A 144,179-nucleotide genomic window follows, 5' to 3' on the forward strand; every position below is an offset into this window, starting at 1 on the left:
AAAGATCACTTTCATACCAACCCACACACCTACCAGTAATATCCGAATGCAAAGTTTCCTTTATAATTTCCAAACAAGAAAAACAGCAGGAGAAAAGAGAAACTGCAAAATCCAATTGACAAGCTTGAATTTGGTACAGATTTTCATCCAGCATCTAGAGGAGAAATTACATGATGAATAAATACCAGTATGAAAATTGGCATGAGGTAGGGTTAATTTTTACACTTCATCCAAACCGTTCCCATTCAAGCTAGTCCAAAGCTCTATAGATCACAACAAAGCAGGGTAATATAGCCCTTGCATTAAACACGTAAAGCTCATCTAAACTTGAGTATGTCCCGGAGTGACCTGCAACCGAGTCATACCCACTACAGGAGGTTAGCTCCTCGATGGCATCATGGTTCTTCTTGATTCTCCCAGCGATTACTCGGCAGACCAACATGGCCCTCTTCTCATTTGATCTGGTTTTCATGGAATCATGAGCTTTGCCACTACTAGCAGTGGTGCAAATCCCTCCAGTTCCTTCGATCTTGAAACCATTCTTAATGATATTACATACATTGCAATCGGCAATTGAGTTACAGAGAGTAGATGTTCCATTAAGACCAATTGAACAGATGAACGTGGTGCAATGGAACCTGAGTAGTTCATTGCCGTCTGCTATGCATCTGGCGTGCTTCTTAGTGAGCTTGTTCGCCTTTGCCTTCACTGAATCCCTATAATCTTCAAACTTGTTAATGGTCTTCTGACTGTTGTGAACCTTCAGGATCCTGTCAATCTTGCACACCGGGCTTTCCTTTTTCAACCAACTTGATTGAAATATGATCTCGACTATATTTCTGCTCGAGTCATCTGGCCCAAGTTCAGATACTGTGCACAAACAAAAGACAGGGAAAGTGAACAGTTTATAACCTTTACTGGAACAGGACCACCAGTGCAACAATTATAATATTTAATCACAAGTGCAACAATTATAATATTTAATCACAAACCCCACAGTTCCTGATCTGACACTGATAACATGAGAGAATTCACTAAAAATAGACGCAGGTTTATGATAAAAAAAAACAAACAATCAGGCAAGAACACAAGAAGCAAAATCCTTGCTTTACAAAAGGTTCCCGCGTTCTTATGAAATTAGGAATTTTCAGCTGAAACAGAGGTTCTTCTCATTTTGAATATAACCCCCTGAAGTAGCAATTGCAACTATTCTTCCGTCTTTCCAAATGAAGTTATATTTCGGATAAGAATCAAAAGCACACTAAGGCTGTGCTTGGGAAGTGGCAACAAGGGAGTTGATGAAATAATGGTCAAATACATTGATGATGGTTAATTAGGAGATGGCAGCAAGATGGCTATGCATTTAACAAAAGAAATGAGACCCTTTCTCTTTTGTATTTACACTAGGATGTGGATTTAGCAGTTGCAACTTCGTAGAGGTGGTAGCCACCAAATACAAGATTTAGCAACTTCAAGTTTCGGTAAAGTATAAGCTTCCTCATGGCAGCTCCCAAAAAGGGGACCTAATCATTTTCCGCTTATATGCCGCATAAAAGGTATCTGTTGAAGAAATAAAACGCAATCAAGATTGCATAAGTTGTATACAAAGAAGAGCAGGACAGAAAATGACACGATTACATAGTCAAAATCGGCCATTTGATGCTTATCAGAGGCTGGAGAAACGCAAAAAGAGGAAGAAGAAACGGGTATATGAACAAGCATTTACCAGCGTGTTTGGTGGACAGATGAAGCTCCAACGTATCAGCTTTTGCAAACATCTCACCGCAGTGACCGCAGGCATTGATACTAGTACCTCTGGGGGACGCAAATCTTGACATCCCACTGAGAGGATCGACCACAGCATGGCACTCGTAGCAACCAGAAAGCCGCTTCAATTGGGCTGCTCTCAAGCTTCCACCATTAAATGTGGACGAATTAGAGGAGCAAGAGAAAGCTTTGCTGCTAACGCTGCCGCTGCTGACGCTCCTAACCTCACTGGGGCAGGACTTAAGAGGCCTTCTAAAGCCACCGACATTCACGATCACATCGTTCTTGCTGTGTATGCATTTCTTCACAGCGTCGGCCGTGATCTCCGGCCTTTGCATCACCCGAGTGTTGTCCCTGAGATTACAGAGAGAACCAGAGCAACCAATCTTCTTGTACTTCCTGCGTTTGTCACCGGCTGACTCCAGGTGCGTGCAAGTAAGCAGATCCCTTAGGACCGACCAAGAAGGCGGCCTCTGCAGAGAGGAAGAGAATGGTTTGTGGGTTCTGTCAAGGCCCGAGTGCGCCCTCCTTGCTGGCTTTCTGTGCTTTCTGCTTTCTGCCATGAGTCGATACGCTTGAAGACCTTCCTTTTCAAAGAAGAGGCTATTAAGCTAACCAACACTCATCCCCAATCAGAGCCCTTAAGTACAGACAGAAAGAAGAAATACTAATTTTATTGGATGAACAGTGCTGGGGCATTGAGCTGACAGTCTTGAAGAATGGAGAAAGGAAAAATGATGATAATGGCGGTATGCTGCAGATGATGCCGTCGACGATTAAATCTACAGGATGGCAGCGAGGCAAATGTGAACCCCACGCAGAGGGAAAGGGTACAGATTTTATTTCCTCACACGCAGAAACGTTTACCTTCCATTCACATACACATCGCACGTACAGCTGAAACAGTGATGGACTGTGCATCCCCTCTGCCTTTCACCTTTTTTACCATCTCTTCTGTTCGGTTGCGGTCCACAGTCGAGACTCTGTAGGCCCAAGCCTCAGCCAGACATCCTCCGCTGCCTCCAAGCATTACACTTTTTTTCTTTTTTTTTCTTGAAGATCCGGTGAGAGACCAACCTTTTGACTCGATCTCTATATTTCTGTGCCTCACGGGGTCCTTTGAGTTACAGACCTGGATCTGGTGTGGTCCGTGCATGTTATGTTGTTAGATTTGATCCAACTCGAGAAAGCTGCAATTCTTGAAGGGCTGGTGTGAGTGGTCGTCTATGCCTACATCAGACTGCATGTAGTTCTGCTGCTGGTGTGCAAGATGATAAGAAAATTGCCAAGGATGAAACAGAGAAGAGTGTTGCATGTTACTTTAAATTGTTTTAAATTATTTTTTATTTTTATATTTATTTGGTTAAAAATAAAATTATATACATATATTTTTACCAATTCAGAGCCAGTTCAGTTGTCTAAGACCAATTTTTATGACATTAGTAATAATAGTAGCTGGTATAATGCGTTTTACCCTTTTTTTCTTTTAAGGGTGCCCTTGTACTTTTCAAAGCACTCATGTAATCATCATCAATGGCTCATATATTTTATTTATGAAAGGTGTTTTGATGAGAAACTGCAAATTTATGAGTTTTTTTTTTTCTTTCTTAGGTTGGATATGGATTTTGTACATGGGATCTGTATGAGACTAAAGCCGAACCTTTCCCATGTCCAACCACATAACTGTTCTCGAATCCAATCAAATCGGAATCCGACTGAATGTCATTTCTTAAATCCAAATCCCACCGAATTACCTATACAAATCAGATTTTTTGAGGCACTTTGTGTCATTTTTTTTTATTTATTTTCAGATATTTTTAGTGGATTTCTTCTTTGTTAACGTTGCTATAAAATTTTCCTATTTATTTTAATAAAAAAGTTTTATAATATTTTTTGCGGATTCACAAACAACTGAGCCTGAAGCACTGAATAATCTGCAGCTTGGCAGATTGAAAATTGCAAAGACAGGGCCAGCAAAGCAAGGCCTGGGGAGCAGAGCTCAGTCGGGTCCGTGTTTGGTCAGCAACCCGCGCCAAGATTTCCCAAAGATATGCAGTTTGTCGTCCACTGGATGCGATCCCTCAATCCAAGAAACAAAACTTCCATTACGATTTCAATTTGCCCATTGACCTAACGCACTTATGTGAGTGAATGGAATCCAATGGACAACAACAGAACGGGGAACAGATCTGAAGTTTTTGTTGGTGATAGCGAAGAACGTACCTTAAGCTTTTGATACCGTTGAAAACATTATTAAATTTTCGCATTATTCTTCTTCAAGTTAAATAAAGAGAAGTTAAATAAAGAGAGTCTGCAACTAAGTCACATGGGTATTTCAATAAAGTTTGTCGCAAGTGCATTGAAAGTGAGTATTTCAATACATTTGAGTAATTTTCAGCTCGAAGTTGATCCAACCTACTTAATTTTACTTGATTTAATTTTTTCTAACTCAGTTTTTATTTTATTTTTTGAAGTTATTACTCATTAATATATAATGTTTTTATGTATATATATATATATATATATATATATATATATATAGTATTGCATACCCATATTTTCTAAAAGTTGTTAGGTTCATACCCATATATTTGTATCCACACCTGAATTATATCTGTACCCATGTGACGTAAGACAGAGAAATACTTAAAACATATTTGGAATAAGTTAAGATGTTTTTTTTTTTTAAAGTTTATTTAATTAGGTGCAATTTTTCAGTGGGGAAGTAAATTTATTGCAGTTTTTCTTTTCTTTTTTTCAAAGCTTTACTCATCAGATTGGTGGTGGGAATGTAAAGTGGTAGGATATAATTTGTTATATTTTGGATTTGTTTAGTCTTTTTTAGTAAACAAATTTGGATCTGAATACTAATCAGATTTGAAACCGGTATGTAGTTTAGTAAGCTAGTCTGAATTTGAACCGATATGGGACTGGGACGAGATCAGGTAAACAGAAAAGCCATTACATACAAGTGTTCAGATCTTATACTGCTCAAATCCAAATTCGATTTCAAGAAATGGAGCGTGAGGGGAGAAAGGGTGAGGGCATCGACCCTCTTGTTTTGTTGGGTGGTAGGATGAAATATTCATCACAGTTACCTGCATGAATCGGTGACAACCCGTCAATTCATCATAGCCCATTCAGCAGTGCCATGTTTTCATTTTCACCAAATCTTTTTTAGGAAAATTACATCTTATTATTTATTGTTTAATTATTTTATGTTGCAAACTTCATGTTTCTGTTTCGATTGAACAAATTCCACTGCGTTTGTTTTGATTGCAGAAATTTATACACTGATAAAGAAATCCGATGAATCAAAATTTATATCAAAACTCATTAAGATCAACCTTATTCATGTCATGAATTTTCCAATCATATTGGTTTGTGTAGTAGGGTTGTTAGAAAACAATTAGCACCCATCTGAATATCTTCGCCAAAGATATGGATGACCCGAATATTGGGCGGCGCTCTAAATTCCACATACGCACACAAAGTTCCACATATATTTATGACCATATCCATTCTTGGATTTCGGGTCACTTTCATCTCGCGGCTGTTAAAACGAGAGGTAGGTAAGACGGTGCAGAAACAAGAGTAAAAGATACAAATCTCTCTCTCTCTTTCTCTCTCTCTCTCTTTCTGCTTTTTATTAATTCAACTGTATAAATGCATCCAAAATGTTAAAATTTCTAAACTATGCAAATTAGAAGTATATTTTATAAGTTTCAATAACTTTAAAATTTCTAAACCATGCAAATCGGACGTAGCTTTTATATGTTTTAATAACTGATGGCCTTAACCTTGTAGGCTTAGAAAAACCTGAACTAGTTATCAAAACTTCAAAAAAAAAAAAAAAAAAAACTCTTATAATTGCATATAATTTGGATACGTCTGTGTGATCAGATATGCCCCCCTCTCCCTCTCCTAAGATTGGGTCGAGAGGAGCACTCAACCTTCTTGACTTGAGACCTTCAGTATGCATCTGAAGTTGAACCAACGATCATGAGTGCCAAGATCAGCTACTGCAAGCAGCGACTATTATGTACATCTACTGCAACCATCATCGCAGTTTCCGTCTCCTCCCTTCCACCAAGCCCCAACGCAATTATGCCATGCCAACTACGTTGATTTGAAACAAACATGATAATTATGTACTTGTTTCCAAGAAGAGGTTGGTTCTCAGCAAATGACAGTCTCTTTAAGCTATGAAATAATCTCGTCTCATTGCCATCTTTTAATTCCAAAACTAAGGCCAACGTCATGTCTATTAAAAGAACACCATTCAATGTTCGCATCATATAACATTTCTTATCAAGCATTGTAAACCACTATTGATTTACATTTAAGTGTATAATATTGGTAATGTTCCTCATGCCTCCAATTAAGTCCTTGTAACTTTGCCAAACTTGCTTAGCTTCATTTTCATGTACTCGATCATGCATTGCTCTTCGAGCATAGTTTAGTTCGTTGATAAAAAAGTTTTTGTTTTCTTCGTTCACAACATATGAACCATCTTGCTTATGGAACCATTGAAAGTATCCATAAAACTTTTGTCATACCTTGAAATGGTGACAAATACATGATTGGAGCAAAATTCAATATATTAGTAGTAAAGACAAATAGCAGGGAACAAGGAAGTCCTACGTAATTCTCACACCTATAGAAAAGTCTTCTTGAATATGATCTAGGCTTAATAACTCTTAACTGGTGCTGCATTTTTAGTTTTACAATAATGCAACTAATAGACATAAGAGCTTGCCATTGCACCTTTAAATTAAATGTTGCATGTATTTTCTTTCAATAATGTGCTTGTAAAACATAGGAGCAATACAATTGTATAATACAATTGTACAACCATAAATTCATATGAACGAGAGCTCAATGTGATAAAAATAAAATGAATTGCTGTGTTAACTTATTGTTATAGGCGATAGAATAAGGATGATAGCATGACAGATATCAGGTTAGCAATGCAAACTGTGCAAACTGCACTCTGGCTCACCTGAACCAATGATATGAGTATCCATACAAATAAAAATACATAAACAAACAAATGCTGGAAATGAGGAGATGCCCACTAAATGAGTGATTTTTTTGTGACATCTTGGGCTAAAAGTATGGTGCTTGAGATTTTCCCACCATGCAAGGAATGGGTTGTCTGGCTAACAAGTGATACAAGAAAAAAAAGTGCCCCCTAACTACGAGTGCCGTTTATCGGATTTGGAATATTGTACATTTTCATGGTCTCCATCACAACTCAACGTTGTAACAGGGAGGTTCATTGCGTAACAATGTACAATAGTGCAACATGTAGTGCCTTACGTAACTACATTCACATAGTATTAAAAGGAACTATGAAGGTACTTCAAAGAGAAAAACGTTATGCAAACAAGGTATCCCAAAGGGAATTGTTTATTGCGGAAAGGTAACAGCTGTAAGTCAACTGTTCTCACGCATTTGTTTTCAAATACGCACTACCTCTCTCTCTCTCTCTCTCTCTCCAAGCCCGAATGAATAGTGAAAGAATAGAAAACATAAAATTGCTTCTGGTTAGATTAATTCAATCAGAGAACACAAATTTGCAATAAAATAAGATTCAAGCCATTCACTCAATATATATATATATATATATATATATATATATATATATATAGTCACTGAACTGCGGCTATAGGTTTTCAATGACATCGTCTTTTTTGAATTTTTATATATTTTTTTACCTTCCATGGATTTTGAAGGAACTAAAGAAAGGGAGCCCCTTCCTACTTCACGGTGGTGGAAGGGAGGGGGCCGGGGACCTCTGCCGCGCAACAGTGGCACTTAAGCTGTTGGTTGAAGCCGGCCGACGGTCACTGGCTGTGCACAGCCGTTGAGCAGTGGGAAGGGGAGAAACCCCTCCCCCCTTTCTCTAAACGTGAGGGAGCATGAGGGCCTCCTACCACCCGACCGACGCCGGCGCCCAAGCCCCACCGGGCAGCGGGAGGGGGATGAAACCCTCATCTTCCCTTACGTTCAGATCAGAGGATGGGGGAGGGGATGCAGTCAACGGCGGTGCCCAAAACGTCGGCCAACACCTACGGTTCCGGCTTAGGCGCCGTCGTCAGGTGGTGGGAGCCTGGGAGGAGCAGAAATCCGTCCCCCCCTTCCTCTTAACGTGAGGGAGGGTGAGAGGTTTCCTTCCCATGATCTTACCGTACCGTCCAACAACGGCACCCAAAAAAATTAATTACAACGATCACCAAAAAAAAAAAAAAGTTAAAAAGGAGAAAGCCCATGAAATGAGGTTCCCTAGAGATATGGAGAGAGGAAGAAATATGGGCCATTCAGTCGAATGGCCCCAGATGTCTACACAAACTAAATGTCATCATTTAGTTGGTGAGAGTGTGCTCTAAAGTTTTCTGAATCTTTCATAAGTAATTTACCTGTAGAGATGCCAATGGTTTTGATATTATCTGATGTCCGATTGAGATTCAAATGCAAGTGACATTAATTTGGAAGCGGATGCAACAGCAACCAGATCCACCTACGATCTTTCCTGAAACCGATATAATTCAGATTTCAACAACTCCAATAGACATCCACTGTTCATGAACACCTCTAGATATTGGAATGAAACCAATACCAGGTCAAAACAAGCAACGAGGAACAAATCCCACCCGGTCATCCCTATCAACAAGCTACTTTCCTCCACCCACCCTTGCTGCTTTTGTCACAACAGTAAAGAACAAAAAAGGAGTTCTGGTTTCTCGTGATCCTGGAGAGTATTAAAAGAACATACGGTCTAAATCGAACCGGCCCTTTGCCGTTTCTATGCAGTGGCCAGTTCGGTGTTAAGATCAAGCGAGATAAAGGAAATCACGCGTGCATCGTTCATGCCCTGTTCCCCTTTATAATTAAGCCATAACTTTTTCCTTCCATTAATTCTTCGTCTCTTTTCTTCTTCTTGGCCTGCATGCTGCATCACTGCATGACTTCCATTAATTCTTACATTTAATGCATCTTGATGTTCATAACGTGGCCAAACAATTATGGGAGTTAGTTAGATATACATTTGATTTTTGTGATCCTAAATCTTAAAGGGTCTTTTAGGGCAAATGTATTAGTGACAACTTAAAACTTTTAATATAAATTCTTGGTAACTGCTTGAACTAGATGCGTGAACAATGAATTTAACATCTAGCAAGTGATATACTTCGCCATTAACGACTACACGCATCTTTTTATCACCTTCCATTTTTTTTTTTTTCAAAATGGCATAGCTTTTATATTAGTTTTCTTTTTTAAAATTTCTTATTTTTCATTTCTTAGTATTTTTCACAATTCAGTTGATTTAAAAAAAATGAAATATACTTTTAACCATTCCTATTCACAAACGATTCCAATTCCCCTTTAATTTACGAATTCACTGAATCTTTCAACTTTCCAATTCTTTTCAGGAAACCGATTTTGACAACATTGGCTTAAAGAACTGGCAAGCACCTCCAACCAGACTAATAAAGTAGAAGCCAAAAGATTTGCATCTATTTAAAGCTTCATCGACGTCAAAGGGTTGGCTCACTCATCACATGCAAAAGACAGGAGATACAGTGCTAGGTTAGTAGAAGAGACAACCAATAGCTCACACCGATGCTCACAGACCAAGCTGCTCGTGAAGCTGCTCAGAGGCCTTATGTAGAACCAAAAAAATGGAAGAGGGCTCACGATATTAGCGCATTCAGTGTACTACTTGACAAAGTCAGTTAGAAGAAAAAGCAAGAAAGAGAATAGCTACGTTATCGAAGCAACTGCAACTTGTGCATGGGACGATGCTGATCCACTGGTTCTGCTTGTCATGAACCATGAGGCTGCTATCGAGGCAGACGAATAAGCCAAACAAAGGAACACGAAAGTGCAAAATTTGACAAACAATCAAATGTCTTAACTTCAATCCACAAAAACTTATTTACCTACTTCATGTGATAACCTTATTAGATACATAAAAATTAAACAAGTAAATCGACAAATAGTGAGACACCCAGAACCGAACCTTCTGTCCAATATTAAAATAGAATAGAATATATAGCTGAATTTTGGAAGCAAGCTGATATAACCCATCATAACAGTGGATCATATATCTCCAAAAACTTTCCCTTGTCATGTTCTAAAGGATTTTGACAAGGGGAACAAACGACCGGTCACATGCAGCACTTTTCCCAAAAAAAAAGATTTGTCCTCATACAGAAAAGAGATCATTGATTAGAAGTTTGGCCCCCAACTTGTGCAACTAATGTAAAAGAAATTCCAATAGGATCCAGCCATGAATAAGGAAAACACAACACCGTGGAATCAACACCAGCATGAGCTCAAAGGAGTAACTGCCGCAAGTCCTTTTCTTTTTGTAGATGCGTTCCAGCAAATGACACTGAATTGGATCGGATTGATCGTTAATGTCCAACAGACCAAAAAACAAGTACCCTATCCTAATAGCGCATCTGCACAAAGTAAAAAAAAAAAAACACTATAAATTTTGCTTCACAAGCAGATTACCCATGCTTACATTTGCATGTGCATTGCTTTACATATTCAGTGGCCTTTACTCCACCTTCGTTCATTTCAAATGGAGTCAACATTCCCAGAAGTAGGATGCCCAACGACTATTAATCCTCTCCTTAAGGTCACGGAAGTAAGTTAGAATGTTCTAATGATTATAAAAATTAAAATATTACCAATGAGTGAAGCATGTCATCCATTTTACAAAAGTGTTTCCCTAGTAAGAAGGAACTGAGAAGCATGTAACAGGTGGACTGTGCAGGGAAGCAAAATTAATTTCGTTCTGAAGTTTGCTGTGCACTGTCTCCTCGAGTTTGATTAGCAGCAGAAAGCATCTCCATCAAAGATCTCAAAGAACCAGCTACCTGTTCTGGTCCCTCAAAATTCAAGCTTATGTTTCCACCAATTCTTATCTCCGGATTGCCTGTCCCATCAGGATTGCCAGCTTCATTACTCCGATCATCAGTGTGTTGGCCTTGAAATGCATTTGTAGCCATATTCATAAAGATGTTAGCAAAATCAGATGGAAGAGAAGCATCAAATGGGACTGAAGTGAAGGGTGCAGTCGGCCTCCTTGAACTTGATGACTGACTGCTGGACTCTTGGTTTCCATGTACTGCATCATTCTGCAGCCAAAAACAAGTGTTCAAGACAAATTTTGAGATACAAGATGGCACAGCAAGGTCATTTGTGTAACACTGTAACCTAAGGTCCATAACTTCATAGATATTCGACATTTCCTCTAAACAACAAAGACCAAGGGTAAGTTTGATGGGGCACAGAAACAATGTTGATGAAGGGAAACTGTACGGTTTCCCCTTGCGCCATCAAAACACCACAAAAAATTTCCCTGAAAACTGTTGATTTCAGGTGAAACTTACCATGGTAAATAGTTGGACTATTTACCCCCGTAAATTTCATGCCTCCTCCCACCGAGCTGCAGTGAAGCTCTTAGACTCAGCAGCAGTACAAACCAACCATAGGAACTTTGTGGTGGCACCAGCCACTACTTCTCCTGGGCATATTCCATCCACCGATGAAAGGTAAGCATTGTTCTCCCTGTCTCTTAACAGGTGAGAGATAAAACCTCTCACATGGGGGTGCTCAAAACTCACAGAAAAATCAGTAAAAGGATGATGAAGCCGGAAGGTAAAGAAGTGACAGACCAATGGAAGAACAGGATGATGAAGATGATGAGGAGCAGAAGCTTCTCGCTAGAATGATGAGCACTGAATTTACCATCGCCACCATCACCATTGTCTCCCATCACCACCATCACCATCAGCTCTCTCTCTCTCTCTCATTGTTTTCCCTTCCATGGTCAAAGGGGTCCAAAGAGGGCGTCGAGCCCTCTTTTTCCATCAGCCCATGGATCTCTCTCTTGTTGTTCCCTTTTCCATTCCATCGTAAAAAGGCCGATGGCAGAAAAGGGCTTGCTAGAATTGGTTGTTATTGCTATTGAAAAGAGGTCGATGGTAATGTTAGAATGTTCAGATGGTTGAAAAATTGTTTTTTTTTTTTTTTTTAACTGGTGGTTGTTCAATTGGATTACTGTTGAGATTTCAAAATGTTCTGGTCAGATTGCTGGAATGTTCAGTTGGAATGTTCAGGTTGTTTTTAATTTGTTATGTTGTTAATACACGAGTAGGATTTTCTTGTTCCTGCAACAGGGGTTACACTGTGCATGCTGAAAAATGGTTTGTGTCATTAATTTGTTATTTTGTTAATATGGAGCATAACTTTTTTTTCCAGAAATATTTGATAATTTGTGAGCAGGATTTGTTAATCTGTAACTGGGCCATGAAAGAAAGTTGCATATGCATGTCAAATTAAGAAAGTTTCATTATGCAACCAAAACCAGCTTTGACATCGACATCATTTTCCAATTTTCCATACTTAAAAAAATTTTCTATTTTGTATCGTGGAAGTTTATGGCAATGGGTTAACGGTTTATGTTTCCAAAAGGAACTGTTTTTCTCCCTTCCCTTTTATTCATCAAACACCCAAAAAAATTCTCCACTAAAAATTTTTACCAGTTCATCAAACACACCTTGAATTTAGGATGAGATGAAAATTCACTTTCACCTTTTTCCAGGGGAACTTTTTCTAAAAAAATTTCCCCTCCAAATCAAGGTGTGCAATCAAAAGTTACCCAAATGATAGATTGCTCTGCAACTTCAGAAACAGTTTACTATGTGATCAAGAGGAATAATGATCAATAAGAAATGCATGAAGAGTTGCTCATTGGTAGGAGCAGAAATTGATTGGATTCAAACTGAACCTTAGTATATTGAAAATTGAACCCAAAATACCACTATTAAGCCGAATTTTAATCCAATCAAAAGATCAAACTAGTTCCTGCATAATCTGAATTCAAAAATTTGTTGATATTAATACAGATGTACATGCGAAAAAATTTACATCACATTTTTTACCTTTCATGTAAAAAAAATACATCCAGACCAGATTTTTGACCCGGGGTTGGATGGAATCTCATGGAAACCAAATAAAATGAACACATTTATGTCCGATACAAACTATACTTGTATTCTGTTTAAATGATCCACTTATATTTGATGGAAACAATTTGTTTGCACCCGTACTTCCAGGCTAATAGAGACTTTTGGAAGAGTTTTTTATTAATTCAAGTAGTTTATAAGGCTTTCCCTAGAGAACCAGCGAAATGCACCCTTTCCCTTCCCTTTCCAAGTTGCAACGAATCACACGATGAAAAAATAAGCCATGGTTGCTAATGGGTTGTGCATGACGAGCTTATGCTTGGATCGTTTATAGACACTAGCAGATGACTGCAAAAGGTATTCTCTGGAAGAAAATCACATTACCATAGAGGCAGGGATATCAATGGATCGGATTCGGATAAGATATATTCTTAATCATATTCACTTTTTCGGATATTCACATATTCAGATTCGAGACAAATAAAGAAAATTCATATCCGAATCCGAAATCTGATTTTCCAATCTGACTGATTTTTATATTCATATCCGAATCCGAATTTTGTACCGAATTTTGCCAATTTCAAAACGTAATAGCGTTAGATACAAAATATTTGCCTTAAAATGAATCTGATCCGAATTAGATCGGATATTTATGTACATCCAAATCCAAATCCGATCGGATGCCATTTATTAAATACGAATCCGATCCGATTTCTTAATCGGATATTAAATTTTTTTCCATATCCAAATTTTTTGGATCGGTTTGGTCGGATATCCGATTCAAATAAGATATATTGACATCCCTATATAGAGGCACTTCTGCACTATATTAAAAGGCATATAGTGTAGTGATGAGATCCATGGCTACAAGAAGGCAGTCATGATTTAAACCTCATGGCCATCTAGCTGTAAAATTATACCTACTGGGCTCCTAGTTACACTGTAGGTATTGCTAATGTAGTAGAATGCATAATTATTACCAGTTTACCACTGCTGGCATGAGGGATAAGAACTGGATGTTCGCTTTTGAACACCGAAAAAACCAGAAGCCCCTTCTAGGTGACGTGACGCAGGAAGCAAAGTGTAACTATACAGTTTACAAAGCAAAGTAGGAAGTTTGTACATTTTGGTAATGAAATAGTCAACACAGTTGTACAGTAGTTGATAGGATGCTGCCAATACAACCAAGACTCATGAGTAAATTCTCATTTTTTCAAGTAATTCACTGCAATTGGTCGACATTCTTCTTTTTCTTCCTCACTTTTTCCCCTCCTTTTGCGTTTGTTCTCCATGCCTTCTTTTTCTTTTTTCCACATTCCTTTTCTCTTTCTACTTGGTGAACATCACAATTTTCACTTCTAACTTGGTTTCTGGTTGCTCCCTACATCTTGCTTCTTTGCTTTTTAATTATTTTACTTTAGATTCCTTTTTTGCTTCCAATTTGCTTCTGCTTGCTTCGTATTTCATAATTCATTTCTAGTTCTCTCGCCACTTCCCACTCCATAAAACTGTTAAGGGTCTGGCTTCTTGCTTTTGTTTCCTGTAAATCTGTTGACTCCAACTTCCACGACTGCTAACTCTGGGAAAACCAATTCCAATTTTTCAATTTTCCCTTTTACCACAGAATTGTTTCAGTGGTAAGAGCCATTAGATTATAAAATTTATCCAAAACATCTATCAAGCAGAAACCAGGTTTCAGGGTAGCTGAAGGGAAATGTTGTTCTCTGTTTCTTAAGTTCATGCTTCAACATTCTAATTTGTTCCCATGTTTTCCATTCTTCTCTCTAATTTTCTAGTGTGTATAGTTTGCTATCTCTACATTATCTCTATATAACACAGGGTTTGGAATAACTGCTATGTAAATTTTCAGGAATGCACCCTTGCTATTCTCATATGTGTACCATCCACTTGGCAACTTTCCTACTCTACCCATAAACTAAGCACCAAAGACAAAAAAATCTCATCAATCTCCACTGCTGAGACAACGTTATCTTGGTGAAGAAAAACACGAACACAATGTACAAGCAGACATACGCAAATATGATTTCTCATGAAGGAAGATAATCCATTACTAAGGATTGAACAAAGAACCCAGATAAACAGAATAGAAAACAGGAAACATATCTGAAAAAATATAAAGAAGCATTAGCATTGATGACTTTAAAGCACCTGATTGCTTGCATTTCTTTCAAGCTCTTCCTTCAGTTTTTGTTCTGCCACCTAAATCCACAAAGAGAGAGAAAAAGAAAGAGATGTGAATTTTCCACCAAATAATGCTGTAGAAACAATCACACAGGTTGCCAAAGTGGCAGAATAGATGGAGACAAACCCTAATGTTGTCCTGAATGGAACTGCTGGTAGGATCGAGTTGTAGAGCTGCATAAAATTTTCAAAAGAAAATGAAACAATTGTAAAAAGAACTGACATGATCAGTCTACCATGTGTGATGATTCAGGTATAGCAGTACCAGGTGCAGCCAACAACCAAGCAACTTTCAACTTTCAACCACAGAAAGAAACCATGCAGAGCACATTGAAATGGAAAAATATTGGCATAAAAAAGTTTCAAGATAAACAAATCAATGGAACAGAAAGGTGATCTAATTTTTTCTATAATAAAAGTTGTATGGAAATGTCTGATTCCAATGCTAAACTGCAGGAGTTGTTTAAAAGCTGAAAAATTCTGCCTTTTCAATATGAGGGACAAGACAAGAGTTTCCTGTGTCAAGACACACACACACACACACAAGGTGCCACATGTCAATGCACCTCTCTTGACTATAAATAAAGGCCCTTTTCTTTGTATAGATATGCATTTCTTATGCTTTAGGAATATAGTGAATGTTGATGTGTTATGTATGCGTGAAGTTCCGCGTTGCTGAGATCGTTGCCCTCCCTGTGGTCGCCTCTTTCCTGCCACTGCTACAGTGCTCTGCCTGCTCTGTTGTTGCCCTCCCTGCAGTCGCTTGCTCTGTTGTTGCCCTCCCTGCGGTCGCCTCTTCCCCGTCGCTGCTGCCTCTGCAGTCTTTGCTTTCTGCATTGTCTAAACAGTTCTGTTGCTGCTTGGGGTCGTTGCCTGCATCGCCCCAGTCATCTTCTGCTGCAGTTTGGGTGGCATCTCCCGAGCCCTCTGTTTGGCCATAGTAACCCGCATGAGGGTTCTACCTCTGCCGTCGCCACCTGTGCAGCTGCCGTTGCTGCTTTTATCTGCAGCTTACTGTCGCTGCTTCTGCCCGCAGCTGCCGTCGCTGCTCCTTCGTGCTTGGACTTGCGCCTTGGTGCCCTATTTGACTTTTTGTTGGAGAATCTTTTGTTCTTATGCTCTTTGTTGACGATGAGGCAGCTTTTTGAATATTAAAGAACCTGACAGTTCTTTAATTATTTTTTAATATCTTTCTAGTTTACAATGTAATTATGCTTTGTGCCTTACCCGTACCCAATAGCTTAGCCGCACCCACTTTTGCATACCCACGTACCAGAGCGGGTACGTGGCGCAATTCCACGTAGCCCTGTCACATAGACCCCTACAAAACTCAAACTGATCAAATTATGTTACGTGGTCTTTGACTATCAAGTATCACATTCAAGGAAAGGCCCTATCAAAAGCTTTCCTATGCTAACTGGTTTTAGGCAACCTACCAATTGGGAATGCATAAATCACCTAGGACGCTTTGGCGTTTTTCATTGACAAACCTGTAGAAATAAGCACCACACACACGAACACATGATCTAACGTGGAAAAACCCCTCACAAAACGAGGAAAAAACCACACGAGATGAGAAGGTAGTGAACGGTGCCCACTAGCAGTCGTCACGCCCTCTCTCACTCTTAAACTTTATTCACCTTTGAAATAAGAGGTTACGAGACATATTTAAGAGACATAGTACCGGGTCAGGTCTGGACCCAAACCCGACCCATCCAAACAATCGTCAACACTCCCCTCAAGTTGGGCATACAAGTCAAACATGTCTAACTTGAATACATTTTTTCTCAAACAAGGTGAATGATAAGGCTTTGGACAAGACATCTGAAATCTGATCTTCAGTCTTCATGTACGGGGAGTACAAGTTCTCTTGAGTCCATTCTTTCACCAATGAAGTGACGATCAATCTCCACATGCTTCGTCCTCTTATGAAATACTGGATTGTTGGTTAAACTTATGACTGACTTGTTATCACAATACATCTTCATAGGACTGTCAATTTCAATTCCAATGTCAGACAACAAAACTTTCATCCATAGTAACTTTGAGACCCCCATAGCAACTTCCCGATATTCAGCCTCAGCACTCAAACGAGAACACACGTCTTGTCTCTTGCTTCTTCAAACCACAAGATTTTCTCCCAAGTAAATACAATAGCCTGTAGTAGACCTCCTTGTATCTGTACAACCTGCCCAGTCTGCATCTGAGTATCCTTCTTACCTAGATTTTTCTTCAAATAACATAAGATTCTATCTATAGCTTTCAAGTGAACATCAGTAGGAGCATGCATGAATTGGCTCATCACATTAACTGCAAAAGTAATGTTTGGTCTCGTGGGAGTAAGATAAAGCAACTTTCCAACAAGACATTGATATCTTCCCTTTTTTCCTTCATCTAGGAACTCCCCATCCTTGATGCTGATTTTATTTCCTGCTTCTATGGGAGTAGGAGCAGGTCTGCAGCCAAGTTTCCCAGTCTCCTCCAACAAATCTAAGGTGTACTTTCTCTCATTTAAAACAAGACTTGTACCTAATCGAGCAATCTCCATCCCAAGGAAATACTTAAAATTTCCAAGGTCCTTGAGGTCAAACTCGATAGCCAACAGTTTCTTCAGTCCCACAACCTCATCTTTGTCATCTCCTGTTACAGTCATATTATCAACATATACCAAGAGAATAACAACCTTGTGCCCACTTCTTTTTACAAAGAGAGTGTGACCACCATTACCCTAATGATATCCATACTTCTTCATCACAATCCTAAGACGTTCAAACCACGCTCGAGGAGATTGTTTGAGTTCATACAGAGCCTTCTTCAACTTGCAGCATTTACCACTATTCTCATATCCAGGAGGCATACACATATATACCTCTACTTCAAGATCTTCATTCAGAAAAGCATTCTTAACATCGAGTTGATACAACTGGCACTCCTTCACCACTGCCAATGCAATAATAAGTCTTCATCTTTGCAATAAGAGCAAACGTTTCCAGATAATCGATTCTATATTTCTGACTAAAACCTTTGGCTACCAACCGGGCTTTGTATCTGTCTACACCACCATTAGGCTTCTACTTGATGGTATAAACCAACGTTATAAAAGGCGTAGCGTATCGTGTATCGGTCGGGCCGACCTATACACTGTATCATAATGTATCGTAAACGTAGCGTAACATATCGTAAATTAATTATTTAATTCATAAAAATATTTAAAAATAAGAAAAAAATAGAGAAAAAATCCGTAAGATCAGGAAAAGCAAAAAAATCAATTATAAGGAAAACTCATCACATCATTCATTAGCCATAATATATTAACAATACTGAACATTTAGAAATGACAAATAAGAAATTCATAACAATATAATAAAACATCCATCAAAACTTTAAAGTTTAAACTTTAAAGTGTTTTGGATTACATTACAAGTTTGCAACAAATAATATATTATGATTATCATCAATCAAGTTCCCATCATCCCCACGGGCCATGAGTAAACCTTCTTATCGACAAGCAAGTTCTCCTCTAAATCGATGATTTATCACATAAATGGGTGATTTTTGTAGAAAAACTAATAAACTTTCCCCTCCGACAACTTTTAGACACGTTTAGAAAGAGGGAGAATTTTTTTTTTTGTAAAAAACCACAAAAAATAATTTTATCCCTGTATCGTACGATAAAGGGGGGTATTGGTGTGTATCGAGGCGTATTGTACGATACAACCCCGTACACACGATACAACCGAAATACCTACGATACATATAAGCGTATCGTGTATCATAGGCGTATTGAAAAACCTATACGATACGTATTGCACGATATGGGCCCATGTCGTGCGATACAAATAACACTGGTATAAACCCACTTGGATCCTACAAGATGAGCATTTTCAGGTATACTCACAACTTCCCATGTCCTATTTTTGTCAAGTGCTTCCATTTCTTCTTGCATTGCATGCATCCACTTGGAATCAACCCGAGCCTCAACAACAGTCCTGGGAATCAGAGACATAGAGAGAGAGGATATAAAGCATTTGTAATGTCCACTTAGTTTAGAACACGACATAAAATTACCAATAGAATATTGGACACATGACCTGGTGCCATTTCATAGAGCGATAGGCAACTCTTCAATAGTAACTCCCTTTTGACCTCCTTCAATTGACCCCCCCACAAGCTAGACTTGGATCATTTGGGTTAGGTTCAAGATTGGAATTAGTGTTGTCCTCAAGCTCTGCTCTAGCCGAACTTCGCCTCAAATATACCTACCCAAACAAGTGGTCCTGCTGCCCTTCATTACCAATCGTGTGATCATCACACTTTCCTGCAGGTTCCGGCTGGCTACTGATGTTAGGATCAGAACATCCATGAGTTTTATTCTCCAAAAAGTCAGTAAATTGAATCTCTTGATCTGGAGAATACTCTTCATTCCTCCATGACAACTCCCCCTGAAGAGGATTCGCACCAAAAAAGGATATATGTTCCAAAAATGTGACGTCTTTTGTCACATAAATACGATCAGTTGAAGGGTCAAGACACTTGTATCCTTTCTGAGTAGGAGAGTATCCAAGGAGGACTCCCTTAATGGATCGTGGGTCAAGTTTTCTAATGGTGGGGCTGTGATTGTGAATAAAGCAGACACACCCAAAACACACGCGGTGAAAGTGGAAAAGGATCACGACCAGCCATTAACACAAAGTGCGTCGTAGAGCCATTAACACAAAATTGACGATCCAAGTCTTAACTTGATTATCCTCAAGGAACCATGTGTCTCATGCTGGATTTGTTTCAAGTGGTTCAGCCTTTCTTCCATTGATATAGGCAATCCATCCACGACCGGCGATGCCCATAGTAATGGCAGCAGACCAGCGCATGTAATTATCCGTGGTAAGTCTACTTGATATGGAATATTTTCAGTTTTGGAAACCCCGACATCCACACAGTCAGTACTAACTACTAACAACTGAGGAGGCTAACTCCGCCATCCCAATGCAGTAACTTAACAATAAAAAATCGAAGAGAATACGCTTGTGACACGCAGCAGCGCAGCAATTGAACAAACAACAACTGCACCAGAGGATAATACCAGTGAGAGGTCTGTTGCTGATTACAGTGAGAGAACTGGGAGGCAACACAGCAGATGGGTCGGCTGACTGTAGAGAGAGGTCGGGCAATGCTATAGCCTCAAGTGAAGGCTCGCAACAGTACGGGCAACTGTTGTTTAGATAGACGGTGTTCTCAGGCGCTGGTAGCTAAGGCGGTGGCTCACACGGTGGACGACAACTGGACACTGTGCAACAGGCGGGAGTTGTGTAGCAGGCGGAGGTTATGCAGCTCAAACGGGACGATGGGCAACATAAGACCAGAGACAGAGACGTCGTGCAGGATAGGCGACGGCGTGCAGGACAGGCGACGGTGGGCAACAAAAGACTAGCGACAGGGGACCACTGTTGACAACGGAAGCTCAGGCGATGGCAACAGGGTCTCGACGACAACGATGACAGCTGAGGACGACGCCGTGTGCAGCAAGCTGACGACGAAAAAAAAGGAAAAATAAACGATCCCGTACGCCACGCTCAAACAGGCTGCAGCACAGGCGACGACATGGGCAGTGACAGAGGATGGAAGCTGCTCATAAATTTGTGGCTCTGATACCATGTAGAAATAAGCACCACACACATGAACACACGATCGAATGTGGAAAAACCCCTCACAAAACGAGGAAAAACCATGCGAGATGAGAAGGTAGTGAACGGTGCCCACTAGTAGTCGTCACACCCTCTCACTCTTAAACTTTATTCACCTTTGAAACAAGAGGTTACGAGACATGTTTAAGAGCTAAGTCACATGGGTACTTCAGTAAGGTCCACGTACCCGTGTCGTCGTACTCGTACCCAAAACGGGTACTTGGACTCACTTGGGCACCTTTATATTCAAAATGCTTAATTTTACTTTGATTTAATTTTTTCCACTTTACTTTTCATTCTATTCTTAGAGTTATTGTTCATTAACATATAATGTTTTTATTTATATCACTTGTTTACTAAAATGTTGCTTTCACTTTGATTTTTTTGTGTTATTTTGCATATATGTATATATATCCTGCCGTACCACCGTACCCACATTTTTTAAAGTTTTCGTGTCCGTATCTCCCCATACCCATACCCATGTGACTTAGTTTAAGAGACATAGTACTGGGTCGGGTCTGGACCCAAACCCGACCCACAAACAATCATCAACAAACCAAAATTTTGTGCTTTTTGGGCCTTGGTGCATATTTACTGGGTATTCTTCGTGATTGGCCTTTAGTGACATTTTCCTTTCTTCTTTGGGTTGGTTGTGCATGTTTTGCAGGCATTTTTACAGTTAACTGGGAAGATCCACAAAACTGAAATTGTACCATGAGGATCTAGGTAATTGAATATATTTTCAGATTTGAGTTTGATATAGTATTTTTCTAATTTATTGTTTACTTATACTTTGTTTCACGTGTCCTTAAATTTACAGTGGAATAAATTTGAGAATAGATGCCCACATCTAAAAAAACTTGCAGTTAAAATCCTCAACAGTACATGCAACGCAAGCAGATTTGAGAAGAACTAGTGTTTTTCGGTAAGAAAAGAAATAGGCCTGATGTAACACAGACATCCATTTTTATGTTCCATACTGTAGGCAGATGAGAGAAAGGTACTGTACATGGAAATTCAACAGGTTTTGTTGACTGTGTATTATAATGATAAAATGGATGAAGGAAAAAGACAACACAAAAGGAAGAGGTTGAAGCAGAAGATCAGATCAACAAAATAAGAGGGATAGAAACCATATTTGGCAGTTATCAGGTAGAGTTAACAGAATGCCCTACAAGAGAGAGAGAGAGATTTGACCATCAGATGATAGGTAGAGTGCGTTTGCTACAATACACACCCTTGTTACACTTAACATAAAAACAAAATAAACACATATCTGTGTGTGTGCGCACACACACACACACATATGGACATGTGAAAGCGGTGTTAATCAAACTTTTAACAATGAAGTTGGTTGTGTCAAATTGAAACAACCAAAGCATATCCAAATAAAGTAAATCTGCAAACATATAACTCCTTTGAAGGTCAAGAAGTTACTGTTAGTTTTCGAACTAAAATCACCAAAAGCCACTTTGTTACTTTCATAAAGTGCATGTTTTTGCATGACCACCCAGATAAAACATAAGTTGACTAGTTCTCAGAACTTAAAAGCCACTTTGTGGATTCTGTCACAAAGATCAAACTGGGATATTTTCAGCTTACCTGTTCATGGGAACCTTATGCATAGACATATTCTATGGTTGATCTACCCTTCAGTTACTGGACTTGAGGAAATGGAAAGGTCCAAATACAAGTCACATGGTTTGTTGATACCATAATGTTGCATTAAAATCCATACATACAAACATGTATATATGCGAGTTCATCAAGTTCCTATCATATAGATGGAACATGCAGGCATTGGGATCTGATATAAGACAATGCCCACGCACGCTGACACAGAACATCCATATCCCTTCAATGAGTGACTCTCAACTATGCAGGTCTGAGATTTTCTGAATACCTTGATCAACCATTAACAATCAAGGACGTATGAAGTTCACCCTTCAGATAACATACAAAAATACAGAAGAAAACAAGACAATGTCTCAAGGCCCTCAACATCAAAAGTATCAAACAAGAGTGTGTAATGCATATAAACATGCCTTTCCAACTCGAGCATTATATTGCTCAAATCTGGAGCAGACAATTTAGCATGAATTTTGCACTCTATCACATAGTACCAAAATGTTGTTCACAACAGTGTACAGCTCCATCAGAAACAAGGTTAATGTGTAAAAGGTTGGAAATGTATCTTGTTTAAACTGCCACCAACCTTTCAAAAACCCTTGAGAAATTGCATCATTATAATTTCCTTGTGCATAGTGTGCAAGACCAAGTCGGCTATATGCCTTGCTGTAGTTTGGATCAATATAGATTGATTTCTCACAGTCATCAATGGCCTCGAGATACTTTTGAATCTGCGTGTATGCAGCCGCCCTGAAAACAGAAACAGAGACCTCAAAAAAATCACAAACACTTCAAATGAGAAAGAAAGCAATCACATTTCAAATTTAGTAACTATGGAAAAAAAAAGAAGAGTGGGAAGTTCTAAGAAAATAAAAGTAACTAAACTCAATGGTATAAGACAAGTAAATGAAAACACATGAAGATTCAGCAACAAATTTGGGAAAAGAAAGAAAGTAATTAGTACATAACATAGGAAGGGCTCCATTACTATGGTGCCCTTGTCCAGCAGAAATAGAGGAAAAGGAGAAAGGAGAAAAGAGGAGGAAGAAGAAAGAAGATCGCCTGAAACGAAGCAGCCTTCTTCCTTGCAGCAAAGCTAATTTTTTGTTTATAACATATTATGTACTGGACTTAGAGCCCTTTAAAATACAGATAAAGCATAACCCTGCCATTACGCCATCCAAACATATATGTATCTAGATTGGACCCAAATGCAATTACATTATACCTCCCTCGAATTGTGTATAGTCCTCTATCATGGACAACTTGTTTGCTACTTTGTTGGAAAGCCACAAGTACTGTTTTCCTAGGTGTATTTAGTGAACAAGTCAGTAACTTAACTTTCTATTCGAAGATGATGAGGCTCAATTTCCTTCATCCTTCTATTTGATGAAGTGCTGGCGTATCCCGATATGCTTTTTGTGACTACCATAAACTAGTAAGCCAATGTCAATATCACTTTGACTGCCACACAGTGAGAGATTGAGAAACTTTTTCCCCAAGTCAGCTAGCAGGTGTTTGATCAAGTAGCTTCAGCTGTCCCAGCAGCCATAGATCTCTATTCAGCTTAATACTAAATCTAGCAACAACCCTTTATTTCATGCTACTCTAGAGACTGGGTTTCTCTTAATAAATACACAACATTTGGAAATCAATCTTCTTTTATCTAGATACCCCAATCTATGCCCATCAAGCCCAAAAACAGGTATTTATGAAAATCGGATGCTTAAAAATGCAAAATTGTGAACATTAGAGCATGAGAACGGAAATGAAATTATGCACTAAAAAAAGGAGGAAATCTGGAAATATATTTATGTTTCTCATAAACCTAAAAAATTTATATTATGGAACATCAAGTTTTTGGATGAGAGACAAATTAGAAGACTTTAAAGGAGTGCATGTGTGTGTGTCTATATATATATATATATATATATATATATATATATATATAACGAGAGAGAGAGAGAGAGAGAAGGGGGACTTTTGGAAACAAACCACAAAAAAAGCTAAGAATGGTAAAAATTTCTCATTTAGAGATTCTTGGGTTTAATTAATGCATACATTGGATGGATGTTCAGTAAAATGTGTATGCATATATAAATAGGTTGACAATCAAGATATATATAAGAGAAGAATTCTGGATTTGGACCAGGGTCCAAATCCAAATCAAATTAATGTTAAGGCATTCCCCTTTTCTGAACTGAGAAATAAAAGGGGCCTTACTCGTTCTAGGTTGTAGAAAGATTGAGAGAGATTGAAAAAGTAAGATTGACAGAGTGAGGATTTTAAGAGAGGGAGTTAGAGAAAAGGCAAGGGTTTTAACACGAGAGAGAGTTGAGAGACAACGAGAGAGGGCTGCTCGGTGCAGCCATTGTGCAAGAAAAAAAAAAGGCAGATAGTGTCTCACAGCAGAGAAGAAGAAGAAGGAGAAGAGGAAAGGGGCAGAGGAAGAAGAATAGAAAGAAGAGGAAGACGGAGGAGAAAAAAGAAGAAGCAGAAGAAAAGGAAGAGAAGGAGGACAAAGAAGAAGAAAGATAAGAGAAAGAAGAGGAAGGGATTGCATTGATATTTGATAGTGTAAGATCATGCACGTACCTACCTACGTATGATCCCTCATATTTTTAGTTTCCAGATCTTAGCCCTTACCCTAGAGGGTTACATATTTATCTAGTTTGTCATCATACTTTGAAGGCTCAACCTTCTATTGTTTTCTCTTTTTCAAGTCCCAACAGACCATGATAGGAGGTTGATTAGAGGGTGTAGCTCACATTCCACTAGGAAGTTGTGTGCATTATTGTGTTGGTCAGTCGTGTGTTGCTTTTTTGGTCCATGAATGTCTTTTTGGTTTGAAACATCATTGTTTTGTTATGGGGTTACTTATGTTCATGTAAAGTTGTTTTTGTACAACCTTTTGTGCATAAATGAAATATTTAGCCCTATTCTTATTTTGAAATAGTAGGTCTGCTTTGACTGTTGTATCATTGTACCATGATGGCTTGTGCTCAAAGAAAAAAAAAAGGTGAATAATAATGGTGCGACAAAAAGTGTTTTTAAATAGAAAACTGACCAAAGAAGTGTATGTGGAAGCTCCTCCTGGAATGAACATTTATGGAAAGGTGCTTCATTGAAAAAAAAAAAAAGCTCTCTATGGTCTTAAACAAGCACCAAAAACATGTTTTGACAGATATAGCGATATAATGATAAAAATGTGGCTTTCACTCTTGCCATGCTGGCACTCAAAAAAAATCTGAAAATAGAATTGTAATTCTTTTATTATATGTTGATGATATGATCATCACTGGAAGTGATAATAATGGAATTAAGGAAATCAATAGTCCCTTAAAAGGACAGTTTGAAATGACAGACTTGGGATATTTAACCTATTTCTTTGGAATAGAGGCAGCCTATTCCAACAGAGGATATTTTCTATCATAACCAAAGTTTGCTTTAGATATTGTTGCAAGATATTGTTTAATAGATGATCAGGAAGTTGAAACTCCAGAAGTTCTTGGATCAATAATGAAAATTGATGATGGGTCCTTGTAAAGAATCCTACTCCCTATAGACAATTGATTGGAGCTTTTATTATTTAAATATCAGCAGGTCAAATATTTTTCACGCTGTGCATGTGGAAGTCGGTTTCAACATAATCCTACATTTGTGCACATGAGTGCTGTTCTATGTCACATGGGTGCGGGTATGGTATGGGTACGGGTACAACGATACGGGTTTAGGTACGGCAATTTTGAAAATTATGGGTACGAAGATACGACAAACTTTTAAATTCTCAAAAATGATAAAATGAAAAAAAAACATTAAAAGTTCATAAGTGTAATCCCATAAAAAAGTCTACAAACAAAATAATAAAAAGATGCAAAACAAAAAATATATAATGATCAGAAATATCAAAGAATAAAACAATAAGCAATCAGCTGTTACAGAAAAGTGAGAAAACCGATCATGATCAGGCTATCACTCTTCATTTAGGCTTGTGCACAAGCTTGGCTGATCGGTAGCATCACTTCTTTTGGTTGATGAAGAGAATTGAAAGAAATAGCTGATAGATTCATCAAATTTTTAAATTTTAGTCAAAAGTGGCAGAAACCAAACAAAACTGGCAAGCGGAAATAGCCTATAGAAATAAAATGCAACCAAACAAAGGTGGCAGCAAAAGATAAACACATAAAATCAAACAAAACATCAAAATGTATACAAATCTATAGATTTTCAGTTCAATCTTCAAATAAAAACATCCCCAAATCAAAAAAAAGAAAAAACCCCTAATAAAAAAACGTAACCCTAAGTTGTAATAGTGAAACAAATAAAAAAAACACTTAACCTATCTGCCGCCAATTGCCGTCATGCACCGCCGGACGTCATCGCCAACAACCGTTATCGCTCTACTGCTCCACTGTGGAACAGCCACAATGCCGGTCCAGGTCGAGCTGAAGAGCTGGACCTTTCACAATATAAAAATTTATCGTTTGGATTGGGTCTAACTCATACCCGATCCAACCCGTACCCAACATTCTCACTGTACCAGCATACCGGAGCGGGTACGTGGGACCATCCCACGTACCCATGTCACATAGGTGTTGTATTGAATAATAAAATATGTTAAAGGAACTCTATCAAGTGGTTTATGTTTATCATCTTCATTAAGTTTGACGGCCTGTGATTGGGGAAGTGATACACATAATCGGCACTCCACCACTAAATTTTGTGTCTTTTTAGGTGATTGGCTGATATGATAGAGGGGTAAAAGGCAACAAAAAGTTTCATTATCCTCAATTGAGGCAAAATACCGAGTTATAATGACAACAATAACAAAATGTATGGTTAAAGCAGTTAATTCAAGATATGGGAGTTCTTCACCAACAGTCGATATATCTTTGTTGTGATATCAAGATTGCTATTTATAGCTAGTAACTACACTTTTCACGAAAGAACTAAACATATGGAGATGAACTATTATTATGTTAGAGAGGAATATTTGAAGAGGACCATGGCTTACCATATGTCAAAGAATTAATTAGAAGACTTCTTTAATGTGCTCCTAGATGTAATTTCTAATTGATCAAACTTTCTATCATGACACCATAGTAACTATGCTTTTCATGAAAAAACTAAAAAAATAGAGATGAACTATCACTCTGTTCGGGAGGAATATCTGAGGAGAACCATGGACTTACCACATGTCAACTTAGAGAATTAATTAGCAGACTGCCAGACTTCTCAACAAAAGCACTATGTACTCCAAGATTTAATTTCTTATTGGCAAACCTTTTGTCATTACACTGGGTGGGGGGTGGTGTTAGAAAAACCATGTATACACAAACACACACACACACACACACACACATATATATAACCTTATCATGTATGCATTTATACATACCTGTATACATACCATTGAAATAGAAAACGTGTTTTATTCAAAAAACACAAAAAAGACCTTCAAAACAAGTCAGCTGAAAACATGTGTTTCTTTTAAAACACAAAAAATGTGTATTATTCACATTTTTTCCTGTTTTTTGTCATGTGTCTTACATTTTTTAACTACCATATTTTTATTTTCACATTTTTATATTTTATTTTTATTTTTGAACTTCTTTAAAGCATGCTGAGATTTTCAACTTTACCATATTATACCCGAGAAAACCTCACTGTTTTATACCGAAAACAAAATTTGTAACAATGATATATACATATATATATATATATATATTAGAAATATACATAGGAATGTGTATTTTTATTTTTTTCTAGTTTACCACGAGTTTTGCTTTTACTTTTAAAGGGCTATTGTCTGGTCAGGTCTGGACTTTGACCAGACTGATCTAGCTGTTGCCGGTTGGACAGTTCCAACGGCTCTAATTTGAGATGTTGGAACTGTTCCAATAGTTAGTTCTCTCCCCCTCTTTTGTAACCTATATATAGGGGATTTCTCCCCTCTTGGACACATCCTTTTCAGATTCTTATTAGCTTTACTCTCAATAATATTTAGTTTTATGTGCCTTAGTGCACTTTCCATGTTGTGATTGGTCTCTCTTGAATTTTCCTTGTTGAGAATCGCTTCTTGAAGATATTTGTCAAGTTGTTTGGACTTGATTTGTGAGGCTGAAGAAACTTTTACAAACAGCACTTTCATTTTTACTTACACAACCCAGTTCACATAAAGGACGTATAAGAGAAAAGACTAGCTCGATCAACCCATAGTTAAGCTGAAAAAATCATGAATAAAGGAGGTGTTCACCTGTTGCAATAATATACAGCATTGTCCTCACAAAGTGCAATGGCAAATGTATACAAGTCAATTGCATCTGAGTACAATTTTGATCGCATTGCATGATTACCTAGAACAAGGAGATAATATTCTCAGAATCGTAAGAATATCATCAAGGCACATTTCATTCAAATTCATGAGAGACCATGTGGCTTTCATGTACATGGAAGTGTGTGACAAGCCTCCTCATAAGAAGACAACGGTTGCCTCCGTCAGAGCAGTTCTGACCAGTTTGCTTACATAAACAAAACAATCAGTCGAAACTCGAACCCTTTCCTAGGTTTTAGGGCTCATTCCTAAACAAGCCACAGCAGAGCACTACATGAGGAATCATTTGAGCTCAAATATGGAATTTTCTCTAAGATTAATACATTAATTTTGTATTAGTCTTAGACATACAATTATACAGGGGTAGCAGAATATGAGAACTAATAAGAACCACTATATAATAGCAGTTTGACTTGAAAGAGTTAGTTTTGTTTGGCAGATCGCAAGCCACAATCAGTTGTTTGGGCACCTAATGATTGTTCTCATGAGAATATATGTAATGCATGCATGTATGTATAAATATCCTCCAGTAAGGTTGGCTCTCTCCTTTTCCATTCAAGTTTCTTTTACAAAATTAACAATGAGGGCACATCATCATCTGAAAAGTAAGGAGAAAACATAAACAGACATGAATTTGAATAACTAGAAAAAAAATTATAACCCAAAAAGATTCAATTCACTGGCTTTAGTCCTTCGTTAAAACATGATACTTTTGTGAATCCTAGCCTCTTATGATTTTGGACATTGCCCACAAGTATCATTCTTGGGTTTTAATCAGCAGTTTTTTTCTCAGGTATTAATCAGGAAGTTTTTGTTTTTCTTGGGAAAATCCAAAGAATTCAAGAAACTTAAACAATTAAAACAAAGAACAACTAAAAAAAATGAAGATTTGAGTTTGCAACTAATTTTCTTACAAGAATTAATAAAAGCTTGAAGTATTTTAATATCATGTTGAAAGAAACCTAAAAAATTTTAAATATGTTAAACAATATTTTTGCTGCATTTACATTTTGATGTTTCTTTCAAGAAACTCAATTTTCCTTTTCCATTTTCCTTTTTTTTTTTTTTGAAAAAAGAATGTTGATACTTGTGACAGTAGTCTGGACATGGAAATCACATCCATACAATTAGTTTTACAGAAAGCACATATGCATACAGATGCCCCATGCAAAATTGAGATTAAGCCCTGTGAGGACGAATATGACTGTTCAAGCTTGGTTAGACGTCAACAGGGATCAAACAGGATGGACCCAGTCTAGGAATAGCTTGTGCTCAGCACTACCTACAAATGCCCATAAATGAAAGAAGACATGCATGTGGATGCACATGCATGAGAGAGAGAGCTTTTGCTAAACAAGAGTAACTATCAACATGAGGAAAACACAAAAAGGTTGAAGACAATTTACCTAGTGATTTTAGTGCTTCTGCTAGGTTCTTAGGGTTAAGCTTTTGGCAGCTAGAGTTCTCCATCTCCTAGAGCATAATCATCAATGGAGCACAAGATAACATTAGCACATAAACAAAGAGAAACAAATATTCCCTACTTGAATAAAGAATTTCAAAATAAAAGGAGATTGGAGCCTTCCAAACAGGAAGGATAACCACCACAATTCCAAAATGGAAAACCCAACTGAATACAATTGTTGATTCTTTATTTCAAATATGATCTGGATTTAATCCAATCTCTATATGCTGATGCCAAATCCAATTTAGCCAACTTCTCAACAACTTACCTCAAATTGAGCATCGCTCTTGACCATACTTTACTATCTTTTTCAGAATAATCACTTCTTTTTTCCTTTCAATGTTGCATAAATGTATCCACTATCCACTACTTGGTTTTCAGTTTTGACAAATTATGATTCAAATTCCTGATCTTCTATCTTTTGTCATATGAAGTACTGGTTGATCACTCTCTGTTCCATCTCCAATGCCAAAAGGATTAACTGAGATCTTCATAGCACATTGATTAAGAAAAAACAACAAATTCCTTGGAATTCTGTCTCAGAAGCTCCAACAAGAAGTGTCTTGATCAAACTACTGTCACAAAAACGTGTCTTATTGGAAAAAGAGGCGTATAATACGGCAAAACATAGTCAGCCATATAAAACCTGTACAAAATGCGTCTTTTTCAAAAAAACATCAGAAAATAAAAATACGTCAAAAAAATGTGTATTATGTGTGTATTATACCCATTTTTTTGCGTTTTTTCATATTTTTTATGATTTTTTATTTTTTTATAATTTTTAAGATTTATTAAATATTTTAATTTTTTAAAAAATTTGCCAAGATTTTCCCGTTTTATTCCTGAGATATACAACTTTGCCGTATTATACCCATCTTTTTCCTCGCCGTCCAATACACGTACACGTGTTTTGTGATAATTCATCAAAGTAATTTCTGAAGTAAAAAGATTTGCACTTGGCTTCCATACCAGAGCTAGCAAAGGTCCTAGCTTTCTAGTAGCAATCTAACTCATATGGCTCACATACCCATGTCAATATGCCACTTTCAGGATGTGGGGCTTCCAAAAGGCAAGTGGACATGCATTGGATTGGATATCGATCTATCAAGACTAAAAACTTATTTTGTAAACCGTGTAATGTGGCTGCAAACAGGGTCTGCACCCACATCAGTGCAACATGAGTGCAGGTATGGGTCCAAGGGTGGCCCAGGATGCAAATCCTGCATAGACAGCCACACTAAATTGTTTTTACCCTATGTCACACAAACTCTTCAAAAAAGGGGCTGCACCCGTGTCGACATGACGCTGGTGCTGCTCCGACACGCACCCTAACCGCGTCCTTTCTTATGCAAGTTCAAAATATTTTCCATTTTTTTTACATCTACCAGTCCCTTTCTTTCTTTATGTATAGTAATAAAAGTAAAAAGAAAAGACAAATTAAGCTAAGAAACAAGCTAAAATTATGTATATATTATGAAAACATACATTTATATATATAAATTAAATATATTATATATATACATCCTCGCTGCACCCTCACACTCAAATTTTGGGATACGTCACACCGGCACCCACACCACGCACTCATGTGACATTGTTTTTACCAGATTAAGGTGTGCGCTCGACTCATGTCAATGGCAAGTAGGGTGAGGTCAATCCTTATGAGGTCCAAAATTAACCTTGTTTAAGCCTTCAAAAAGAAGGATATAGGGTTCAATGAGAATCCCTTTCCCCCTTTTGAGCTTGTTGCCTTCTCTCCTAGTCTCAAACACAACTTCCCCTAAATTCACCATCAACAACGGGCAATTTGCAAACAGTGAGCCAACAAGGGGCAACCCATCTTTCGTTCTCTCTCCAATGCTCACTCACCATTGAAACATCACAACTTCTCATCTCCAGCAATCTCTCTCTGTCTCCCTCTCTCGCTCCAGTGCTCCTCTCTTTGCAACCACCTTCTTCTCTCTCCACGACCACCATAGCTTCCCCTTTTCTCCAGTGGCCTGTACCTCTCTAACTCCCCTTATTCTCTGGTGGACTGGTGTAACAACCCGACCCACTCCTGGGCTCGGGCCCCTGGTTCTACGGATCCCAACCCGCCCCCTCAACAAGGTTACGAACCAGGACAATCATCTTATTAATGACCCCCCTTTATAAGCCCTTGAATTACAATCTTCAATACGAGACTAAACTTATTAGGGGTGTTACAATCCACCCCCTTTAAGGCGCACGCGCCTGTGCGTGTGGGACCTTAGGTTTCTAGTGTTGAACCGGCTCTTATACCACTGTAACAACTCAACCCACTTCTGGGCTTGGGCCCTTGGTTCGGCGGATCCTAACCCGCCCCCTAGCAGTGTCGGCTCCAACCTCAAAAAGGTTAGGAACCAGGACAATCATCTCATTAATGAGCCCATTTATGAGCCCTTGAAGATCTATCACAATCTTCAATACGAGACTAAACTTATGGAGTGTTACAATATCGACTCGTGAGATCTGGTTTGTAGGCCAACAGTCGATCTCATGGAAACAGTTCAGAGATTTCTTCTTCAGCACTTACTTCCCAGCACATGCTAGAAACAAGAAGATGCAAGAATTTCTTGAGTTGCAGCAGAATCATATGAGCTTGGAAGACTATGTTACTAAGTATCGGCACTTGGAGGTGTATTGCCCGCACCTCTACATCACAGATGAGGTCAGAGCAGACAAGTTTGTGCATGGGTTGCGTGATGGACTGCGAAGTTTAAGCTTTCTGTTGTTTTATTTTTCAGGTTTTGGCGGACCCGAAGCAGCAGGTTGATCAGATGGCTGAACTCACATCCTACTGGGGAGGCTTTGAGTCTATTGTAGCGCCGGCGCATCTTGTTTTGGTTTTATTGATGCTTGTTTTGTTAGGCAACAATGTTGTGACTTGGAGCATTTTTGTCATATGTATTATTGAGAAATATGAGGTGCTTTTTGGTATGAACTGAAATGATTACATAATGGAAAGTTTTCCCTAGTGTTCTGACTTGCATAGCTCCTTTCCTTTTGAATCGTTGTGTCGTCGCATCTCAATGTTTTATGTTTTAACAAAAAAAAGGGGTTATTTGAGGGTCAAAGTGTTGGGGTGTGACAACTGGTCCCTGCCTTTCTCTCCAGCAGCATCAGGCATCAGCCACCACAGCATGGAACTGAAGTTGTTGACGTGTCTTCTCTCCACGATCCACTATGTTCTGCTCTGCATGCATACATAGAGCTTACTATTTTATATACAATATGTAAGTTTATAATGTTTTTACCTGTTTTATGAACATGTTATATAAATATAGTTTTACATTATTTTACATGTTTTATTAACATGTTATATAAATCATGATTCTTTCATTTTTTCTTTTCCTGTTTGTCTATGCTATTTCTGTTGGCCTGTTAATACTTACTTGTTTTCCTTGTGATATGCATACATAGCTTGTTTTACCATATATGATCTTTTCTATGCACACAATCTGCCAGATAAGTTTATACATGTGTCGCTATACTTGTCTTATACAGTTATATATCTGTTTTCTATGTACAAGTTTATTTCACAATCTGTTATATATGTCACCTGCGTGCTATGCAAGTAGTAAGTTTACTATATAATCTATTTTATATATAAGCTTAAAATCGTTACTGATCAAATTAACTGTTTTGATTAACAATATCATTCATTGATGGTTTAATAATCAATATTAATCTGTTATAACTAAGTTATTTTTCTCTCAAATGTTAATTGTAACAAAAAATTAGTTTGACTAATCGATTTTATTCCAATTACTATTATAAGGAGTCTGACTTTCTAATTTGGTTGTTCAATTATGACATTACCAAATTTGAAGAGAGAAAATGCAAGGTCACAAATAAAAAGAAAAACATGTTGTATCAAAATCCATTGCAGGATCTTCCTCTAATGTGAACATTGGTGCTTCAAAAAAACCTGCCTCTCAACATGTTTTGTATAAGCCATTGCAACTAAACAACAACATGGAAAGCAACAAGTATAATATCAGTAGTGGTGATTGTGGAAATGTGTGCTTTATTTGCAGTTTTTTTGTAATATTTGTTTGGTCTTACACAAAGGTGAAACTGCACTCATAGAAATTGCACATTATGGAATTCAATCCAAGGACATTCACACAGAAAACAGTTAAAGAACCCAAAAAGTTGCAAGCACACTGGAGTTTACTTCAAAGAATAATTTGGACAAATCAAGTGCAGCAAATGTTTTCATGTCTCTTAAAAACGATAGTCTTCACAAGGAAAGAAAATCAGGTGCGATGGGTAAAAGCACCATGATGACATGTTGTAATATTTGGGAAACAGCAAAAATAGACTAAGCAGGAACATTCTTCTTTTTTAGCTGCATTCATTTCAATATAGTAAGCAATCCTCCAAAACATTTATAACCTCACTTGAACATCACAAATTAACTAGAGATACGCCTCCAGGTTCAGATAGACTGCCAACACCAATTTTTAAAGATGAGAAAGATAATGTTAAGAAAACATTGAAAAAGTTTTAATGGGATCAAAGTATCAATTGTAACTAATTGGTGGACAGACATTCCATCCACTAATTGATTTCACTACCCTCATATGTGATAAAACAATGTTCCTGACAACTGTTGATGCATCTAGAGAATACAAAGATGTTAAATATTTGATCAAGTTATTTGTAAAAATGATCAAAGAAGTTCTTCCTGATAAGATAGTATTCATAGACAATGCTCGTGTATGCAGAAATGCTGTATTACATTTGAGATGTGATTGTTTCCCCTCTCACCTGGATTCCACACATAGCACACACTTCAAATCTAGACCCCAAAAATGTATGCAATCCATCAAGAGAAGATGAAGACCCTCAGTCATACGAGTTATGTCTGAATTGAAGATCTAGAAAGAGAAGTGAAGAGAAACCAGAAATTTCATCTTTTCCACAGTTATGGATTCCTCATCTTCTCAATCTGGTCTTATTTTGCCCATTAACATACTCATGGATAATCATTCTCAAGATTTTTTCACAAGGTTTTCCTCAGAATCTTTCAAACTTTTATTTTGCTCGAATGATATTATAAATTCTAAAATTTTCTCAAAAAATAAACGGTAATAGGAAAATATACAAAAAATATGAGTTTTCTACTATCTATCTTACAAAATATTCACATACATTCACATAAGTTTTCTAAATTATAAAGAAACAAAAAATAATAAAATTACATTTAACTATATGCTTTTTCAAAAGGGAAAGTATGGTGTAATGCTCCAATATCAATTTTCTGCAAATAGCTGAAAATAATGTCACATCTTGCTGATGACATCTTGCTCATAACGTTGGCTGGATTCAAAATGCGTAAAATGTCATCATACTTTCAGAGTATCAGGCAGATGTGTATCTTTGTTATTAAAGTGTTCAAAAGAAAAAGATGGACTATGAGACAATTTCTCAGATAGATGACAGCTAGTGCTCAGAGATGAAAGTTAATCAAATAAAGTTATAGCAAATTTGCCACACAACAACAAGATCAACATCAGTCACCGAGCAAACTTCACCAGTTTGTTTAAAACAGAACTCAAGGTTCCAAGTTTTATGACCATTAAGACTACGTCCAAGCAACATAAAGGGCCAAATAAGGTACATCTTCATTGTTAGAATATACCTGAAAACTCAAGGAATTCATAAATCATACTAAACGACAAAAATTTAAAGGTGATTAACAATGGATCATGTTATTAGAAATGAAAGACAAAAGCCATCCAACAGCAAAACTATGCACTACTAATTTATTAAAAGAATGTGCTAAACCGCAGTTACTGACTTAGAGCATACCTTCATCGCATCATCAAAAGCCTCTTTTGCTTTAACTATTTGATCATGATCATCCCCATGAGGCGTGCCACCAAGGTAGTGAATTCTCCTAAGCTCACCAAGAAAGTGGTCAAAGAGCTCATCTTTCGAAACACCTCTGCCATTATCTGTTTGGAAAAGTAATACATGAGACTTAGTTAAATCTTCTGAAAAGCCAATAATGATTGTGGTTCTGCAACCAATTCATTTCATGTTAAATAACACACTCTTCGAAAAGGTTGCCACACCCAAGTCGACATGACACAGGTGTGTCTTGGTGCGGCTAACAAACAAAATTGAATCATTAAATAAAATAATAGTTGGTTAATTTTTTATTACTAGATTTATTGTTTGTGGGTGATTTTATATACGTATAAATCCTTGCTGCACTGACACTCATGTTTGCTTAGTTAGTGACACAAAGCTCTGCAGCAACATGTTCAACATTTTTCCCTTTTTCATTTTTGCAGATGGATTTTGTGCCAGCTTTTAGATGGGACAACATTTATCAGAACCCTTCAATAGGAAGGGTTTGAGGATCCTCCTTATCACTTAAGGTGAATCCCTGCTTTATGTCACACGGGTGCGAGTCCATGGACTAATAGGCTGCAACACACAAGTCAGATGTTCAGCAAGTGGGGTTGTTAATATGGTAAGTACTTCAAGCTTTAATTTTATATATATATATATACATATATATATATATATATGCAAGTGGGCTGTTAATATGGTAAGTACTTCAAGCTTTAATTTATATATATATATGATACGATGAGAGAGAGAGAGCCAAAAAAGAATACTTCACTTACGTAACCCTAATCTCTTTTAAAAGAGATTAGGGCTGGCTGTAAACATTTTACAAAAAAGGTCCAATAACAATATGAAAATATTTAAAGAGCACCTCTCTAACTTTCTAATATTTCAAGGCGTGATCAGATCCTTGTTTATCAATCTTGTGGATGATATGGCTGCTGTGATCAGATTTTGTGTTGACCGTGGGGAGCAAAATATCCTATAGATTGTGGATGTTAAGTTTGTCCTATAGATTGTGGATATGAAGTCTGAAAGTTAAAGCTTAATGAGCTGTGGACTGCTGCTGATCGTAAGTATGAATCTAACATTTGATTATGTTGAGATTCTTGCCATATGTCGTGCACAACCAATCTTATGTGGTGTGGCTGTATTTAAGAATAGCAGCAGCCATTTGTTGATGGTGGAAGTAGTTGCTGTCTTTGGCAGATATTGTTGAAGTTAATATTTATTGTCTCTTGAAGATTTCCTGCCTGTGTTGTCTTCATCGGCTGCAACTATTATTTGAGTATCTGCTGTGTTTCTTTCCTGTTTTACTGCCTAAATTTCAGTCAATATTGCTGCTTGTGTCTGTTGGAAATATTCAGAGTTTACGCCTGGGTTGCTGCCTGCTTTATTGAACTTCTGATTTGATATTGGAGCTGTAAGAATTTTTAGATTCTCCTGCATTGCAGTGATTTTGACATACCTCTAATATTAGTAGCCAGCTGGGTCCTCTTGATTTATTATGGCTGAAAACGGTAAATCAGAAAGTTCTATTGAACACAAGATGGCTGGAAATTCATTCTCTTATGGAACCACGATAAAATTGAATGGTTCAAACTATGAAATATGGTCTAGGGTGTTCATGATGTCTGTGGCTGGGCATAAAAAAAAATATGTTCTTGAGGAGGATGAACCTACTGAGAAAAAGGGGATATATGCTGCATGGGATGAAGATAATTATATTGTTATGTCTTGGATTATGAATAGTGTGAAGTCTCATATAGCCGCAACTATTGCATATTACACCAAGGCCAAGGATATGTGGTCTTTCTTGAGGAAGACATATTCGCATGCTACTAATGTAATTAAAATCCTGCAATTGGAAGAAGAGCTATGCAACATACGACAAGGGGATTAAGATTTATCTCAGTATTTTGCTACTTTGACTGTTGCATATGAACGGTTAAAGGCTCTTCGTCCACCTTGCCAACATTGTTATGCATCACATTTTGAAACTGGTATGGTAGCGAAGTTTCTATCTGGCTTATCTCCAGAATACTCTGTGGCAAAGTCTCAAATTCTCACAGGCAGTGATCTTCCAGATCTAGTAGACACGTATAATAGGCTGAGTCGTCTTGCAGTCACTCTTTCTCAGAATACGTAAGACACACCAGTCTCTGCTCTTGTGATATCAGAAGGACAGGTCCCCAGTTCTTTTGGTGGCAGTAGGGGACGTGGTACAGGCCGTGGTGTAGGACGTGACAGATTTCAGTGCTCTTATTGTGGCAAAATTGGTCATCTAGAGGATCGTTGTTGGGACAAACATCCTCACCTCAGTTCTAACGTTTCCTCTGGACGTGGTGGAGGTAGACTCGCCACAAGCAAAGGTCCTTCTTCATCCCAAGCAACTCATTCAAAGGCAACAATATCTATGGTTGAGTCTTCTACTGATCCTTCTATATCTATGTCATATTCTCTTAAGGATGAATATGATCGTGTTCTTGCTCAAAGGTCTGCCTCTACATCTGCCAATGCTACTGTTATAGATTCAGCATTCTCTGTTGGTGCTCCTACTGATGATCCAGGTATGACATGGATGATAGATTCTGGCGCTTCTAGACATTGTTGTAATCAACCACAGATTTTTTCATCATTTGTTAGATTTTCTACACCACAGCATGTTAGGCTGGTTGATGGCAAGCTGTCTCCTGTTTTGGGCAGCGGTGATATCTACCTTCCACATTTAGGCACTATTACACATGTGCTATATGCTCCTCAGTTTCCTGTTAATTTGTTATATGTTAAGCAGCTAGCTATCGACTTACAATGTAAAGTCATTTTTGAACCTCGCTCTGATACCATGATACGATGAGAGAGATAGAGCCAAAAAGAATACTTCACTTACATAACCCTAATCTATTTTACAAAAAAGGTCCAATAACAATATGAAAATATTTAAAGAGCACCTCTCTAACTTTCTAATATTTCAATAAAACTCTTTTAACAATATATATAAAGACAGGACAGTTCAATGTTGCCGTGTACTGGATGTTGCTGGATGGCTAAAATTCAAAAATTGTCATTAATAAATAGTCACTAAGTTGACATTAGCCAAGGTTTATGATGCGGCAATGGTTTATGATGGCTTGAGCGACGATTCATGGTTTTTTTTAGTGACAAAGTTTGAAATTTAGTCATCCAACAACATCCAGCACGCAACAGCATTGACTTTCCCATATAACTGCTGACATGACGATCAAATGGGAAAGATGACGCCTCTCCCTCCTGAGACAGGAAGGCAGTGTCTCTCTCTAGGAGGGGGGAGACTGAGAAGTGACAACTCCTCTCTTCTGATTTCGTTCTCTACCAAGAAGGGGGAGGCATCAGCCTTCCCTTCTCTAGTGAACTTTCTCCTGATTTCCCTCTACCTCAAGAAGGAAGGTGTTGGCCTCCACCACCAACCAAAAAAGAAAATGAGAAAAAAAAAAAAAAAAAAAGGTGCACAATCAAATGATTGCGCACTGAGGAAAGCATGACTGCTGGCCTTTATCATCAGCAGTCATGCCTCCTATACATACACAGATATACATATACCTGCACAACCACAGCCAAGTTTTTTAAAAAAATGGCACACTGGCACTCGTACCCATCGGATCCATACCCATGCACTCTTGATAAAGGAGAATGGAGAACTGGACCGAGGGAAAGATTTTTTATAGTTCAATCTGGACATTAAGTTCTCATGTCTCACAAAAGCAGCTCTACTAGATTGAAAAATCTGTAATCAAGATTTTGCGTGTGGAACACTTCAAAGATTTCATAAAGCTTTTTCTTCTTTTTCTCTTGTTTTTCATTTTAGTTGAATATTTTTGTCTTCATAACTAATTAAATGCATTTAACAGCTATCCCTTATAGACACATGTCCATGTCTATAATTTAAAATAGGTAGCTATTTATGCAAAATGCAGAAAGATATTTTATTGTTTTTGACATGTTCTACTTGTGGCTGCACAATTCCTTTTCAAGAAAGGAATAGTTAAGCTATTTATGCAATATAACCTGTATTCGCATGTCTTTTCCTTATAGTGCAGGAAACCACCAAGTTTTCAGAACTTGTGGGCCTAGGTGGTTCAAATTACCATCCAATACTGTCACAGTTTGCAAAATCCAGCAATGCAACAAGGACACTTTAAGGAGATTACTGAACCCTTGTTACAACTGTACCGAATGCTGGTGCAGCTCTGACTCGTCAAATTCAATCACTAATCATGTCAAATGCAACTAACTGCACTTTCTACACATTAGACTCAAGTTTGACTCAAGCCATATGTTTTCAAGTGTCGTTAACTCACATTATTCTCATAAACAGTTTGTTTACACCCTTCTTATGTAACATGTCTATTTTTGTTTGGCCACATATACCAGAACTTGCTACATTTGCATTCAAATGTTGCATTATATGTATACCCACACCTGTATCTATATGACATATAACTCCAGGCACCTCTTCCTTGCTCAGAAACTCTCACCAGCTCCAAGCATTGCAGCAAGGGACACACACCCTGAATATTGAACCATTGTCTGCATCAACTTGCTCTTAAGTTTACCAAACTATCCGGGTGACTGGGAATCAAACGAATGTGAAAAAAGAAAATGAAAAGAATGAAAGTGGAAAATATTAGACAAAAGCAGACATCAGCCAAATAATCAAGGCACTATATTGGCCTATAGTCCTCCTGTGCCTAAATATCTATGAGCCATGTGCATGTCACAAATAGCATCTGCATTTTACAACTAAATCAACCATGAAAGAGCAAAAAGTTAATATTACATATAGCACTCATTGCCACCAAAACATGGACGAGCAACAAATTTACAACAAAACCAAAGATCCAACGTTCAAGCCCATACCTGCATTTTTCGCATCAGAAGGGGAACCCTCACTCTGAAAGAAAAGTGAATCAATTATCATTGTAAACGTGCACTTAATAAATAAACATGCAAAATATGTAGAAATTCAAAAATTCAGTTTATCTTATATCTAATACTGGAAAGAATCTGATCATAGATATATGGTGAAAACAAATACCAAGCATCAGTAGCGGAGCTACATGTGACGCTAGCCCATTAAAAGTCTCATTGCCAAGGAGCTGAACCTGGGTTCAACAACTTGTGTTGCTCATTGCAGACCCGGGTCACTACCCCGCTGTCCCCACAGCCCTGGAAACAAAGGTCGACCTACTCAAGTCTCAACCCAACTTTGAACTCTTGGGTATCACAGTGAGTGGGACACGACACTCAAAATCGAGTGGCATTTTGATTTTGGCATTTTACCCTACTGTCGACCTTCCTAGCAATTTTCCCACCCCACCTTGGGCAATCTTTTGGACCTCTGTCCTCCAGGCTTCTATCACTGTCATCTGTGCTTTGCCAGTTCAGATCATCATCAGGTGTCAACTGTTGCATCGGTGTGCCATCGGTCAAGGTTTGCCCTCAAACTATGTCACATGGGTACGAGCAATATGGCCAAGTACCCATGTCAGTACATGGGTACGACGACACGAGTACATAGGTACGGCTGCGTATAGCTGTATTTTAAAACTTAGAAATTTATCTTTTCAAATTTAATCTTTGACTTTTTCCTTCTTTTTATTTCCCTTGCACCTAGATGCTATATTTTTCTCCCCTTTTTCTTTAATTTTGAGAATTTTTGTGGATTATCATATATATAATGTACATATTTATATATATGCTCTGCCGTACTCCCGTACCCATAATTTTCAAAACTGGTGTACCCATACCCACATAGCCCCCAAACCAATACCCGTGGTGAGTGGTTCTTCTTCTTCTTGAGTTCATTTCTTATATATTTCACTTTCTCACCATGCCCTTCCATGCTTGTTCCATTGTGTGGGTTTCATAGTCGCTGGTGTAGCCATGTTGGCACCAAACAGTGAAATCAAGGGATAAGGGCAAGTGCGATGGGTGCTCAATAAGTCACTCTCTCTCTCTCTCTCTCTCTCTTCCCCCCCCCCCCTCTTTCTTCTTATTCCTTTGATTGGGGTGTTTCTATTTGTGCTTTCTGATTGTTTTTTTGAGGGTTCCAATTCGCCCCTTTTGTTTGCTCATTTTGGAGTCTCAGTTTGCCCTTTTTATTTTATTTATGCTGAACACCATTTATTTTGTGGTCATTACAATTGTTGTTTAATATGGAATTTGTCGGTCTTGAAAGCATGGATTGCATATACAACATTAATTTTATGCATTTGAATTCTTTGTTTTTCCTGTTGCTGTTGCTTTTTTTTTAACTGTAGAAACTGACTAATTTTTACATTATTTTGTCTGATTTGACTCTGTCCAAGCCGCTGGCTGCTGCCATTTTTATTGTGGCAGAAATTTTTTATTTGCTTCCGATGCTACTCTGCTCACACAAAGGCTTTCCGAATTTGCAACAAACCTATGTCAATTAACTTCTCAGTTTATTATAAAGAAGAGTAGAACAGAAGACTAAAATTTGCACTGGCAAGTCACTGAACACAGATTTTATAAATTACCACAGGAAATCATGACTAAATGTTCAAAGTTCCAAGGCCATTTGACCAATTGGTCCTTCTTGTATTAATAAAGTACTAACTTGTCATGTTTGTTGTAAACCTTTAGTAACTAAAAAAGTAATGGAATAGAGATTGCATAAACTTCATTAAAGTGGTAATGAAGTTGGCCTTGGCCCATGTCTAATGTTGCCTCTGGCAGATTGTAGAAGTCACATGGATCCGCATGACATGAACAGTTCATTAGCTTTAGCCATAGAGACATGCTATGTGAAACTAGGAAACCAAATTAACTCATTCCGTATCTTCTCGTTCTTTATAATTTGGAAAATGATTTAGACACAACATAATTTAATGTGTTGGAAGCCAATATTGGAACATACACTATGTTCGTTCCTAATTAAAGTTTTGGTTTTGAATTATGTATATTAATGTCCAGTACAAGGTGGAAACTTATTCAAATTTGCTTGTCCTTGCCGCGAGCCGAGAAATGTTTCTGCTCCTGTGACTCAGTTAACAAATGAGGCTGAGCAACATCACTTATTAGAAAACTAGACTCAAAACCTATTGATCATCTCTACACAAAGATAGATTTATTATGAATCTAATTTTTTGTAGTCAAGTGCGCATATTTAAAATTGTAACATAAAGCACTCTTTCTCAGTTTATGCAATAATGATTTGGCGACATGCCTAATATTTAGTCTTAATGAAATGCATTTTGAGCTCTTTAGCTCCTATATTTGTCTTATGATTCTACGAAGTGCTTATCAACTTTTACATGTCTTGTTCCTACAATGAACAAGAAAATTGAGATCACTAGTCTAATCAGATTTCAACTTATACTTGTCTGCAAAAAATTGTTTCTAGTGGCCACCAATACACAATCACTTTAACAGTTAGATTGTCTATCTCCATGTCTTGGAATTATTCCAACCAAGGGAATGAATGAACATTAGAAGATCAAGCAATAAAGGATCAACGACATGATGAGTAAGGATATGGCATGACAAAAGTATCATCAAGTTCCAATGCTATCACTGACAAAGGATACAGCAAACTGAACACGTAAGATAAGTTCAAGTCTAAAAGCACCTGCCTGTGATGCTCCTGCATCCATATGTTTCACTGCAGATGTATTTTGACTTGAGCTAGTAGTAGCAGCATCTGATGTCATTACAACATTCTGAAAATCTATTTCTTGCTTCTTTCGCTCCAACGAATTGAAATAGTCAACCAACAAATTAGGATTGGGAGGACCATCTACAGCCAGTGCATCAAGTCCAAAAATATCTTCCAAACAGTCTCTAACAACTTCAAAACCCTCAATATCAACTCCTGGAGCTGGCTCAACTGTTATAAAAAGAGCAGATGCACTCAAAACAAGTGGCAAAGACTGAAACATTCATGAAACAAAAACAAGAAGCAGAAGAAAAGATATCAACTTGTGAATATGATTAACAATTTAACACCAAGGTCGGCAATTGCTTTTAGGCTCAACTAAACTAAGCGTATTTTCACAAATTATATACAGCCATTCAATCAAAAACTAAGGCTTCAAAGACTGGTCTCTATCTTTCTTAGAGTAACTAAAGTCATTGTACATACAAATTAAACACATTGAATCCTACAAGCTGCTAGAAGCAAGAAGGAAAGTCAAGCCTTCTATCCAACCGATGGTCCTCTAAGTCCTTTCTTTTTCTTTCCTTTTTTATCATCATTGCAAACTTCACAAGCCACTGACAACAGATTTATTCCATAATGCTGATGTAAGCACAACGAATGCATAAATGCACAGACATGTCAACTCACAGAAATAAAATTTAGCATCACAATAGAACTCCAAACAAGTTTGGACCAGAGGGGAAGTTGTCAATTGGACAATGGTGAAAAGTTTGATCACAAGAGCCTCTAATTTGTTAGAGTTCCACTGTAGTCCAATCATCATTTTTTGATAAAGAGAATGTTAGAACCAAAGGCAAAAGAATTAATAATGATGTTCAGACTGTCTATCAATGATTAACCCCATTATAAGGTTCCATAGAATCGATTATTGATTTCAGGATGCCTCATCACTTTTTTTTCCAGAGGAAGAGCGGGGATAAAGAACAAAGATGCTGGGACATCAATTTGGAAGAGAAGATGGAAGCAGGGACTCGTTTTGGTCAGAGCAGAAAATAATGGAATTCTGGAACGCTAACTCATGCCTCTGAAAAGTATAAAGCTGAACATGTCACATGGAATGGTTTCTTATACGTATTACCATGTCCCGACGGTCTTTAAAAGACAGCGGAATCTTTATGCTCAAAATCCAGAATGAAATAGTCAATCTTTTGGTACCTCCCAATGAGCAGGAACTGCCATTCTAACCCTTCTCAACAGATTCCATCGGCAAGTTCAAATTGTATGGTTGTCCGATACCATGATATTTAATTAGTGTCTTTATTTTTCTCTTTGCTGCTAATGGCAATATGTGCACTCTATTTTGGCTGCCACTAAATGAAAATGTCTATTAATCCAACCATCAATAAAACTCATTTCCCAGTATGTACAGCAGCAAACCAATTGTTCAATAAGGAAAAACATACTCGAGCACCAAACCATATCTTACAGATGCTCCCATGCTAATACACAGATGAGAAGCATATCATTAGTCATGAGCGCGAAGTATATCCAGGAAAGTCTAACTAGCAGCTCTTCAACACATGGAGCAACCTCTTTTTTGGCAAGTCAACATCAATATGAACTAACAACTATGCCCTCAATTGACAACTGTGATGCAGTTTCTGGCACAACGCATTTAGAAATGAGAATGCATGTCTATGAATGCTTTCTTGCCGTATGATACAACACGAAACATGTAAACTATCGGGGACAGAGGCGGTCCAATGCCGAAGCATGCTAAACCCTTCACTTCTCCCTGTTATCTCCCTTTCCTTGTTCCCTGTTAAATTTCCTAGTTCCTGTTTTCGTTTCCTTTTAATACAATCACTGAGCAGAGCTAAGAGAGACAGACAACCCTACCATTCAAGCACGATCATGGAGCCATTGCAAGAAAATCACAAGGGATTTCTCACCTGAGTTGAGAAAATCCAAGAAGGACAGAACAATTCGCCGGCAAAGGGGAGAATCTGTTTTTAATTTCGCCATCAAGAGGAGGAGGAGAGGGAAATGTTGAGGACGGCCGCTCTGGTATTCTCCCTTCTGACGATGACCGAGACAGATATGAGGCCGTCGGACTCGGAGGCACGTGGCACTGGCGGGTCTCTCGCCGCAGTCCGAATCCAAGAGTGGAGCGGCAATGGCCGTCCCGGTTCGGGGCGCAAGCGATTAGACTTAAGGAGAAGAGATGCTGCGCGAATATAGACTTGCGTGCACCATGTCAGTTCACGCAGTACGAAGGCGAAAAATATATTTTCAGTCTTTTATTTTCTCTTTCTTTTCTTAAAAATTCCCCTTTTCACTTATTATGGGTATTCTGATCCTTCTGTACCCCATGCCCAATTTTTCATACATGAGGTGGTGCATGCCAGCTTAGATGCAATGTCAACTCAAAAGTACATTCAAACATATTAAATTTCTACAAATGAGCATAGTATAGCTAGACTAGTTTGTGGCACAAAAAATGACACATTGCTTGTTCATTTCGTGTAGGCGTCATTCTCAGCATCAGGATAAAGGTGTATTATCTTTTCTCTAAGAGGTAAAGATGCATCTTTGGATCATAGGGAAGGGAGGATTTGGCTTTTTCCAAGCCAACGCATACGGATTCTCTTGCTCAGCTAAAAACACAATAAATTGGTCTCAAAATATGGATATCATGGCAATGAGAGTGGAAATTTGTGAGGCAGAGGGGTTTGATTTTCTACCCACATTTGAGGGTGAGTATCAAGATCTCTCCTTAATGAAATGTTCGCGCACCTAAGTAGGCAGTTGAAATTTTATGATTCACACCTTGATGCACACAAGTTTTTCAATTTTACATTTCAATGTTCATAAGTTTCTAATTCCACACAATTATGCACAAGTCTCTCAATTTCACACAAATTTCATGTTTTGCATATGATTTCGCTCTTCGGTGCAATCAAATTTCACAAGTGATTTCGTGCATCGGCACACCACTTCCACACTTCTGCACATAGAAGTTTTTTCATTTTCACACTTCAACGCATACAAGTTTCTCAAATTTTACACATCAATGCACACAAGTTGTTCAAACACATACAAGTTTGCAGGTTTGCACATTAGTGCACACAAGTTTTTAAATTACATACAAATTTTCATGTTTTCAATTTACACATAAATGCATACAAGCTTTCGATTTCAAGCTTTGGTGCACTCAAATTTTCATAGGTTTCCAAAATTTCGCACTTTCGCACTTGATTTTATACTTCAGTACACCCAAATTTCACAAGTTTCAAAATGATTTCATGACTCTGACACATCATTTTTGTGCTTTGGCACACCATTTTCATGGTTCGGCACATATAAGTTTTATAACAATGAGCACTAGTATAAGATTTTTGTGCTTCTATGCCCCCAAGTGAATGTGTCATCGCATAAGATTTTTGTGTTTCACTGAATGCAAGTAAATGTACTAGCTTACACAAGTATTCAAAACTCCTATGTTATGGTATAAGATTTTGCGCTTTGGCACTCTCAAATGAACGTGCCTTGACATATGATTTTTCGCTTCAACACACAAGTAAACGCACCAATGCATAAATTTCCACACTTCGGCACACACAAGTCATTGTGTTTCAGTGTAAGATTTTTGTGCTTCAGTGCACACAAACAAACATGCTTTAGTATATAGTGCCCCTAAGTAAATGTGCCTTAACATAAGATTTTCGTTCTTCGAAGCACACAGGTGAACGTACTAGTCAACAATAAGTTTTCAAACTTTTGTATTATAGTATAAGATTTTGCATTTCAACGCCCCCAAGTAAACATGTCTCGGCATAGGATTTTTGCATTCCTACACACATAAGTACACACACCTCAACACGTATTTTTGCACTTCAGTGTACATTTTCATGCTTTGGCGTATGCAAATTTCAAATCTTTGCAAGCATACAAGCACTTGTATTCGTAGGAGACCCTCAAGCACTCATATTCATATGAAACCCACAAACACTTGTATTTGTATGATACCCACAGGCATACAAGCACTTATACCTTTGCATGAAGCCCACAAGCATTCAAGCACTTGCATTTTAATGTGAAATTTTGCACTTTGGTGAATTGCTACTCATTTTTGTGCCTTACTGCATACAAGCATTTCAATTGTGATAAACATTCTTAGTTATCATATTGTATTTTGTGAGCACTTAATGATTCCAGTTCCTTTAAAAAAGACAAAAGAAATTCAATGATGATGAAGGTCAACATGAAAAATAATGAAAGCAAGAACAAGAATGAGAAGAGCCAAAGATGGCCAAACTCAAAAAAAATTAAAACAAGCAAAAGGATCTACCTGAAAAAAATTCAAAGTCGCTCTAGTGAAGAATTCTTTGATAAAACTATAAGCTTCCTGTTATTACAAAGTGAGTCAGGATAATGACAAATCATGTATTAAGAAATCCTATAACATACATAACAACTTTTCTCAACTTATCATTTGGAAATAAAAGAATAATTGTTTTAGATGAGTTTCATAATATTGATTGAAAAGTTTTGTCCTTATGATGAATGAAATCATACAAGTCCTTACAAGATACAAGAGACACAAATAAAGGGATTTTATCAAATTTTACAAATTCATAAGTACTCAAATTTTTATGTGAAATTTTCGCTTTCAGAACACACAAGTATACAAGCACATGAATTTTGATGCATGAAATTTCATAAGTATTTTCAAGTTTCCACAAGAACTCCCATTTATGTGAGACTTTCACAATTTGGCAAGCACAAGCATACAAGTACATACACTTTGATGCATGAATTTTACAAGTATCTTCAAACATTTGTACAAGCAACGCATTATTGTTCACACTAAAGCATCTTTTTATTTTTCAGAGCACTAGATGCCTTGACCTTGTGCTTCATAATTTGAACATCTTGAAAAAACTTTTCAAAGCTATGAGTTTTTTCCTCATAACTGAGGCATCTCTATCTTTCAACCATGTTTTGACTAGTATTTTAGGAACAAGGCTCTTTTACAATGTCAAACCAGTCCATGGACTAGGGCAATGTATTTTGAAACAAGCCTTTAAGAACAAACACCTTTCACAATGTTGCATCAGTACACATACTAAGACATCTTTTGAACAATGCTTTGCTCAAGCATAATTCTGACCAACCATCATGAACTAGTAGCATTCATAAGCATCTCAGAACAAGCACTTTCAAACCATGTTTTGATTCAAGTATGTATCCCTCACAATGTTGCACCAATGTTCACAATGGAACATCATGTACTATGAACAGGGCTTTGAACAAGTATTTTGGAACAAGCACTGCACCAATATTCACGTTGGGGTATTTTTTTATATTTCAAGATGAATTTTCTTTTCGAAAGTCTGATTTCAAAGATTTCATCATTTTTAGGGTAAGTGCTTTATCGTTGCCACTAAGCACTAAGCACAGTTTCCTAGCTCAATAAAAAAGAGGGGCATCTCTGAACAACTAAAATTTTTGCAAGTCCAAATGACCATTTTATCCTTACCATGAGATTCCAAATTTCAAAAACATGGGTCATTTCTGAATCAAAGACGCATGTTCTATTTCATCATTGAGCACCTAGGCATAGATCACATAGGTCCCCAAGTTAAAATGACCATTTTACCCATACCTAGTCATCATGACCTAAAAAGTTGGAATTTCCCCAACTTTTGAGAATTGCCTAAAATTTGAGCAATTAGGTCATTTCTCAACTACATATGACCTTAAGAGTCCTTAGAATCAGCTCAGTAGGATTATCTCAGCTTGAAGTCAACTCCCCTGCAGTCCAAATAAGTTCACTGGAACCTAAAATTGTGAATTTGAGTTCAACCTAAAAGAGTAAGCTAAAATGAACTAGGATCATATTTATCATGCATGAATCAATATTTTCTTAGTTTGATTTGAGTTCATTCATCCTAGTTGAGTACAATTCAGTGCCAAGTGCTTTCTCTATCTTGTTAGGGGGTTGAGCTGAATTTGAGTTCAACCCGATAGAGTGAGCTAAAACTGAGCTAGGATTATATCATGTTTAAATAAAGTATCACTTAGTTGGGTTTGAGTTTATTCATCTCGATTTGAGTTGAATTTGAGCTCCACCTGATAGAGTGAGCTGAATCCAAACTAGGATCAAGTTTATATGTCTAAATCAATCTTCTTTTAGGTCATTTTAAGTTCATTCATTCTGGATTGAGTTCAATCTAGTTCTAAAGGCCATCGAGCTCATTCCTATTACTTGCTACATTCTGTAAACTACTGTCAAGCTCAACTGAGCTGAATTAGACACGATTAACATATACTTACAGGTAAGTAGCTTATCCAAGCACCCTCAACTCCACCAAAAAGTCGGTTTTGTATTGCCCTCCTTGATTTTCCTTTGTAAATATGATGTTTATGGCTTGGTAAAAATTTAAATTTGGTTTTTTAAACAATTCGAGATTAATTTTACAACAAGATTTCAACCAAAGCTGCTCTAGGAGTAGACCCATTGGCTGGTTTAGTTAGATCAAGAAAACTCATCTTGAGCTCTAAAATTACACATAGGGGTAAAATTATCATTTTTTATTGAACCATATTATTCTACATAAACATAGGGTAGCTACATATACCTTGGTTTATAGCTTTTTTTGATTTCTAAAACCGTAATTCAAACCAGTTTGCTCATTTGAACTTGCTTCAACCCAAAGTCACACACAAGGGTATCTTGGTCATTTGTCACCATGCAATTATTTTTTGTAATACCTAACTTGGAAGAAACATGAACCTAAGTTAGCTTTTTACATACATTCACATGAACCTAATAATCTTGAGCCATGCACAACTCACTCTAATTTCTCAGTAAATCAGAGTTTTTCAAAAGTAGTACCTAGGCTTAGCCTAGTAAACCTACACCTAGCCTAGTTCTGAACCCAATTTCAAAACTGAACCTAGCCCAAATCCAGCCCATGTCATGCAGCCTAAACCCTCCTAGCCCAGTCGAGCCAGGTTTAGGTCCACATTTCAATTTCAAATTCCTGATCTAGATTTCATATCATAGTTCAATTTCTGTATATGAATCTCATATCCCAATCTCAGGCCTATGATCTATTTTCATATACCTAGATCCATTATTCCAAAATTTCAAATCCTTGATATCAAATCATGATACAGATCCCATTATTATATTGAGATCCATCTTCTAGAATTTTCTTTAGATCTGGTCAGGATTTAAGTTACCAGTATCAAACCGAGATCCAAGATCTACACGTGAGCTTAATGCACATTATATTTCAACAATGCATCATGATTTTCTCACTGCACATTTAATCTCAATTCACATGAAAGTTCTCAAAACGTGTAAAATTCTTTGCTGAATACTCTGGTCTAGATGGAAGCAAAATCGGTATTTGTATGTGGCAGGAATGAACATTTTATCTATTTCATATCAAGTTTTAAACTATGGTTTTAATGTGTATTTTATCTACTTCATATTCTTGCATCATTCATTCTCCAAGCTCATTGTCAATCAAAATCTTTATCAAGAATCAAACTTCATGCATGCATGACTTTTCACAAAATTGAATTCAGAGTCAGTTTGAAATCGCAGTGACTAAATTTTGGATGAAAACATCATTTTGTCATGTAATTTGTGCTTTTGGGAGAGGAGAGAAGTTTAGTCCCATATTGATCTGGGAGAAAAATATCATCTCCCAAGCCATTATAATTATGGGTTAGCCTAGTAACGTACTTGTGGCATTAACTCAGGTATGTGAAAACCTGAATCTAGTTTAGTCCTCACATAAGGACCATTTCAAAAACATACTTTTCTAAAATGTTTTCAAAATCAACATCTCTAAATGATCTTAAAAACCTTAGGTCATGTAGGCATGGAGTGTAAACCTAGCTTAGCTCTCTAAAACCTTGCCTAGATCAGAGTCTACTCCTTAAGAACTTATTCTCATAGTCTAGATCTAGTCAAATTTCTTTAATATTCATCCTTATGAGATGAATGAAGTCTATATCATATACCATATGGTTTGACTAAAACCAAACACATTAACTATGAACTTGTCCCAAGTAGGTTCAAGCTTAGTTTAGGTAAGATTAAACCCAGTCCTCTTAACCAAACTGCCCCTAGTCTTCAAATCTTGGATTTCAATTCAAAAGCAATGGAACTTAATTATGAAACCCAAGTGTTGCACACTTGGATTTGGATTTCAAATATTGATTTTAGACCTTTGACTATGAGTTGTAGATTTTGGCTCTTAAGAATTGGATTTCAGATATTAGAGTTTGGATATCGGCTTATGGATCTCGATTTTGGATATTAGGCGTTAGATTTTGGATATTGGACTTTAGGTCTTTGATCTTAGATCAGTTTTTACACAATGAACTTTGAATTATAAATTTAGGTCAATATTCACATAATTAGCCCCAAGACAAGAGTTTGGAACCATGTAATCATTAGATTCGGAGCTGTTCTTTTAGAATTTGGATTTTAGAACATCAAATTATAAGTTAGAAAATTAGATTTATTGGATCTCTAGCCATTAAAACATTGGATCATGAATTCTAAATCTCCATAACATGACATATTTATATCTTTGTGACATTTCCTATCTCAATTTAATACAATAATTATATAATCTCATAGTTCATGGTTATAAGTTTTGGATTTGGATCCAATTTTTCTCTTAATAAGTCCACGTTCTACACCCAAGTCCTTATAGAGACTTTCTCCAAGTATACATGATCTAGTTTTTGTATTCATCGTAAGAGATTTAGGACATCGATTTGCATTCACCTATGATGATATGGACATGAACACACTTTAGATTAATTTATTCTTGTTCATTAGTCCAGTTCTGAGCTCTACTTAGGTTTTAGAAATATGCATAATTTCAAACTTAGAGCATGTTTGCTTTTCATAGGTTTTAAATGACATTTAGATTTATAAAATGAAACAGTTTGGTCTAGTCCTTAGTCTGATTACTTTTGATAAAAGCGCCAAGAACGGTCAGACATTGTACCAGCAGGTTGGGTCCAATCTCTTGCAACCTTGCACAAGGAACAAAATGTGACTACATGTAAATTACATCTCCTTTATAAGGTCTACATGTAGGATTGAATTTGTTGCCAATGGCTGAGGATGGTGATTGAATAGTGAGATAGTAGGCAATAAGGATGGCACACACAAAAAATATGTTGGCACATTTCTTTGCAACATAAGGGCTCATGTTACATTTAAGAGTTGCTGATGCTTTCTTTTGGCAACTCCATTTTGTTGGAACATATGTAGGCAGGTGAATTAATGTCGAATTCCATAGAGTAAACTTGCTGTAATATTCAGGACTTAAACTTATGGCACTATAAGTGCGAACAAATTTAACAATGGAATCAAATTAAGTTTTTATTTCAATAATAAATTGTTTGACAATACATATGATTTCAGTTTTTTCTTTAACAAAAAATTCAACTGACTCTAGAGAAATCATCAACTAAAACAAGATAATACCGATATAGAGACCTACTAGATACATGACCAGACCCACCCACATCAACATGAATAAGATCAAATGGACATAGACTTGAAGGACTCTGACTGATTGGGTAATGACTCCTAGTTAGGGGTGAAAACGAGCCGAGTCGAGCTCGAACTCGGCTCGACTAAATAAGACCTCAAGCTTTACTCGGCTCGAGCTCAAAAATAGCTCGACTACAGTGGCTCAAACTCAACTCGATAGTCACGTTTTGAGCTTGAGCTCGACTCAGTTAAGCTCAACAAACTTGTTTGATACTCATCCTTACTTGTGGACCACGAGCTCGATTAAGGCTAGATAAACTTGTTATGAATCTGTCAAGGCGAGAGAAAAAAAAGAGGTTGTATTTGAGGCGTTCACTCTTTGGAAATTTGAATAAATAGAATTTGGATTTTCAATGTCTATTATAAAACTCATCTCCCCCATATCTCAAATGCTTATATGTATGAGTGAACAATTTTAATAGAGTTAGCTCGAAAAGGACTAAAATAATAATCTTCATACAGTTCTACGTTGTCCTCTGTTTTCTTGGTGAAGAACATTCATATGCGGTTAAGCCCACAGAGAGGGAGAGATCACTTACCATGGACTGCAGTCTGCAGAGGGGTCGATGAATGCTTTGAATTAGCATCGGCCTGCTGCGCAAATGAACGAAGCAGTCTTCCACTCCTTATCTATCCAGAACGAAGGGCCCTTGCCTTCAATCTTCTCAAAGCATATGTCATACTCCCCATTTATAAAGTTCATAGTCAAACAACCTCAACATAGATAATGGATTCAAAATTAATCCAGCCAAAGAAGAGCTTATGCCACTAAGTAACAACATGCATCGTTATCGAAATATATCTTAAGCAACGCCTCCCATGCCTCCAATCACAATTAATTTGGGCATAAATGACATATCTACATAATTAGCTTGTTCAGAAATATGTAAAAATATGTGAACAAATGTACAAACGACTGGTCTTACTCATTTCTTTTCTTTCTAACGCCCAATTGAAAAGGTAAAAAAAGGAACCAAAACATGAAAATGAACCATCCCTTCCTCTAGCCACAATAATCAACATGAACAACCCATCCTGACATTTATAAATAACTTAACATGATTAAATTGCAACAACAACTATGTTTTGAGAACCATCTCTCCTCTCAAGGAACCAAAACATGAAAATGAACCATCCCTTCCTCTAGCCACAATAACAGCAAGCTCCTGAATAACATAAAAAAAAAGCTATGTCACATTATTGTCAAATTTTAAAAATGACTTTTTAAGTGCACAGTGGTCATAAACACTGAAAATAATGGAAAAAAATCACCAAGAAGCAAAAGATGTAGCAATTGTTTAATCTCAATGCAGATTGACTAGAACAAAGTGTTTAGATCATCCCAACTGGAAAAACAACAAAATATACAATATCTAGGTTAACAAAACAACCTTTGCTACTTAAGTGGCTGAGCTACATTCTAAATCTCACATGGTTACAGTGTTCATTATAGTTTTAAAAATCATGAACAAAAATCTGTGTGAATCATCCTTAAAAATCGTAGCATATCCTTCCAAAAGATGAACAACAAACTGATCTGATCTTGACCAACAGAATAAAAAGGATAAGAACAAAGTTAGCTGGACAAAGAAAAGGTGTTGTAGTACAAAATGTTGAGATGACAACCTTTCATGTTACTAAACAGGCTCATCTATTCTAGTATAAATGATGTCATGAATTTAATTGTATGCAAAGACTGGAATGTGCCTTGCATATTTCTGAATATGGTCTTCTGCACATTTCTATGGAAAAAAGGTTTTGGGCCCTGACATCAAAACGCAGTCTTGAGTTCAAATCTGGGTTGTACATCTGTTTGGACGACACAAAAGCCATCTTTTTCAGAAATGGGTTTAAACATGTTTTGGAGAAACTGGTTGTGGCAGCTTTTTCACCTCATCAACCTTAGCTTTTTTAGGACTTCCTTCTTCTTCATCGCCTTCAGGTTTTAGGGAAGGGGTTTCATGCTCTCCTCTCCCTTCATCTTTATCTTCTTCAAGAACAACAAATGGCACGGGCTTTTAGATGGGGAAGGAAAATGAGGCACTCAATTGCCAGGAAGTTCATCAGCCACCTTCCTGGCTGGTGGATGAGTTAACAAGCCAAAGGCCTGCTTCTATGAGCTGGCAAATGGGGAAACCCAATCTCCTAGATATTCATTCTGGAACACTGCATCAATGGAATCGTGAGGTGCATCTTCTTCCTTTTCTTCTTTTCCCTACTCCAGTCGACTTGATCATTGCTTAGAATCAAATCAATTTAACAAGAAAATATTAATTATTTTTGTTCATGTGCAATATAGAACTGTACCTTTTTTTCTTTTTTTCACTAAAACATATTTAATCATGAGAAAAGAAACTTCACTCAGTACATGATTCATATGATAACAGGTAGAATATACATCTAATAACTGACCAACTTCTATCCTTTGAAGCTCCAGGAACCTATTTAGGATGAATGCTTAGGAGATGCACAATGCTCATGATGCATGTTGATAGTATGCACACACAACATTATCTATACATAAATGCATGGGATGTTGTTCATCTCCAGCAGGTTGTGGCCATTAAACTTCACTACAGCACATAAGCAATGTCCCAAGATTATTCTATCTTTCCCTTCCCTCATCACAAACCATAGAAAGTAAAAGAACCAGGGGAAAAACAAAAATTCCTTCAGCAACAATTATTGCATAATGCCGAAGCTTGGCAGGAAGGCTTTGCACTAGATAAGAACGAATCCACAACCTTTTCAATAACCAACTTCCATGACATGAAATAGATAATACATTCTAAGTTTAAGGCAGATAGAGATTTCTGAGTCAACCGACTTATTTTCATTTAACAAAAGCCTTAGAACTCCTATCTTCCAACAAAGCACGGGAAAAAAAGAAAAGAACATAGATATCAAGGCTATGGTTACTTGAATGGATGCTGCCTTCTTGTTTGGTTCAAGTTGGCCACCTGCAGATATTTAAATGAAAGTGAAACATCAATGAATTGACATAGCACCACAGAGGGTGTAGATATTTAAACGAAAGTGGAACATCAAAAAGAATGAGATGCAGAAACATTTCAATATTAGAGAAGAAAGATAAGCAAAAACAAAGAAACAACTCTGTGCATAATGGAAGAGAAAAGAAACAGAGCCGAAAGACAAAAATAATTTCTCTTTTACCTAAAGCCGATCTTGAGGCAAGCTGTTCTCCTTCCTTCTACTACAAACGATTTCCTCCCTAGCTCTGTGCCTCCAACGATATGTGCCAAAGAGAACTTGCCCTCTTTGCTGAATAAAATGCACTGGGCTGAATAAAATGCAGAAAGAAAGCAAGAGAGAAAGAGAGAACTACATACATTTACGCAGGAAACTTGCCCTCTTTGTTGCAGAAGCGGAGCTACAGGCTGTGATAGGAACCTTGAATGCTGAAGTGGAGCTGCCGCTGTGATAGGAACTTTGAAGGTTGAAGGCTGAAGGCTGAAGCAAAGCTGCCAGCTGACCTTGAAGGTTGAAGGCTGAAGCGGCCCGCGGGCGGAGGATCTTACCAGTTACGAGTTAGGTTAGGGTTGTCATGGGGGAAAAAGTTTCAAAACGAGAGAGGGAGAAGTTTTGAGATGAGAGACAGAGGGAGGGAGAATGAAAAGGAAAGTGAAAACTGAAAAGAGAGTTCCCGCCTGAGACGTTTTTGAAAACTAGTTTTTTTAATTAAAAAACGAGTCGGTGACACTTTCGAGTCGAGTCGAGCTTTAACGGTTCAAGTTCAGTGAACTCGAACTTGACTCGATTAGTTGAACGAGTCGACTTGTGAACTCGAGCTCGACTCGTTTAACACATGATGCAGCTCGAACTCGCTTATGAGTTGAGCTTAAACGAGTCGAGCTCGAGTAGCTCGACTCGTTGTTCACCCCTACTTCTAGTGTGTTTGCCCAATTGGCAAGCTTCACACATGAAAGGCTCTGACACTGAAATTTGTGAAAGAATGTGACGAAGCTTCGACATTAAGGGATGTCACAAACTAAGATGCCATTGTAAGAAGTGAGCTTCAAAAGATTAGATGATGTTGCATCATCCATGGTTGCCGACAAAAAGTAGACTCTCCCTTTCTCATGGCCGCCACCAATCATCTTCTCAGTTTTTTAGTCCTGAAAGCAACACAACCTAGGGTAAAAAATGACTCTACACTACAAATCCATAGCTGATTTTCATGACATATAACATATTAGTAGGAAAGTCTAGAGTATACAAGACATGTTTGGTAGTATAGTCATAAGATAGTTTCACCTCTCCACTTCCAATGATAGAGGACAGTCTACCATTTGCTAGTTTCATACATCAAGGCTAGGCAAAACTGCTTAAAGTGGAAAATAATTGTGGAATAATAAAAATGGTTGGATGCACTATAATCAAATAACCACACCAGACCTAGGTCACTAGATACTATACCAACTATCAACGTAGAATTTATAACCATAACAGAGGGTGATGCAGGCAATGCACTAGTCGCAGGTCTTTGATAAAGGATATGCTCATACTCTGCCCGACACAAGCTCAAAGTAAAGGGGCCAGTTGGAGGTGGTGTAGAAATTCTCCCCAAGTGATGATGATACTACAACATGAGCTATCCTTGCAAAGGAGAAACGTATACTAGCAGGAGCTTTCCCACCTTTGTCCTGTACAGTCCCTATCAGTCGACCATACTTATCCCGACATCAATCCTTTAAGTGCCATAGTTTTTCACAATAAGTGTATTGAAATCTTTCACATCCTACAAAACAACAGCTAGTACCTCTCCTCTACACCAGAAGAGCTGCCCTATCCATGTCCTCTAGCTACTGCTAGGGCTGAAGCTGGTACATCACTAGTTGGTTGGGATATCATAAATACTAGTTGACTAAGTCAATTATAAGCTTCAAAAGGTTAGGAATTTCACTTCCAGTGAGCATTGGAGCCTTGCTACTGCATACTTAGGTGATAGACCAGCTAGAAACTTAGCTACCACGGTGGGCTCAAAGTGTGACCTGTAACAAGTCTTGCAAGGAGGACGTAGAAATTTTAGTCTTTCATTTCGAGAGGTAAAGTTTAGAGAACGATCCTGATTTCCCTGTTGTAGCTTGTACAACTACTCTTCAGCTTGAAGATTCTTACTAATATTCTTGTCTTAAGTGTAGGTCTGCCTCAGGAATTCTCACATCTCCTTTGTAGTAGTGTAGTATGCTATGGCTGGGGCAATTTGGGGTTGTATGCTATTCATTATCTAGGGCATTACCATGCTCTTGTCTTCTTCCTACGTAGGATACTTTCTAGTTTTTTCAGTAGGTTCATGTTCTTCAATCACATGCTTCTTTCGATGTCTAGTGACTGCCATCATAAGTGACCTAGACTAGATTTCATAATTTTGTCTATCCAAGAATGTTCTTTTCAGACATATCAAAGCACTATAGGAAGTTGAACCACGTGAATTCACCAAGATATTCTCATGATAGACTGATCACAAAAACACTGATCAGCAAATAAAAATGCTAATACTGCAGGCCTGCCACATCAAGTTACACACTTACATCCACACGTCAACCAAACCAAGACCAAGATCCACATCTGCAATCCCAAATCCATAGCCACAATCCATGACTACAGCTTCTTAATCCACGACAAACTGACCATCACCACTTTCCACAGCTAGAATACCACATGGAGAATCTAATCACGTCCACATCCAATAGTGTGATTAGACTCTACCCTAAGAGGATGCCTTCAGTAGATTAGATCAGAATCAGAGGATCGACTGAAGGGAGAAGGCCTAAAGTCAGCCTGAAAACTAAGGGAGGGAGAGAGAGAGAGAGAGAGAGAGAGAGAGAGAGAGAGAGGGTACCGATGCTTGCCGAAAAATGGTCATTGCTAGTGGCTCTAATACCATGATGCAGTGGATGTTGGAAAGGGAAAAGTTCAAATATAATCTCTTGCTAATAAGAGATGATGTGGAAGAAACAAAAAGTTACATTGTAGTCCATGAAAAATATAAAAGGTCTAAAAAAGACCCAAAGGGAAGAGGAATAATATAAAACAATACTATTACATTCTAAAATTACTTATAACACCTTGCACGACTAATATGATTTTCAAAAAATATTAAGAAAATGAATTTTTGAACTGAAAAGTATATGATCGTTTGAATTCATGATGAAGTTTTTGTATGACAATGCATGGTTATTTACTATAAAAAGCAACAAAAAAGAAAATACAAACATAGAGTTAGTCTAGCTGCTTCCATTCATTTTAGTTGTTACCCAAGCAATGGGAAGCATACACAAACTCAAATGTCTTTATGTATACAAAATAGAACCTATTACAACTGGCAGTCTGAGAGAGAGAATAACATCACATTTACTTACCCTAATCTCAATAAGAAAGAGATTAGGGCAGAGGTAGAGACTTACAAATAACATCCACCAAAAATAGAGGAATGTTCAAAGAGTAGTTCTAACTATTAAATATTATAAAAAACCACCTATAAACTTAAAGCCTTCTAATTCAACACTCCCCCTCAAGTTGAAGCATACATATTAATCATGCTCAGTTTGTCCCAACATCTAGAGAAATCACCGATAGGAAGAGCATTGGTGAAGATATCTGCAGTTTGATCTTCAGATGATATATGAATAGTGGTTGTGGTTTCTCCTTGAACAAGATCCCAAATGTAATGGTAGTTTACTTCAATATGTTTAGTTCTCTCATGAAAACTGGATTATTTGCAATGTATGTGACTGCTCGATTGTCACAATACATCTTCATTGGAAGAGGAATCGACACACTTAGGCTAGATAGCATGGATTTTGCCCAAGTTATTTCAACGGCAGTTTGAGCCATAGCTTTGTATTCAGATCCGACACTAGATCTTGACACCACACCTTACTTTTTGCTTCTCCAGGATATAAGGTTGCCACCTACAAATACACAAAATTTTGTGGCAAATTTTCTTTCTTCAACTGAGCCAACATAGTCAACATCACTTTAGGCTTCCACTTCTAGGGTCTTGTCTTTTGTGAACAAAAGGCCTTTGCCAAGAGATGATTTCAGATATTTGACCACTATCAAAGCAGCATCCCAATGAAGTTTCATGGGTTTTTTCATAAATGGACTTAGCTTCCCTACTACAAAGCTAATGTCTGGTCTGGTCACAGTAACATAAAAGAGCTTCCCAATAAGGGATCTATATGATCGAGAATCCACTAATTTTGATTGGTCATCATGAAGATGTATGCATGGATTCATAGGTAGATTGGTCAGTTTAGCTCCTAGCATTTTGGTGTCCTACAATAAATCAAGAACATACTTTCGTTGAGATAGAACTACACCTTCCCTATTGCGAGCAACCTCTATTCCTAAGAAATATCATAGTTGGCGAAGATCTTTCGTCATGAAGTGTTTTAGAAGAAACAACTTTGTATCATAAATTTCTTTATCTGAGTCACTTGTTAGGATAATATCATCAACCTAAACGACTAGAATGGTCATACCCCTGGAATTCTTCTTGATCAACAAAGAATGATCAAGAGAAGATCTTGCAAAGCCACACTTTAAAACTACCTCAGAGAACTTGTGAAACCATGCATGAGGACTCTGCTTGAGTCCATAAATAGCCTTCTTCAATTTGCACAGTTTTCCACACTCTCCCTATCGTTCAAACCCTGGTGGTTGTTGCATATAAACAACCTCATCGAGATCACCATACAGAAGACATTCTTGACATCAAGCTGATACATGTACCGATTATGGTGTACGACCATAGAGATGATAAGATGAATGGTTCCCAACCACTTCAATTCTCCTTGTTCACTCATCGATATACCAGAACTATTGTCCATTTCGGTACTAATGGGGGGACTTCTCAGTCTAATTGGGTGGTCCAGTTGTAAGATTATATCTTGGACTAATGTCCTAGAAATAGCCCAACAACATGATGACTGAGATATGATATAGGTAAGAATTTGTGCCTCAAAACTCATGAGAAGATGTGAAATAGATGGCTCTATTGCATACATTCCTAAGAGATTGGTTTGAAAATTTTAGAGCACACAAGGGTTCCATACAACTCATAAATTGAGAAGGGATAGGATAATTGAAATAAAAGGGGTTCATGGAATCTCCTCAATGTTTACTACAAGATGCTGGTATGCATGTTTATAAAAAAAATTATGCAATTGATATCCAGCATTGTGAAAATAACTTGTATATGATCCAATAAATCCTTAGACAGACGATGACGGGTCCCATCGGGTGTGCTATCTATTCACACCCCACCTTGTTCTCAGAGGCATCAAATGCGAATCAGCAAAAATTCTTTTAAATTGGGGTTTTGAGGAAAATTTTCAAGAGAAAGGGATCCACCCGTCGGTACGAGGTCCAACCGTTCTTGCCATCTTTAATAAGGGTAATTGGACCAAGAACTTAGGTTCATTTGGATCATGTAAAAGTTATTGATGCAAATCCTGTATGTTTGTGCATTGAGGTTTTGGATTCAAGAATCAAAGTTCATCTTGAACAAGTGACTTGTTTTTAAAAAAAAAATTCCTTGGAAAATGATTTGAAAAGTTATTTAAAGATTGGAGAGTTTTCAAATTGCTTTGAAAACCTTTGTTTTGTCATTTGTTTTGAAATCCACAATTCTTGAAAGTTGTTTTAATTGGGTATTTTGAATATTGAAATTGAGTTCTTTGTTGTGAACTCAAGATGATTTTTGGTTTGAAATTGTAATCGTCTTATGATCAATTTTTTGGAAAATGGCCAAGTTACCTTAGCAAGCAAAATTGATTTGGCATTCTCCTTTGCCAAATCGTGTGATTTGGTCTAAGATATTAGAAACTTAGTACTTGATTAGGTAGAGTTCATTTTTTTGATGAAACATAGGTTCCAAATTGTTAGAAATTCCAAATTGTTAAAAAATGTGTTATTTTCTAAACATATTTTGGTCAAGATTATGAATGCATTGCTTATGTTTTCTTTGGACGTTGAGTGAAGTTTACAAATTCTTGTTGCAATGACTTGGTCACTTTTTGAAACTCAAATTTAGGTCACTTAATTTCTTGAGAATGTACATATGGTGCTATTGACTTTGAGTGAGTGTAAATATATAAAATGAGAAAGGAAACTAGATGATACATACATGCTTCACTCTCATAATCCCTCAAATTCATTCACTTGGAGGATTCATGCTTCACTCTCTTACAATCTCTTAAAGTCCATTCATTTGGAGTTGCATATCATACAATCTACACATAAAGATTGATTTTAATTAAAATGTAGGACTTTCTTTAAATGTGTTTATCATATTCTCAAGCACAAATGTTAGAGATGTAGTTCATAAGCTTGAGACTTAATAAAAAATTATCAAAATGACGAAGAGTATACAAATGATGTCAAAATCAGTTTTTAAAATAGATGAGAGACGTGAATGACATCCACTTTTGTCCCAAAATAAAAAAAATCAGATTTTGTGTTGAAAATGATTTTTTTATTTAATTGAGAGAAGATATTTTTGAAAAAGGGGAGTGCGTGACCTCTTGGGTGGGCTTCTGACCACACAAGCTAGGTGGGGCCCACACGTACATTATACATAGCATTCTAGACCAAATTAGATCTAAATCAAAATTTGAATTTTGCAATCGGATTTGGATTCCAAATGACATTTGTAATCATATTTGGATTCCAAATGGCATTTGTAATCAGATTTAGATTCCAAATGATATTTGTAATTGGATTTGGATTCTAAATCCTAATTTGGATCTAGTTTGGACTCGTAATCCTGCTTTGGGATTTGTGTCATGAGTCAAATTCATGATTTGAGTCTAAATTGTTCTTTAGATTCGAAATTGACTTTGAAATTGCATTTTTTCATTATTCTTTTGTAAAATTTTGTCATTGCTTCAATTTTGATGTAGAAAAATTTGGGGTGTTAACAACTATGAATACCCATTTGGAGCCAACAATGTCACAATCAGGAGGAGGATCAACGAGTTTCCAGGTGCCTCGCTGAACTAAGGCATCCATCTCATCTTGCATAGTTTGTCTCCACTAGGTATCTAATAAAGTCTGTTGGTGACAAGTAGGAACTGCATGGACAGTCAGAACTTGAATAAATTGTTGCATATTTTTACCAATATTGTCAATAGAAACAAAATGAGATATAGGATGTAGGGTACATTGTTGCTTGCCTTTGCGAAGAGCTATAAGTAAGTCTTCATAGGGATCAAGGTAAATCAATTTAATTGCTCAGGTTGAGGTTTGCTTCACATTAAAGGTTCTTACTCAGGTATGATATAAGGATGCAAATTACTCTAATAGCCGGTTAAACCTATTATGTCAACCCCTTCGGAAAAAATGCTTATATGCACATGTTTTCTGTCTTACAAATTAGTAAGCTTTCAACATACACAAAATCGATGGTGTTGGGAGAATAGTGCAATTCACAGAGTAGAAGAGAACAATATTAGATACCCCAACACCTAAACAAAAAAAAGTAACAGTTGTTTAAACCAAGTGCCATGCAATGAGCCATTGAAACTAACACTTTGACTGGTAAAGCTCTAACCATAGATGGAGATGCTAAAGAATAGCTATTCCCCACTTTGCCTAACTAATGATGGTAATTGAAGTTGGCTGTCCTTGAGACATATCAATATGAATTCAAAAAAACTTTTTGCATATCTCGAAAAATATGGTAGCAAAACTACACAAAGTACCATGGAAGATGATTTAAGAGGTTGGCAGATCAGTCTCTGTCTAAGCTATTAATGGACTGTATTGATTGCTTCTTACGTTTGTGTTCCACCCAAAGTCGAAGTGTTCGAGCCTAATGAGTTAGGTCAGCAGTATTTCATGGCATTGACTAGTAAATGGCTGGTCATTAGCTCGATTGCAGTTTGATGTTTGGGCAAGAAAAAAAGGAAGGTTCAAGTAGCTTTCACTTTGAGGATTTGCTTTGTCCAACAACTGAATAAAAACATAGAAGAAAAGCAAGTTAAGAAGTTAAAGCAGCAAGGCCAAGTCCCTCTTTCTGAAGGTGGCTTTAGGTGAGCAAATGGATGGTAAGATCCAAGTACTGATAAAAAACCATATGTTTTTAGTAGTATTAGGAAGGTAAAGGAGATATAAATTGCAATTGGATTTTGGATTCATTTTATGACTCAGGTATTTGAATTTGAATATAAGTCTGAAATCCATTCAAGATATGATACCTGATTACCAACAACTCTATATCTGAATATGAAATCCATTCAAGATCCAATACCTAATTACCAATGTATGTAGATGTCCTTAGTTTCATGTGGAAATAAAGGTGGCCATGCAACCGACTCATCTTCTCAATATGTACAGCTAATAACTTTCAAGATTGATAAATAGATCGTCAAAAGAATGTGGGCTGCTTGAGGATAGCTCAATAGCATATTGAAACTATGAATGCAATTCTTATATGTGACCTATAGATTTTGAAAATTGTATATAATGGTTTGAAAAATTGTAATGATAATTGCTTTTCCAAAGTATATTACTTGAATTTGAAAAACTATATTGAAGTTGGAAATTAGGATCATATAATGGCATGTCACTTTTTAAAGTGAAGTCATGAAAAAATGGATTGATTTGGTATCCATTTTTATCTAATACTCAAGGTTTCTTACTCCACCATGCAAAGTTTTAGGTCAAATTGTACTTGAAAAAAGAAAAACTGTAATTTTGGGTGCTGCCCCCTACTCTCTACTTAAGAGAGATTAGGGTTAATCAATACTACTTTTTCTTCTCCCCTAATCTCATTGCAACATGGTATCAGAGCCCCCATCTCTTGAGGAGGCTTGACGCCTATCATGTGAGTTATCTCTTCTCTCTTCCTCTCCTTCCCTCATCTCTTCTTCCCCCTTTACAATGAGCTGCAGATTGATTAGCCATCCAAGTTTTGATCACCAATGATAAAGGAAGTCATGAGGTTGTGGTTGATGCCAAATGGATGCCGTGATCCATTGGTCATTGAAGTCATTGTGGTGTTGTATAAATCATTGGATGGCTGCAATTTATCGTTGATGCCAAGTGGTTGATCAAAACTCTTGGTCATTGAAGTTGCTGCAAGCTACTGCTGATGGTGTTAAAGAAGTCGTTGATGCTTAGCATAGTTGTGGAGGTTGGTGATAGTGTGATGATTCCAGACAGTTAGTTGAATGATGTGAATCTATTAGATCTCATGGGGGTGAAAGTCAACTCATATGATGTTGGAGAGAGAGCTGCTGAAGATGATGAGAAACATCTTTTTTTCCTAAGTTATGTCCAGATCTGATCCAAATCTATAAGTGAATTCTATCACACTTGGTTATGAAAGGCAAACTTATTAAATAAACTCTTATACCTTTGGTTGTTATAATCAAGGTCCATTGTTCTAGTGATCACAAATTCTTTACTCATGGAATTGTCTTTATTGTCTATTAATCTGCTGGCCATGGACTTTTCTTTATTTGGGGCATTTATTAATGCTAATCAGATGTCTTAATTCATGTGAGACATTATCTGTTGCTATTATAGATCATTACTACAAATTGAAGAGGTAATTTATGTGGCATTTGGAATAAACTGGGCCAATAACATAGTTCTGATTTTCTGAGTGCTGATTTCTTGCCAACAACACTTGCACATATTCTTGGCAGCAAAACTATCCTTGTTCAATAGGTCTTAAGTTAAAAATATGTTAGACTCCGAAGGTGAACATAGTTATGGTAATCCTGCAAACTATAAGGCCTTTACAAATCCGTTCTCCTACAGCAACTCAGGTAAGCTAGACAATAATAATTATGAACATTGGTCTAGGACACTTACGATGATAGTTTCTAGACACAGGTGAAAGCATATCTTGTTGGAACCTGAACCAGAAAAGAAGATAGGTAAGCATGCTACTTGGGTGGAAGAAAATTATATAATCATGTCATCAATCATGAACAGCATGCTGCCACACATAGCAAATGGTTTGATATATTACTCCACAACTAAATATGTGGGACAATTTGAAAGACACTTATTCACAGGCCAAAAATGTTGATAGTGTTCTTCAAGTTGAACAAGAGATTTTAAAGTTGCATCAAGGAGACCAAACTCTGTTCGGATATTGTCTTTGTTAAAACTGTGTATGAAAATCTTAACTCTCTTTGCCTTTCATGTTCCCACTACAAATCTAACCAAGTGAAAACTATGGTTACTTGATTTCCCTTAGGTCTTTCTACATACTTTTCAGTTCCTGAAGCTCAAATGCTTACTAGAACAGACATCCCCAATCTCTTGGAGGCATATAATTGCCTAAGCAGACTGACAATCACTCATTTTGATTCCACTACATATGCCAATACCTCCTCTGATGCCTATACTTCTGTTCTTGTGATTACTAGAGGTTGAGGTTGTGGTATGGCAGACAATACCTATGGAAGAGGCCGTGGACATGGAATAGGAGGCAGGGAAAGACTACAATGCACCTTTTGTGGAAAGTAGAGACATGTAGATGCCCATTGTTGTGACAAACATGATCAACCTCCTAATACCATTGGTTCCAACAAGATTGCAACTAGGGTTGGTAACACTATTGTTGAACCATTTATCTTCCCCGTAGATCATTCAGTCATCCTGACCAGAGCAAAGTATGACAAGTTAATCTCCTAGACCTCTTTATTTGTGACTGCTTCCATGGTGACTACAAATATAGCTTGTTCTCTACAAGTAATCTAGTCTCTTACTTTACTAAACAATGGATCATTGATTCGGGGAATTCACAACATTTTTGTGGTGACAATAGCAAATTTACTAAGTTGTTGCCTATCTACATCATATAATGTTACATTGGCTGATGGCTGAGAATCTTTTGTACCTGGTTAGAGAGAAGTGCCTATATTTCCCAACCTAGTTATTCATTATGTTGTTCATGTGCTTGCCTTCCTAGAAAACTTATTGTTCGTGAGCCATCTCACTAAAGAGACATCTTGTCACATTTGTCCTCTTGGTTGTGTTTTTCCTAACTCACTCATGGGAAGACGATTGGTGGAAGCCATGAGTCAAGTGAAGTCTATTATCTTAATGAAGTAGTTGTAGGAACTCATGCAACCTTGGAGTTTACATCTAGTCATTTTCAATGGCATCTACAACTTGGTCATCCCTCTTTGTCTAAGCTTTGTCAAGTCTTCCCTCTGATTTCTTCATCTACCTCTTTTCAGTGTGAAACATGTTAGATAGGAAAGCATCGTAGGAATTCTTTTTCATTTCGTCAAAGTCCCTCGAGTCAAGGTCTTTTTTATTTAGTTCATGTGGATACATGGGGGCCTAGTGATGTTCTTACTAGGTCTAAGATGGTTCACACTAACAATGCTCTTGAATCTAAATAATCTTCTCTACTACAATTTTATCATGATAATTGTATCCAACATCAAACTATATGCTCCCACTCCTTCCAACAGAATGGGGTTGCTGAGCTGAAATGTAGACATCTTCTAGATGTAACCCATACTATTATGATATCACGATACATTCAAATATGCTAGCTGCATACTAGGGAGATGCTATTCTTACCACTTGTTATCTCATTAATAGATTGCCATCCTCTGCTATTGATAACTGGATTCCTATGCATCTGATGTATCCTTATTGGTAGTTATTCTACACCTCTCCTAAAGTCTTTAGATGTGTTTGTTTTATGCATAAGTTTGGGCATAATTGTGACAAGTTGTCCTCGTAGATGACAAAATGCGTATTCATTGGGTATGTCAGTGCAGTGATCACCTTCTTTGAGTTGATCCCCTACTGCTCTAGTTTTGGTCATCATATGAAGTCTATGTTATCAAACCATTTTCTACATCCTATTACTCTTATTTCCTTTGAGTCATGCCCTACCCTACCTCCACTTTTATCCTCTTCTCCTCTCAGTTTTAGGACCCTCCACTGGTCTACTCTAGGTGACTCACTCCTACTCATGACTCCTTACAATCCACTTCTCCTAAGGGTAAGTACTTTTGATTTATGTGAAAAAAATACCGTTGATGTTGAGCATCCTACAAGTGATGACTTGCCAATTGCTTTGCACAAGGGGACTTGACAATCTCCAAATTTGTCACAATCGCAAGCGTACACACAAACATGTAGGCTTTTATTTCAGCATTATCTGCTACCTCTATCCCTATTGGTCATTAGCTAGCTCTTCTTGAACCTAAGTGGAAGCGGACAATGGATGATGAGATGGATGTTTTACTTTCTAGAGGCACATGGGAGCTAGCTTCTTCTTTCTTCGATGCAGACATCATTGTCAAAGCTCATCTTGTTGCAAAAAGATACATACAAACACATGGTGTGTACTTCTTTGAGACATTCTATCTTGTTGTTCAATTGGATACTATATGACTGGTTGTTAATGTAGTTGTGCATTATGGTTGAACCTTATCTCAACTCAATGTGAAAAATGCCATTATTTATGGTGATTTGTCTGAGATGGTCTACATGCAGCAACCTCTTGGGTTTGAACGATGGGGAGAGTATAGGAAAGTATGCAAATTGAAGAAAGCCATATATGGCCTTAAGCAAAGTCCAAGAGCATGGTTCCAGAATTTATATGAAGTAATGTATGGGGTTGGCTTTCAGTGATCTCCATTTGAACATTCATTATTTATCAAGAAGGGTCCCAAAGATTTGATTGTGATGGTAGCATATGTGGACGATATTATTCTTGTAGGTCCCTAAGGAGGATATTACTAAAATCAAACTGTGTTCGCAAAAATACTTTTTACTAATGAACTTGCCCACTCATATATTTCTTGGGATAGGGGTTGCTAGGAGTAGTGAAGGTGTGGTTTTTTATCAGAGAAAATATGTTCCAAGATACCTCAAGTTGTCTCTTGGAAAAATAGTACTATTTAGAAAAGGTTCATCTCTTGAAGTTCTTGCCTACACCAATGTAGACTATGCATGATCAATTGAGGACAGAAAAAATACAACCGGGCATTATATCTTTCTGGAAGGCAACTTGATTACTTGGAGAAGCAAGAAACAATATGTTGTTTCAAGATCCAATGAAGATTTTTAGTATAAGTCTATGGCTCAGACAATTGTAGAGATGGAACAGGTTAAATCTATGCTATCTTATCTAAGAGTGAAGACTTCTCTCTCAATGAAGATGATGTGATAATAAAGCAACCACCTATATAGCCAAAAGTTCAGCCTTTCATGAGAAAACCAAACATATTGAAGTAGACTGCTACTATATTTAGGACATACTTGAAGCATAAAGTGTTTATGCTCTTCACGTCTCTATTGAAGAACAAGTTGCAAACACTTTTACTAAATTTTTTTATCTTTTTTTGGATTCTCAAAATGCTATAATGAGCTGAACATGATTGACATATATGCTTCAGCTTCAGGGGGAGTGTTGACAACAATAATAAAGTTACTGTCGCCTTTACACCTATAACCAGGAAGTAGAACTAAATGAATGCATAAAAATAATGCAGACCATGTAGACCAGCTTGGAACGGAGTACCTTTTAACCTGGCCACTTCTTTCCAGTAAACGAATCGTTTTTAGCGTGATAATATATATAGCGGTGTTGAAAACATGGATTTGGGAATCGAATTACTCGGCCATGCTCTCAGTTTGGTGAATCAGCGGATTTCAGTTGAATATGTTCCGAATTGACAAAAGATGCAAAAGATTGATCTTCTTAAAAAAAAGAAAAGAAATGACAACACTCTTAAATATATTTTAGAATAATTTAAAAATCAAATTGACATGCATGTTGTCATTTCACTCATATTCTACTAATGAAACATTGATATACAGTCATAGTGTTAGGGAAGAGTAGGATATATATCAGACTTTCACTCATATTAATGGATATGGGAAAAGAAAATGAATAACTTTGCACATCATTCAACTGCTTTACGTACTTGTTTTTTCACCAACCTTATGAAAGTGATCTAGCTCTCTGCCTAATTAACCTAAAAATCAAGATAAAAATTACCACAGTTTCCCATGTTACACACACACACACACACGCACATATATATATATATATAGAGAGAGAGAGAGAGAGTGTGTGTACGTGTCTGTATCCCCAATTTTGGGCTGGGCTGATCAAGTACTCATTTTTGTATTCCAAATAAACTTTTCATAGATTAACAATATAGATATAAACTTCACGTTTGATATGCTGTTAGGTTTCCTAGGCAAAATAAAGCAGGCCGTTGATTGATATTTAAACTCTTACGAACTTATACCTAGAACCCAGAACATGGTCTTATGTTGCTGTTCTAGGCTTTTGGGCATGAAATTTATAAAGTTTGTACAGTTAATATTCCAGAACATATATATATATATATATATATATATATATATATATATATATATATCCTTATGCAATTATCATCTTATAGGATCCTTGTACCAAGGTGGTGATAAGACATCACTATGAGAAATGGGTGCCAGCAAAGATGCTTTTCAACTTCTTTTCTTATGCTCAAGGAAAATGTAGATGCTCATCAGTACTATCAAGCAGAAATTTAAACTAAGGTGGGCACCGTTGCCTAAAAAAGACAACGAGACGCAGTGGTCCAGATGTGGAAAAGATCAAGTTATGTAGACACGGTTTTCTCTTTGCCCTCGGTCTAAATTCTATCATGACGGACACTGGAGGTAAGGAAGTCCACAAAGCCCTATACTTGGCTAGCAAAGCAAGTGACAAATGGTAGCAGAGCTAGAAATTCTGGTGAGGGAGCACTAATAGGCAATTTTTTAATTGAAAAGTGTCAATGGATCGAGATTCAAATCTGATACACTTTCAACCATGTCTGTTTTTTTGGATATTCACGTATTCGGATTCAAAATCAGATTTGAATATGAACAAACTAAAGTTATATCTGAATGTGAAATCCAATTTCACAATTTGAATCTGTTCCAGTCTGATTTTTAAAATTCATAGCTAGATCCAAATTCGAATCAGGATCTGATCGAATATTTATGTATATCTTGATCCAAATCTGATCGGATATTATATCTTATAGCCAAATTCGATCTGATTTTTTAATTGGATATTAAATTTTTGTCCATATCCATTTTTTTTTGTTCGGCCAGATACATGATCCAAATTAAATATCTTGACATTCCAATGAGCACTAATACTTAAATATATGTCGCCTCTAAACACCTTTTATTTCCAGATAAGACATCCAGACAGTAATTACAGCGTCTTCAAATAAAGGCCAGGGGTCAGGCTTGATTTCCAAGTGCGTACAGAAGGATGTCCTTTTTTACCTCATCGTTCTAGTTTGCAATACATATGATCATCATTTTGATATCTTCCCATATCCATCTCCATAGTTATACAATCCTTAGTATCATTCTCATGCAAGATGACATTTATATGCATCCATATCTTTTAGGTAATAATTGGAAAAAACACTCACCAGCATTTCCTAGGCCATCAACGTTTGAATCTTCATGCCCACCACCACACCCTTAAGTTTTTTACCATCATGTCTAGCCTATGAGAGACTTGATGGCCACCATCTTCTAGACTTGGACCACGATCTTGCACTCCAAAAGGATATGAAATTGCACTCCAAAGGGATATGAAAATTTGATTATGCATCTTATGTACACATTAAACATATGCTGGGTTGCAAGACCCCACAGCTATGTCACATATGTGCAGGGTGCGGATCCTGGAGCAGCACAATGCGGCAAAGGTACTTTTATTATTATTACCACAAAATTATCAAATAACAAATTCAAAATTGAAAATCATGATATCAATCATCAAATCAACAAGAAATATACGCTAGTTTTCAGTTCACGGTTCATACTTCATCCATCATCAATCAGAGTGACGTTCAAGTTCCACGAATATCTTGATTTTCTTTAAGGCTTTCAACAAAATCATCATCAAACTCCTCAAAAAGAATAACAGGATCAGTTAAACCCATGTTAGCTGTATATAAATTGCATTCTCCATCGAAATCAAATTGATCCAGATTTACATTCTACTACTAAGATGATCCACACTGCAGCTTATTTTAAGATGAAAATTAAACAATAAAAAAATATTGACAACAAAAAAATAACAAATCTAATACAACATAAGAAAATGAGTAAAACAGAACAATAGTAGATCCATTTCCTTTATCCCACATTGACCTATTTGGCTCAACATCTCTTCTTCACTCATTCTTTTCTTTAATCTCCTGCGTTAGTCGGAAGCCTTGCTCTTCCTCTAAACATTCCAAGATCCTGAACCTATTTTTCCCTGATGCGTGTTTCATCTTTGTATTACAACGTCTTCCTGTGCTTCCTCTCCCAACATTCTTCATATTTCCTTTTATGTTTGGCCTCCTACTTAGCTTCACCTCCTTCCCTCCCTTCAACACTGACAAGACCATATCTCTCGTCTATTCTCCTCTCGTTGCTACCTGTAAGTCTTATGTCATGTGAGGAGTACAAACATTACTGCAAGTACAAAATCTAATATTAGCCTCATAGACTCTCTCCTGCAGAATCACATCATTGTTCTCCGTCTTATTGTTTACCTCTGAATGGGAAGAAAATAGAAACGAACATCCAGCATTATATGGCCAAATCCCATTCAGAAGAAGGATGCAATGTTCGTATCTGCTTCTAGGAATTCTCCTCTTAATGCATTGGCTATTGCCAAAAAAAAAAAATCTAAAGCAGTCAAGGTAGGTTCAGCAGCCTTATCTATAAGGGGATTTTAAATTGTCTTCAATATTTGTTGAATCTCTTGGGTTCCATCAATGTGCAACTAGAAATCTACCTTCCAATTTTCAGTGACACTACCTTCAATTCTTTATCACAATCAACCCCAATCAATAAAGAGTTTCTTCCCATGCATGAAAATTTAGGGTTTCTTACCTCCTTCCAAAGATTTCTCAATCCATTCACTGTAAGATACATTCCACTCTTTCACTCTAAATCACCTACAAAACATGCAATTGTGCACCATTTGAACGACTCTTTCATCACCTCTAATTTTAGAATCTGTGTCCTAAGTTTTCCGTTTGCCGTGCGAATTTCCAGTTGGTTGCTCTGACCTTCTCTTTTCAATCGGCCACCAGCACACACATGATCTGCCCACTGTTGGCTTCTCTAGCAACACATTAGCATCCGTTGCGAAGAAAAGCCATGATGGGTTTTCCATCACCCTAGGGTTTGACTAGGAAAGCAGTGCAATATGGAAGAACAAAGTTTATTCCCTCCCACACAATGACAATGTTAACTCATTGTTGAAGCCGAGCTTTTGGTGGATTCAATTTACCATTCAATGCATCACCAACTAGATCTGTTTCAAATGTTGTTGCCTTTTGCTCAAAATTCAAATTCTTGATTTTCCATGCTAGCGGCCATTAAAGCCTAGGAAGGCGACAAAGAAACCAATTTTATACAACTAAGAGGAAGAAAACAGAAGTCTAATTGAAGGCATTCTTTGTCTTTTGCGGTGAAGGTCAAAACTGAGAAAAATTCTGCTTAATCCTGGTGGAATCTTAAGAGCTTTAACAACTGGAAGCCTCCAGCTAGCTAATATGCAACCTGTTGTTGAAGTACTCTCCATAGGCCTCTTTGAAAAATAATAACAGTGAAAAGGAAAAAAGTTCATTTCAATATCACGAATATTTAAGAAGTGTGAACGATGTACTTGATTCAATGTTGTAAAATAAACTCAAGAATTGAATTGTATCTACCAAACTACAAAGCTAGCCTGTCAGTGAATCCGCCAATTCAAATCACTGACCAGGTTATGAATCAGTAAACTATATTACTGTATACATTTTTTCAAAATTAAAAGTATAAAACATAAATAAGAAAAATTTTAAAACCATCATAAAATAATAAAAAGTAAATATGTAGTTTATGACACATAGTACCTTGTATTGGGGAATGAATCAAATCGATTTGCAACTCATTCAATTCCAATGGTTACTCTTCTAGTACACAACAATTCAAAATTAAGGACCAATGGCCATGCCAATTGATCGCCCAAGGGAATTTGGATGGTATCCTTGTGTGCTAAGAGCCATGCCCTCTCAAGAAAAGAAGAAAACATACAAAACATAAGGATTTATATGGTCAAGAGAGACTAAGGGCCTTCCTACATTCAAGCACTGGACCTCTACTATTTGAACAGAAAAAAAAAAGCAAAACATGCTGAATCTTTGTAACAGAGAAGAAGCCTATTAAATTGGAATCGGACTCCACAGTCCAACATTCTGCCAATAGGTGACTTGGGTTTGCCTTCCAACTCTTCTTGAATTGAGAATAAAGCTGCAACATTCTCCTCATCTACCTGACCTTCATCCCACATTCAAGAGCCAACAGAGGCCTTCTGTGCCTGGTGAGGGATTTGAACTCAAGATCTTCAAATTTTTTAATCCGAGTAGTTCGATATTGGGGCCATATTGCCTCCTTATATAAAGCACAGAAGAAGCCGGTCAAACATGAGCTTGCTTATTTTTTAGGAAAAAAAAATCTCAGACAATTAAACAAACAGCTTATTTCTTAGTCCTAGATTCCTTCTAATTACTCCGGAAAAAATTTTCCAAAGCTGAACCAACATATTGGCCTGGCTTAGGAGAGAAAATAGGACAACCATTTTGCGCTTCTCCCTTTTATAGCCGATATGGGGCGACATCTCCACCCACCAAATATACCACAACCCTTTTTCTTCTGTAGGTAGAATTTTCCATCATAGCCATCTTACATATGTGTTGAGGCCAACCTTAACAGCCATTTGAGACAAGTGGGACAAAACATGATCAGTAGGAACAAAGAAAATCATCATCTCCCGCCAAACAGTCCTTCCCAAAGATCAATTGCTGCTTTTTTTTTTTCATTTTACAGTTGACGACGATGAGATTGAGCCCCGAGTACCAAGCTTCACCCGAAAAACACTATGGAAAAGCTCGCAACACAAAGAGATCCAGGGTTGTCAGTTTGTCAATGTTCACATTCTCCGTCCTTTGTTCAGAACTCGTGGTTATCTAGTCATACTGGAAGCATTTGGGGAGACGGCGTTGAAATGTCGAAGCGTGATCCACATTGTGAAAGACTTCCTATCTTCACACACACACGCAGAGAGAGAGAGACAGAGACACAGAGAGAGACAGAGATAGAGATTACTTTTTCGATGAACAAACAACCATAGTCCACAAAATACAGAACCAGCTTTGTTCCGGTTTCTACATGAGCAAGCACTCCCCTGATATGATATCTTTCAAAGCAAAGCCCGATCTCATCCAGGCAATATAGTAAACATCAGGCATCAATCAGATAAGCATGATGGGGAAAACAAAATGGATAAACATATAAATTTCGCCAGTTTCCCATTCAAAGGAAACAAAAGCGTACACATTTAAAGTTGCAGGCATATATAAGAAAAGTTTATGATGTTGAAGAGGCGACTAGCCGAAAGGAAAACAAAAAATATACAGAGAGAGAGACACAGAGAAAGAGATAGAGAGAGAGTTCAGTAGGTGCTCCTGGTGCAGCGAGTAATGGCAGAGCAACCACGGTGGTATGGCCTCACAGGGCCCCTGGCGCGGTAACAGTTGTGGGTGTAGTAGGATCTGCCAGATCGAGGCGGGCAAGGGATCCTGTTGGCCGAGAGAGCGCCATAGCTGATGTAGTAGTAGTGCAGCGCCCTCCAGAAGAGAGATCTCCTGCTCCCCAACTCACCACCAACCTCGCTGTCGTCGCTGAAGCCGACCATCTCCTCCAACTCGGAGGAGGACCACCCAATGGCCTCCCTGGCCAGATCTAAGCTCATTCCCTCATCCTCCTCCTCCACCTCCCCACCCAGCTCTTGCCGCTCGGCGCAGAGCACTGCAGGAATGAGAAGAGACTGCAGCAGCAGCAGCAGCAGCAGGGAGCACAGCTTGGAACATGGCGCCATGGCTGCTTGGATCTGTGAGTAAGGGGGAGCGGAAGAAAAAAGGACAGAGGAAAAGGAAGAGGAAAGTGAAAGTCTGGTGGTGGGATGGAGGAGAAAGAGTGGAGGTATAAGGGAGCCTTTTTTTTAACTTTCTCTGTACTGCAGTGTGCAGTGTGGTGGTGGTGAACATTTATTTTGTGCCGTCCGGCTGGTGGTTGGCTTCATGTGGGCTGTGGATCCTGTGGTTGGATTGGTTGGGGCCCACACGGTGAGAATGTGGGAGAGAGTGTGTGGGCCCACCGGTGTCTAGGGTTCTTTTTTGGCTTTTAAGCGGGAAGGAAGCGATGAGCTGGTTGTGCTTGGACTCCAGCTACCTCATCCTTGAGGACGGTTTCACATGTTGATCTCTCTATTTCTCTCTCCCCATTATTGAGGCTTGGAACTATGGCGATAAACACCTGGGATTTGGACGAATATTGTGGCTTCAACTCCAACTTGTGGGTATCAAAACATTCAGTAAGAGAGTGAGGGCAAAAAACTAAAAAATCATAAAAAAAAATGAAAGTATGACAAATGACACGTGACTCTTCTAAAATGCTTGGTTTATCCAGTTGCATGCAATGTGCCGATTTCAAATCAGCCAATTTACAACAATTTTCGTAACTTAGACTGGACATCGGCCTACGTACTTATAGGGTGAAATGGCAAGGGCTAAAACATAATTTGGTTCTCAGCTGTCCTGGTTCGGTTCAATAACTTATACATTTTTCATTATATTTACACATATTTTTTATTTTATTATAGTCTGATTGAGTTGGTAAAAAGAGAGAGAGAGAGAGTGTGTGTATATATATATATATATATATATATATATATATATATATATATATATATATATATATGTATATATATGTATATAATTTTTTTACTTTATTACAATCCTAGCCTAGGCTTTGGTCTTGATGGTTGGGCTAGCCCATGCCTGACTTCTTATCAAGCTGGACCAGCCTGGTGACTAGCCCTAATTTGTTCTAACAAGGCTGGATATTCATGTATGCTAGAGACATCAATGGCAGATTTGCATTGTGCTTAGTTAGAATATACTTGGTTTGGATTTTGGTTGTAACTCAAGTACAGTTTTTTGTGAAGTTGAATCCAAGTCTTATGTCCTAGGATCAAGCACATTTGAAGGAAAGAAGAAGAGGAAATTATGTTATTTGATTGGACCAAATTATCTGAATGATAAGATATGTTTTCCCCCCAAATTCTGTTTTAGCACTTGCATTTCGACTAGGTAGGACTTGTTTTCTCTATATTTGTGTACTTGTGGAGGGATGATTTCAGCTCTTAACTGAGATGAACGAAGTTGATGTCCCTTTCATCTATTGTTTCTTGAATATGAGTAGGCAAAGAGCAGATTTCTCCTTCCAATTGAGTGATCACAGTTTGCATGAAATTACTATGAAAACAAATGATCAGGCATTGTTGGTAATGCCAAGTACTTGGACTAGAAATCCCTCTAATGAGTACCTTAAGAACCACTTGAATGGACATCTGATACTTGTAGGACAATATGTGCAATATGAACAGCCATTAGGATGGTAGTGGTGATCATGTTGTAAGCCTTTATGTGGTTCAATTTTTGTACTCTCAGTAGGCCTAAAAAATCCATAGGACAAATTTTGAAAAACTGAGTGCCTAAGGTGGACTTATCATGTGAAATGGTGAAGCCAGAAATTTAAGATGAAAAGGAATATATAGTACATGAAAAGAGAAAAGAAACCCAATGTATCAACTATCAGATCATGAATGTTTAAGAGAAAAATGAACCAATGAATGTCAATAGTATTTATAAGAAAAGGAAGCACATGACCAAATATTAGTAAAGAAACCAGCTCCATTCCAATTGTACAAAAACTGATTAACATATCATATGAGTACAAATCACTAGCTATATTGTAAAATCATGCCCACAGGAATTCGTTTTTACCTCTTTATTAAACTTGAACTAGTACTTGAAATGTGTAGGTGTATGTATTATAACTTAAAAGTGAGAGCATGAACCAAAACTAACATGCACATATTAAGAACATTAAGTAATGGAGTGTAAAAATTAGGTTAATTATGACATTTCTTTTACTCAATATAAACTAGGAAAACCAAAAAGCATGTTATACTACACAAAACCAATAGCAAAACCTTGTAAGACCACAACTTAACTTGTAGGCCTAAATGTATCAAATTGTTCTTCATTTTTTCTGTATCTTTTTCCATTATCCAAACCATACTAGAAAGTCTTTCTCATGAAATTCCAATTTCACACTAGAAAGTGCCCTCATGAAATTCCAATTTTGATGCAAAATTTTATTTTATAATTGATGTTGAAAGACTCAATTTTCAAGATACCCACTAGTCTCATGTTTGACATATTTTGATTGAGAAAAAAGTTTTGGTAAACATAATTTATCAAGCTTAGGTTTAAAGTTTATTTTCTTGGTCTCTTTGAAACATCAAAGTGTGCTAAGACTAAATTTTTACTTTCTCCATTGTCTATGTTGTGTTAAGAAAATTAACTTTTAAGAGACATTATCTAAGTTCATCGATATAAGTGTAGAGATTTAGTATGCATTTCCTCAAAAATGTCATGTAAAGTTTACGTTTTTGAATAAGTTTAAAATGGGAATGGAATAGAGCCTTGGACAGGGTTCTTCTTCCTTGAGTAAGTCTAACTTAATCTTGATTGTGGTAGGTGAGAGAGTTTTCATCCATGGATCATAAAAAGGAAAAGTGAGATAATGTCATTGTTTTATTGAGTACCATAACATTAAAGAAAATTATGGACAGACTTTCAGTTGATCTGAATGACGTAGAAGATCTTTCTCATATAAAGTTCAGAGAAAGAGGGAAAGAAGATATATTCCTTTCAAGTGGTTAAGAAGGTGCACTCCTTCCAATTGAAAAATGTTTGCATAAAGGTGGACCATTGTCAACACATCTATTCTCTTTTGAGATTTAGTTTCTTGTTTGTAATTCAATTTGTGATAGATTCTAAGCCTTTTCAAATCTTCAATGCAAGTATTCCAAGGTTGTCAGTTGTATCTTGTGCAGATGATACTTTCCAATTTGATTCTCACTTAGTTGGAAATTTATTAATGGTTATGTCTAGTGTTTAAAAATGAAACCGAGTGAAGACTAATGTAGAGAAAACATGACATTTGCCTTGTGATGACAATAAAATTTTTTGCATTTTGTAATTGTGTGACATGAGGTGTTGAATCATCCTAGCTAGTCAAACGCTTGGGACTTCTGCTTTCTCTAGATCCTGTTAGTGTTTAAGGTTAGAATGAGATTGTGGTGAAGGTTCATAATATTGAAAAGGTAAAAACTAATCTTTTGCTTTTAGATTATCATCCATATCCTTTATGATTTCGAAATCTTGCAACTTGGTCCTAAAATATCTTCCATCAACATGGTGCCAACTTGAAAGCTTGTTCAGTAAAATTCTATGGGAGGTACAAATTTTAATTGTCAACTTAATTAGTACAAATGTTAAGCATCAACTTAATTAGCAGACTAAAAAAATCTAAGCCTATGCACCTACAAAAGATGGAGGGTTGGTATAAAGAGATTGATGAATGAGGAGATTGCCAAAGTCCTTAATTTGTTTGTCTCTATGATATGATTAAAATACTTATCAAGAAACAATAATAACTTAATGACTGCTACCACCAAAAAGAATTAGCTAGGACTTCAAAGTCATTCCAGTGAATGACTAAGTGGTTTGTAATAAAGGTCATTTTGATATTTAGCTTTCAAGGCTCTAATTTTTAGTAATGTGTGTCCCTACGATAAGAATAAAATATTATCAATAAATGATATTTTGACTCAAAGATCATAACTTAATGAATTTGACATTTAAAAGAAATTAATAGCGAAGGCTTCAAAGTCATTTCATCAAATGATTAAAAATATGGTTTGTTAGTAAAAGACCTAGAGTTTGGTTTTGCACTTTAACATAAGGTTGTTCAATGAGTCAAGCCAACTCGAGTTTGACTCAAACTCGTTTGACTAAGGTTCACTCAAGCTTGGGCTGTTAAATAAAAGAGTTAAGTTCAGGTTGAGAACTAAACTTGAATTAAAAAGTATGTTGAGCTCGAACTAGGCAAGCTTGACTTGGTTGAACTAGTTTAAACTTGCAATAATAGTATATGTGAAAAATGTCCACCTTTTTGTCAACAAAAAGAAAGTGTTCTAGTGGTTGTCCTTGTGCCTAAAAAAAATATAGGTTCAAAACTCAAAACCCCTTTTTGCCTACTGATTTAAAAAATATATTTTTAACAAGGTCGAGCCAAGTGAGCCAAGTCTCAGCTGGAGTTTGCCTAAGCCAAGCTTGAGCTAGTCAACCCTTGCTTGAGCCAAGTTTTTACTGTGGATATGGAGACTCAAGCCGAGCACAAACTCACACAACTCAGCTGGTACTTGATTTGTGAACATCCTTACCTTAACATTCCACAAGTGACAGATCCAAGAATGGTGAAATGGAAGAGATGTTGCCCTTCTTGTTAAGGATGATAATTCTATCTAAATGTACTAGTTTTTCCCCAAAACACTATAGCATAATTAATCTTTTAAAGTTTTCCTCTCTAATGGAACTAATTACGTAAGACGAACTTCCAATGCGGCATCCTATTTAGCACTAGAAGTAATATGAATGAGAAAGCATAGACTGGGTGCAAATTCACAAAGTAAAAGGTCTTCTAAGTGCTTCTTAGATTATTTTATTTCTTGTAAGAATATTATTAATTAAAAGCATGCTTTGACGTTTATGCATCGCTTCAATCTTGTGGATGTGCTCTTTACGGTGATATAACAATGAATGCTAAATATATATTTTTCTTTTGCTTAGATGTAAAACTAACTAGGGATTTTATATAGAAAAAGTTTTATGCTCTTTCAAAACATTGTTTAGGAGTTCAAATGGTAGTCCAAAATAGGTTTCTTTGTGAAGAATCACAAATTCATTGGGTCTTCTATTTTCAATTTTAATATAGAAAATATGTTAGTTTAGTGAGGCTTAAATCCATCAAGGAGTGATGAAACTTTTTTAGCAATGAAAAAAGGTGGAGCATTATGGTTGTGAATTGTGTTGATCCAAACAAGATTGATCTTTTGTTCCATTGGATATTCTGAAAATCTAGACTCGATAATAAGTTTTAACAAATTTTTGCTTACTTATGGAGCGACAAGGATGACTGAGATCTCATAAAATGATACCAAATTTATATTTTGTAATTTCCAGTTTTTTGTGGTAGTGCCTAAAATTTCCTCTTGTATGTGTAGATATATTAAGAAATCATAATAGTTCTTCCTACATCTTTGTGAGATAGTATATTCTAGTCTAACATTATAGTGAATGCATAGAAAAGTGGTGTTGAAATTTCTCTATTTTAAAATTACTTAGATGAATGAGTATGATTTTGTGTAAATCAGCACTTATACTATGTTATCTTGCCACATTAGTAGATCTTTTACCGTATTGAATCATGACAAGGTAATAGAAAAGGTTCTTTGAGCTTTGTAATGATAAACTATCTCTTTCATTAGCACATTAGGTAATTTTGGTACTATTTAATGAATTGTGCCAAACCAAGCATAGAAATTTGGGTTAAAAAAGGATGCTGCATTTTAATAGATACAAAAGCTGGGGTTCATTTTACAGTGCTTGAAATCTACATTTTAGGTTTGCCTCTTGTTTCCATACTTCTTTGCACTATTACTCCCAAAATCCCCTTCTTCCTCTACCCCTACTACTCATTGGAAGAGGAGGAATCCCACCCATCCATTATCTGTCAACCGCTTGTCTGAACTCCAATAGCATGATTCACAGTGCCTATCTCTTGATATGCTTTTGGTGGGTCTCTAACTTGTAGCAATGGTTCTCAATCTTTGAAGTGTCTCAACTAGTTTCCAAACAATTTATTTAGTTTGTTGGTTGCAGCCCAATGCTCTCCTTCTTTTTCTTCTTTTACAACTAGCAGTAGGTTTCTTCTAAAACATTTTTCCTAGCTAGGTAATGTTTTAAATCAAATTCTATTTCTACCATATTTCGTTTCTAAGTTTCATGTTTCTCATATCTCCATTTGTTTACCATTCAATTGAAGGAGATTGAAGCCTGTAGGGCTATCAAATCACCATCAATTTTCTATGCTTTATCTACCTAATAGATCAGTTAGAAATACATTTGTTTCTATTCCAATATTGCCCCTTTCAATGAACTTCCATGGCAAATCTAGTGGAGGTTGGGTTATATTACCACACACAAGGTAAGAGATGTTATTTGATGTGTGGCACATCTTTTCAACTACAATATCGATTTTCTCCCTTTATTATTTGAATAGTTATGTAGCACATAAAATTGTCATGTGCTATTTTTTTTTCTTTGAATGGTTTATTGTGTTGTATTCATTATGACTCTCGGTATTGCACCAAATTAATTGCATGCAAGGGTCAACCTTGTGCCAAATCAAGTGAATTGCAATCGCTTTACTTTTACTAATATTAGTTAATTTTGCTCAATTTTTCTAGTTCATGTATATTTGGGTAACTTACATGTCACCATTCCTTTTTGTTTTATGTTATCTACCATCATTCTAGATTCATACTCTTTTCATTTAAATGAATTTTGGCATGATTTACCAGTTCATTCCTAGACATGAAGATAGTAATATGAATGGGTTGAGAATTAGTTCTTCTTTCTATGCAAAAAAATGTGCCCTCCTAAGCACTAAAATGTGAGTTGCATCACTTGCACACTTATATGTCATGGCATCTTAGTTGATTTCATAGCATACTAAGACATGCATAATTTAGTTTAGAGCTTTTGAGATTGAGTGGATGCCACTATCTTCTTTTTCATAGAAGATTTGTGTGTTCTAACCATATTTAACATAAAAGAACTAGTTCAAAAACCACATCTGGTCCCACAAAATCTTGTTAGGTCAAGTATCATTGTCACCTACACTTCTAGTGTGATTGTAAAACCATTTAACGTGTTCAAATATATTCTACCCATTCACTTCCTGTGTGTGGCATGATCCCTCATGCATAGTCCATTTGAAGTTGTCATCATGTGCTATATTTAGGATCCTTAGAGCAAGTTTTTAACTTGTGATAGAATCTTTGTGGTGCATTGTGTCATGTTGCACCCCATCATGGACCGTTCACAAATCCTACTACATTCAGACTTGCATTTCAACTACTTGCTTTTGGAAAACATAGTGTGCCATTCTCTTCCCTCTAAGTTGGGTAACTGAAATCTTTGATTTGATCCTCATTTATCAGTAGATGACCTTACACTTGGAACATTTAGTCCAAGGCGGGTGATAGTACAAGATAGATCTCTTTTTACAGCTATATTATTCCATTAAATTTCTATATAGATGTATACTTAGGATTTTCAAAAATTGTGCGTCAACATTATGACTTGCTTTTCTGATAGGATCCCCTCACACCTATGTGTTATATCACGAAAAGTGGTATTAGTGAAATATGAATCAAGGTAGGAATTCATTCTAAAGACAATATCTTAAGAATGGGGATGGTCTTGATGATCTCAAAACACTCATTCCCTCTTCTTGAGAAATGTTGTTTCAAATATCTCATCTTGCATCAATGGAAGACATACATAAAAGTTAGATAGAAAAAATTGAAATAAGTGATTATCAACAGCAGTGGAAAATGCAAAGTAATGATATTTTTAGGACATATATATGAATGCCCATAAGTATTGAAGCCACAAATTTTCCAACACATGCCTAGTGATGTGGGAGTTGGCTCATGGAAAGGCAAGAAAAAAAATAATACTAGATCCATTTGATGCAGCTTTTTATTTATAAGCTATAGTTTTGTTTTGGGTTTGGACTTATTGCTTACTTTTATATTAGAGTATCACACTAGGATTTTTGGTACATTAAGGTTTTGCCTAAATTCTTTCTATACATCCTCATGTCTAAGAATTATTTCAACATCTTGATTGAGGTTAACAAAGTTAAGTTTTCTTCTCATAGTTGCTTTTGTTCTTCATATTGTTTTGCATTAAATTAGGTTTCCGCTTCCCTTCTATTTTCATTCTTGTCTAATGATTATTTCAGAGGCTTGAATTGGCATGGAAGACCTTAAAGGGTGCCTGAGTTAAAGGAGACCAAAAGATAAATGTTGGTGGTGAACTTTATAGTAGAATGTAACATTGGTTCTGCACGGCCCAACCTTTCAAGAAAAAGAACAAAAGCTTATTGTAATGCCAAAAAGAAAAGAAAACTGCAGCGTTTCAATCCAAGTAGAATTTATGTTGACTAGGAGCTTAGAACCAATGTTGTCAAATTGGTATATAAATCATATTAAATTTCAAAAACATTTAGGCAATTGTCTCAATTCAATTGGAATATGAACTATTTTAATAAAATCAAATCAAATTTATTATTGCAACATGTATTTTATGTCTTTACTGGTAAAAATATAAGCTCTCAACATGTATTTCATGTCACTAGTGGTAAATACACTACAAAAAAATATGGATTCACTAACATGTGAGAAAATGGTCGTCAGTGAAAGTCCATTTTTACTTATGCCTAGATAGTGATGTTGGTAAAGGTTGACTTTCATCGACATCTAGTGGAAGACGTTGATGAACATTAGCCTTCACCAACACATGTGGAATAAATGTCATTGAAAATTGGTTTATACCAAACCTTGGGAAGTGGATGTTGGTAAAAATAATGCTTTCACCGACACGCCCTCTCTATTGTGTCAATGTAGGTGTTCTTCAATGAAACCTTACCAATTTCCAATTTTGTGCATTGGTATAAGTTTTCCTTTTCACCAATGCCTCGTTCTTGGATATCAGTAATAATCGTTTCACCGATGTCTATACCATCGGTGGAAGTCTTGCAATACTTTCATTGACATTTTTAAGTTGTACCTTCATTGACATTTCCTACGTATCAATAAAGGCTTTCTAGACTCTTTATGTCTGCCCAAACCCTCCTTTCTCTTTACTTTTCTCCTCCTCTTCTCACTAGTATCTACCACACACTTCTAGGGATTACCATAGGTTTTCATCGATTTTTGGTGTTCAAACAACAAAAACATAGGTTTTTCACTTTCATATTTAGTTTTTATCCATTTGTGATTCAATTTAGGGTATAATATTGTTTGGGGTATGTATCCAAAATTTTCTGACGAGAGTTCACTGTTTTTTGATAAGATTTGGTCGTAATACTTTCTAATCACCTTTGTTGAGCTTAATATTATCGATTTGATGTATTGATTACATGAAATATCTACACATGCACAGAATCCTCCATTTTCTTTAGTTTTTGACCTCACCAGATTTCAGTGTGATACTATATAAATTTTTAATTCTTTTACATATGAACTTAGTCACTAAATATTACGTTAATTGGAGGTTCTTACAATATGTTTTGTAATGCTTAAATGTTTATGATCCCTAGCCTTTTATCCACCCACTAACTGTTCCACAATTTAACGACTTAGGAATTAGAATTTTCTCGAACTGCTTTAACTATAGCTTCATTTAGATATCATGCACCATGTTTCATCATTAAATGATGCAAAGAGCCATTTGTTTATGATCTTTGAGTTATGGATAATATAATGTTTGTGTTGCATATATATTCAAAATGTCACTTTATAACATTCATTAAAAAACATATAATTAGCAAAGGATACCAATGAAAACTCTACGATATTTTTTTACTGGACGATTGAAGGGAATGCTCACAATGACTGTAGTTGCAAAACATATGACATGACACAATGACCAATGTGTAAAGAATGAAGTCCTAGGACACTGAATAGATGGTGCAACATGAAAGATTTATTATGAGATGCACCTATCATTTTTATTATATGTTTGAAATGTATGCTTGGGTTTAACTAGTGATAGCTTCAAAACATTTGAAAATTTGTGTTCAACCTACAACATATGACTTATTTCTTTGTGATATACAATTTGCCACCTTAGATGTGCATGAAGCAAGTGTATATGTTGTTATCATTATTCATCTCAGGTTCAACAACTCCAAGTACAACAGGCATAGATGTCTGCCTATAACTATCGGTTGATGAATTGAATTGGTTATGGGCCGAAAGAGTGCATGTATTCAACTTTCATAGACGACAGCTGACTCATAAATATCGAAAAAACAAATACATGTTTGATGATAATGTGAAATTGAGACTAGCTTCATAGCAAATGATTATACAGTTAGAATTATTGAATGATATGACGTTCAGCTAGGATATAAGGAATGACTTAGATATAATTAGAAAAAAAAAAAGTATTTTGTTCACTTTGTCATATTGAGAGCATGACATATTATATCACAATTTAGATGTTATGCACATAGAAAAGAACACATAGGACAACATCATTGGTACATTATTAAATATATGCAATAAATCAAAAGATCATTTGAATGTTAGAATGGACTTGAGAAATAAGCATGCTAGAATCACTTCATGCACATCAACATCCAAATTCAGATAAGTGGGTCTTCTTCTACTATGTTACAATATGAACAAGACTGAAAAAGACATTTTTTTTTGTGTATTGAAGAATTTAATAGTTTCAAATGGTTATTGAAGCAACATATCGACAAAGTAGTTGTGAGGAGACACAAGATCTCAAATCTGAAAAGTCATGATCGTCACATACTCCTACAATAATCTCTTACAATAATCTCTTCTTTTGGCTTTAAGATGATCTCTACTCTTGAAGGTTAGTCATGTGCTGATACAATTTTGTGAGTTTTTTAAAAAATTATGTATAAAGCCCATAACAGATGCTTGAGTAACAAGAATTAGAACAACAAATTACACTGACATTTTGTCAATTAGAGATATATTTTGACCAAGTTTTTTTCGATGTAATAGTGCATTTAACAAATCAATTAGCATATGAGGTTCATTTGGGTGGACCAGTGCAATACCGTTGGATGTATCTTATTGAGAGGTATGTTATTTATTTTATTTTTTGTTTGAAACAAGTTTTAAATGATAGTGCATGTCATCACATTATTGTTTTTTACTTGTGTCAAGTACTTATTTACGTTAAAGAGGTATGTACGTAATAAAAGTCAAACAGAAAAATCAACTGCAATGGGCTACTTGGTAAATAAATGTACAACATTATGTTCAACATATTTTCGGAGTAGAGAATCAAGAATGAATAGACCTAAAAAGAATGCTAATGACATTATTGTTTACCCAGAAGATGAATCCAATGTAGAGATAGTAGGGCGTCCACCAGGCATATCAGATTTGGTAACCATGAACACCTTAACTTGCCACCAAGTGCATATGTGCATATTGTTTAATCATAAGATTGTTCTATCATATATTACGTAAGAATAACATAAACTTCACTTATATATAATACATTCTTTATAAGATATGCATTGATGTTATAACATGAACTTTTTGTGTTATAAGCAACACTTGAGGTTGGTTACCAAATAATGCATGAAGAATCTCAATTGACGTACAATGTTTCCACAAATTTTCTAGATTAGATTGCAAAACATGTACAGTTTATTTATATGTACAAACTACCTTCTTGAAGATAAGTTGAAGGTAAGTATATATTTTGTATGTTAATGGGTATTCCACGTAAAGAGAACAGTACAAAATATATGTGCTTTTGTGTTTTAGGAAATTAGTAAAAAAAAAAAACTTGCATAGGAACATGCTAAACAAAAATATTTACATACAATAAGCACACAGAATTTTGCAGTTTCTAGGAAAAAGAGGTAAATGTATTTGTGTTCATGTATGATATGACTGAACATATTAACAGATAACTTATGTTGCAATTTGTAGTTTGGAAAGAGTGTTGATCAGTCATTACATGATGAGCTGTTCATTATTACTAGGACTAGTAGGAACTCAAACTACTCAAACCCTAAGACCAATATTGTCATTGTAAGTGTCACTCAAATAATTACATTCTTCTATCTTGGCAGTTGCAAATAATTACATTGTTCATGATAAATTTTATTATATTGTGTAGGAACAACTAAAAGAACAACTCTAAACATTGTCTGAAGGAATGCAAGATACACTAGAAAGTAATGGCATCTACTCCAACGTAATGAGATAGAAGAAACATGGTTGAGTATAGATGATGAAGACCAATATCAATCCTTTTTAGTTCAATTAGTTCTCTAACACAAGTGTCATACGTGCCCTAAAAGAAGAAAATGCTTTATTGATTGATAAAGTTTCCACACCTATGTCTCAAATACTGCAATTTCAAGAATTTCAAAAGATGGTTACTCAATTTTTGCCACATCAAGTTTGCAATTCTAGTTACGTAAAGTTTAATTTTATGTAGTGGGTTCTATTTGTTAAACTTCCTTTCTTGTTGTCCTAACTTGCATTCTTAATGTTCATTGTAGGCATGCTAACATTCACAAACTTTGCATGTTTTGAACATCCGCGATGACATGACCATGGGAGCAATTGTTGTTATTAGTTTTACATTATAGCACCATGGATATGTACATAACTTTGAACTTTAGTATTTACGTTTTTGTAACTTTGAACTTTATTTATTCTGTTGTGGTGTAATACAACTTCCAACTTTTATTATATAGGTTTCTCTTTGCATATGTATTTATGATTTTCAGAACTAATTTTAACCGTGGATTGAGAAAAAAATAACAAATCTTTACCGATGCATGGAAGTGTGTTGATAAAGAATATGTAGAACGTTGGGGAAAGTATTGCTGATATCCAATAACGTGTTGATAAAACTTTTTAACCGATGTCCGCTAAAGTGTTGCTACACACTTTTACCAATGTGTAAAGACGTGTTGGAAAAAATTAGCACTGACAAAAGTCTTCGCATCATTAAAATTATTACCAGCATACGTCAATAATAACTTATTTAACTACGTTTTTGACGCGATGAAGACATCTACACTGACGCATGCAGAGATGCATGCCACGGAAATGCCAGTGATTAGCTTTCAGTGACATTATCTTCCTTGACATCCTTTCTAACCGTTGGTAAAAATTTTACATATGTTGCTTCCGCTTTTATTGACGTTTTCTGGCCGTCGGTAAGATACCAATTTTTTGTAGTGAAATATGTTTCAAGCACACTTCATATTCTTGAGCACATGCATTGTAGGATATGTACCTTATTTAAAAAACCCAGGTAGAACGTAGGCTTTGGTGGCCCACGTATGTATACACATACACAAATGTCCTTTGTGTCCAAATGATGGTGTTATATTTTTTGACAACCAGTAACAGAATCTTTTCTACTTTTAGCTTTTGTTGCCTTCTAGATAGAAAAAGGAAAGTAATTTTACAAAAATTCTGAAGCTTGCTAACTTATAATACACACCCATTTTTTGAAATTCACATTTACCAGCCTGGGCTAACAAAAATTCTCAATGCACCAGCTACAAAATGAAACAATCGTTCTTTCCACCAAGCGACCTGCGATTGAAGTTTGCAACATGATTATGCTTAGTTTTGAAGAGGGAGGAGTGGAAGGTTGAGGGCATATGCCTACATCGGTTTCACTAGATAGAGGCTGTCCCCATACACGGAGCCATGCTCTACATTTACATGAAGCAAGTTTTTCACAGTTGAAAGGTATTTCTTTATTTCTAAACCCAACACGGTACCCAAGGGTGGAGCCAAAAGTTTTTGGTCATGAGGGACTTGATATAAAATTTTAAATTTTAAGGGCCACGAACATGTAAATGAAAAAAAAAACTCGGAAATATTAATATGAAATTAAGAAAAGAATCGGGTTTCATGTGGGCAATTGCCCACACGTCTGCCTCCTCCCCTGATGCCATCCTGTGTCAGAACCCGAACATGGGTCCTCTTTTGCTCACAAGATGATGGGCATGGAGAACGTTGAATTGTAGAATGAAATTGTGCAACTGTTTTAATCACTTTCTTTGAAGCTATTTTCCTTGGTTACTGTTTCATTTTTCTAACATTTGTTCAGGTTGTTCACAGTGGAGGGGCACTATTTCAAAAATTTTCATACATTTGGTTATGTTTGTTTCACTGTGGCTCTGAGGTTTGCGGTGGGATATTAGATCCATGGGTAAGGTCCGACACTTTCATCCTACTTTGAATCCATGGTTTTAAACAAAATTCATGTTACTAAGATGGATCTCCCAAAACACACTTTTTTATAAAATGTCAGATTTTAAATCGAAAGGTATTAAACACAATTCTATGGCTGCATCAATATATATAGATATAAACAAATAGTTCAATACATCCATATAATTTTATGGGGCTGGTATAGGCATCTGCTAGTACCAGTCCACATGTGGCTCTGCTACGGCAAATGCTTTCATTTTGGGCATTTTGTAAAAAAGAAGGGGTACTTCCATCATTTAAAAAAAAAACCTGTTTCTCTTTTTCCCATTGTCCCAATCTATAACCTTCTTTACCTCTTCCCCTTATAAGATGGAACAGTATTTGCACATTATGGGGGAAGATGGGACAGCATCTTCTCCCGCGCCGAGTTTTAAGGCTTGAGACAGGCACTGAAACGGGGTCCACCGAAGCACGTTGCTTGTTGGAAACGGAGGGGAAAGAGACACAGCCCCCTGTTCCCCCATAACATATAACCTGCCCTCCTATCAAAGCAGTAACGTGGGAATTACTTATAAATGTTGGGCATCTAAATGTTACTTCCAAAAATCTTTTGTTTTTTCTAGAAAATAAAAAATTAACCCTTATGGCCGAGCAGCTCATAGTAACATAAAACTCATGCTGTACAGGCTGGTTTTGTGTGTTAAAAAATTGTTATTACCCAAATTATAAATCATCGTTGGACCTGCCACAAACTGTTGCTAATGACAATATAGTGACTCTTCTTTTAATAACAAACTTTTGAATTTTAACCATCTGCTAAAATTCGGTATCTAGCAGAAGTGAATAACTAAATATATATCCAAAATAATAAAAGTATGAGAAATGGTATGTAATTAGACCTTCGTACTCTAGTCACTTCAGAAACAGTCCATGCCTGTGAAATTTTTTCACATTGATGGTTGAAAGAAGAATGAGAAAAGGTTGTAAATGTGCATTAGATGATCAAAATATCTTGTCTTCTTGTTCTTTTTTTTTTCCAACCGTCTGTCTATAGTAAATCAGAGCCTTCAGTAGTATTTGGATGACACTCTAAGAAAAAGTCAATTGTTAAAAATCAAGTTAAATACATCTTAAGCAACATTTTGCCTCTAAAATACAGTTTTAAGCTGTCATCTAAAGATGCCTTTAGATTATCCTTAATGAATCTAACATTTAAGGTCTCTTACAGACAAGGGCGGAGCCAGAAAATTTTTGTCGCAAAGGCCAAACTATAGTTTCAAAATTTTAACAGGGGCCACAATAAAAATTTTCAAATTTTATATATATATTAAACTAACATTTTTTAGATTTACATATAAATTTTTAAAGTTTTTAAAATCTGAGGGTGGGGGCCAAGGCCCCTGCAGGCCCCCCCTTTCTCACTGCCCCTGCTTACACACACACACAACATTTATATAAGGAATTAAAATCAGCCGGTTGTTAGCAGACGACAAATTTTTTTAAACCATGGACATTATGCAATGGAAGAACTAGCAAGGATTTACGGTATAGTGATAGTTTACGGTGCATTTAGCGATGTTTATGTCACATTTAACCATGTATTTTAAATATTTAGCTCTCTGGCAAGATCTAACAGCCGGAAGGTCTCAATTTCCTTGTCTATGTATCACAAAATATACACATACAAAAATTGGTACTTGTGTACAAGTATCCAAATCTTCTAACTCAAACAGATAGATAATGTTTAGAAAAAACAACGGGCAATTATTTGTTCTGAGCTGACCACTTACGAGTTGGTAATCTTTATAACTACACGATCTACCATAGTTGGATGGTTGTGACTAACATACGTCATGGTTAATTTCCAGATATAAGTGTCCATTATATCCCCTAGTAACTTTCGTTTCTAGAAAAATGAATTCACCTATGGTATTCTATGTCGAAAAGTGAATGATGGACATTTTGGTATTCACAATTTAATCATCACTATATTTGTGTCAATCTATATATTCTAGACATGCAGATCCCATCTGCAAAATTATTTTTTCAAAAAAAGGCCCTTCAAGATGAAGGTTGCGACGAAACTTGTTCTACCACTTGGCTCGTCTGTTTGCATGCGGTCGGCCCAAACCTGTCCACTGAAAGCCCACGAGTTTAACAGGCAGACGACGAGTTGGATCAGTCAGCTGATGACCGCCCAGGTGAAAATGCCATTCAAGAAAGGCCGGAACTGAACCTGCCTTTGGGCATGATGGACTCTAAGCAGAACACAACGAAGTAGAGACTCGCTTTCACTGTGTGCTTCCTTGTTTCAAAGGCTTGTTCGACTTGGGAAAACCGTTCTCTTTTTTCCAATGACCGTACATGTGGCCAAAGATTTTAACATTTCCGAAGGCAAAAACGCTTCTAAAGAAGAACCGTCCCGCCAGGGCCCCGCCTGCCTTCCTTTCTTTGCCCACAAGGTTCAGATAAGGGAATGCTTCCTCCAATGAAGGAAACGAAGAAGGCAGAGGACGGCTTATACAGTTTGCATTGATAGCGTTCTTGGAAAGGCAGAGCACTTTGTTTCACAAGAACCCTCAGTAATGAGAAAATGAGAACACCAACCTTTTAGGGAAAGAGTTTGATTACATATAAAACCTTACCTTACAGGACAAGTAACGTGTACTGGGGAAAGTCCCCGTCTCCCTTAAGCGGTACTTGGGAGGCAGAGTTCAGACGAAGAAGAGTAAAAGGATGAGAATGGAAATCGATGAAGCCGCAGACAGATATAAGCGTAAGAGTGGATGTGGCAACATCTTGAATGAGATGCATTAAAAGGCACTCCTTTTTAACTGGATCATCGGTCCCTTCCCTATCCGGCTCTCAGAGCCATTCTTTTAAGGACAGCTCTACCAATCACACTTATAAGGTGGAAGTCGGTGGTTAGATATCTAAAAAAATCAACCATCCGCATTCCCATTACGGCTTCTAAGCAGAGCTACACATGAATGGTACTTGGTAATCCAACAAATGGAGGTTGGTAATGAACCCTTAATTGTGGAAGATAGATTAGCACAATAGACGTAATGTGCAAAATAAGTTCATAAACACAATCTCGGAGTCTTTCTTTTCCAACTTTCACTTGATTCACTGCATTTCACTGCCACCTCTCTCTCTCTCTCTCTCTCTCTACGTGTGCCTATGCATGCATATGGGTGTATGCGTGTGTGTGGAACTTTATGGCTTCACTGGATCGTGTCCATGAAAACGAAAGCAACAACAGGTGAACAATTGACGACCATAAGACTACTTGCAGTTGCCACCTGTTAATCATATAGGCATATAAACAGGGGATTAGATGGTAGAGCAAAACCTCGGCAACAAAATTTGCCGCTCTGCCACACAAACTACTAACGATACTCCCCACTGTTCAAACAGAGGCAGTTAAATAGGTAACTAATATAAACAGTTTAGCTTCAATAATTTCTTCCCCAAGGTCATCATATCATGAGAGAACCAAAAGAACAAATGGAGGGCCACTGAACTGATTTACCACTCAACTTGAATACAAGCTTGCTCTAACAAATTGAGGCTGTCAACCCATCAACATACGCATGACACACGTACCCCAGATGATTTAGCAATCTAAAATGATTTTACTTAACAAAACTCCCTGTTTTGCTTTCATTCTGCATAGCATGGGGTTTGTCTCTTGCACTGTACAAGATCCAAACCTTTCAGCAGCATTATGTTACAGCAAATCTCCATTGGACATTATTGTGCTTTTGTGCTGAACAGGTCTCTGTACTTCTGCATGGCTTCATAGAGGTATCATCAAATTAGCTGCAAAGTAGCAACGAAGCAGATCAAATGTGTCGGTTTCTATCTGCCCTTGGATAGAGGAAAGGTTTGCTTGACTGAGCAAAAAATTGCAAGCTTGATGAGGAGAGGAAGTGTATGGAAGACTCCGCAAGGCTCCATCACCTTTCTTACATTACACAGTAACGCAAGCATATCTGTAGTTCTGTAACATCATGAAGTGATGATGCTTCTGAGTGGTGAACAGCTGCTATGAACACAAAAGTGAGAGGTAAGAGTCAGCTTTAATTTGTAGAAACTAACATATGTACAATTATTATACACATAACACATGTCTACAGGTATGAGGTACATAGGCACATTTAATACACTTGTCATATATATATATATATGAGGGGAGAAATCTGTGAACATTGTCAGATGGCTAAAAATTAAAAATTTATTGCTAAAAGACAATTGTTACAGCGCATTACTGATGGTTTATGGACTATGGTGCAGTGACAGTTTATGGTAGTTTTAGTCACAAATTTTAAATTTTTAGCTCTGGTAATATTTGTGTGTGTAGGTTATATACCTCATAATGTGCATAATACATGTCATGCGAACACTGTATAGGTATGTATTACTACCTAAGTCACAGAATCTTCTATAAGGCAGAAATACCCATGTTGACATGACCTGACACAGAACGCGGGCATGGGACAACCTTGGTGTATACATGTATCACATAGTACATACTACATACACATACGATACATGTATACACCCCATAATACATGCACATAGTGCACATACGTATAGCTATCTACATATTATACCAGTGTTATCCATATGGTAGGTGATAATCCATGAAATGCATTAATTTTTAATGTTATTTTCATGCACTTTTGATGTGATTTAATGTTTAAATCTCCATGTTTTTGTTTGTATAGGGCTCAAAGAGTTTGATCGACATTGGAGCTAAAACGAAGAAACTATGTGAAAACAGTTGGTCATAAGGGTAAAATCATCTTTTTCTATCCTAAAAACTCATACTTTTAAGTGAATTTAGGCCCTTGAAATCCTAGCTCACATTTATTTAAACTTAGATTTTGCACTTTGTCTTAATAAATTTAAGTTTATGTAGAAACTAAATGAATAAAGTAGAAACAACAAGACATATGAATGTTTTTATAAAAATCGAGTTGATGGCTGAGAGAGCACCACCACTCAGAGAGAGAGAGAGATGGGCATCCAATGGAGTTTCCACGGAACAGCCTCACCACCACTATGAGAGAGAGAGAGAGAGAGAGGCTGGGCATCCTTTGTGTGTGTGTGAGAGAGAGAGAGACAGAAAGAGAGAGAGGGAAGTAAAAAATCATGGCATTCATCTCAAAAAATATAAACGATTTTTTAAAAGAGAGAGAAAGAGAGAGGAGTAAAAATCCCGCCATTCATCCTAATAATATAAATGATTTTAATGATATAGATGATTTTCATGGGATTTGGCATTGGTCAAGTGAGCACTATTCTCTACTCACTCTCTTTTCATATGTAATATAGCCGATGTATGTATATTATTTAGGTATGGTATTATGTAATATAGTGTCCTGAAAGATGTATTGTAACACGTTTCAGTTAGGGCAACCTGTAAGCATATTGTAATGAGCATTCACATTGCATCAAAATATTGTGTAATCACTAACTACCCATATAGGATGGTCCTGCGTTACATTTTTTTGAGGATAGAGTCGCATTGCCACCTGCATCCACAACAGAATTATTCTGGCAAGGCTAGGGCTTCTGAGCACCACAAAGCATTGCTGAAACCAGGATGCAACATTTCTTGCCTCTACTATCCTGTTCCATAACACCCAGTAGCCATGGCACAAGATAACCACAGTAAACAATGCCAGACAAAGGTTGCCAAAGAAGGATGTGAAAGGTGCTTCTAGTCATGAATTCAGTCTATCAGACTGGAGGATAGGGGACAGGCACCTCACTGCTTTAAAAGTGACCAAGACTGGGTTTGCTTTTTAGGGACCTAAGGCTTACCTCTTATGCACCAACTAAGACTTTTGACTGCTTGGGCATCTTGGTAGGGAGAGGGAGAGACTAATAAAAAGAAAGGTAAAACTCTAAAAGAGAAACAGTGAGACTGAAATCCCACCATGCATCCCAAATGAGATGGATGATTACAATGATTAAGCATGTGTTGATTACAATGATTAAGCATGTGTTAAGCACGAGTAGGTTGGGGATTATTCTTTTCCTCTTTAGAATATATAATACATATATATTACTAAAAAGAATACCAAAATACACCAAAATGGAAAACACCCCTTTCTTTCAAGCAGGCCACTTTTTCCGGAAGGCAGCCCAGATGATTTTGCTATGTAAACCTGTGGCCCTGTCAACAAGTGCAGCACCTTGTAGGAATGTCCATGTGACACGTTGGAGCTAGCCCAATGGCTTGCCCACTCCCCCCTCTTGTATATATTAAAGGGATTACCCACTTTGTGATGCTATGTTTTTCTAAATGCAGCATTGTTTTATCTTGTAGTTCCATTGTAAACTTGTGTTGAGCTTTTGTGCTAGTGTTGGTCGTTGCTCTTTTAGAGCTTTAATTAGTGTAAGAACAAGCCTTGCGTTGTGGCATGTTTAAGCTGTTTGGCTGATTTTTCGATTGTATCATACCAGTTTATCAGCTCTTCATCATGTGGAAGTTTTGAAGATTTAAATGCCCAGAACATTTGGTGGACTGCCTTATTAATTCATGTCAGCAACCTCCTCCATGGCTGAGGAAGAAGCTCAACTCTCTCCTAAATTTAAAGTCAATGTGTCAAATTTTCTTTTTTGGGCTGACAATTTGGATGCTTATATCAAGTGTCAAGCTTATTGAGTTATGTCAAAGGCACCACATATCAGAAGTCACAGAATCCAAAACCAACCTAGCCAAGAAGGGAAAAGGGGAGTTGAATATACTTGAGGATGAAGAAAAAAAAAACTTCCAAGAACAAACTAATGAGAAGCATGATGGATGACAACAGATCAGGTCATTCCCCAGGCAATGTTCTTCAAGGTAAAAATGCAATGAAAATTTAACGGGCTTCTTTGCGCATGGATCCTGCAGGAAAACTAGAGTAAACAGAAGAAGGGCTTGATCATCATCTTTGTGTTTCCTCTCTCTTTCTTTTTCTGTCTCTCTCACACACGGCTCCTATGGTGATTATACTTCTCAGTCATTGATCCCCTCATTCTGACCATGTCAGAAAACTTTGCCAACACCTTTCTTTGACAGCAAGACCCTCCTCTTTCCCTTCTTTGTTCTCACTGTCCTCATATATCACCAAGTGATTTGGTTCTCTCCATCCACAAAAGGGAATTTCATTGCATTTGAATTCTGTCAGTGCTTTCCTATTCTAAAAGCACTTTCATAGTGGCAATTAGGCAACTATTATACTGACAGATTCTTTGTGGTTAATTTCTTATTCTTGAGCACTCTGACATTTATCGAAGCAAAAAAGATACCATTTACAAGCTAATCATTCTCCAACAGTGCCACATTGCTTCCAGCATACCATTTGAAGCTAGTCATTCTCCAACAGTGCCACATTGCTTCCAGTACACACTACCCCATTTTTGTCAAAGTTGGAATGTTGTTGGCTTTTTCTTTTCTTTTTGACTTTGGTTGAAAACAAAGTGGGTTTGGTTCATTGATTAGTCAACCTCCGGTGCTGGTAAGGTCCGGACTGTGGTCCTCCATATCCAGTTTACCGGCAGATGAGATCTGTGAGATTGACCAGTCAGCAGGGTGGGTTTGGCTATTCCTTTCTATTGAAAAGGAGTCAGCTATCTGTGCGAGTCACCTTCTTCTAAGCTCCGCAGACGACACAGCATTCTCGTTCAAATGTAGGCCGGCCGTACTTGTGATGGTTCCCCAGGATCAAATATTCCCACCTAGGTCTACGTTGCCACGATATTTTTCAATGGAAGCGGGGGGAGGGGGTTGGGGGGGTGAAGAGTTTGGCCTGGTTTTTGGTGTCGAAGGGGACAAGGATTGACCTTTCTATTGCATATTTTGTCGTACTGGCATAGCCCCACGGATTTGTTTTCAATCAAAGCATCAAGCAAAGCAATCTGGTTCTACGTCCGAAGTGCACGTCCAAGGAGAGACTTTGCTTTACCCAACTCCCCTTTCTTTAATAGATAATAAGGCACCACGCTCCTTCAAACCAATGATGGTAAAGACCTACCCCTTGTTTCAGTCAGAATTAGTCCTCGGGACTCTTGGGACATTCGCTTCTACCAACAGTGAACTATAAAGGATCGCATCCCATAGATATTCAACATTATAGCCTACAACTGATTCAGCTTCTGCTTCTGGGAGACCAGACGGAGCTCGATTAGTTTCTGCTAGACAAGGGATGAGGAACACATCTGCTTTTGCTCCATGACAATCACACATATTAGTATAGTATACCGGGGCCCCCGGCCAGAGCCACACGTGCAACTTTCCCTGCATGTGGCTCATCTGTGCTTTCCAAGGTGCTGCCTATGACTCGGGGGAAGGGGGCATTCGGAATGGAATAGAAAAGTGTGGAGCATTGTCTGAGTGAGTAGGCAGCGCCTACCAAGCCTTGCTTGATGGCAAAGGGGTCAAAACCCTTGTCAATGATGTTGGGGCAAGGCCAAGCCCAAGGAATTCTCCGACTATCCGAACTTTTTGTCTCTTTCTGCTCCAATGGAGATGTAACCATCATGACTCGACGACAGAACCATATGTTTGTATGTATGGGTAAGCCAGGCATACTCATCCAATGGGATGAGAGGGAAAAAGCACTCGCAAAGCTGCACGTAAGGGCTTTTTCAGTCAATCATGCATGTGTTCACTTCAAGCATGTGCCTATTGGCTTTGTACTAGGGTTACCTAAAATCGTTAAAGGACTTTATTGTATCGTTGTGGTAGTTGACTGATATTCTAAGTTGGCCCCTTTCCTTCTTTGTAAGTGTACAATTGTTACCTCTTTTAGTTGCTTGTATCAAAGCTTGGGACATTATGTTGCTACAAGCTGAATTTGAATATAATAATTGTTCCAATAGGCCCACAAATATCAATCCCTTTAGACTTTTTATGACAGGACTTTCATGCATGTTTGTGATGGTACCCCAACAACACAAATCATTCAACCTTCAACTATTGTTAGTTGAATTGGTAAGCATATGCAGGAAATTCATAAAGTCAAAAGAGAGATATGAAATGTATAAGGAATGGGTCAATTAGTCACATTGTCACATGAGTTTTGAGGTTGGAGGCTAGTCATGGTCTATTTTCATCCAGTACCTTTCACAATTGACAATACACATCATAAGTTGACTTCACATAAATATGGTCTATTTAGGGCATGTCAAAAAGTTTTGGTTTTGAAAGCTTTTTGAAAGCACTCAATGTCATGAGCAAAGCCCCCGGCGTAACGAACAATTTTCAAAGTCGAGGGTCAGCGCACATGACTTTGTTTTGCATTTCATCAAAGTAATGCCATTCAATTCAAACTTGCAAGTACTTTGTGGAATACTGAAAGCCTAAGCTTTCCAAGTGTGCTTATGAGAAATGTCATTCTCTTATAGGAAAAACCAAAGCTTTGTGAATGTGCTTATGAAAAGTGATGAGCTGACAAAAGATAAGCAGTATTAACAAGAAGGCTTTGCTTACCTTGCTACGGCCTTATCTGACTTATCTTACCTTAATTTTCTCTGACATTATTTGACCTTACCTTAATTAGCTTAAACCTGCCCTTAATTCAACAACTCAATTAAGAAGAACCTTTAAGATCAGATTGAAAGGAGTGCTTTCTGAAATAGGAGAACTCGTCAAGCTCTGACAGGTGAATTGAATTTTCATTGGATGGCTATTGATGCTGAAGGTCACTTATTAAAGTCAGACAAATCATTCAAAGTGCTTACCAAAAGTGGAATGGAATGGCATTATTCAGAACAAATGCATTTTTTTTAGTCGTTTAAGGACATCAAGGTTTGATGGTAATTAGAATTTTCTTGAATGGTTATCGATACTGAAGCTCACTTATGAAGGTCAGACAAATCCTGAAAATTGTTTACCATACCAAGAAAAAGTTCATATCATTTTTTGAATAATGAAGAATGTCATTCCATTCCAATTGTCCATCAATATGAGTGCCCTTCTTGTCATATAGTCTATAAGAGGGAGTCTGAATAAGCCCTACTTCAAAGTTGTGAGTGCTTTGTGGATGTCAATCAGGCCCAAACAAGACAGATGCTTCAAGAATTCCACACTTGAAGCTTCCACCAACTTAACAAAGTAATACTCAAGAGACCTCACCCAAGAGGAATAAAACATATATGATTCTAACAAAGAATACAAGATGTGGCTAAAAAGCCATGAGTATACACAAGAGGGCTGTATACTATATATAAGGGAGAGAACAAGAGAGAGGAAAAGAGTAGCTGTTGGAGACTAGTTCCAACGGCTAGAAATCTAGCCGTTGGGACTAGTCTCCCCTTTGGATAAAAACAGAAAAGGCAGGGGTAAAAGGGAAAAGATACAAAGTTATATGGAAAAAGGAAAAAACATAAAGAAGGTGAAAAATTACATAAATATCCAAAGTACCCAAACCTATAAAATATATATAGATAAGACATCTATTAGATGATTAATATATATAATGTACATACATATATGTATGTGTATAGATGGGATACATACATTCTAACATCCCCACTCAAACTTACGGTGTGATAACCGAAAGTTTGTCAAGGAGAAATTGAAACCTGGCAGCCGCAAGAGCTTTTGTGAAGAAGTAGTCTAGTTGATATTCGGATGAAACATATGAGAGATCAATATTCTTCTGAAGAAATTCTTCATGAACATAAGGACAGTCCATCTCTATATGCTTTGTTCTTTCGTAAAATGTGTGATTGCTAGTAATATAAATTGCATTTTTGTTGTCACAACAAAGCTTGACAAGATCCATGATCTGAATGCCCATATCTTTCAAAAAACTTTTGAACCACACAATTTTCATCGTTGTAGATGCCATGGCACGGTACTCAACTTCTGTTGATGATAGAGACACCTTATTCTATTTCTTGCATCACCAAGAAATTAAAGAGTTACCTAAAAACACACAAAAACTAGTGGTGGAGTACCTATTATTGGGATCTCGACCCCAATAAGCATCTGTATAACTATAAACAACTAGTTCTAACATAGAAGAGGAAGACAAGAAAAGTCCTTTGTTGTTGATAGTGTTTTTCACATAACGCACGATTTGCATTGCCACTTTCATGTGAACAAAGGTGTGTTTTTGTTGAAATTGACTTATAACATGAACAACATGAGCAATATCTAGTCTGGTGATAGAGAGATAAGAGAGAGCACCAACAGTTTGTCGAAAAGGTGTGGGGTTCTCTAAAATCTCTCCATCATCAATCTTCATTTTTACTTCTAGTGCTTCTGGAGTATCTACAATTTTGTTGTCTGAAATACCTGTTTTGTCAATTAATTCACTAGCAAACTTCATCTGAAAAAACAGATAGTCCAAGAAAATACGTTAGTCTTACCAAATCAGTCATTTAAAAACATTTCTTAAGAAATTGTTTTATTTCTATGGTTCATTTTTCGTCACTCCTAGTAATTACCATATCATCAACATACAATAATAAAATAATTATACCTACCGAAGTATTTTTCACAAACATGGTTGTATCAAAGTAGCAAGATTTAAAACCTTGATTAAACATGACACTATTAAATTTGTCAAACCCGGCCTTGGGAGCTTGTTTTAAACCATACATGGCTTTCTTAAGTCGCAAAACCTTGTTTTGAGGTAGATCCAATCCAGGAGGAGCACTCATCAAAACTTCTTCATATAAATGACCATTTAGAAAAGCATTTTTAACATCCATTTGAAAAATGGGTCACTGTTTGACTATGTGACACAGATACGGCAGTTTGGGTCACGTACCGGCGTTGACACGCCGACACGCGGATCCCAACACGTGGACACGGCTGGATACGTTTTGGATCGGGTCTGGGTCAGACCCAATCCAAACCACTTTCATAACCCAATTTTATTTTTAAACCTCGTTTTCTTTTTACGCTCGACGGTCGACCTTGTCAGACCCGATCCAAACCACTTTCATAACCCGATTTTATTTTTAAACCTTGTTTTCTTTTTACGCTCGATGGTCGACCTTCCTTTACCTCGACGACTTCCGCGGCAGCACAGTTCGGCAATGGCGGGCGACGGCGACGACCTCCGGCGATCGACGGCGACATCCGGTGGCATCCGGCAACAGACAGGTAAGTGTTTTTTCTATTATTTTTGATATTAGAAGTTAGGGTTTCAACTTTCATTTGGGGATTTTTTAGATTGGGTATTTCTTGCCGATTTGGGGATGTTTTGGTTTGAAGATTGGACGGTTAAGGATCCTATTCTTCAATACTATGTGCGATATTTTCTTTTTTTTTTTTGTTTGATTTTGGGATTTGGGGATTTTGCCGATTTGGGGATTTTGCCTTCGTTGTTGTTGATGATGCTAGATAATGATGAATACGTGATAATAACAATCAAGTGAGATAAGCAGGTTCAGCTACATAGTCGATCGCAGCTAGATATTATAGATGAACTCAGCTGTTCCTAGGAAATTAATGATTCTAGCATCCAATCTAGATGGCATTAACATATAAAATGTCAATTTTAGAAGTTTATGACATGATAGTATGCATATAAATTGTGAAATGCATATATTTTTGGCTACATGACAGATAAACGATATTGAAGGAGTTGAAAAATCTTTTAGACATGAATGAACTGCTTCTGCTTTTTTAAGTATGAAGGTTTAGTATGATCATTTACCATTCTTGAACAAGTTTTCAGCCTTCCTTCCTTCCTTCTGCTTCTGATGTTCTATCTTCCACTCTTCCCATTTTCTGTCATATTCATTCATAACCTTATCTTTTTCAACTCCATCTAGTTCATGGGCTTTTCCATCTATGGCTTTGGTTAGGACTAATTTTGGTTCACTTTTAGACCCATCAGCAAGTCCCGTAAGCCTTTACTTTTAATGAAATGTTTATAGTTTTTGTTCAATAAACATAATTCGATGAAGTAAGTTTAGGGAGAGGAGTAGAAGAAGTTTTTTCATCCATAATGTGTACCTTATATAGATGAAGTTGAGGTAGCCACAAGAATAGAGCCAAAACAGCTCTCAACGTTAGTAAAAAATCCACAAACTCAGCCACCAAAAACAGCAAGAAGGCAGCTCCAAAATATGAAGAGCTTGCTGCCACGATACTAGGAAACAGTCATAACTTTTGACAGCCACGGAAGCTTCATAAAATGTTCTCAAACCTGTCACGTAGATCAGTTTAAAACCTCAAGAAATAACCCAGCAACAAGAGAAAAACAGCACCTTCTTGAGTCATAACACAGCCAGCAATATATCGAACACTTGGAGTGCTTCACAGCTTCAAAGAAAGAACACGGGCTGAACAATTTCAAACTTTCAAGGACGGCAAGACGAAGAGCTAAAACATGGCTCTGATACCATGTAAATCAGGCCCAAACAAGACAACAAATGCTTCAAGAATATCACACTTGAAGCTTCCACCAACTTAACAAAGTAATACTCAAGAGATCTCACCCAAGAGGAACAAAACATATATTGATTCCAACAAAGAATAAAAGATGTGGCTCAAAAGCCATGAGTATACACAAGAGGGCTGTACACTATATATAAGGGAGAGAACAAGAGAGAGGAGAAGACTAGCCGTTGGAGACTAGTTCCAACGGCTAGAAATCTAGCCGTTAGGACTAGGTTCCCCTTTGGTCCCCTTCGGATAAAAACAGAAAAGGAAGGGGTAAAAAGGGAAAGATACAAAGTTATATGGAAAAAGAAAAACATAAAGAAGGTGAAAAATTACATAAATATCCTAAGTACCCAAACGTATAATATATATATATATATAAGACATATATTAGATGACTAATATATGTAATGTACATACATATATGTATATGTATAAATGGGATACATACATTCTAACATCGCGAGTGCATGCTTTGTGGGCTTTGCTCGTCAAAATGACGTGATGTGACATAGTAACGCAAACCGAGTGCTTTGTGCTTTGTCCTCTTGCTTCGCTTTGAGTGTTCCCTGACACAATGAAAAGTGAATGCTTTTTGAGGGAAGAGATCAGTTTGATCCGGATTGATCTCCCATTCACACGGTGGTAGCTGAGCTATTGATAGCTCACGTCAATCGTGGCAGCGAGCAGGTCAAGGCATTGGACCTATCGATCCATGCGGAAGAATCCTATGGAAACGGAGTTGAACAACCACTGCGCTAAAAGGAGAGCTTCATGTTTCGTGCACACACAAACATTTTTGCAGTCCATCTTTCTTTCCCAAGCCGACGGGGCAGGGATAGAACTACTTAGAAAGAAGGATCCAATGCATTGCCATCCCCATTGGTCACTGGAATGCGCATCGATCACGAAAGGGGCATTTGTCTCTGCCATGTGTTGCCCTTGTGGACAGCAAGGCTCGAACTAGAATGGACTCCACCCTTCCCTATTGATCATACAACAAAAGCATATGGTTGGCAATCGTAAATGGCAAGCAATGGATTGACCTTCTTTGCCCCTTTCTTCTTAATAGGGGACAACAAGCGGTTACATAATGATGTCACTGTCTGTTCACAGTGGCGACTCGAACTACCAACCCACATCTGCTCATGGTTGGTCCCATGGTCATGGTGGGGGTTCTTTCGGAGGACGTGGGATGTTGCCTACCCCCAATGTTTCTCTTTGATCTAAAAATGTTCCTACCTGTTTTATTGCAACAAACGGAGTCACATCAAAGCTAATTGTTGGAATAATCCACAAAATAAAGGCAAATTTAAGTGGTGATCAAGGAGTATGGTACATTGATTTAGGGGCAGCCTCTCATGTTACAGGTATTGCCGATAAGTTCTCTAGTTTAGTTCCTTATTTTGGTAAAGGTAATGTAGTTACAGGAGATGGAACTCGTCATCCCATCACTCATGTTGAAAATGTTTCCATTCGCATGCGTGATCCAAGCCTCAAGCTCTCCCATGAACTGCATGTTCCTACTATCAAGAAAAACATTACTTTTGTTTCTAAACTTGTTGATCAATCCAGTTCTTCTGTTGAATTCACTCCTTCCATTTGTGTCAAGGATCTTCTAATGAAGACGACGTACGCTAGAGGCGAGCATCAAGGAGACATGTACATCCTTAAGGAAGATGAATTTAGTGATTATAAAACGAATATGTGAAAGACTAATTCTAAGGACCAAAGCAGATGTTAATGAGTTGATTTAATTGTGTGAGTTGAATGGTCAATGGCAAGGACTGCTATCCACAAGACTGAGATGTGTGACCATCACAAGTCCAGAAAAGCTGTAGGCCGTAGATGAACGATGCAGAGAGAGACAGAGGAAATGGGAAATTTGAAAATGAAAATGGAGCTCTGACTTCGTCAACTCTATTAGCATTTTGTTAGGGGTATCATGTAGAAGGACATGTGTTGACCATTTATCTTTGAACATCGCCTAATAAGTGATCTGATCTGTTCTCACATCAATGAAAGGTGAGAATTTCAAGAGTCTCTCATGGATACTTAAGACACAAGGATAAATGCAGATATTTTGAAGTTCAAAAGCATGGGAACTTCTTAAGAGAACGCATGCCTCTAGAGACATGTTCTATAAGTACCTTCAAAGCAAAACAAATAGCCCACAATAAGGAGAGATGACTATAACAAAACACTTTGTGCAGCCATCATCCATACGGGATGAATTGGTTTACTTTAATTAAAGTGGCATAGTGAAGCATGATGTACCAAAAAGAAGTTGCATCATGAACTTTTACAAGTTTCCTTGTCCTTCAAGCAAGCAAGCGCTAAAGTACCTTAAATACCTATCTACTAAATTGACCATGAGCATTATCGAATGAATTCACTAGTTCATCTCTCCATTTTCATCAGATGGATTTCATGCAAAAAATTATTACCAGCAACTAGAAGAAAATATATGTAAGCAACCAAGGATTTCATGTTTGAAAACTATGATAAATGCCATACATGATCAGCAAAAACAGCTGCAACATGCATCATATGGAATAATGGCAACAGTGGTTGTTTTTTGAGCACAAATTGAATATTGTGGGAAGAGGATGAAAATAAGAAGAAAAGGAAAGGAAACATTGACAGTTACCACACAAAGCTTCAGAATATGTGAAGTTCAGCAGATGCATTTGTTAGCAAACAAAAGAAGCAGTCCAGAATGGATTCAGACAAGATACTCTTGAGGTGATTCCAACTTCTCAGTTTTGATTTCAACATCTTTCTTATACAGCCCTCTGCTCCTATTGAGGAATCCAAGCCTCATCAACTGTGCATACTTGTTCCTCAGCTCTGCGAGAGGATGCTTATGCACCAGGTTAAACCCATCATAGGCTTCTCTGAGGATGACTGTTTCAATACCCCCCTTTCGAGAAATGTAGAAGATGCCAGGGTGACGACCGAAAACCTTGGTGAACTTCTGAGGCAGCTGCAGTGGTGCACGTAAGTTGCTTAGATTCCTTCTCTCAGTCTTTCCTTGGATGGTGAGGTGAAGAAGCTCATGGAAGACACCCACAATCCTCTTCTCAGAAACATCAGTCCGACGATCCAGATGAGAAGGATCTGCATAAGGGGAACTGTATGGGAGAGTCTGCCATTCTCTCAGCCATGACATGCATTTCTTCTTGAGCCCAAAACCACGGGTGAACTTCACTGGGAAGGATAATGCTGCTGATGCAGTAGAACATATCTCTCCAGTCAAAGAAGAGGAAGATGATTTGATTAGGGCAGGCACTGCAAGGTGATCATCCCAGCAGAGCAGCTTCAGGGCTTCACGCCCGTCTTCAAGACAAACTCTTTCGAAGAGGTGGGGGTAGCAATGCGCATAATCTTTGTCTTCCAATCCCATGTCCCATCTCAACTGTTCAATAGTCTGTAGGGGCAATGTCATACCCTTACTGAGCATCAATAGCTTGCAGAGGGACTCCACCAGTTGAGGACCTTGTTCGTGTAGGTATCGACACTCTTCTTGATGGAGAAGGACAGCTTCTTCTGTCAACCTGAACCAAGGAACAGAACCACTGGCATTACCTATTGTAAACTCCTCGAAAATAGTAGGATACCTTCTCATAAAACTGGAGACTCTAACATCCAAGCCCATCTGCCTGCGCCGACGCGACAGTTCCCAGATGGGTAGGCAACTCTTGGAGCTCCCACAGATCCTATCCTTGAGATGGCACACAGCTTTCAGGTCCTTCTCCCTGGCCACCACATCATCCAACTCTTTGTCCTTGACCCATTTCATTCTAACATTCACTAGAGAAGCAGCTTGTAAATACCTAGAACTGATGACTTTGTGACCATGGACAACCTTCTTTTTTAGTTGCAACATGGCACTATCCATTTCTCACCCTCTCTTAAGTGTATCTGTCAGCTATCAACCTCCCCCTTTCCTTCCCTCAGCTGGCATGGCATGTTGATGCTGGATGAATAAACAAAGTGATTGAAGACTAAAAGGAGTTCAAAGTGAAAAGAGCTACAGTAAACATAATTTCTTCATAATTCTCTACAAAAGAACAAAATAAAGGTATCTGAACAAACAAAAAAAAGTAGGAAAAATTAATGAAAAGTAAATTCCAGACCCCAGTTAGGTCTAAACAGACTTGAAGATTGTTCAATCATGAGAATGAGATACTTGAGGTGGGTATACAGAATCTCATTGTATTCTGCTCACATGAGCACTATCATGCAGCATGCAAGCAAATTGTATGCTATCTGAAAGCACAAAAGCAGAACTAGGTAAAATAGCACAGTCATTTGATATAACATAAATAGGGAACAATACACCAACAGTCATACAAGTCATAAAAAGGAAAGCTGAAACAGCAACCGTAGCATCTAGATGGATACAAGAACCTCAGATAAAAGAAAAGTAGAAAATAGAAGAAGGTCAATCAATGCAGACTTCCCTAAGCTGTATAAAAGAAAAGTATTCCACCTGAATCTGTTCAACAGGTACCACAGCCTGCAGATTTATCCAAGAACCTCACATGTTTTAAGTGTAAAAACAAATAAAAAAAGTCACCTGCATGCTCCGCTGCACAAGACATAATAGGAGACTGCAGAGCCACCTCAACTAAATGCTATCTAAAAGCACAAACTAGTGGTTGCAAGGCACTTTGCATATGAGCAGCTGTATACCAAGTTCCACAAAAACATGGCAACTAACTACCCAAAAAAATATGGTCGCAATTGATCCTAAAGATCAATAGGACACAAAGGTATAACACAAACAATGAACCAAAGTTGTTTTTTGACAGCATAAACAGCATGCAGCAAAGCACATTAACTTTTTACCACAAGAAGTCAAACCACCACTGTATGTCATCTGGAGCAGGTCCGGAACAACAATGTAAATGGATGGAAGCTACTTAGCATTTCTACTGTTCTCATCAAAAGGAAATTTGAAGTCACTGGCTACCACACATTTTTTTAACATGATAGCAATATGTTAACTGATATTTGATATGTGCTAATTAAGTAAAAGTTTGAGTTCAGGAGAAACCTCAGGCCACAAAGGGTTTTTCAAAAGAATTAGCTTAGTTAGTTCTTTCTACCAATGTTAGCTTTCTTTCCCCCTCATGATGTATATTGCCACTTCAATGCCAACCACCAAACATTTAAAATTGTTAGAATGCAATTATGGCAGAAGTTAGGATGATGATTGTGTTCAAATGCTTTCCGTGTCTGGATTGCAAGATTGCTAAAAGCAGATTATTCATGATGCCCTTTGTTCATAAATAATCAAATCAATTGCTCCAAGTTCCAACTATAAATCCTGATAACTTTTAGCATCTTTTTGCAATGTTGTACGTATCGTACGATACGGGGCCGTATCGTACGATACGTACCGTATCGATTTCCTTTTACGGTACGATACACCCCCCGTATCGTAAATGGGGGGTGTATCGTCCCTGTCTGTATCGTATGATACGGGCTAATTTTGAAAAAGAGCCACCCTACGCCTCCTTTTTCACTTTTTCTTTAAAACGTCCTAGAGTTCTTCATTTGTAACGTGGGGATTGTGCGTCCAAGGGGGGAGATCATCAATTTTCACCGTGAAAACATCGATTTTCACCGTGAAATCGAAGATTAAAGGGTCGATTTGTGCGTGGGTGGTTGATTTTCGTTGGGAGGAAAGGGGTTTTCTTTATTTCTTCTTCGTAGGTATGAAATCTCATGTTTTTACCATATATTCATAATTTTTTACCGTGCAATCGTAGATTGAAAGTTTTTGAATGTTTTTCATTAAGTTTACCATAGGATTTCGTTTTTTTTTTTTTTTTGAAGATATGAATCCTACATGGCAATGGTGCGAAAGGGTGAAGGAGAATAACCGCTTGAAACTCAAATGTAGCTTTTGTGGGAATACATTTTCAGGAGGGATTAGTAGAATGAAACACCATTTGGCAGGGACCTCCAAAGATGCGTCTCCTTGTGTTGGAGGACCAAACAAACCTTTGCCTCCATTTGTGCATCAGCAATGTTTAGATATGTTTCATCCTTTACATCAAAAGAGGATACAAAAAGAAATTGAAGAGGCGGATGTAGGCTATAATGAGCATTTGGAAGATGAAGAAGAAGAGGAATAAGCTTATGAATGTGATGATGAAGATGATAGCAGTCTAAGAACAGATTTGGAGACCTCAAGAGGTAGAGATCGTAAAGGAAAAGGGATCATGTTCAAAGGAGGTCGATCTGGCATAACGGGAAGGAAGAGAAGAGGCACAGCAGATAGGGTTAGGCGTGGTATTGCGACCACCTAGTGGTAGAGTTCCAACTGGTAGGCCTAGTGTTGGCTCTATTAAGAGCTTTTTCCCTTCATATACTAGCTCAAGTGGTCAGCGCAGACTCGTGCTGCTATGACATCTAAAAATATGTTATATCAAGCACAAAAGATGGTAGGGAAATGGTTTTATGATGCATGTATTCCATTTAATGCAGCTAATTCTTTTCAATTCCAAGCCATGGCAGATGTAATTGCTTCTATAGGCCCCGGATTCAAAATACCATCATATCATCAGTAGAGGGGTAAAATTATTCAAGATACAGTGAAAGAAGTGTCTGAACATTGGGATCAATTGAAATTATCTTGGAAGGAAACAGGTTGCTCCATTATGTCAGATGGATGGACTAATACAAGGTCAAGAACACTTGTAAATTTTCTTGTTTATTGCCCTAAAGGTACAATGTTCTTGAAATCCCTTGACTTGTCTGATGTTCTTAAGAATGCTGAGATTTTGTTCAATGTTTTTTATAATGTCATACAAGAAGTTGGACCTGCAAACATTGTACAGTTTATTACAGATAATGCTGCAAATTATAGATGCAGGAGATTTGTTATTTCAAAAGTATGGAACATTTTTTTGGAGTCCATGTGTCACTCATTGTGTTAATCTTATGCTTCAAGATCTTAATGAGATAAGATCTTAATGAGATGCATGATATGAAATCAGTCATTGACCAATTGTCAAGAGGTAACAAAATTTATTTATAATCATGTATATGTATTGAGTTTGATGAGAAAGTTTACAAAAGGAGTTGAATTGATACGACCTGCACAAACTAGATTTGCCACAAATGTATTGACTATGCATAGTGTTATGAAACAAAGAACTCATTTGAGGCAGATGTTTGCTAGTGAATAATGGGTTGCATATCCACATGCTCATAAAAGAAATGCTTTTTTAGTTGTGGATATCATATTTAATAATGAATCTTGAGAATCATGTGTGAAGCTATTGAAGGACTGTGTTCCATTAGTGAAAGTCCTCAAGTTAGCTGACAGCAAGGATAGGTCTTCCATAGGTACTTATATGAAGCCATGGATAAAGCAAAAGAAGCAATTCGAGACAACTTAAAAGGAAAGAAAAAGTTATATATGCCCATATGGAAGATGATAGATAAAAAATGGACTGGACAGCTTCATCAACCTCTTCATGCAGTAGCTTACTATCTAAATCCTGCAATTAGATTTTCTCTTACATTTAAGAAGGACAGAGAAGTCTTGCATGGTTTGTTGGATTGTATTAACGTGTTAGTGGCAAATTTTAGAGAACAAGATGTCGTCAACAATGAGTTGGATCTAAATGATACTTGTTATCGGGGCATGGGACAACATTCGAGCCAGGACAACCATGCGTCCAGGTAAATACATAGAAATGTTTAATTTACTTTGCATTTGTTACATTTGATTCTTTTAGAACTTTCACATTGATTTGTTATAATGTTATATTTTTGTTTAGATTTGTGGTGGAATAGGTATGGGTTTGATTGTCCAAACCTAGCACGTTTTGCAATCAAAGTCCTCAACCAGACATGCAATGCTAATAGATGCGAAAGGAACTTGAGTGTGTTCCAACATATCCATAGCAAAAAAAGGCATAGGCTCGAACATAAAAGGTTGAATGACCTTGTCTTTGTTCGATATAATATGAGGTTGAAACAAAGGTAATATAGCTTAATGTTTTCATTGTTTGTACAATATACAAGTTTTCTCTTATGTAACGTAGAGAATTGCAAAAACCAGCAGCAATGAAGCACACATCTCAGTTCGATCCTATCAGCTTGGAAAACTTTGACGATCTGGAGCCATGGATTGAGGAAGAACCAGCTACAATATTTGATGATGAAAATCTTGAATGCTTCAACCTTGAAGCTGAAGCAACAGAAGGCTTTGTTGATGAAGGAGAGTCTGCTAGTGCTACTGCTGGTGCTGAATATGTTGGTGAGGATCTTCCAATTTTTGATGATGAAGATGAAGAAAAAGATGAAGATGATGAAGATTATGAATCACGAACCATTATATGTATTGAACGACTTAAGAGTTATGAATCTATGGTTGTTGAACACTTGAATGTTTTATCACTTTATGGTTTATGCTTTGTTGATTGAAATTGAATGATATTGTTATGAATTTTGATGTCTATGAAGTATGAATGATGAACCGTGAACGCGTAAGTTTATAGCATTTAGCAATAATAACTCTATCATTATCTAAAAGACTAAAACATGTTTTCTATGAAGAATTTATTATTTTCAATTTTTTTCTGATTTTTTTTATGAATTTTCCGATTTTTTTTATTTTTCTGATTTATTATTATTTTTTAAAAAAATTACGATATGTTACGATACGGCATATCTTAAAGCCCGACCGATACGGCTTACGATACGCGTTTTACAACATTGTCTTTTTGTCAATCATTGTTGTTAAATGCAATGAGGTGAAGTGAGGTATTGACTCTATCATGAGGCAAGGCACAAGCCTGGATGCACTGGAGTGTAACCTTCAGGATCAAAATGATAAAATATATAATAACCATAAAAATAATGAAAAAAATAAAGAAAAACAACTAAAAAATAGCAAGTACATAAGAAAAAATAATAATTTAAGAAACAAGTTTAACATGTGTTAGTCATCTTTGATCAACTTGATGTGTGATACTCGTTATTGGGCTGGTCTTAAACCTTCAACGAAGTTCAACAAGCTAATTTAAGGCTAGTCTAAACTAGAGCACTTCCCATACATTTGTTAATTAAATTTACTTTACTCCAAATAAACTTCAATTAAGACAAAAATGAAGCCCCAACAGTGAGTTAATATCAATTATAACTAAAAACCATTGTGAATTAATTCTAACATTGTCCTAAAAGGAGAATACAAACCATACCACAAGTGAAAAAAAAATTGTCAATACCTTGTATGAAACACTAATGGTAGTAAAGTAAGGAAAGAAAATATTACAACCCAATTTTACTACTAAAATCTAGCAAAAAGTCAACAAAATATACTGCTGAAGAATAAGCTAGCAACATTTTGATTACACTCTGGAGGTTGGTAAGAATGGAGGTTTTATCGGTTTGGATTTGTTCAACGGTTGGAGCAAAAGGAAAAGGCAGTTGTCTTCTGAGAAAGGCACCCACGCTCGCCTCTTGGCAAAACTCTTCAAAAGAAGAACCATCTTGTCAAGGCCCCACCCACCCCCTTTCTTTACCCGCTGGCTGGCGGAATGTCAGCATCACCCTTTGTCACCTATCGATGGAGAGAGTTGTCCCCAAAAGTGAAGCATCTGGGGGCGATGCTAGAGGCGTTCTGCTGGTAGGAAGGCTGACCACAAATAGTTATTCTCTACTTAAATGAAGGCGTTAGATGTTTGTTTCCTCTTTTAGACCTACAATCATTTCTGAGGCGTTGTTTGTCCTATCCCTGGATGAAAACCAATGCAAGGATCGAATGCCGAGGATACCAACAAAATACCTTTTATGCACTGCGTACATTAACAGTCAAAAGAAACAAGGTAGAATCTTGAAGAAGCCCTTCAACATAGGAGACGCCATAGAAAGGGACCTCAAAAACCCTATCCCTCCCAGTGTTGGATGCTGAAGCGGATGTACAGTGTCTTTGTAGAGTGTCTTCTTTTCCACACCAACCATGTAACTACATTTCTCTTACCATTTTTGCTTTTTGGTGTCATAATATAAAAGAAAAGAGTGTGAATGTTGCATATACTAAATCCAAGTTCAATAGTAGAAAAGAATGAGTATTTATTGGAAAAGCTCAAGAAAAAAAGAAAAAAACGAATGGAATGGGACACTGACTTTTTCTTTCACTTGGAGGCAGGAGTATCTCATCTACCGGATCGTTGTAGATATCCATTTTCGTTAGGAATTCCGTGTGCAAATCCAGCTAACATAAGCAACTACGTTATGTAGTAAGATAACAACAAAAATAGATCCTACATTAAAGTAGAACCTTGTCATGAAACTAAAATGGCCAGCGTGATAACTAAAGACATTGACCTTGTTAAAAATGACCACTAGTGTTAAAAGTTATGAAGAAACCACGTTAAAAACTACTGCTGCCCAACTTAACACAGGCTTGTTCAGACCAGGTAGAGATAATGACTTAGAGCACCTGACGGATCCTTCCATTGCCCCATCCTAGATCAGAAATTTACTAATCTAAGGTTCATGCAATTAGAACTCAAAGTAGCTGGATTCTCCAAATTTGCCAGAATTCTCGTTGAAGGACTCTTGGCGCGATAGTTTGAGGAGCTAAAGGAGCTTCCAGCTGCAAACTGATCCTTCTGCCTAAATTTCCGTGTTGCTTTGAATGTACAAAAGCACTAAATTAATCCAAATTTGTCCTAAGGCAGAGAACTAGTTGCTGATTCAGAGGACAACGATGGATTTTAATCCAAAATGCAAAAGAACATGGCCCATAATGTCCATGACAGTTTCCTTGAAGAAACCAACAAGAAGGTGTCGTTTCGTTGATTCTCTATATCACCAGCATGATGGTATCGACTATAGGCTCGATTAAAATCAAAAGGACAGTCAGAAATTGAAAGAGGAACAAAATATGCGCAAAGAACGTCAGAGAACTACAAGGCCCGCGGTAAGAGTCGAAGGGGAACTGTCAGCCGGGAGGGGAGAGAGATTAAGAGCGACTAACCTGTGAGTGCCGAAGAGACCAGAGAGAGCCGGAGAGTCGACGGAAGAGGTGTTTCGCCTGGAATTCCAGACTCCATTTTCTTACCAAATGTGCGGATACCATATAGGAACTTGTTCCTAGTGCTGCTTGTGCAATACCATAACATGCGGCTATGCTTGTGGTTTACTGAACGATCACAACTATCCCATACTCGTCCGATGAAATACTTTTAGAAACGGTTATATGAGCAAAACAGCATCTTGTATCTCCGTTCTACGAAATCATTCAACTCTTGTACAAGTTATTCTATCCATTTTTTTCTCTCCGAGTTAGTGTGAGTTTTTCTGCTTCCGAAAACATGATTAGTCCAGTTCCTTCATCGCGAAGAGAAAATCCTTGTCCTTTTGCTTATCGTTCCTTCATGAGATTGGCACCGAATAATGGATTCAAACTGTAAGATCCCCACAAAAAGGGAAAACCTGTTTATTGAACCGAATAATGGATTCAAACTGTAAGATCCCCACAAAAAGGGAAAACCTGTTTATTGAAGTCAATCAAACAAATAACAATAAGAAGAAGAAGATGGAGAGAGACAGAGAAAGAGAGAGATACAGAGTTTACTGGAGATGCTAGCCGTCGAACGAAAGAGAAGTCGCCGGAAATGTTCGCCGTCGGAGGAGAGCGTGAGGGGAGGGAGCCACGAGGGAAGACGGCACGTCCCCAACAGACCGGGTCAGGGGAAAATCCATCCTAAACAGGTTTTCTCAAACCGGACTACCGAGTTTTCGGGCATGCTTTTGTGTCAACGAACGGACCACAACTCTGTCATCTTTCAAACCACGCCGATCAGGGAATTCACATACCAAATAACGTTGAGCGTAGAGATGTCAGATATTCACGTGTTTAGATTTGAATTTGAATTTAAATATAATAAAAAAATCATATCTGAATTCGGATTCAAAATCTAAATGTCATAATCCGAATTCGATTTAAATTTAAATTTTATATTCATATCCGAACTCAAATCCAAATTTTGTCGATTTTCAAAATGTAATGGCATTAAATATATTAAATATAAGATATTTATCTAAAAATAAATCTGATTCAAATTTTGTTAATTTATATATATATATATATATATATATATATATATAATTAAATTTAAAACTTTCTAAATGACATAAGAAACACCTACAAAAATTTGTTTACTAGTTAATTGATATGGATGCACGTTTTTAAAACACGAGTGAGACAATACGAGATGCCTAGCTTTTTTTGGCACAAATTCCCATCTCATTTGCCATTTTTTATGACATGTCGAGTTCTAGAACTGCTATTGGAATATGGCTAGTTAGACACATTTCACACTGAAGCTTAGCCACCATAGATTAAAAAATTCAGCATATTAAAGTTGCTTTTCTTTAATGCTAGTTTAGGAGAAACTACCTTCCCCGTAAAACCCCTAAGCTCATATCCCTATGTCTCTAAGATTCTAGTTTAATTTGGAGCCTGAATGGACTTGTGATACATCATTTAACTTAACTCACATGTAGCACTTGCTCTCATTTGCAGCTTAAATGAGTAACACAATGGAGCATGAAATTCAAATATTTGACCCATTGAATGCGAGCAACCTTGCTGGCCGGTTGGGTTATACCCCTTCAAGTCGTTTACTACTTGCTAGCTGATTGGATGGATGGTGTCTCAAGATGTGTTTGTGGGACATTTTTATCTAAATATCATCTCCATAATCAAACAAGCGGAGACGTCTCTGCTACATAGCGGAGACGTCTCCGCTACATAGCGGAGTCAAAAAAATTTTGTTAAGGGGCACTATGCATGGTAATTTAATTTTAAGGTCCTTCAAATTTATTTCATAAATACATAGGAAAATATTGACAATAGGCAGGGGACATCACTAACATGACAAACAAGACAATGGTGCGGTAGATAGGATGTCCTATCTGTTCTGTTCAACAAGACAGTTACAAAAAGACTTCTTAGGGTCTATGACTTGCTTCCGGTGATTAGGGGTGTGTCTCCTTCCTCCTTCGTGCTTCAATTTGGCGTGGTGACCTAAGAATTCAAAACAGGAATTGACAGCATACCAATCTCAGTCCCTTTGTTGTGCCAAGTTCATTTTTGTGTGAAGGATGGGATAGCTTAACACCTTGACCTTCTACTCGCTTAATACTCGCATGAGTTCACGTCCCCCTTTCTGTTTTTGTCCTTACTAAGGTCATCTCATCTTTGAATGCAATAGAACTTTGATCAATTTGATTCGTTAGCAATCACATTTTAGGTTGTGTTTGTATGGCACTTTCAACAATGACATTTTGTGAAAACCAAGTTTTTTAACTAGCTTAAACATTGTTTTTGTGTTCATATGACAAGACAAAAACCAACTTTCACTTTTTAAAAATATAGTTTTTGTTTGGATGATAGAATGATTTAATATAGTAAATACATCGATATTATTAAAAATTGTGTGAGCAAAATATAGTTTTCTGTAAAACAAAGGGGGTAGATTTTTCAGGTCACTTCGAAATATAAGTTTTGTCAAACTTAAGTTTGTGGAAGACATCAATTTTGACACTCACACACTTACTCTCATTCAACCCCCACCTTATGTGGAAAGCAGTCTAACCCTTTTGTCAGTTTAGGAAAGGAGAGAAGAAGTGCAGGCGTAGTCTTGGTGACAACAGTTTCTCCTACAACTCACCTTCATCTCTCTCCCCATCACTCTCTCACGTTCACTATTTAAGGTCTCTCTCGCTCATGATCCGTTTTCCCCTTTTCTTCTGTTTTCTTTCAGGTATTGTGGTATTAATTTATTTATTACTGCTTGGTCTGATCATTCTAGTTTGATGACTGTGTTTCTTATTGTTTTGAATTGCAAAAATATGTTAACATTTATATAGCCTCGTGGCAATTCGTCTATGTCCATTGCCTAGAGTACCAATTAAACCATATGAGTTTCAAAATTCTGATTATTCATCAAGACGCCAAACTCTCTCTCTCTCTCTCTCTCTCTCTCTCTCTCTCTATATATATATATATATATATATATATAGAAACACCAGCTCATAGGAACTTTGAGCCCCAACAATAGGTTTGTCGTAAATCGTTTAGTTAGAAAACCTGTATATTGCAAACTAAACTGTTTTCATCTTAGCAGATCCTTGTTGGCTAACTTCATCAATACGTGCCAATCAAGGGAGATCAACTAGATGGAACTTGGAAGCTTCCGTAAGTGGCATAGTAATTGATAAATCCAAAAATAGTAGAAGTATACAACTACAACTTACTGCTTAGTTAGAGATCAAACATATTAGTTGGACCTCGTCACTGGAGATCACTCATTAGAAACACGTCTGCTCAACCTCGCGACGCTGAAACATCAAAGTCCTCTATGTTCTGCTGCAGGAACTCTGGGCTGTTTCCTCTTTATGTTTTTGTTCACTATATATAGCCAATTTTTTGTTAATAAAATTTGGGGCTCACCCCCGGTAGGCCTTGCAACGGAACTTACGGCTTAATTTGTATGACATATAAATGTTCAGAATAAACATATAGTTGGTCGATGGGGAAAATTCCCCTCGCCTAAAAGAGGGGAAAGAACAAGGAAATGGGTATGCAATATCAAATCTCAAGGTTCCGCTCTTCAGAATCGAATAGGACAGAAAACCTTCTCAATCAGGTGTTGTAAGCACTAAGCATTTTTTTTTGTTAGGAACTTTTCCATGGAAATCTCAAACAAAATTGAGCCCTTTTAGAACCATTGATTCATGAAAGAGTAGAAAAAGGATGAAATGGATTAATAGCAAATCTCAATCACAAAATTCTTGCCATAAACAAAAGGGTTATTATTATAAAAAGGGCAAAAAATTGCAAGCATCACGAATCCGGGAAACAATGGAACTATCAGGGATGCATTTGGCATGGAAATCGGGGGAAGCGATTCCGGCTGTCAAGCTCGCATTGAATCCTCCTCTCCTATGCTAACCTTGATTCACCTTTGGCTCCATTGATCTTGGTTTAATTAAAGAGAACAGAGAGGAGCAGCAATAAAGGAGAGAGATAAGAAGATAGAGAGAGGTGAGAAAGGAGGGAGAGAGGATATACATGAGAGAGATCAAGAGGCAAGAATGGGGACAACAAGGAGGCGAGAGAGAGAGAGAGGATAAGAGTAGTCTAGTTAGCCTCGAGCAGCACCTCTCAACCAAAGCAACTTCTCATGCTAACAGAATCATGGAAATCAAATAAGAGGCATGCCTACAATGTGCCCACCCATCCAATTAGAGAGAGAGAGAGGGAGAGAGCCGATAAAATTGGAATATATAACAAAATCTGGGGACAAGAGGTCCCCTAAGTACAAAAACAATCCACAAAAAATAAACCGCAAAAACAGAAGCAAGAAGAAGAAATATACAATACAATGCACAGAAAAATAAGAGAAAGAGGAAAGACGGAGCGGCACAGTCACCCAGCCGCAGACGGACAGCGGCGCTTCAACCGAATGGCAAACTGAACATCCCCTTGTACGAGACGAGCCACAGAATCTGGTGAAGAGAAAGTGTCCCTGAAGACTCTGTTGTTGCGCTCCTCCCAAATGCGCCACCAAGCTGAAATGAGCCACGACCTCCAGACATGACCCCAGGAAGCAGTCAGGTGGGAGGAAGGACAAAAGAGGAAAAGAAGACGAATGGATGGTAGGTTTGGAAGACTACTAACAAGGGAATGCCAGGCAAAAGCAAGAACACTAGAGAAAAAAGGGCACGAAATAAAAAGGTGGATTCGAGACTCAGTCGCGATAAGACATAGGGGACACTGGTTAGCCAAACTGATGCCAATGCGTTGTAGGTGGTTAAAAGAGTTAATATGGCCAGTAAGAAGAAGCCAGACAAAAGCAATGGCACGGGGAGATGGGATAGGAGACCAAAGGGACCGGGGTGGGAATGACGCGACAGAATGACCAAAGGAAGCTAGGTAGCAAGAAGAAAAGGTGAACTCACGGGTAGGTGAAATAGGCCAGGATGGGGACGTGGATGATGAAAGGTCAGCAATGCGAATGAAAAGAGGAAGGACAGAAAACATGTCGCACCAAAAGTGAGAGGGAGAGGTGTGAGAGATAGAACTATTCCAAATGCTAGGGGAAGGCAGGTCGAATTTGAAACTAATGAATTGGGTGATAGGAGAATGTTCAGTTGCTAACCGCCACCACCAAGAACACAGAGAAGACTCGCAAGCCCGACTAAGGTTGGTAATCCCAGCACCCCCAAGAAGGCGCGGAAAGGCAATCACATCCCAATGCACAAGGTGATCTGAAGGTCGATCACCATTCCAAATAAACTTACGAATAAACTTATCAAACCTACGCAAAACAGCCACAGGAGGCCGAAAGATAGCCAAAGCATGAAGAGGGACCGACGCAAGGCAGTGCTTAGCTAGAGTAATACGACCTAAGAGAGAAAGCAGTTTTTTCTCCCAACACTGAAGGCGATCAGTAAGCTTATGCTCCACTCCATTCCAAAAGGAGGGTGCAGGAGGCGACAACGTAATCTGAAGCCCCAAGTAGTCCATAGGCAAGCTAGTAGCCTTACACCCAAAGCAAGCTTCCGCGAGAAGTACCGTGGCCGGATCTGCGTGAATAAGGGAAAGGTGACATTTTACGGAATTGATAGAAAGACCTGAGATGAGCTCAAAAATCTGAAAGATAAGCCAAGTTCTCACAATCTGTTAGCGAGAAGCACTACTGAACAGAAGAAAATCGTCAGCATGCTGAAGGGTGGAGAAAGTCTGTAAGTGGAGGAGCGAACGAGGTGTGAGGAAGCCAACGACCGTTGCATGATGGAAAAGCGCAGAAAAGCTCTCAGCAACCAAGTTGAAAAGCAAGGGCGATAATAGGCAACCTTGACGGAGGCCACGCTCGAGACTGAAGAAATCGCCACACTTCCCATTGAAGGAGACCGCAAGCTGGGCCCTAGTGACAAGCGACATGATCCACTGTCTAAACAATGGACCGAAAGCAAGACGGATGAGGAGGTCAGAAAGGAACTCCCAACCAATCGAGTCAAAGACTTTAGAGATGTCCAACTTAAGGATGAATGAATGGAGCCGTAGACAGTAAAGGGAGTGAACAACCTCACTGGCTAGGACAACCGCGTCCTGCAGACGCTGACCCTTAACGAAAGCAACCTGGAAGGGGTTAATGATAGAAGGAATGACAGGCGCAAGCCGTAAAGAGAGCAGCTTAGCAATAATCTTGTAAGGTGTGCCTAAGATGGAGATCGGGCGAAAGTGGGTGACATCCGTAGGGTTAGGGCGCTTAGGCACCAAGACGCAGGTAGCTTGATTGAATTCCTTCAGAAAAACGGAATTGGAGGCGAACTCATCACAAAACCATGGAGAGAGAGAAGGAGAGAGAGAGACAGATGAACATGCAATCAAAACCATGGAAATCTAAGAAGTAGGGTTGCACACGAGCCAAGTCGAGTCCGAGCTTGGCCAGCTCAAGCTTGACTCGGCTCAAAAAACTCGAGCTCGAGCTCGGCTCGAATTCGAGTCGAGCTCCTTATAGCAAGCTCGAGTTCAACTCGACAACACAAAATCAAGTCCAAACTCGACTCGTTTAACCCATTTAACTCATTTAGGCGTTAGCTTGTTTAACGTTAACTTGTGTAAGCATTAACTCATTTAACTCATGTAAGCGTTAACTCATTTAGCTTAACTTGTGTAAGCATTTAATTCGTGTAACTTGTGAAACCGGTTTTGGATGTTACCCAAACCTTGAATTCTTGTAATACTTTCATTTTTTTCTTTCACTTTTCTTTTTCCTATAAAAAGAAAGTGAGTACATCTTTAAGTTTTGTCACATTGTTCACCAAATTGCCATAATGTGTCAAATCATAATAGCTAAGATAGTAGAAAACTGCATACATATTTAAGAGAGTGAAGCATGTGCCAAACCTTTACAATGACCAATGGCACTCATAAAACACTACTATTGAATGCTAGCTGTGTATAGAAAGAGTTCCTACCAGAAAACCTCACAGATAAGTACCACCTTTCCCAGCCTTATGTCAACCCTTGTTCCAATTGTAGTCCAAACCATCTAGTTCTGCCCTGTCTAGTTGGTTTACGATTGAATATATCTTTAGGAAACACTAGGAAGAATGATAGAAAAAGGTTTGGTATAAAGTTCAGAAGTACAAAACCGTGTGTGTCTTCTTAGTCAAGAAACCAAAGACGAAGAAGAAGTGTCCTCTGAAGAACAGGGCTCTTCAGCAGAAGAAGAGGAGAGTACCCAAGGCAAAAATTGGTGTGATCAATATCACCTATCATACTCATGTTGGGGCCAACACACTCAACTCTATACATGTCAAGGGTAGAATAGGTGCCATGGAAATAGTTGCTTTAGTGGATACTGTTTCAACCCATACTTTCATACATGAAGAAGTTGTACAAACCATAAGCTATCTGCTAAAAGTTCACCCTTTGTCTGAGGTTATAGTAGGTAACAACACCGAACTCCCTTGTCAAAACAATGTTGAAATGTCAATATCCAATTACAAAAGAACAACTTCAACGTGGACCTATATGTATTACCTATCAAGGGTATTGATCTCCTTTTTGAAATGCATTGGCTTGGGACTCTAGGGCAAGTCACATGGGATTTCAACAAAATGTATACGTTGTTTCCAATGAAAGGGAAACAAACAAAGATACAGATAACATCTCATATGCACATGTAGAACCCAAGGAGGCCATCAAACTCCTTCAGGCGAGTCTTGGAAGTTGCATGTTGTTTATATATACTGTGGAAAGTCAGCCGCAATGGTATGAAGAGGAGGTCCAAGCAGAGCTAGCACAAATTTTGGCTGAGTTATCCCTAGTTTTTGTGGAGCCCATTAGCCTACACCCAAAGCATACTCATGACCACCACATCATCCTTGAGGCATATGCCAAGCCTATGAATCCGAGACCGTACCGTTATGTTCATATCCAAAAGAATGAGATCGAAGGACTGGTTGCCAAAATGCATGAGAATAATATCATCTGTCCTTCCTCTAACATGTTTTCCTCTACTTTTTTTATGATCAAGAAGAAAGACAACATATGGTAGTTTTGTGTCGATTATAGAACTCTCAATGACATGACTGTGAAAGACAAACATCCTATACTATTTATAGATGAACTCCACTGTGCCTTCCACTTCACGAAAATGGACATCTGATCTAGACACCATTAGGTCCGGATGATCCCTCAAAACGTAAAAAAGGTAGTATTTCAGATGCATGATGGATATTAAGTTCTTAGTTATGCCATTTGAACTCAACAATACTCCAACAACATTTAAGAGGGTCATGAATAACATCTTTAGGATTTTCTTAATGAAGTTCGTGTTAGTGTTTTTTTATGACATGCTTGTGTATTATCTTTCTTGGTATGATCATCTCAAACATGCTTGTACTGTCTTAGGTGTATTACACATGAGTGCTGCCGTTTAAGAGGTGGCCTACATCAGCCACATTCTTGGTTCTCGTAGGGTACAAACCAGTCCTGATAAAATCTAGGCCATGGAGCGATAGCCAGCACCCAAGAACCTCAAATCCTTGTGCGGTTTCTTAGGCCTCAACGGCTATTATCGTCAGCTCATACATCACTATATCCACTTTGCTTTCCTGCTTACCCATCTTTTGAAAAAGAATTCATTCGTTTGGATTGAGAAGACCACTGCAGCATTCCAAGCCTTAAAGGAAGCTTTGTTAAATGCATCTGTTCTCACCTTGCTAGATTTCTCAAAGAACTTTATGATCGAGATAGACGTTAGTGATGTTAGGATGAGAGTAGTGCTCAGTTAGGATGGTTATCTAATCGCATATCTTAGGATGGCTCTGACGTCTCGAGCCAACACCTTGTCCACTTACAACAAGGAGATGCTGGCTATCATGATGGCTCTCGATAATTGGAAACCTTACATTCTCAGCCATCACTTCATTATCTATACTGACAACTTCATCCCGAAGTTCTTGACCAAGCAATGAATCACCACCCCCATGCAGCAAAGTTGGCTTGCCAAGATCATGGCCTATGACTTTGAGATCCAATATAAAAAGGGCCAAAAGAATGGCGTAGTCGATGCTCTCTAAAGGGTGGAGTGTAACCGTAATGGTGTTGAAGCAATCCTAATGTTATCCCTTGGCATGTCCTTGTTACACACTTAGGAAGGGTGGATGACCAAACGTAGATAAAGAAATATCCTCAATAGGGGTCCAAGCTTCAATCAGACCCCTCCTCGGCATGCCCCAATTACATACTTAGGAATGAAGTTGTTCACTACCTAGGTAGAATTTGGTTTCTTATCCAGTCTATATTGATTCCACAACTTTTATATCAATTCCACTACACACCCTTAGTTGGACATGAAGGTGTCCAAATGAACTTAAAGCACCTCAACTAGTCATTTTTCTAGAAGCATGAAATATAGGGTCTGTACCTTGCCAACAATATAAATATGAGAGTACCAAACCACTAGGCCATCTATCTTCACTACTTATACCAAAAAAAGTATAGGTGGATGTTTTCATGGATTTTGCTGAAGCCTTAACCCGCTCTATCTAATGAAACAGCAGCTGGAATTGAGATCTCATTCACAGGGAAAGATATCCAATATCTAGAGTGGAAAGAAAGAGACCACTACTTCACCTTTGGATGTAGCAGCAGTTCGAAAGGTTGACCTATTCGGGATCTTATTCGATGGTCCATGCAAGTCCAATCAATTCAAATTATTGAATTTATTTGATGAAACAATCATGATTGTTTTATATTGACTCGCTAAATATGCTCATTTTATTTCAATATCTAAAAACCTTCTCTGTCCCTTCAGCAGCTGAAGCCTTTCATGAGCATGCAGGCAAATTGTATGGCATCCCACATACCATAGTCTTCAACAAGGACTTCCATTTCTTGAGTAGTTTCTAGCATGAGTACTTTAAACTCATAAGAACCAAACTCCATTTTAGTTTAATCTATCATCCACAAACTGCTGGGCAGTATGAAGTGGTGAATTGTACCATAAATACCTCCCTTCATTGCTTTTGTAGGCATTGTCCACAAAGAATAGACAAAGTTCCTAGCTTGGGGTGAGTGGTTGTACAATATAAGCTTCGACTCTTCCATTGGTATGATTCCTTTTGAGGCTGTATAAGGTCATCCACCACCAAGTTTGATAAATTATGAAAAAGATGTCTTGCAAGATCTCAATGTGAACAAACGATTAAAAGAATGAATCACGATCTTGAGCATTATAAAGAAAATTTTGATTATGGCTCAAAATAGAATGAGGTAAATTCATGACAAAAATATAAAAAAGACTGTCAAAGTAAGTGGTTGGATATTCCTCAACTGTCTAATGCATGGATAAAAAACCCTCTTTGGCCAGCCTTACTCCAAGCTTCTACCAAGATTTCATGGACCTTTCAAAGTTTTAGAGGTAATAAGAATTGCATACTATAATTTGGGTTACCTACAAGTCCAAAGTCCATCTGGTCTTCCATGTATCTCGACTTAAGTCTTTTTAGGGTCAGCTCTCATCTAAAGAAGTTGATGTTTTACGAAATGAGTTTTCATCTTTGCAAATCCAAATCATGAAAGTGAGGAGGATCATGAGAGAGAATGCAGTTGTTTGTCGTATCTTGGTACAATGGTATAAAAAAGATATGGGTCAGACTTGGGAAGAGATATATTTGACAAGTTTTCATTTCTTAGGTCATGGGGACAATACCAATCTAAAGGAGAGGATTTGATCCCTTTGTGGGTATGGGTGGCGTGAGTAAAGGCTGCTAGGTCTTGTGAACACTTACTAATGGGACCTAGCCTCTTGGATCCTACCTAACTGCTCTTAGCAGGGTCAGCATGAATAGGGCAATCCCTAGCTGAACATACGACCCTAGCTACCCCCACCTCCCTGGTGACTCAGGTACAAATGATCCTAAAAACCCAATAGCTCACCACAATCACACTCAATAGAGGCTAGCAAGACTTTAAGCATACAATGCATGTGCAATACAAGAATGTATAAGACTCTCATAGCTCATTGGCAATTCACATTTCACATGTACATGCCTAGGGAGCATATTAATCATACTACAAAACTAGTAGGATAGGTCTTGGCCAAGGAGGAACACGACCTGGCGCTATGTCCTTTGTGCAAGGGTGCTTAGAAGGAGCCCGCAATAAGCTAGGAATGTTAGTAGCTAGAAAGCAATGTGTACCCACCCCGTGCTGTAGGGTGATAGAAAGATGATACCAATTGGGGGCTCACCCAGTGTCCCCACTTAGCAGGTACCCGAGTCAAACAACAAACATCCCCATAAGGTCTCGATTGTCCTCAGCAATGGCCGACCACACGGTGGCTGCTATGGAACTACTCTCGGCTGGCCGTGTTTGAGCTCTACAAAAGAGAGCTTGCGGCATGTGTTGGAATAGGGTGTGCTTCAATCTCTCAAAGTTCCACTTTCGATCACAAGGTGGCTGCACGACATCACCTAGGTCAGCTAGCTCCCACGACGCTCCGGTGCATAAGCAGCAAATGGCACAAGGAAGACAAGTAAATGCTCAGAAAAAAACTAATAGGGAATTCATCGGGAGTCAAGAGGCATCATTAGAATTCAACCATGCCCAATTAGAGAGGAATCAAGGGAGCTTAGCACTGGTCATAATCGAGGCCTCCGCTAGCCGTTGTGTCAGAAGGCGAGTCGATGTCTCCCCTTCACAGTTATTGGATCCTCTTCAGCTTCTTGGGGGACGTCGTCGGGAAATCACGAGAAGGACAGCTTCCGCTTGGCATCTTTGAAGAACAGGGCTATTGAGGTGAATACCTACAACCACTAGTTGTGATAAAGCTCACTTAGAGCTCTAGCACATTGGGTGTTGCTATGAACGGTGTCAAAGGCTCCTACGGTGACTCCGGTGACTGCTCCACTAGCCAAAGCATAAACATTTGCCAGAGCATGATAGCGAAGCCATCGAGTGTAATGGGAGTCGCCTGATGGAGGAAATGTTGCGTTTACGATCGCATGAGCCTTTCCCACCATCAGGAGAAGCTAGGACATCATTGAAGAGAAGCAAATTCATTGGGAGTCAAGAGGCATCACTAGAATTCAACCACGCCCAATTAGATAGGAGTGAAGGGAGCCTGGCACCGGTTGTAGGCGAGGCCTCTGCTGGCCGTTGAGTCAGAAGGCGAGGCGATGTCTCCCTCTCATAGTTCAGATTCTCTTCAGCTTCTTGGGGACATCACCAGGAAATGAGGAGAACGACGACTTTCGCTTGGCATCTTTGAAGAACAGGGCTATTTAGGTGAATACATACAACTACTAGTTGTGTCAAAGCTCACTTAGACCTCTAGCACATTGGGTGGTGCTATGAAGGGTGCCAAAGGCTCCTACGGTGACTCTGGTGCCTGCTCCACTAGCCAGAGCATAGATGTTTGCCGGAGGATGATAGAGAAGTCGAGTGTAATGGGAGTCGCCTGATGGAGGAAATGCTGCATATACGACCGCATGAGACTTTCCCACCATCAGGAGAAGCTAGGACATCATCAAAGAGAAGCAGCGTTTCAAGTGACTCCTTAGTGATTGAGGGCAACCTCAGATATGCCTCATGTTCATTGGAGAAAGTAGAAATTGCAATGCATCAATTAGAAAACACAAAGAAAAAATGAGGGTTTAAAATTGGTGAAATAAAACGAAAAATCAATGTGTGACAGTCAGGTAATTTTGCCAGAGTGTTTATACTTCCCTAACTGAGTGGCCAAAGCATTCTTGATTCCAGAGATTTTGCCTGAAATGCCATTCGACGCTGCTGTTTAAAGATTTGCTAAAAAAAACAGCAGAAGCATTGGTTGAAGATGTTGAGATGGTGTTTTTCACCACAGGCAACCTTGAGATCCATGCTTGAGGGGTCGTAAGGGTATTGAAAGAGTGGATGAAACCAAGAAGAACCACCGGCAGGAATCACAACACATTCACTACCACTGCTGCTATTAGAGATCCATGTTGAACAATAGAAAAAATCATGGTATTTTTGTGACTTTTTTGAAGGGGAGATAGAAATACGATAAATGAGATTTGAAATGAAGTTCATCGATGGATTGAGTGTTGGAAATGACTAGAAACTCACTTGAGTTTTTACGAAATCAAAAGCAAAACTCCAATTGTTCGGCTAGTTTTTCTCAGGCATGGGCTAGAAATCGGGTCACTTAGTTTTGCATGCATGAAGCTAGTGAATGCTGGTTTTGAATGTGCAAAGCCGCTGGCTTGCTGAACTATTTGACAGATCACTGCGGGCTCTCAGGTCAGATTTGGCCGGTTCATCTCAGTCGAACCGGTTGAAACATGATTACAATTAGGGTCTTTTACCTAGTTCAAAACTAAAATTATTGGTTTCAGGTCCAAACCAGATTAGAAACCCAAACCCGACCAAAAAAAAGATAAAAATGAATCAAGTTTTAGGTTTATAATCATACCTAGACCTAACCTGAAATATGACAGGAGGACCTATGCCCTGGAAACCCAAGTCACGTCTGATGTGACTCACCCTAGCTGTGACACGACTCAGCCTATCCACCAAAATGCTCAGCTTTTTTTTGTCTACAACTGGTGCCTACCTGAGTAACCTCTAACCTCAAAGGCTGTGCGTCCAATCGGCACTCAGATCCACTGATACGGCCACCTTTGCCTTTGTTTCATCTTCTCCACCACTACTTGCAACCAAGTCGCTGTCTTCGACACCTCTTGAGCCATGTCTGAGTATGTCCCACTTTTCTGGAGTGCTGGCCAAGTTCCTCTCAGCAAAGGCTAGAATGTGGCCGCATGTTGGGCTCGACCAGGCTATCGCTTGGCCGGCAGTGGCTCAGCCATGACAAGTAGTTCTTTAGCCACTGCACTGTCATTGTCGCATGGGTGGTTGATGTGAAGATATGCAACATTTGCATTCAATCGATACTCTGTCTTTGTGGATGATGGGGCAATAGTCAGCTACTTCTTTGAATTCCAAGAAAGTAAATTGGGTATGGCATAAGCTCTAGTAGTTTGTGGGTCATATGGGCATCTATAATGACATTATAAGATGTTATCTGGTAATGATAAGATGACATAAATTCTAGTAATAAAAGAAAATAAAGACTTTCTTGCAAGAAATCTTCTCCTGGTTAATCTTGCAAGAAATCTTCTCCTTATTAAACATAATGCATTCAAGAAAGAGAGAGAAAGAAAGAGAGGAACCTGGACGGCCACTCGAGATTCTTGAATAGATTGGCTTCTTTTTCTGATTTAGAAACTGTTCTGCAACCAATACGACGGCGGGTTAAGGGAATGTTCCCTATTTCTTGTCGCTAGGCACCAGGAATGTCCCTCCAGATCGAGTTGGCTGACTTCTAGAGTTCAGCTTTGGATACGTCTGTAGGAGCTTCCAACTCACATGTGAAATTGCAATGTCTGCACAAGAGTTGTGAAGCTATTGGATGCATCGTTCATGACGACTGATGGATTCACACGTATGAACACCAAGGATTTGCTTCAATTCAAATTTCTGTTTCCTTGGATTTCTTGCCGATCAGATCCCTGTGTATTGTGCATGGGAAAAAGGTTTTGGAACAAGTTCTTGAATTTGAATGGCTTATAAAATTCTGTTAACTTTGTGAGTTTCTCAAATGTCTTTAAATTTTGAAAAATTACTTTAACCGATTCAGAAGCAACTCGATTCAATTGAGTTTCTTTAAAATCCGATTCGATTGAAAAAATAGAATTTTAGGGCCCGTTTGATTCATCGGAAAAAAATTTTAATATTTAAAATTTTTCCAGCGAATCAACATGGAAATATTTTTTGTACCGTTGATGAATTTTCGGAGGATGGAAACTTTTCAGAAGCAAAAAGATGCCCATTAGGCCACGCGTCTTCGTGAGAGAGAGGAAGAAAGAGGGGATCGTCTCCCCTTGGCTAGCCCATGCCCACAGTGCATTCGCTTAGGATGCCGCTAACCTTGGTTGATGGCACTTGACTATTCCCAGGCTCCCCATCTCAACTTGGGCTAAGGTCTTCGAGTGGTGGGTTGTGGCCGGTGTAGCCCCCCCCACCTCTTCGTCCATAGCAAGTGCCTCACTCTAGTATCCTGCCCACCCTCTTCCTCTATCTCAAGTGAAACACAGAATGGCAAAGTGTGAGATCTACATGAGCCACTGATCCAAGAACAGTGGCTAGCCCTCTGCTTAGCATAGGTTTGGTCCTCCTGTCCAGCCCTGCCTTAGCCACACATGCTGGTCTACAAAGGATCATATTAGATCCATCCCCTGTAGACTGAGCATACCTCAAGGCTTGTAGTTGAGGGTATGTCTCACTCAAGTCAGTGACATTCTCCTACATGGGACTACTCTCACCTTGGTCCCACTCAACTAAGTACTCTAGTGCTAAAGTCCATCTTGCCACACTTTGCACCTGTGTAGGATCCATCAAGGGATTGAGGATCGTCTAACATCTTGGCTGCCCCTGTCTGTGGGTCTCATAGTACAGCTTGAGCATGCTCATGTAGGTGTGGTGAACACGGGCTCTGGCCAGAGGATCAACCTTTACACTATTGTGTTGCATCGATGATCCACATAATATAGTCTATAATAGGGGGAAAACAACTTTGAATAGAGCCACCAAACAAGGTTTTCTACCTGCAAGGCAGGCGTTTGAGCCAAACCCATGCTCTCACCTTGAAGTCGCTCTCAGCACACCCCTATCATGATACTATTTCATTTGGTGCTGGGCACATTTGAAGTTTTGGTATAGAGCCTAAAGAATCTCATCCTTATCCAAAAGTGTTCTCTCAATTTCTTCATCTCTGGCCAATCCTAGCTCATAGGTGCATAAGGTGGTATGGGAGCTGGTATTATAAGTCCACTCACACCAGAGAGGTACTTGACCGACTGCCTATCTTCAACAAAGCTCCTCAAATAGGTTTCGATAGTATGGTTCACCACCTTAGACTGACCATATGACTAAGGGTGGTGTGTTGAACTAAAGAGAATGTCCGATCCTACCATGCATATGCACTCGTGCCAAAAATCCTTGATGAAAATGTTTTCCAATCACACACAATAGACATACCATGGTGCCTACCTACCATGTACTCTTGGTATACCTCTGCCACATGTTTGGCCAAATACAGCCTTAGCAAGGATGCAAAATAACCACATTTGGTCAAGCAATCCACCACCACACTTGGTGAGTTCTTAGTATAGGACGTTCCCTTTGAGCACAATGTTCTTGCCGTTGTAGCATAGGAGTTCGCCACACATGAAATAATTAGGAATGCTCCTTGAATGGGCTCACACTAATGTGAAAAGAAGTTTAAGCTTTCATTGGCTTGTTAAGTAGCTTGCAAACGGTCCCATAGATCTGTCACAAGTGATGTTATGGTGCACAAAGTCTCAGATAACCTTGAGAAGGCATTTACCATAGCGTTCTCTGGCCCTTTTGTATACTCTATAGTGAAGTCTTACCACATGAGTCATGCTACCCAACACTACTTGGTGGGGGCAGAGATACATTGCCTCATTACGTAGTTGAGGTTTGAATGTCCATGAGGGCTAATCGGCTACCAATCAAATAAGGGTGGAATTTCTCGATGGGTATCATCTCATTTTTTATGTGGAGAAAGGCTTGGCCCGATCAGTCAATGTCGTGCTAATATAAGGGATGGGTGACAGTCTTGGCCGAGTGCCACCCCCACTCCAACATCACATGTGTATGTTTCCACCACAAATGACTTGGTGATATCAAGCAAGGCTAAAACTGGTGTCTTGATCAGACCATCTTTAACTTCAAAAAAGCCACCCTAGCTTTGTTAGACCTCTCTCATGCTCCCTTGCACAACATGCATGTGAGAGGTGCTACTATGATGCCATAATCATGAATAAACCTAGAGTAGTACTCTATCAAACCCAAGAAACCCATCATTCTGTAGAGTCACAATATATGTAACATATGCTCTACTGCCCAAAACTGCACTCGGTGGCCTCAGCAGAGAGTTGGTTCTCCTAAAAGACTCCCAAGACAATGCAAAAGTGCTCCAAGTGTTCCTCCAAGGTGGAGCTACACAATAGGATATTGCTAAAGAATACAAGGAAAAACCTCCTCAAGTGGGTGCAAAAGTTGTTGCTCATATGCCACTAGAATGTGACCAAAGCATTGGTGAACCCAAAAGGCATCACCAATAACTTGTAATGTCCATCATGTGTGTGGAAGGTCATCTTGGCCACAATCTCCTCGACCATCCTGATATGATGGTAATCAGCTCTCAAGTCAATTTTAGTGAAACAGATAGCACTTGTAAGCTCGTCTAAAAATTTGTTAATCAATAGAATTTGGTGCTTATCCTTCACGATTACTTTATTGAGGACTCTATAATCTACACAAACCTCTATGTGTCATCTTTCTTCTTCATCAGAAGAATGAGTGAAGAAAAAGCATTGCTGGTTGGCAGATAATGTTGGTCTCTAGCATCTCACGCACTAACCTTTCAATATCACCCTTTTGTGCATAGGCATATTGATAAAGTCTCATGCTCACTGCTTGAGCACCAAGAACAAGTTGTATATAGTGGTCCTGCATTCACCTTAGCTGCTGCCGATGGACTCAGCAACAACATCTGGAAACTCACTCAACATGGTTGTGACCTCACCTGGTGTTTCCTCAAAGGGCATGTCCTCCTCACCCATGTAGGCCATTAGTAAATAAGTCGGGTAGTTGGCCTGTAAGGCCCTCATGGCCTCCTTAGCCATGGCATGGTGATCTAAGGCCTTTAAAGTAATGGCTTCCCCATCCCTTTTGGGAAACTAGATTATTATCTTAGAGAAATTTAGGATGATCGACCCAAATGACTTAATATATCGAATGCCAAGCATGATGTCCATATCACATGAAGTCAACACAAATAGATCCACTTTAAGGTAGTGTCATGCAACTCAATCATGACATCCCAACACATTGCATGACATAAAACATTGACACCGTCTCCCATCACAATGTCATTAGTCAGTTGCTCTCATCTTATAGCTAATTGATTGAACCACTTGTTGACAAAAAAAATTATGTGTAGAGCCATGTCAACAAGTATCACCACTCCTACCTCGCCAATATGACCTCAGACTCTGTTGGAGTTTGGGGTAGGCGCTCCCACCATAGAAAGTAGGCCTGCAGAGGGCTGTCGGCTTCAGTCTATGTCTTGATCGGAATACTATCCAGCAGTGGCGGAGCCAGAAACTTTTGGCTGTGGGGCACTAGTACATAGTATGTGATTTTTTTTTTCCAAATTAAAATATATATATTATTTCAAACTCTTCTTCCAAACACCGGTTTCAATAACATTTTGACAGTCAAAAGTTACAACTGAATTGGTCCACACCTTTTGCATACGCGAAAATATCCCTAACCAAATGAAGTTAGCAAAAGAAATATGGGAAAACTTGGAATGAAGATGACTGCACACAATTGAAGGCTTTCTACTTCCAAACAGTTATCGACAACTTTTATTAAACATGTCATAATCGAGGAAAGAATCCAAATGCTTTATTTCAAGAAAAGTCTAAAAAAAAGTTCAGAGAAGTTTGATTTGCGTTATATGAGCAAGCCTGTGTACATCTACATAGTCGCTGGCATATAATGATAATAAAAATAGTAAAAAACTTGCATAGCAACCAAAAATCACGCCCAGGCAAAAGCGAGAGGAATTGTAAGTTAAATAAACAGAAAAAAGTGATTATGACTCTTCTATTCTCTTTTCTGAAATCTGTTCTTTACTTGTGATTATTGCCATTAGGTATGCTGTGTAACTAAATGGCTGGATGAAACTGATGTCTGTGATTATCCGGCTAGTGCATTCCCAATCTGTGATTAGCAACTAAATTGTGGGGATTTGCTACGAATTGTAACAGCAAAAAGAAGATTACTGAGCTCCCATCATGAAAGAACCTTTCCCATTTTCATCCATATCACAACCTACAGCTCTTTTCATCCAATTGACTTGTACAGCCACAACACCTTTTTGATGAATGAGGATCATGGCAGAGCTACAGTTGACAGAGTGACAATTTCAGTGACAGTAAACAGTCTGCTTTCCATTTCGGACTATGGGGCTCGACCCAAGTCTGGCATGGGCATTGGACTTGAGGGAGTCTTGGATGGAGCTCTTTCCAATGGAAGCTTTAATGGGCTGGCGTGGGCAGTGGCCCATTAAACAGTCTGCTTTCCATTTCGGACTATGGGGCTCGACCCAAGTCTGGCATGGGCATTGACTTGAGGGAGTCTTGGATGGAGCTCTTTCCAATGGAAGCTTTAATGGGCTGGCGTGGGCAGTGGCCCACGCCAGCCCACACGTAGCTCCGCTACTGCTATCCAGCTTGCCCTCAAAGTTGGCTGTTGTCCCAACTGGTGAGTCCTCAATAGGAACCATCTCCTTGTCATCCTCCACTACATAGTATATCCAAAGATGTTTGCATTTGTGACCCTATTCCCACTTCTCATTGTAGTTGAAGCTTATTGTGTCTGATGTCGTCATCTTTCTATTAGCGAGAGATATAACACATTTAGGGAGTGGGCACTATTATTGAAAGGTCGGTTGGTAGCAGCTACCCTGAGGCCCTAGCTGACTCAGTGGCCCAGGCCATCGAGTGGAGATGGATGTCTTTGGTTTGCTGAGCTTTCAGTAGGTGACCAATCATCTATTTTTGTCCTCAATGGTGTAAGCCCATCTCTAACAATCATGCAGCTGTTGAGGCTTATTTGTGAGCATCTCTACCTTGATGCCTTCTCTAAAACCACTAATAAAAGAAGAGATAAGGGTATTTTGGGCCAGTCATAGACCATGATGCTTGGGTCCTCAAACTCGGCTTGTTAGTCCCTCACCAACCCTTTTTGCCTTATGGCCTTAAGTTCTATATCATATTTGATGAAGGACGATTCCTCACATCTAATTACAACTTCATCCACAAGCTCCTCCCAAGTTGGGGTGGACTAGTTTTGGTTTAGCCCCCAGTACTAGCTCATGGCATCATTCTCAAAGAGGATGGTTATGGGTAACCCACAGTTTGCAAGGCACTTGTTGCACTCAAAATATTTGTAGACTTTTCCCATTGAATTTTGGGAAGTCAAATATGACACCAGGCAATGTCAAAGTGTGCTCACCTCTAGGATTGTGATGAAAGGGGTTGAGGTCCACTCACCAATATTGGTGTTGTCCACAATGAGGCCTGACGGGAAGGTCTTCACAATCTGTCTTGTTGTCTATGAACTACTCATGGATGGGAGGTAGTTGCAGATCTGCTGGGTGTCAGTGATGACCCTTGGTGTGACGGCCGGCCCCACATTCACCTAGACCATTGTCACCCCTCGGCTCAGCCTTGGCACTGCTAGCTTTGATGTCTACATCTGGACCTCGACCGGCTAGGCAGTGTGCCTTAGCTCGGTCAGCCAGACGATGCTAATCTTAGCCCATGGCATGGCTTGGTATCTTCATAGTCCCTATGCATGCTTCGATGTCAAGGGTCCGACAAACACTAATGGTCATGTGATGGCAAAGTACATGCTATCTCAGGATCACACGGTCGACCTGCCTTGCCCAACTGCCTCTTACCATATCCAACCCATGTGGCCCTCTTTGCCATAATAATCCTCACCCGAGAATGGGTTCTCAGTATCCATCCATGGACTGCCACCAACCGGAGTGGTCCCTTGACTGTCTCGGCTAGTCACCAGTGTATCCTGGAACCAGCTAGTGGATCCATCCAACATTGGCCCTATACTTAATCACTAGCAGCTTTCAGTCGGGAGCCTGGGTGCTAGTCTCACCCGTCTCTAAGGTGGAATGTCTAGGTTCAGACTGACGCACCTCTCCTCAACATCATCTTGCCTCCTCATGCACACACTCACAAGTGAGAGCAACAACTTTGATTGGCCATTTTGCTCATTCCCTTGAACTAAGAGGCATTGCATCATGAACCTTAGATTACCTATTTTGCTTACTTGGGAGAATGTGGCACTTAACTTGGTATCCACAAGGTTGATCTTGGCAGTAGCCTCCTCTAAGTGGGCAATCTCGTCCACAACTCGATGGAATGCTTGAGGATTGTAAGGGGTCTCCTCGCCCTCAGGGATGGCTGGCATTTTCTGCTTTCCTCTTTGGGCCATTTTAGGCTTTCACAGTCAACTGTGGTAGGAGAAAGGTGTCTAGCAATGAAATGTACATACCATTTCACATAAAAATGGCTATTCTCCTTCTCGGATTAGGTTAAAGGTCACATCCTTAAGCTAATCTAAAGAAGATAGTCTTTAACATTGAATCTTGATGGCCCAAATACACAAGATTAATCAATTTAAGATTTGAAAATCAGACTGGTTACTTGAATATATATATATATATATATATATATATATATAACTATTCTCAAAATTCAGATTTTAATTTGTCAAAAGAAACGTGGAACAGAAATGTTTTAGAATTAAGAATATCTATTTCAGCACAAGAGAAACCACAAATTTAAAAAACTCTAGTCTTGCTTCAAAAATCTCTAGTCCTGCCTAAAACAACATTATGGAGAATGGTTTCTAATTTGATTCATCTTGTGATTTCACGTTTCCAAATTTGTAATTGGTCTGCTAGTCACCTCAAAGTACCATAATATTCCAGCCAAGAGATATGATTAAGATTTCCAAAAACCAACAAGAATGATCTTGTAAAATTTGCATTGGAGACTATGCCATCTTTCCATAGTCTTAAAATTTAGAACCAATTTAGAAGTGAACGTTACTCATAGACTCTAATTTGCATTCCAACACACACACACACACACACACACACACACACATATATATATATATATTCTTCATAATTTTAAAGCTTAATGTATCAAGATTAAGTAAAATTTTAAATATTTTACATTTCATTTCATAGAAAGATATCCAAAGTAGGCATTACCTAATTTGTGACCATTAATATTAGTATATGGTTTTATTTTTAGTCATTTAAGCATGAGGAATTGAATGTTCTCCATGTTATTGGCATTCTAAAACTGGGATTTTTCATTCAATTTTCAGATTTTGCTTTCATTTTCAATAACTTTTATCGATTTTAATAGATAACTCAAGCTTATGGACTACATTCTAGTGGTTATGTTTGATCCAATATCAAGTATAACTCAGAGATTTCACATACAATTTGCTCATCATTCCGTGAATGCATGTATCATGGAATGAAAAATTAATGCATGAGTATATATTGAGAGAAAGTGAGAGTGAAAAATGTGTGTGCACATATAGTGTATTTTCTCAATTCACACATGCACTCACTTATTCAATCATGTACACATGTACACCATCTTTAAAAGGTAAGTGAACTAATTCCAAGTTGCAAAACATGATGGAGTCATATGGCAACAAAGAATTTGGATTCTCATTTACTTTTGAAAAAGAAAAGAATCCTATCAATTTTGCCAACAAATATATATATTTGTAATATGAATTTTTTCTACATCTTAGAATCTCCGCTTTGTCCAAAACAAGCTTTGCTTATGAACTTGGGAAGTTCAAAATCTTCTTTACAATAAAACTTGGTATAATTTTAATTCAATATTCCTATCTTTTGTTCTCAATCAACCGATTTCCATAAAAGAGATCACCAAATTTGATCAATCAGTTCCTTTTCCAAGTTAAGTTCATGTGAAGGAACTGAAATTCTAGTTCAACTATTTGAAAATCAGAGTCCCAATTTCGAATCCAATTTCAAATTTTAAATCAAAACTTTCAAATCTATCAAAATTTTTGATCAAATTGATGATCCCAATTCGAATCAATATTGAATTTCCAATCTTCAATTTTTCTCGAATTCAAAACAATTCAGTCAAATTTCTAAAAAAATAAGTTCAATTTCTAAATAAGTTTGCTAAACAAGTTGAATTTCCAAACAACTTGCCCAAAATTCATTCCAATTTATCTAAACCAAGCTCAAAAAATTGTTTGTTCAAAACCAAGTTCAAAATGAATTCTTCAAAATCAGATTTTAAACTTTTATGCACAAGCATATAGGACACATCAATCAAATGACTTGTATAATTCTTGGAAAAAGCTCAGTCTTTGGCCCGATTGCCCTTAGTAAAGGTTACAAGAACCATCAAGCCTCACATTGACGGGCAGGTCCCCTTATCTTGCAATTTTCTAAAACCAAATTTCAAATTTTGCTTCTTTCTGCGGCTCCCATTCACGAGAGGGGTGACAAAAAGGCGTCACAAGAATTCAACCAAGCCCCATTCAAGAGGAACAGGGATCTTAGCGCAGGTTGAAGTTGAGGCCTCTACTGGTTGTTGTGTCTTAAGGTAAAATTGTCAAGTTAGGTTCTCCCTCTCACAATCATCATATTCTCTTCTGCTGCTTGGGGGACGTCACCAGGAGATGGGGATCAGACAGCCTATACTTTGCACTGCTAAAGAATAAGGCCCTAGGCTGAATGCCTATACCTGCTCATTGCATTGGAGCTTGCTCAAAGCTCTATCACATGTGGGTGGTGCTTAGAAGGGTGGTAAGGGATCCTACTGCAGTTTTAGTGCTTGCCCCAAAAGCCAAAGGGCAGCCATTTGCTGGAGGATGACAGAAAAGTCATCGGGTGTAATGGAAGTCACCTGATGGAGGAACCTTTGCATTTTGGATTGTCTGAGCCTTTCCTGCCACTCAGGAGAAGCTGAGATGCTGTCAAAGGAAAGCAGGGGTCCTAGCCACACCTGAGGGACTAAGGGTGCTTCCAGAGATGTTTCTCATTAGCCAGAAAATGAAGAGAAATAAGGAGGGTTGAAAACCTATGAAATAGAACAACAAATGGTCATGCAACTTCACCAAAGTGTATGTACTTCCCAAAATGAGTGGTGTGAGTATTCTTGGCGTCGTAGATGCTGCAGAGGCTGCTTTTTTATGCTTCGCAGGAAAAAGCTGCAGAAGCATTGTTAAAGATACTGAGACCATGTTTTTCACTATTGGCAAGCTGCAGATCCCGATGAAAGTTAATGCAAAGAAATGTGCAACTACCTTTATGAAGAAGGTGAAGCGTCCAACTTTTTGGTTCCCCAACAACTCCATGTACAAGGAATCATGCACATGACAAGTGTCTCTTCAACTTGTCCTACTTTAATTTTCATTTTTTTGTTTTTAATGCATATGTCAATTATGGCCATAGTGGAATCACCAATAGACATGTGATTTATTTTTGTTAGTTCTTTTTTTTCAGTGTGTCGTATATATATATAGCCCTTTGGGTGGGTTAAAAGTGTGTGTGAGAAAGACTTTCAGTGTGCTCAAAATTTTATTGACATGTGTGTTTAGATTTATGCTTCCTTGTGTCATGCCTTGTGACCACGTGTAGAAACAAGTGGTGGATTAGTGTGTTGTGATGTTCTTGTATTGTATTTTGTGTCATTCACAATAGCACAAGAAGATGACATATAGGCAGGTCATTCCTTAAGCAAATAGTGGTATCAGAGATCGATGATGATCCATTCTAAGCATCACTGTGTTGTCGTGATTGCTAGTAAAAGTGCAAAAGAGAAGCCTACAAGGTAAACAAATCTATACATAACTTGTTTGACAAAATTTCTATAGGAAATTTTTGTTCATTATGGCTAATGGCATGACCACTTTAAATATTTTTCAATCGCTCATACCTATATTTAATGGAGATAATTATGGATTTTTTAGCAAAAAAATAAAGACTTTCTTTTTGTCACAAGAACTTTGGGATCTAGTTGAGAATGGCTATATAGAAAGTGCAGAGAACTCCAAACAAGGAGAAAATACAGTTGAATCAACAAAGCATTCAAAAGTCTTACTTGTTCTTCAACAAGCTGTAAGTGAGACTATCTTTCCTCGAATTGCTGGTGCTACTAATTCAAATGGAGCATGGACTATTCTCAAGTAAGATTATCATGGTGACAAAAAGGTAACAACAACGAAGCTATAAACTCTTTGTAAAAAGTTTGAGACATGGTTAATGAAAAACAATGAATCGTTCGAAGATTTTTTTTCAAAAACTTTCATAATTACAAATGAGACTTTTCATGAAGTTGTTATAGCCAGAAAATTGTAGAAAAAATATTGAGAAGTTTACCGCCTAAATTTGATCATGTGGTTACAGCTATAGAAGAGTTTCAGGATTTGACAACATACTCTGCTAATGAATTACTGGCTTCTCTTTTAGCCTATGAACAAAGAATGAACAGGTCAACTGAGAAAGATGTAGAACAAACATTTCAAGCCCAAGTCAAGTTTGATGACTTTATCAAAGAGAGAAAGGGAGGAACTGAATGAAAGAATGCAAATTACGGGCAAGGTAGAGGTAGCTATCGTGGTGGAACAAGTAAGAAGGAGGTAACACAAAGCATCAAAAACATGACCACAAAAATAAGTATTGTGTTTTTGCAAAAAAAATGGTTATACTGAAGCGTACTGCTAGGTTAAAGCAAAACAACAAGTTAATGTAGTAGAAGAACAAATAGAAGATGGTAACTTGTTTTTTACTCATACAGAGTCAAAAGAAAATATTAATCATGTATGGTTTTTGGATAGTGGATGCAATAATCATATGACATGAAAGGAAGATTTGTTTAGTCATATTGACGAATCAGTGAAACAACAAATTCAACTTGGAGACAACAAAAAGACGCAAATTTATGGTAAAGACATGATTGACATACCAATTAACGGTGGCACTAAAAAGTTGGTACATGATATTTTCTAAACACCTGGATTAGCATATAACTTGTTAAGTATAGGACAATTAGTACAAAAAGGATATTTGATTTCATTTCATGATGATATATGTTTAATAAAAAAATGTTCTAACATGCCACCTATGGTAATGCACATGACAAATAACCAATTGTTTTCAATCGAGTTTTCACACTTTGATGCATATGCCTTAGTTGCAGACATGAATAAATTGTTTAAGTTATGGCACTTAATATATGAAAACTTGCACTATAATAGACTGAAGTTATTGGGGTAGAGAAAATTAGTTGTTGATTTACATCGTCTTACCATTAATGAAGGTATTTGTGAAGCAAGTGTGTATGGAAAACAACATCGTCTTCCATTTCCATTGGAAAGCATGGAGAGCGAAAGCTCCTTTAGAATTAGTGCATACTGAAATTTGTGGGCCAACAGGAACTCTGTCTCTAAATAATAATAGATATTTTTTACTATTCACTGATAATTTTTCTTGCATGAGTTGGGTGTTTTTTCTTGTTGAAAAATCAGAAGCCTTTGCAAAATTCAAGGAATTTAAAGCATTTGTGGAAAAAAAATGTGGGCAGCCTATAAAAACATTTTGTACTAATAGAGGGTGAGAATTTTTGTCAATTGATTTTGACTATTTATACAAATTATATGGCATACATAAATAGCTGATGGTAAGAAAAACTCCCCAACAAAATAGAGTTGCTGAAAAAAAGAACCGCACATTGGTAGAGATGACTCGTACTATGTTGAATGAGAAACATCTTCCCAATGAGTTTTGGGTAGAAGCAGTGGCTATAACTGTATATCTTCTTAACATATCACCAACTAAAGCAGTGTGCAATATGACTTCATATGAAGCCAGGTGGGAGAAAAAACCTGATGTAAGTAATTTAGAAGTTTTTGAATGCATTGCCTACTCCTTGTTTGATTCTAGCAGTCGAGACAAAAATAGATAAAAAGATTGAAAAATGTATTTTTGTGGGTTATAGTAATAAATCAAAAGGTTGTCGACTATACAATCCAGTAACAAAGTCTTTAATCATTCGACATGATATCATTTTTTATGGGAAAGGTTCATAGGAGTGGACAACAATAGAAAGTCAACATATTCCATTTGTTGAATCAACTTCGCACTCAAATGCATCAACATCAAGTGCTACTCTTTCAAAAGAGACCAATTTAGATCATGAAGATGTCAAAATAATTACAGATAGATCTTCTCCATCAAGAAAGATACAATCTCTACATGACACATATGCTTCTTGCTCATTTGCTTTTATGATAACTGATCCATCATGTTATGAGGAAGCATGTGGTAAAAAAGAATGAGAAAAAGTAATGCAATAAGATATCACTACAATTAAGAGAAATGATACATGACAACTTACAGACTTGCCATAAGGAAAAGAACCTATAAGTGTGAAATGGATTTACAAATTGAACTATAATGTCGAAGGAAGTGTGCAAAAATACAAGGCCAGACTAGTCATCAAAGGGTATGTACAAAAATATGGCATTGATTATTTTGAAACATTTTCTCTTGTTGCACATTTTGAGACTATTAGACTAGTATTGGTCCTAGCAGTTCACTTAAAATAGAAGGTATTTCAATTTGATATCAAATCTGTCTTTTCGAATGGTACATTAGAAGAAGATGTATATGTACATCAACCATAGGGCTTTGTCATAAGTGGACAGAAGAAAAAAGTGTATAAATTGAAGAAAGCCCTTTATGGCCTCAAGCAAACACCAAGAACATGGTATGAGAGACTTGACACATATCTTCACAAAAACGGGTTTCGACATTGTGAGAGTCAACCCACATTATACTAAATGAAGGTATTGACATGCTTGTGGCATATGTTTATGTAGATGACATTATCTACATGGGATCAATTGATGTGCTCATTCACAAATTCAAGGACTGTATGATAAGTGAGTTTGAAATATCATATTTGGGTTTATTACATTTCTTCCTTGGTCTTCAAATTGTCTGAAAGAATAATGGTATTTTTATCTCTCAAGAAAAATATGCATTAAACCTACTTAAGAGGTATAATATGTTAGATTGCAAGTTGTTCTCTACTCCCATGAACACAAGTGAAAATTTGACTTTGTCTGATGGGACTATTAAGGCTAATGAAACATTGTTTAGAGCTCTAGTTGGTGGCTTGTTATATTTGACTCATACACAACCATATATTTTATTTGCTATTAGCTTTGTATCCAGGTTCATGCACAATCCATCGTTACATCTGTGAAACTACTGAATATGAGATTTAGTATAAATTAAATGTTTGTTTTAACTTACTTGGTTATACTGACAGTGATTGGGCATGAGCTATAGATGATCGAAGGAGCACAAGTGGCTATGTTTTTACACTTTGATCAGGTGCTATATCATGTTGTTCAAAGAAACAAAGTACGATACATTATCATCTTTAGAAGTGGGGTATATTGTTGCATCTGCAGCTATTTGTCACGCAATTTGGATGCATAGAGTTTTAGAATATCTTGGTGAAATTCAAACTCAAGGAACACCAATCCATTGTGACAACAAGGCAACTATAGCAATGATAAGAAATCAGATTTACCATAGACGAGCAAAACATATTCAACTTCATCATTATTTCATTCTTGAGATTTTTGATAAAGATCAAATCGTGTTGAAGTATTGCTCAACCAATGAGCAAGTTGCGGATGGGTTTACTAAGGCACTTTCATACCCAAAATTTGTGAAGTTTCGGTCTCACCTTGATGTCTCAAACTTTGCATTAAGGGAGATGGATGAAAGTTAATGCAAAGAAACATGAACCTGTCATTATGAAGAATGTGAAGCGTCCAATTTTTGGTTCCCCAACAACTCCATGTTCAAAGAATCATGCGCATGACAAGTGCCTCTTTAGCTTGTCTTACTTTCATTTTCAGTTTTTATTTTTATTGCATATGTCAATTATGGCCATAGTGGAGTCACCAAATAGTCGTGTGGGTTATTTTTGTCTAATTTTTTTTTAGTGTGTCATATAGATATATATAGCCCTTTGGGTGGGTTAAAAGTGTGTGTGAGAAAGGCTTTAGTGTGCTCAAATAAACAAGTGGTGGATTAGTGTGTTGTGCTGTTCTTGTGTTATATTTTGTTACATTCATAGGAGCACAAGAAGAGGACGTGCAGGCAGGTCATTCCTTAAGCAAATAGATCCATGCCAAAGCTCACTCACTCATATAAATCAACACACCAAACAATAAAAGATCATTGATTTTTTATGAGTATTTAGAGGGGGAGATGGAAAACTGGTAAATGAGCTTTGACATGAAGTTCTTGAATTGGCGCCAAAAATCCCCTCAAAACTCACATGAGTTTTATAGAATCAAAAGCTCAATCTCTCCCGCAACTTGTCAGTTTTTATTGGACACGCCCTGAAAAACCCTTGTCACTTAGTTTTGCAAGCGCAAAGCCACCCACCCACTAACCCGGTTCGACGGACCGCTGGCTGGCTGTTGGACCAGATTTGGCCGGTTCGTCTTTGTCAAAGCAACTAAAACATGACTATAATCTGGGTGTTCTACCAATTTTAAACCCAAAACAATCGATTCCAGGAGCATAATAGACCTGAAACCCAAACACAACGGAAAAAGATAAAAATGGACCTGGGTTTGGGTTTA

At 37.7% G+C, this 144,179-nt stretch overlaps 4 protein-coding genes across 10 annotated transcripts; all 4 read right to left on the reverse strand.

Annotated features, from left to right (window-relative positions):
- Positions 1-91: 91 nt before the first annotated feature.
- Positions 92-2,796, reverse strand: LOC116266569 (uncharacterized). Its single transcript, XM_031647821.2, has 2 exons — positions 1,727-2,796; positions 92-870 (listed from the first exon to the last, which is right to left on the reverse strand). Exons 1-2 carry the CDS (start codon positions 2,328-2,330, stop codon positions 251-253), a joined length of 1,224 nt encoding a protein of 407 aa, XP_031503681.1. The 5' UTR covers positions 2,331-2,796; the 3' UTR covers positions 92-250.
- Positions 2,797-10,430: 7,634 nt separating this feature from the next.
- LOC116266928 (uncharacterized) lies at positions 10,431-45,805 on the reverse strand. The gene is made up of 10 exons (XM_031648435.2): positions 45,565-45,805; positions 43,587-43,840; positions 40,849-40,882; positions 35,905-36,050; positions 30,008-30,074; positions 28,524-28,623; positions 22,854-23,017; positions 15,085-15,131; positions 14,925-14,975; positions 10,431-10,922 (listed from the first exon to the last, which is right to left on the reverse strand). The coding sequence occupies exons 1-10, from the start codon at positions 45,635-45,637 to the stop codon at positions 10,569-10,571; spliced, it is 1,290 nt and encodes a 429-aa protein (XP_031504295.1). The 5' UTR covers positions 45,638-45,805; the 3' UTR covers positions 10,431-10,568.
- A 29,569-nt stretch (positions 45,806-75,374) lies between these two features.
- Positions 75,375-76,317, reverse strand: LOC116266645 (protein RALF-like 34). The gene has a single exon (XM_031647951.2). It carries the CDS (start codon positions 76,162-76,164, stop codon positions 75,739-75,741), a length of 426 nt encoding a protein of 141 aa, XP_031503811.1. The 5' UTR covers positions 76,165-76,317; the 3' UTR covers positions 75,375-75,738.
- Positions 76,318-93,718: 17,401 nt separating this feature from the next.
- On the reverse strand, positions 93,719-115,522 carry LOC116266815 (protein WHAT'S THIS FACTOR 9, mitochondrial). 7 transcript variants are annotated; one of them, XM_031648210.2, is made up of 4 exons: positions 115,317-115,522; positions 114,717-115,146; positions 106,356-107,684; positions 93,719-94,348 (listed from the first exon to the last, which is right to left on the reverse strand). In XM_031648210.2, the coding sequence occupies exon 3, from the start codon at positions 107,604-107,606 to the stop codon at positions 106,431-106,433; it is 1,176 nt and encodes a 391-aa protein (XP_031504070.1). In that variant the 5' UTR covers positions 107,607-107,684; positions 114,717-115,146; positions 115,317-115,522; the 3' UTR covers positions 93,719-94,348; positions 106,356-106,430. The 7 variants fall into 7 exon arrangements, with proteins under 7 accessions (XP_031504070.1, XP_031504069.1, XP_031504064.1 ...); XM_031648209.2 differs by having other exon boundaries at positions 114,717-115,174; XM_031648204.2 differs by having other exon boundaries at positions 114,717-115,232.
- Positions 115,523-144,179: the final 28,657 nt, after the last annotated feature.

Source organism: Nymphaea colorata, chromosome 13 (genome assembly GCF_008831285.2).
Source record: "Nymphaea colorata isolate Beijing-Zhang1983 chromosome 13, ASM883128v2, whole genome shotgun sequence".
Taxonomy (NCBI): domain Eukaryota; kingdom Viridiplantae; phylum Streptophyta; class Magnoliopsida; order Nymphaeales; family Nymphaeaceae; genus Nymphaea; species Nymphaea colorata.

What these genes read in the sequence shown, in the direction of transcription:
- LOC116266928 (XM_031648435.2), bottom strand. Translation starts at nt 45,637, where the DNA reads ATGGCGAAATTAAAAACAGATTCTCCCCTTTGCCGGCGAATTGTTCTG. An exon ending in CTTGGATTTTCTCAACTCAG is followed by an intron (nt 43,841 to 45,564) that starts GTGAGAAATCCC and finishes TTTTTATAACAG; the next exon opens with TTGAGCCAGCTCCAGGAGTT. An exon ending in AGAAGCACTAAAATCACTAG is followed by an intron (nt 28,624 to 30,007) that starts GTAAATTGTCTT and finishes TCCTTGTTCTAG; the next exon opens with GTAATCATGCAATGCGATCA.
- LOC116266815 (XM_031648210.2), bottom strand. Translation starts at nt 107,606, where the DNA reads ATGGATAGTGCCATGTTGCAACTAAAAAAGAAGGTTGTCCATGGTCAC.
- LOC116266569 (XM_031647821.2), bottom strand. Translation starts at nt 2,330, where the DNA reads ATGGCAGAAAGCAGAAAGCACAGAAAGCCAGCAAGGAGGGCGCACTCG. An exon ending in TCTGTCCACCAAACACGCTG is followed by an intron (nt 871 to 1,726) that starts GTAAATGCTTGT and finishes GTTTGTGCACAG; the next exon opens with TATCTGAACTTGGGCCAGAT.
- LOC116266645 (XM_031647951.2), bottom strand. Translation starts at nt 76,164, where the DNA reads ATGGCGCCATGTTCCAAGCTGTGCTCCCTGCTGCTGCTGCTGCTGCTG.